Consider the following 144,179-nt stretch of genomic DNA (forward strand, 5'->3'; position numbering starts at 1 on the left):
AGACAAAGTATACATAATCAGAGAATTTTTTGCACCATTGAACATTCTAGTCACATATACTAGCAGGCAACAAGTAGATGATTCAGAGACTGATTCAAATGAGTATGAATGGGTTCCAGACCATCTCTCAGATACATCTACTACAAGAACCCCCAAAGAATATAGTTATATCGCAGATGACACACAAGAGCTGATGCACCTAAAAAATGCAAAGGGAAATAGAAGAAATCAGACTAAAAAGACAAGAAGACTATGAACAACAGTTGGAGGAAGAAAGGACACAAGCAATTTCTTCACCTACTAACCCTCCTTCTAATGAGATAGGACAAATCAGGTATGAAACTACAAAAGAAGAATTAGAAGCTATAGAAACAGAACCAGTCATCAGTCTAGAGGAAGCTGAATGGAACAAATGACAAGGATCAACAGAACCATCAAGGTTATGTCCACAAGTGTGTCAAATACAAGTGATCAATGAATCAAATCACGAAGGAACTTGCATCATCAAAGATGTAGGTATTGATACTATATATACTTTTACTAAGCCACTTGAAGACGAGTCAAAAACTTCATCTTATGACTCTGATAACTCAGACAGGAGCTCTATGTATAACAACAACTATTCAACAACGCATTATGACTACTCTGTCATGAATGTTGAGATGTTGTCTGCTGACCCTATTACTGTCACACCAGGGTATGTAGTCCAGTCTAAAGTAGGTGACAACGCTAGAAGTAGGTCAGTTGGGTTAGGTCCAATAAATACTAACATCAATTTTGATAATCGTGTTGTAATTGTTCCTGGTCTCGAGACACATACACAAGGTAGTCTTCTGGAACTCGACTGGTTGGTCCGAAGCCATGATGATAGTACCGTGAACTCCCTTGAGCCTGTTCAAACCTCATCCTTAATACATCCCGAACTGATTGATTGTACTCTTTATAACCAACCCTTGAATATACCCACCTTCTTCAATGACTACACATTACCCTACTATCTTAATGCAGTGGAACCAATGAACTCTTCCACCAGTGAGCAAAGTGAGAAAATGACTGAAACAGACATCAAGTATCTCAGTCATAAAAAAATTTAAAAAAAAAAGAAAAATAAGAGATTTGATAGCAAAAACCACGTTGTGGCGGTGTCAGAATCAAAAATAGTAAAAATAAAGGACGTACCTAAGGGTGAAAACCTCTTTGAGGCGCCTGAAGGTGAGATACTTGATATACTACCAAGTCATTTCCAGGAGAGGTCTTCTATATTGATTGAGCCAACTCAGCCAGTGAATATTGGGAGTCAAGAAACGCCACATATCATTCATTTAGCTCAATCACTATCAGCAAAAGAGTTAAAAGATTTCAGCAACCTTTTTTTAGAAAAGAAGATCAACTTTGCATGGACATACTCAGATATGCCAGGACTATATCCTGATCTCATCATGCATCATCTCTCTATTACACCAGGAGTTAAACCAGTCAAGCAAAAACTTTGTAAGATGCATCTTCATGTGGCACTACTAGTCAAGGCTGAACTAGAAAAATTGCTAAAAGTTGGATTTATCATAGCTATAGACTACACATAATGGATATCAAACATAGTGCCTGTATCAAAGGCAGACAAATCTATTAGAGTTTGCACAGACTTTAGGGATCTCAACAAAGCATGTTCAAAAGACGATTTTCCATTGCCCAACATTGACATGATAGTAGATATGACTGCTGGATATGAGATGAATTCATTAATGGATGGATTCTCTGGTTACAATCAGATCAAGATAGCGCCTGAAGATCAAGAAAAGATAGCTTTCACGTGTGCATGGGGAACCTTCTGCTGGAATGTTATGTCGTTTGGGCTAAAGAATGCAGGAGCAACTTACCAAAGAGTAGTAACCACAATCTTCCACGATATGATGCATAAAAACATGGAAGATTATGTTGATGACACCCTAGTAAAAACCATGAAGAGATCTACTCATATTCAAGAGCTAGGCCTCATACTAGATAGAATGGAAAGATTCAAGCTTCGGTTAAATCCTAAAAAGTGTGTGTTTGGAGTAACATCAGGAAAATTGCTTGGTTACATAAATTCAAAAAAAGGATATGAGGTTGACCCTGAAAAGGTCCAAGCTATAATGGAAATGCCTCCGCCCAAGAATATCAGTCAAATGAGAAGTTTACAGGGTTGTCTTCAGTCAATAAGGTGCTTTATATCTCAGCTAGTAGACAAAGCTCAACCCTTCACAAAGGTATTAAGGAAATGAGTTAAATACACGTGGGATAAAGATTGTAAACAACATTTAAAATAAATCAAAGATCATCTTTATAATCCACCCATATTGATACCACCAATTCAAGGTAAGCCATTGATCCTATACATATCAGCTACATATACTTCACTGGGGGCGCTTCTGGCACAACAGGATGAAAAAAAAAGAAAAGAGAGAGCTATATATTATATCAATAGAACATTGGTGTCTTATGAAATGAACTACACTATAATAGAGAAAGCATGTTTGGCATTGGTCTTTGCATCACAAAAATTAAGACACTATATGTTAGCACACTCTATTAAGCTAGTAGCCAAGATTGATCCACTCAAATATCTTCTCAGTAAAGCAACACTTACAGGAAGACTGGCTAAATGGGTCATGGTTCTTACGGAATTTGATATTGAATATGTGGAACGTAAAGCCATCAAAAGACGGGTTATTGCAGACTAACTTGCTGATGCTCCACTTGAAGACAATCAACCTCTACATATAGAATTCCCAGATGAATCAATCATGCACCTTACTCAACAATCATGGAAGATGTTCTTTGATGGGTCTTTCACTCAACATGGTTCTGGTGTCGGAATACTTTTTATTACTCCCCAAAAATATTCAATCCCAAAAGCTTACAAGATTCTCTTCCCTTGCACAAACAACATTGCAGAATATGAAGCTTTGGTAAATGAGATCAAGCTGGCCATCGAGTGGAAGATTGTTGAATTACACATCTATGGAGATTCTCAACTCATTATCAACCAAATCAATGATCTATATCAGACAAGAGATGAAAAATTGATGCCTTATAAGAGAATGGTGAATGATCTCAAGAAATACTTTACCTTCGTATCATTTCAACAGATCCCCAGATCAGCAAATAGAGTAGCAAATGCAATGGTCACTTTGGCATCTATACCACAGCTACAGGAATCTAATTTTCGCTTTGAATTCTTGGTGGAAGAGTTACATTATCCTTCCTATGATTCTCCCGAGTCCCAAATGGTCTGTTCTATTATTGGACATGACTCATCCCGCTATAGCCACATTTACTCTTACCTGCGTGACCAAGTTGTCCCTGCTAATCTTTCCCGAAATGAAAAAAGGAACCTAATCTGAAATGCGTCATGGTACGTCATCATTGCTAATGACCTATTTAGGCAAGGTTTAGATAATACTTTTCTTAGATGTCTAGAAATTGAGGAGTCCCAACGCGCATTATCTGAGGTTCATGAAGGTGTTTGTGGATCCCATTCGAACGGTCTAACTTTAACATGAAAACTACTAAGGGCTGGCTACTACTAGCCAAACATGGAGAAATAAGCTATAAAGTTTGCTAAAACCGATGAAAAGTGTCAACTGCATGGGCACCTTATCCATGCTCCAGCAAGGGATCTCATACCCTTTGTGACACACTAGCCCTTTCAATAATGGGTGTTTGATCTAATTGGCCAAATATATCCTGCATCATCTAATAGACACAAATTTATTATCACTGCCACTAAGTAATTCACTAAGTGGGTAGAAGTGGTTCCGCTCATCAAAGCAACCGATAAACAAGTAGCTCTGTTTATTCTTAATTATATCATCTACAGGTATGGTATACCTTCATCCATTATAACTGACAATGGAGGATAGTTCAAGAACAAAGATCTAAACGAACTTTGTGAAAAATTCAAAATAAAACAACACCGGTCATTTGCATACTACCCTCAAGGTAATGGACAAGCCGAAGCATCTAACAAGAATCTGTTGACTATCTTACACAGGACAGTCAATAAATCTGGAAAGGATTGGCATCTGCAGCTCAATCCTGCCCTGTGGGCTTATAGAACAAGTGTCAAAACACCTACTGAGGCTACCCCTTTTTATTTGGTGTATGGGTCCGAAGCAGTATTACCTATTGAGGTGGAAATACCATCTCTGAGAGTTTCTTTGCAAGGTCTTGTTACTGATGAGGACTATAGAATATCTAGATTGCAAGAGCTTGAATTGTTGGATGAGTGTCGGCAAGTGGCGTTTGATCATCTCAGAGTGTATCAAAAGAGAATGTCCAGAGGATATAACAAGAAGGTATGACAAAGAGAATTTCAGGTTGGTGACCTAGTTCTAAGAGAAAATCCTAAAAATCAACAGTTTCGAGACAACAAAGGGAAGTTTGAACCCAACTGGTTGGGTCCCTACATCATTATTGCAATGTTTGGCTCTGGTTCCTATCAACTCTCAACATCGGAAGGAGAACAACTCCGTGAACCAATCAACACCATCCACCTGAAGAAATTCTTCACCTGAATATTCTCTGCTCCAGCAACCTATACAGCTAAAAAGTCATGAAGAAATCCTAAAAATCAGAAAAAGTCTTGAAGAAATCCTAAAAATCAGAAAAAGTCTTGAAGAAATCCTAAAAATCAGAAAAAGTCCTGAAGAAATCCTAAAAATCAGAAAAAGTCCTGAAGAAATCATAAAAATCAAAAAAAGTCCTGAAGAAATCCTAAAAATTAGAAAAAGTCTTGAAGAAAACATAAAAATTAGAAAAAGTCTTGAAGAAATCATAAAAATCAGAAAAAAGTCCTGAAGAAATCCAAAAAGAAAAAAAAGAAAAAAGGGGATCTTTGCCAAGCAGGTGAAAACCTGGTAAACAGACGCCTCTTGTACTCAAAGCACTCCATCTATCAACGCAATGTTGGCATTCCCGCTTTCATGCAATTCTTTGATTTCATTTGTACATAACTTTTAGTCACTTTTGTGACATCCTGATTCTTTTAGGACCCTCGTGACTTGAAACTGATCACTGTCCTAGTCTTAGGGTAATCAGATGAGAAATTTACATGTCCTAAGCATTATCAACCAAGTCAAATTTACGTCAGTGAAACCTGGTCGTCCACTCCGAGTCCGTCACCTGTCTCCTGACTACTGAAGAGTTTTTATCACCGAATAAACAAGCAAAACAACAAAATTGAAAACAATCACAAAACTGTTTGAGATATGCCTGAAATTTTCTTTGTGTGTTGTCTTTTATATTGGTTTTCAATTATTATCCCTCTGAGTAACTTGAGGAAGTCTATCTTGACTAAGAGGAGCAAGGATTGGGGGCATAATATTATCTTTGTTTTCTACTTGTAGGAATGATTCTGATGATCTGAAAACATCTAATCAGTTGGGTGTTTGTGATAAGTGCCTTCACATTAAGGTGAAATCTCCACACATACCTCGACTCTGCTTATTTGAATGCTACAGGGAGGTTCCCATCATTTCTTTGTCTGTTTTGAGGGAATTTATTTATCACTAAATCTAGGTCCCTTCGAAATCTATCCAAGGATATGAACGAAAAAAGGGTCATTGCGGACAAGATAATTAATATTGCAAATGAAAAGAAAGGAACTCTAATCTACCTGTTGTGGTTGTAAAATGGTCAATGATGAAAATTAAGCTTTTCAAAATCCAATGACTAGGTTCATTATTGCATCTCATTTTGCATCTTATTTTGCATTTCATTATGCATCTTGTGAATTTAGAGTGATTTTGGTATGGTAACAATGATCTCTTTATCTTCTAAATGAGAAGTTGGAAGCATCATCATTTATTCGCTAAGTGGTCTCTTTTTCATCATCGTTTCTTCGATCGAGTACTTGTGTATTGAGATGTTAGCTGCATACATGAGCATCTTATATAGATCCATACGTTTCATTTTATGCTTATTTGCATTCACCTTATTACATTGCATTGAAAAATGAAACAAATTTGCATTACTGGTTACTCATTCTCATCATTCATTTGCATCATCATTTATTAGCATGAAAAATAAGCAAAAATAAAACATCCATATTAATCTGCATTACATACATCCATACTAAAAAAGAAATGCATACATATAGATTAAAGCATATAGAACAACATCTCATAATCGAATCAACACTAGTAAAATGAAGTCAATCAAATCACGTATATATATATATATTGTATAAAGTCTTAGAGTACAAAATAATATCAAATGACATATACAAACTCCCATCAGAGCAAAATGGGTCTATCTACAAAAAAAAAATCAGAGCTACAAAAAGAATATCTAGCTCTCAGCCTCTCCCTCATTGCTTGGTGGAGGAGGTGGAGCCTGTTGACTGGGATCCTGACAAGGTGCTTGAGCTCCCTCTGATCGTGTCATAGACTGCGAGTACAGTACAACCTGCTATGCTACAGGATTAGCTACGTTGTAAGCTGCAACGTAATAAGCCACCCGACTGGTCTGGTGCAAAACCTCCTATCGCAAAGCATCGGTCTCTGCCCTCCTCTCTGCTCTCATCTCTGTGACCTGGTGATCGCACTCAGCCCTAAGCTCCACTAGTTGTCGGTCTCGCTCCGCCAGCTGAGTCTATGCCACTGTCAACTGTGATTATAACCTCGCTAGGTGTGCTCTCATCGATCGCATTATGTCGGCCCCCTCATCCCTCACAGGCTCTCCGCCTCCATCCCCTCCCCCATCTCCACCTCTGGCTCCCGCTGCTCCTCTCTCCTCTGTCAGACCTGTCTCGACACTACTCTCTCCTCCACCCTCTGGCACCCTCACTCCACCAAGCCTCACTCCAACAGTCCCTAGGGATCCACCTGCTCCTCTCTCCTGCCTACCACCAGCTGGTATCCTGTTGCTACTAGCGCTAGGATTGCCACCTGCTCGCCTCGGAGCCTCGGCTCTCTGTCCCTGTCCCTGTCTCTGGCCATGTCCCTGTCCCTATGCAAGGGAATCTTCCTCTACCTCCTCTATACAAGGTACCTGCTCTATTAGATCTGTGAATATGGGGAATGGATGTTGCTGGAACCATCCCTGTACTGGGGCAATGCCCCCGCATCCGCAACATCGTCCATGTAATCCCATCGAAGTCTCAGCAATCCAATCAACTCCTACATACTCAGGGCATATGATAATCTTGGTGACCATCCCCGCCTCTCCTCATCAGCATATCTCGCGTATGTTGTGTACTCCTGCGAGATCCCCTGAGGCCTACCATATTGCCTCATCACTTGAGATACCACAAATCACTCCACTACAGTCTGCAATCTGCCAATGAGTGGGCATGTAACAAAAAGATCCCTATGTACGATCCTCCAGTCATCCCATGGCTCTAAGCCCCTGTAAGGTCTCCATACAACAACTATCAAGTCATTCAGCTGTCGTCTCCAAAAATTGGTCTTGCCCAGATGGGGCTGTGTAACATAACCTAAATACCTATACACAATTGACTGACCAGGCTCTCTGTTGTCATCTATAATCGATCGACATACTAGGAGGTGCTCCCAAGCCCATATCTGTAAGATCAAGACACCCGCAACCATGCTCTTTCCCTCTCTGTACATAATCTCATGCATCTCGCGATACATGTGTGCCAATATACATGAACCCCAACCTAGTCTCTGAGGGGTCTCCATAAACCTCTCAAACATCCTGCCCCATCCACACTGGAATCCTTGTTGTCCCCTATATGGCATCAGAAAGCAGCCGATAAAACCTGCTAGAACATAAGCAAGAGGAAACTCCTCACTGTGCCTGCTCATCATGACGTCCCAACTAATGGCACGTGTCAAGATATCAGGATCCCTGAATACATGTCTGACCACCTGCAATCAAGGAAGTTGTGTTGCATCATAATCTACCCTACCCCCGGTGAAAGGAATACAAAGAATTCTATAAACATCCTTGAGAGTGATGGTCATCTCCCCAACTGGCAAATGAAAGGTATTATGCTCTAAATGAAATTGCTCAACTAATATTGTGAGCATAGCGTGATTCACACAGATATCTGGTAACCTAAGAAGGTGTGTCAAACCGCACAAATGAATATGTGCCTACACAACCTCTGAAAGCTATCGAACTAAAGTCATCGTAGGTGGATAAACACACCTGAAGAGCACATGAGGCAATCGAACCTGCAAAAATCAAACAACGAAGCATCAGAAAACATCCTAAATAAGCCTACAAGAGAAGTAAAACATCACGCAAATCCAACTACGTCAATTGCAAAATCAAAATTTCAAGTTTAGACCTTAAAAAATGCTCACTGTTTTCCAAACGACAAAACACAGAAATGCAGAAACTCGTACGAGTTAGGATTGGGCCCCGTACGACAAAAGACTCCCATACGATAAAATATTAGACTTCGGACGACAAAATGGTCTCTTAAGAATGTTGTCGTACGACACACGGGTGGGCTTCGAACAACAAAACTAGTGGCCTTAAACGACAAAAAAAACTTTAACAGTTTGTCGTACGAGACAAGATCTTGTCTCGCACGACAAAACAAGAAAACCCGACTTCAACGTGCCAAAAACTTGAAAAATCAACAAAAAAATTCAAAATTGAAATGAATAACAGGCTTAAGATCGATCACTTACCGTTGGCTCATAGTTCTGAGGTCGATTATGTCATCTCTGGTGCTCGAATCGATGCTCACGAGTGGGAACCACCATTTTTCTTCACAGAAGGCTTTTTGAATTGTCAAACTTGGAGGGTTAAAATGAATTGAAAATGACACTTTTTACCCATATATAGCCAAAACCCTAATTTTTCAACTTGCTTCGATGGACATGAAAATTGTGCCCTTAGCTAATTCGCCCATTCTGATTCCATTTTTGAGATTGAAATTGAAATTTGAGATCATTTTGCTAGTCAATTTCATAAAATTTTGACCACTTAGCGTTTTTCATCAAAAGCTCATTCTTTCTTCAAATTGCGCTCAATTTCTTATCAATCAAACACTGAATCTCAATTTCAATTCTACAAAACAACCTTGCGATCAATTCAAAATTATCGCCAAAATTTCAAATATTCCTCTAAGTCATTTTTGTGCTCACCTAAGTATCATCGCTAAAAATTGCCTAAAATCATGAACCCTCACTATCTTTCGATTTCGCTCCCGAGGGGGCACACTTGTGACCTTACGACCTCATGACCTTAAATTTGAGAATTTCTTTCAAAATCTTCGTTGCAAGTCGAGCAGCTAATCTTTTCTAAACATCAAACAAGACCTCATTGCTAGGGGCATCTCAATTTCATCGCTTTGTATCAAGTTGAGATTTCTTGATCATCTAAATCGAATCAATCACTAGGGGCATATCAATTTTATCACTTCATATCAAGTTGATATTGTTTTTGTCTGAATCAGTCTCTTAACGTTAATCAATTTCATCACTTTTCATCAAGCTGATTATTTGTTTAAACTCAATCAAGGGTTTAAAGAGTATCTTTGATCACACTCAATCTAAGCAGGTGTTCAGTTTCATTGCATTGAATCAAGTTGGACAGTTTATCTTTGCTCGTCGTATCTTGATCAATCAAGTTCAAGATCGATTTTATCTTTGCTCATTGTGTCTAGTTCAATCAAGTTCTAGATCAATAAGATCCACTTCTTGATCAATCGAGTTCAAGTTCGGTATCTTTGCTCTCTATCGTTCCTAGTTCAATCAAGTTCGAGATCGGTATCGCTTTAATCAACTATGTTCGGCTTCATCGCTTCAAATCAAGCTAAACACCTCGCTCTTCATCTAGTTCGTGATCAATCAAGTTCAGAACTGGTATCTCCTAGACATCAAATTTTCTTTGAACCAACGCGTTGCTCGCACATTAATTCAAAGAGGGGCAAATGTAATAACCTAAAAATGGTTATCTAAACCATGGGCCCCTAATCTTGACAACGTCACCAAGGTCCTAACCAAAGGCAATTAAATAAATCTTGAGCACACAATTAATTTCTAAAATCATCAAATGTCACATGGCAAAATTAATCACTCAATATTAATTAAATATTTATTTAATTAATTGTTCATTCCAAGTAAATCATTTTAAACAATTATCTTATTTATTTTATTGAATATCCTAGCATATTTAATTAAATAAATCAATTTGCCATCAAATCTTCAAAAAAAGAAACAAATCAAGAAAGAGGAATTGGAAATTATGAGCACAAATCTTCAAAAAAGGAAATAAATCAAAAAAAGAATTAATTGACAAAAAAGAATTAAAAATTGATAAATAATCTCAAAGAAAGCAAATAAAACAAATAAATCTCAAAATTGAATGAAATAGAGAATAAATCAGTTTTTTCTTGATTTTATCTTAATTCTAGTTCAATTTCCTTTAAAACTGAGAAAAGCATCCAATCACATCAATTCACCTGGATTGTTCTTCTTCTTGGAAAATCTTGACCGCTCATCATCATTTGATCTCAACCGTTGGTTTCTTTCTGAATTTTCTATAAATTCAGGCTCTCATCTCTCATTCAAAAATCCTGGAGAATATATTGTTATTATGTTGTTTTTGCTCTAGGTTCATTGATAATTTGCATTGAGATATTGCATATTAGTTATTTCATATTGCTTAAATCATTTAGCTTAAATATTCATATATTTCTTAAATCATGTTAGATTAATCTTGCATATCTAGCTTAAATCTTGCATCTATTTAGCTTAAATCCATGCTCATATAGATTTAAAAATCCTTCGTTTAGGTGTTGTCTAGTCACTGGATAGCTTAGCAATCTGAGAGAAATCTAAACTCGCATCTACTAGAAGGCAATGGGTCGCTCTGTAATGGTTTATTATTCATTGATTATTGATTTACTAACCATGCATCTAATGACTTAATTGAAGTGTTGTGTATTTCAGATACAAATACAGGTCCACTTTTCATACACACACACCCACAAGTAAAATGCATCTAAATGCCATACAACTTAGTGCTATCATGATGTTAACTGAACTATTGCTGCCCATTCACCTAATGCATTACTTATATGCCATTCAATCTATTGTTGCCATAAAATGCATGCATACTAGCTTATCTATACTTCTTTATGCACATTGACATTGTCTACACATTGATTGTTTTATTGCTACCACCATACTCATGAGTTTATACTCATTTATAACTCTTAATGTAGTTAATCTTCTAAGTCTTGTTGTAATTTCCAGCTCCTTGGCTAATTTAGTTTCTATGATGCTAACTAATATCTTTATTGTGTATGCCATGTTTTCTACCTCTATCATTAATGGCTTGATAAGGTCTTGTTTAATAGTCATTACACAAGTTTTAGAGTCTCATAGTCAAGATCTAACGTCTAATTATATTGCATCCATATATACATGAAAATACCTCATTCCCATACAAAGGTTCATTTCATAGTTTTGAGCATAACATGATGAACGTAAACAAATACATACTTTCTTCATTGCAACATGGATCTAACTATATTTATATATCCATTACATGTTATGATAATGTCACATAAATGTTTAATTTGTTGCTCCAAGGCTATTTCCATTATGAATACATAAGATACAACTTACTAAGTACATTACAGCATAAGCATGGCAATTTCAACACAAGTGTTCAAGTCTTTACACATGTTTACAATGTTGTCCAAAAGGTGAAATAACCAAGAGTCTATACTCTTTTCACATGTTTACAATGTTTTCCAAAAGTGGCATAACCATTCCTAAATCAATGATACATATGAACCATTACATAACAAAACCATCTAAAGAACTCCATTGAATGCCTAAGTCTAGTACATAATCACAGATACACTACATGCTACTATTACATAGTCCACATGGTCATGAGATTTACTCATCCTTTCAAATGTCTCTACACTATTGTACATAACATTACAACTCATATGACATGAAGATTTAGTACATAATTTTGCTCCATAGAATCCATAGCCATCATGAAGAATTATCCAAGTCCACGCACAAGAAGCACAATAACAAGAAGGGAAAAACCCCAATGGCAAAAATCTCCAACCACCCGACCAATGTGGAACCTACAAGGAACCACCCCTCAAGCTAGGAGATGTCACTAGGTCCCAACACACACACTACACCTAGGTTGATGCTTAAGACCAAAGGGACTAACACAAAGAAAGACTTCCATACACATGAACCATACACCAATTCAATAATAACCAAAGAAACTCCTAGAGGCCAACACGCCATCAAGACACAATGTGAATGCAAAAACACAAGGGAAACACATGTACAAGGGAGTGTCATCACATACCTTAATAAACACAAGGCTCTCACCTAAGGGCATGCAGGGCCATCTCAACCTTTAAGAGACCAAGGGAGATTGGCCTACCATCTCCATGGTCTTCTCATGCTCAGCCTAAAACATCCTCCCTAGGACTGAGTCATGAGGCACTATCAATTATTATCTTTTTAATTGACTATCTACCCATTCCCATTCATTAATTAGTTATCACTTGATTAAAACAAGGTAAACTCCCTTACACCCATGAGGTTTGGACTTCATGCACCCTTACAAGGAACCTCATGATAGTCCATCTCTCGTGACCCCGGGTGTCGCAAAGGAGCCCACTCCCTTACATGGACCCATAAACAACATTACAAGAGGCTCTAAGTCAAATAGGTAAATCTGAAATAAGGCATCATACAATACCAAACCATGCATAGACACATGCTCACGAAGATCAAACATCAACATATAAGAATGGACGAGCCTCTTGACCAAAAAGTACATAAACCAAGTTATAACACTGTTGCAACCAAATTAAAGACAACCCAGCAAGGTCTTCACACTTGCCGTCGTAAAATAAGCAACATAAACAAACCAACTTCTCATGGCAAAACATCATGAGACAACTCAAAATAACATTAAAATCTCGCATTTGGACGGTGATATAAAAAATTGACACTAAGATCAATCTAAAATACAATGTAAGCAAGATGGCCTCTGGTACCAAAATGTAGCATAACACATGGCGTAAAAATGACGTCCACAAATGAAGACAAAAAGAATAAGGTGGGGCAGCGTTTACATTACGCTCAACCCATGCTATCACTCGTAGGCTGCACCCCAAATCACAACGAAATTTAATATTCCAACCTCTAAATTGAACACATCCATTACATGGACTCATACGCTCAACAATAAAATTATCAAATAAAACACCACATTATAGCATTTGAATTACTAAGTGTATATATATATATAGAAATCGGATTCAATTAAATAATAAAAATTATTTAATTATAGTAAATAATTATAAAATTATTTAATTAATTTAAAGGGGAGAGGGATGATTGATCAAATGACTAAAAGGAAATAGAATAATTAGTTTGTGATGAAAAATATGGATATTGATCTAGAGGAACAAAATTAGATTAATTAAATAATTAATAAATTATTTAATTATTATAGAGGAATAATTAGCGATGTTAGTAATGGGACAATTTTGAGTGCCTACAATTAGTGATGGAGACATCAAGTTGCTCAATGTGTTTTGGAAACATCTTTTTAGATTGGTAGGTAGAGAGTAGAAACCATGAACCATTTATTATCTATAGACAAATGGGCAAGTAGAAATAGTTAATAAGTGGTTTGAGGAATATCTAATAAATTATGTAGCAAGACATCAACATGATTGGGTTAGATGGTTGTGTCTGGGAAAGCACTGCTGAATGTTCTTACGCAAAAGATAATTAAGGCGGGGGGGGGGGGGGGGTGAAAGAGTTGTACATAGAACTCGAAAATGTTTTCTTTAAATCAAATCCGCAGTAAGTTAACTTTATCACATAAACCATAGAAATATATGAACATGAAAAGCAAAACACATCATACACAATGAAACACCATATTTGACATGGAAAACCCTATTAAAGGAAAAACCATGGAGAATGCTATTCTCAATATATGAACACCTATTAGGGTGACATTGGTCAAGGTGTTTTTTACAAAGAAAGGCTCACTACTAAAGGGTTCACTTCCCGAAAGAAAGAAAGAAAGGCTCACTGTCAGAGGGGTCACTACCCAGATGAAGAAAAATAAAAGAGAAAGAATCCATCACTGCTACACCTCTACAACTATAAGATCTGTAGATACCTTTGGTTCACTACTTCTAGTAGCTAACACATGAAATTCCACACTACTCAACACTTTTCACCAACTCAAACAATACTCATCAAACGTTCAGGGAGATAGATCCTCTTTCACACACCTTTATCATATACACTTATGCCACAACTCACTTCCTTTCCATTTCACATTCCATACACACATTCTCATATCATCCTCAACAAAGTATCATTTATTTATATCATCCTCACATATGCAAAATCTCCCAAGTTCGACTAAGCATCCTAACTGAACGCAATTCAAATTAGGTCAACGTTGAACATTCCCTCAGTGGAAAAAAATGTAAAGTGGACCACAACACAATTTAACTGAGACAAAAATAAACATCCTGCATGTTACACAAGATCCATAATCATCAAAGCAACAATGTGAAGTGTAAACACCCAAGGCCGACCAAACCTAGAGTAAACACCATTGAACTTTGAAACCATGCTTTTGAAGCCCAAGAACTCATTCAAGTTGAGTAGAATGAAGATAAGGACATTATCAACTTATCTCCAAAACTACACCACCAGAAACCTTAAAGTGGAGAAATGTGGAACATGCATTTCACACGAAAACATTGTCAAACATCATCACACATTGGTGAACACAACTTCCTTAGCATAGTAATCTCGAGCACCAAATCCCGAATCTAGTATCTCTAAACACTACTCATCAACATATCCAAACAGCATGAATATATGTACAACATAGAAGAAATGTGGAGCAAATCTCTCAACACAACTGTAGAGGAAACTCAATATCAACTATGCTAACCAATCACTAATGACAACCAAAGCATATTAACATCAATGACACACATCAATAGCTCATTTTGCCCAACCTTGCAACAAGAACTTTGACAACACTACTCGTCACATGAGTATACTAATACAATATTTTAGAGAATTGTATGGGTATAATGTGGACTTGGTCATTTATTTATAGTAGATCCCTAAAGGCTAGGGAATGGATGCAATAAAATTGGGATATTATGAAGGCTTAGAAATAAAATATTCAACAAATTTAGAGTTAGCAAAATAAGTATGTAGACAAATATAAGATTGTAGAGGAAAATCAAACTACTGCGAAGGGTGGTTAGACCCCATGAGGACTCAAAATCCAACTCTCCACTTTGAGAAAACCTTCAAGGTATTACGACCTTTGACTTTGCTCACTTAGAAGACAAATTGTGTGTTTAGATATGATATGCTAGCAGATAAAAGTATTTAGATTACAAAAAATGAAAACATAGGCTATGAAGACCACCTAGACAACTCTATACACTCTCTATCTAGGACACACATGTGGGTCAAGGACAATAACGTGGCATGCAAATGTCTTGTATGGACAAGGTACATAAATCCATACTAGAAAGTACCAAACAACAAATGTATCATTCTGTATGCTAAATGTGATGCAAGTACAATGCATAATCTAGACCAAATAGTTGGAAAAATAGGTGTGATATATGGCAAGACATGTTGATGGGATGGAAGTTCAATCATTGTCTTTAATTCAGAGATAAAGCCTTATGTGATGTGAAATTGCATGAGGTGCAATTTACAATGGTATAAAGACAAATAAAACATTTGAGGTTGGAGACTTAGTTTCTCATGGTTGCAGCCTTATAAATAGTCTCCACTTAAGAAAATTGGTGTTAAAAAGATAAAACTAAGGTTTTATGGGTTGTATAGGATTATACAAAGGATTGGGGAAGTTACTTAGGACCTTGACTTGTAGAACACAAATGCATTCACAGTTCATTTAATGTTTTATGCCTGGAGACCCGGAACTAGGACAACACATTATACCCTCTATAGAGTTATTGGCATTAGACAAAGAGAGTAAATTGATCTTAATTCGAGAGGTTATCATTGAACTTGTAAAGGAGAAAAAACTTAGAAACATGAGTATTCCAAAGTAATTGGTCTAATGAAAATATTTTCCAATAGAAGATGATGTTGGCAACAACAATGAAAGAAGACTGAGAGGGGGGGGGGGGGGGGTGAATCAGTCTTCACCGGATCTACAAACTTAATCACAAATAGAGATCTGATAAACTGCAACAATAACAAAGATAAGGAAATTGAAAACACAACACACAACACCAAGATTTTTGATGCGGAAAACTTGGTTAAGGGAAAAACCACGGTGGGAACCTACCCACAGTAAGATGATACTCTATAGTAGCATGTGAAAATATTACAATGGGGAATGCACATGCATTCAAGCACATTGCCTAGAGCTCACCACTCAAAAGATAATGAACCGGAAGGCTACAATCCTCAGGGAAGTCTCATTGACTTACAACAAGATTCAAACAACAATCCAAAAGGAATGAACTGAAAGAATAACATCTCTAAATGCCTGATTATAGTTTCGATTAAGCATAAATGTCTGCTCTGCCACACCAATCTCTACTCAATCACAATATCGAAGGATGAATCAATTGATCACACATACACCACTCTCTGATAATGCAAACACAACCTCCATCTCTAAATTACATGAATATATCACCTATATATATAATTCATCAGCCTTGACAACAAGGTTAGCTAAACCCTCAACTCACGATTACAAAATTACATCACACGATACAAAGATCGACCACCAAACTAATATAATGATTTACATGACATAACATGGACCTAATTCAAATTTACAAACACTCAACTCCAACGAAAATCACACCAAGATCAACTGCAACACGCTACACCACCAGAAATACCGCATAACACAAAAATCATCACCGGTTCAATAAAACCACCAATAACTCGCACAATGATCAATGTGGATCATGAAAACAAATAGGACATGGTTAGGAAACACCAGCAAGAACGTTAGAATCATCAGTAACAACTACACCAACACCACTTATCAAATCTTCATCAATCAACATCTGAAACTCAAGAATACAACCAATCAACAACTCTCATGAAGAAAGATAACTTCCAGGGCACCAAAACATGATCTATCTGAAATGAAGATACACAATATGGTCATCCCAAACAATATCCCAAAAACTCAGCTCAATATCTGATCACACTGAAATATACCAGAGGAAATACTAAACTCTGCAAAGCACCAACACAACAAAACAAAACTGCAAAACTGAATCATAAGATCTTCCCAATTTGCAATCACCGAAGAAAATCACAGGAATATGTTGACATCAATGATAACAACATATCCTAGCAGCAACAATGCCCAACAAACTCCAACATATGCCACATGGGAAGGAGAGTAGATTCTTCAACATCCAAATTTGCAATTATTTGAGGACGAGAAATTTTAGGGAGCTTATAAGATCCCCTTCTTCGACCTATGTATGCAAAGAGGACCTTTAGCCTATTTCAATTTCATAGGCTATTTCAAAGATTTTGTAAAGGGATTAATTTCATTTATTAAATAAAACTCTCTCAATTAAATCTTTCAGACAACTCATACTTAATTAATTATGTTTATTTAAATATTATAAAATGAATTAAGTGGGGCTAAAAGTAAAATAATATAAAGTCACTTTATGAGGGGTTATAAGGTTTTATTATTTCAAATAATGAACTTCTTGAAAGTTCATAGGTATGATATAAAAGGAATTGTGAAAAGGGGAAAATGACATCTTTAGTCATTTCACATTTTCTCATTGTGAATTTTGGACCTTTATTGAATTCAAACCCTAGGATGAAAACCATAAGGTTGTTTTGGCTTCAAAGAGGTTTTTTCTTCTTAGTCAAATTGTATATTGATGGATCACAGAGTGTGATCCGAAACGTTGATGCTAAAAATTCATACACGGATCCAGAAACACTATAGATCAATTCTCATGGATTGTGGAAACTTGATGTCTATTATTGATTCATTGTCAAGCTCAATGCTAAAGACTAATAAATTGTTAAAGGCTCAAGAAGCTTATTGAATATAAATTTATTGAGAATTTGTAGGAAAACAATAAATTTATTGTGTGATGATTGAGTATTGGATATTGGGGAGAGCTAACTTATTTTATTTCATTCCAATCTAGTTGCCAGTTTTAGGGGATTTTCAAAGGTGCCATCTTGGGTGCCACTTTGCTCATCACCTTGTTTGAAGGTTTTATGCCAACAATAATTTATGCCACCATCTAGAAATAATTTTTTTTAAGAATTCTCAAGGAGGCATATTATTCTTGGTTGACATAGAATATTAATTAGCAATTGAATGAGAACAAAAGGAAAATTTTTAGGATGCAACAAAATTTAAAGGGTTGTGGGTTAAAAGGAGCCCAATCCTTGTTGTTGAAGGTCAACCTTCCCACATTGTGAGGTCATCAATATTTAGGGAAAATTTAGACCCTACAAAAGGAGTTCATTAGAATCACAAAACACTTTCAAATGGATGTGGAGTTGCTACTAAGATAACACCAAAAGAAAGTGAATCAAAGTTCTATTTGCAAGATGCTCGGTGACTCATTTATCCAAGCATTTCTCAATGATTCCCTTTGCTTTTATAATATCTTATATCACATACATTATAGTTGATTATTTAATATATATATTAAATATAACTCCACTATGGTTGTTTATCTTGTATCATTAAATCTCTCTCTCTCTCTCTCTCTCTCTCTCTCTCTCTCTCTCTCTCTCTCTCTCTCTCTCTCTCTCTCTCTCTCTCTCTCTCTCTCATCACACACACACACACATCATAGTAAGCTCATGCATTATATGTAAGAATATTTATTTTTAAATGAAGTTTACATCAACCATGTGCAATCTACACTTTTAAAATCAAATCAAGCTCACTTTTCCATTTGTTTAAAAAAGAAGATTAAAAGTGGAAAATTTGCAATTTTGTCAAAATTATTAAGCAATGTCATTGCAAATATTAACCCACTTTCATGTAATTCAAAACTAGTGTATGAACTAGATAACTTCATAGAGAAGCGAAAATACTACTAGATACTCTACTCATCAACACAAGTTAAAGAAAAATCTTGACTTATAATGGCCTCTTAATGGTGAATTTACTGGATGGGTTTCTGATTATTCATAAGCATAAGTGATTTGACAATTATTGCACGCCAAAGTAGTTTTTGAATATCTTTGTAGTATGCTAATACATAGATATCACATAGACTTTGGTATAGGTGATTTGATGTTTGATCTAATTTGGTGGAGCTTTTAAATGAAATTAATCATATTAAGTTTTGTTTAATCATATATTAGAAAAGCGACCAACATCATATTTTGGTTATAATTTTACATATAATGTTTATAATTGAGATCATCTTTAGTTGTGCATCTAGTTGTGTTGTTAGAGAGTTTGTTTGGACTCTCATGTGTATTTATGATGGTTGTTAAGGTTGTGCAAGAGCATCCTATTTGGTCACTATGTAGAACAAGTGAATTTGGAGGTATGAAGTTTTGTGATCTTGCATATACTCAAAGGGTGACAAAAAATGATTCAGGAATGGTTTGTTGTGGGCAACAACTAGCCAATATCTCTCTAAATATCTTCCAATTGCCTATGGAGGATGAAGAGTTGTTTTTTTTGCTATTCATTACAATGAGAAGTCCATTCATATTTTCCATAACAAGTTGATTTGCATATATCTATCTATCTCCAACGAATCACAAAGTTTCCTCAACTACTCTTTCACATGCACATAACTTGAATGCTAATGGTCAACCTCACAAGTAGATAGTGGATGATTTTTTAACTCGAATTTTTAGTCCTCAATTTGTGAAAATTTTATATATTGTTGCTCTCATCCTTCCCTTCCATGTCATCAAATCTTGTAGTTCCAACTAATTGCAAATCTTCTTCACCTTTTTTTTGTATCACCATGCAACCTCATGTGTGTGCTTTTCACCTTGGTGGGAAGTTAGCATTTGATTTTGATCTAACTAATTCTTTGCAAATGACTTGTAGGATGTTGCAATTTTCTCACAAGGACTTCATGTGTTATCCTCTATAAAGTTTTTGATATTTCATTTTATAGTTTTAAGATGATAAGTGTCACCCATCCAAATGGGAAATCAATGTACTTTATTCTATAGAAGGAAAGGATCTTCTATTTGTAAGAAGGTTGTTAAAGTGAGAAAAATACATCTATATTGTAAATCAAACATGTTTGAAGTAATACAAATAATTTGTAGGTTGTCTAACAATTTTATTTTGATGCTTTGATGCTTATCTTTGGTTGAATTATATGAATACATTCTTTCTATTGTGGTCATCTCCTTTACATTGTTGCATTTCTTTAACAAGGGTAATTAAAGAGTATTGTCATCTTCAAACTCAGTTGCACCATTAAATTATCAATTTATGTTAGTTTGTAATCAAAGAATGCCATAAATATTTCATAAATGATAATAGGAAATGTGTTTGTGTTTGTCAAAGGATTAATAAGTAGGATCATATAGGAAATCCTTAATTATCTATTCTATCACTATAATGTAGTGATACATATATCAAATTTCACGAGGACTTGTTATCATGACATAATGGAGTCGACTTGCACTGACTTTGTACTTTCTTCAATATGCATCAATTAGCTAGATATTTTCCTCTCAACCCTACTTAAAATCTTTTGGTGATGATTTTATTTCTATAATTTATCTTTATTCATACTTTTCATTAATACTATAAGGAATATTTATATGGTACCATGAAGAATCTTGCAAATCAAAGTGCCATATGCCATGACAAGTAAATTTCAATGTTTACAGAGTCCTTGGTGTGTTAATAAGGCCACCCCCTAGGTTTGATAAACCCTAAAGAACAAGAGAGAAATGTGTGTTCTCTTGTTTGTTGGTCATCCCCCTAGCTACCTTAACACATAGAAACCCACCACTTCTTAGAGTTTGTTGATATCAAGTTGGGGAAGCAACAAAGAAAAAGTGTAAACTATAAGTAATTATAACCTATGAGCTTATAGATGAAATTAAAGATTTCACTCCACGTACTCTCTCCATCCATATCACGCACTAAATGGGCTTATAAAATGAAAATATTGATGTTTTATGACTTGACACAATATTAGGTACATTGGGTTTCAATGACATACTTTCATTTAATTCCAATTTTTTATATGGTAGAATGTTTATCGAGAAAATGAGTTTAGTATTATAAGTTGCTTGTAGCATTGTTGTTTATGCTCTTATATGGATGAGGTTTGAGAGAGAGTCTAATTTCCTTAAATATATTATTATAGACTTGATGTGATAGTGGTCAACCATTTCCTAAAATTTTGGGGAAAATTTGAGTTAAAATATTATATTTTTACTTTCACTCCATTTGAAATCATCGGTTTCATGAAGAAGTGATTTTAGAATGGTAGGAAAACTTTTAGAAATGCTACGTTGCATTTCATTCAAGTTAAACCCTAGATATATTGATTCAACAACTATAAATTGAGATAAAAGACAACAAGTAATCATGTGAGGATGTCTAAAACGACACGTGTTCTAATAATACCACCATGGATGCTCTCTAACTAATCTTCAATCTCTTATCATTATTTCTTAATTTCAATACACCTTAAAATACAACAATATATAACATACATTAATACAAATATATGTTAAATTTAATTATAATGGCCAATAATAAATAATCATCAAGATTTATATTTGAATTTAAAATTTGAAAGTTTGAAGTTCAAATTTATAATTATAAAAACTACTCGAATCTATAAGATATTGAATAATCTATTCCAAAACAACAAATAAAAATTTAAAATTATGATAAAAATTTAATTAGTATAGATATATTTAATAAATCCATCTAATAACATCCAGAGACATCAATTTAGAACTATTTTATTTACTTAAAAGTTATTATATATTACTTCGAAAGTATTTTATTTACTATATTCTCTCCTAATTTTATGTGAGTTTATTTAAAATATATTATTTTTTATATCAAATTTAACATTTTGACATGTAAATAACTGTCAAATTTAAGATGTGATTAGGGATGAGAATGGCAGGTTCATCTCAGTGGTGGCATTCCCCATGGGTAACCAGACCAAACACCTTGCTGAAGCCATAGGGGCCTATGAAGTCATATTGCTTGCCCATCAAATTAACTGTAAAAAAGTTTGGATTGAAGGAGATTCAAATAATATTATCCATTACCTCAAAGGGAATAATAAGGCTTCATGGACTATAGAAGAATGGATTAATTTTTCAAAAGATTTAATCCACTCTTTTGAAGATTTCTTTATTTCCCATTCCTATAGGGAGAATAACATGATGGTGGATTTCTTTGCCAATAAGGGGGTGACGGCTAAAAGGAGGATGACATGGTACTGCGAAGACAACCTGGAAGATGATGTCAGAGCCCTTCTTATGTATGATAGATCTCATGGGATATGTGGAAGTATCCCATCACATCACCATATTCGATGATGGAAAGTGAATTTATTACTATTCATGGAGTTCGTCGTGGCGAGGTTTGGGGATGTCTAATTTTTAATTGCTCGCACACATTCTGGGTTGTTTGGGAGCTCTTTTGGTTGCTAATTTGGCTGCACATTTTGTTTAACTAGTCTGTGTATCAAGGCTCTATTTTTCCCAAAAATGAGAGGAGAAAGACACTACGTTGAGCCTGTGGACTATGAAAGACTAAGGGCCACCTCGAAAATATGGAGGATCCTAGGGAAGGGGGAGTTTACTCCCTACATTAATAAATTGAGTGGCTGGGATCCAAAAGTTATAAAATCTTTTGCTTATGAGTGGAAGGAGGGAAAGATTTATTTGTTTGGGAAGCAAGTGGTGATAGATGAGAATTTCATTGCTGAGGTGACAGGTTTATCTACAAAGGGGCTCAAATTTTATAGGGATAGGAAGTATTCAGACCTTGGGATGAATAAATTCCCTAAAACCAATAAGGAGAGGAGGATGCTGGTTAAGAATAACAAATGATGCTATGATGCGGCCACTATCAAGCCATTTTGAAGAGATATGCTGAAAGTGCTCATGGAATATGTCACTATGGATGGATGCTACATGAGAGTTTTCGGGCATCATTTCATCTTGCTCAATCATTTTAGATACCAGGTGAGGGTTTCTTTCCCCTTCTACCTCCTGTCCTCCCTTAATGCTATCATTCTGGAGTATAGAGAAAACCCTAGTGTTGATCCTTTTTTACATGAGGGGCTTCTGTTATTAATTTATGAGCATTTCGAAGCCAAGTTTGCAAAACCCAACTCCCCTATATCTCCATTTCGGAGAATGAGGACTCGGGGACCCATAGTTTTGATGATGAGGATTGGAATACAGATGTGGAGGAAGATTATGTTCCTCCCAAGAAAGGGAAAAATATCAAAAATCTTGACAATCCCTCATCAGCTGGGAAAGGAAAGTTAAAGGGGTCGGATAACATAGGCATCCATCCCCCTGACTCAGGAACCATTTGTGGGGGTAATTTGTCTAAGGCCCTTCCTCAAAATAAAGGAAAAGCTCCCACTCCTGAGGAGCACTCCATTGAGAACCGTGATCCCCTGACTCCTCCGGACTCGGAGAACTCTTACCCCTCAATGGATAGGGAAAATAGACCCTATTTTCCCATTGAACCGAAGATAGGATCCCACCATTTTAATCAGGACTAGGAGTTCCCTACTGATATTCTGACAATTACAAGGAATGGGGCGATGGATTTTTTTTGGCTTATGAAATGGGGCTTTCATGAGATTAAGAGTTAATTTAAAATAGAGGGCTATGAGTAGCAAATTGGAAATGCTGGGATCTGGGGGTTTGGGTTCTTCTAGCAGACAAGGTTCAATAGGCAGCGAGCTTTGGATAGAGGAGGAAAAAACTTTTGTTGCTAATTGCCTTTCTAAAATTGTTGAAGCCATGGACAATCTCAAAAAAAAATATGACCATAACTTCGCGACCTTTGAGAAGAAATTGAAAAGCATTAAAGATACTATTCAATCCATCATGTCTCTCAAGCACAGGGTTATCAAGACTATTGCTAATAGTATGAATACCATGGTGGGGAATTTAGAGAAGGGCTATCAAGGCAACTTGGTTGTGGACCTAGATTTGGATAAGGAAAAGGGTAACGAAGAGGCATCTGGTACCAGTAAGAGAACCCGTGTGAATATAAAGCGGAAGGCTAAAAACCTCCATAGAATATTCAAGATTTGTAGAAGGTGGCTCAAAACATGAACAAGCTGGAAGCAGAGGAATTTGGCTTAACTTCCCAATTTTTTCTAGGTTTCTTCTAGTCTTTTAGGCTATTTTCTGCTGGTGTTGGGCTGCCGATGTCTCTGTTTCTTTTTTTGGGCAGCGTTTTGTCTGGTTGTTAAGCTATCATGTTTAATTCGGGTTTTGACCTTCTATAAAGGGTTTCGAGTCCCTTCAAAACCTGTTTTTTTCGTAATAAAAAACTGTCAAATTTAAGATAAAAAATAAGAATTTATATTAACATTTTCACGCCATTACATTTCCAATACTCTTCATAACGCTGAAGGCATATTACACTCACATAATGGATGCACAAATATGTGTTAATAAAAACCAGAATCATTAATTTTGACGTGTTTGTGACACTTAAATGCATGGAAAGCAAAAATAAATATTTTATTGATTTTCTCCTCTCGACTACCACTATTAATTAATTTTATCTATCTCCATCATACTAATAGTTAACTTCTTAATTATGTCAATCTAATATTATAATAATAATATAAAGATATGATAATATAATAATAATAATAATAATTAGTCTTAATAGATTTTTTTTTTTGCTTTGGTGAAGAGTTTAGTAGAAATATAAAAACACTAAAATATAGTAATATCTTAATAATAATTTAATATTGATTACAATATCATAATATAATAATAATTTTTTTTTTTTTTAGATAAGTCATAGCCTGAAGCGATATTTTTTAGCTTTTTCCTAAAGCTAAGAATCAGTCGAGTAGACTCCAACCCAACCGGATCATCCTCATAATAATAATTTAATATATTTTTAAGTGGAATAATGAACAAATATGATATCTTCGACATACTTTACCTATATTTTTCTAAAAATAAATATACTAGTAATATGAAAAATCAATATTAATATAATGAATCAAATACTCTTCATGTAAATTATAAAAATAGATATACTAATAATATGGAGAATCAAATATTAATATGATGAATCAAATACTCTTCATGTGAAATATAGTATCTATAAATTGCATAAAAGACAAATATGCAAAGGTGAGGCATTAGATAGTGTAGAAGTATATATGGGTATGGGTGGAGTTGAAGAAGATAGTCTTCCCATGGGGAGGACAAAATGGTCGGTGTGTGGTTTGGTTTAGACCTGGTCACCAATGGGACCGCCCCGGGGCGCCTGCAAAGTTATGAATTAGAGTTAGGTGAGTTTCACGTCCGCGGCACAGCAACAACAACATTGCCAAACATGGGACAGCTGGCAAGGGAAAGCTGTGTGTCAAAACTTTCTCACATCTAACCAGGCTTTACAGATCTGCGGAGGGGAGGGGAATCGACCCCGCGACATTTGCCTGCCTTCTTATCAGCTGTTCGAATCGCGCCACCGCCGCCTCGCGTGGAAGGGTTATTTTCTTCTTCCTCTCTCTCTTCCTCACGCAAATGTTGATATCCGCCTCTTTGTCAGTCCATGATAGATGCTCGTGTTTTTCCGAGGAGTAGCTCAAATGATGGCCACACTGCTCATTCCCCACGGTAAGAATATTTCGTTTATTTCTATTTAACAGCTTCTCCATGTTGACAAACTATATGATCAAAACCTTTTTCTTTTTCGTATGGGTAAAACCAGTGTTCATTAAGTTGAGTTCCAATATATATAATATAGTCAATTCTACGATACCTGTTTTGTTTATCAATTAGAAACTTTAAGATTGTGCATTGAAGAAATAGTATGTGAAAAAAATAGTTCTTCAAATATTTTGACATACTGCCTGAGACGAGGATTGCAAATTAGGGGCACTTATTCAGATTAATACTTTAGAAGTAGCTGAGGTTCTCATCGATTTATTTGTAAAAGCTGCTCACAATAATGCTTGCTTATACTTTCTTGCAAGAAGTATCCGCATTTGTACAGTTGAGTACCCAGTCTTAGCTGGTGCATGGTATCAAAGTCAGACTATGAGTCCCAACCATAAACAAGGCAGAACAATTCCCACCGGACCAGCTTAAGGTTATTTGCAAGAACAAACTCTCAAAAATGGAGTTCCTTGCCAAGCCCTCCAGTTCATGGTTTCAGTGAAGAACTCTGCTCTTCAAGTAGTTGGTTCTGGACCATATGAAAGACGGGAGCTCAACTCCAAGCAGGAGGTCCTAGCGTCTAGTCCAAACTTTTGCTTACTAGCTTGTTCCTTGAAAATCAACATGCCCGATCCATCATTAGCATAAAAAAGACGTATTATAATTCTGCACTGCAGATCCTTATATAATAACTCCTCACAAGTGCACGGATGTCTTTTTCATTAATTTCCATGACAATGTGTTGAAGCCATTTTCTTTGTTATTGTTATGTGGCGAAATCAATGGCAGGAGCAACATGTACAATTTAAAGCTGGGCCGTTTGATGTTGTGTAAACACGAAATCAGGCTTTTTTATTATTGAATAAATGGTTTTACACATAAATCAGTTTTAAATTTTATATAAAAGATAAAATTTTCACAGTTTTTATGTGACATGTTTTAGAAAGTAAAAACACGTTTATGTATGCAAAGGACTGACCAAACCAATTAGGTACTTGGCCAAGCTAGTGGTTAATCTCAAACGGCTGCTAAGCCACTTAGTATATGAAAGAACATTACAAAATACAATCCAGCTATCGAGCTAACAAAGGAGGGTAGAAGAGGATCACTGCTCTAGTCTGCACAATCCTTGCAGAATACCTTAAAAGGGTTGATACGATTCAAAGTTTTCTTTTTCTAAAGAATGGTTTAGGCTAAGAAGGTTTGATTGTACATTTCTGATTCTACTAGTACCTCTTGTAGCATCTATCGTAAATGATTCTTGAGAAATAGAGAGACAACTGATAATGTGAATCTGTCCTGTAGTCTAGATTGTCAAGGGTGAGGAGGGCAGTTTAACATAGGTATGGGAATCAAAGATTCGAGTTTATGAATAGGAGCGTCTAAAATTCTCTAACAGGCACTCTTTGAGAGCAACTCTAATTAGTTGTCACAGTCTGTTACTAGAGTAAACAACAGGTGCTTGACGCCCTACGCTTGATCAAATTGTTTGACCCCTGCTGGAATTAAGGTGTTTTTTTTTGGATTAATTAGACCTTTAGACACACTTAGATAGAAAGGTTCTCCATCGCAGCCAAATTCAAGAATTGATTCATAGAAGAGGAAGAACCAAACATTGTAACATCCAAGGAAAGGAATTTGAGGCCTTGAAGCATAGGTATGGGTTGCGTGGTTTAAGAGTTTTCTTTTGGCATGGCATTACGAATCACAACAAACACATTGCCAGCAGCCACAATTAATACTTACTAGACCAAAGCCACATACTAGGGAGCAGAACATACAACACAACAAAAAATGTAAACCATCGAAACATGAAAAAATTGGAGCTCACACACATTACTAGACTTGACAAATATACAGAACACAAACAACGCAAATGAGTCATGAAAATCCCTCGTAAGCCATGTTATGAAATAATGCAAATTTAAAAACCCACACGCCAGAGCTTGGAATGAGGACCACCTGTCCTCAAAAAAGGAAGGCTTGAAAATATACTTTAGTAACAACCCCCAAAAATGCAAACCCAAAATTTCTCTTACTTTAACAATTGATTGAGCATGTAAAATGATAAACACATGCAAGTCCAATTAGATAAATATTGTTGAAATTTTTGTCATTGATGTTAAGGTTTAATTGAGCTGGTTGCCTTTTTGGTTGAGCTGTCTACTTGCTAGCTTGAGCTACTTGAGCTCCTTGCCTTCTTGCTTGAGGTGCTTAGTTTCCTGCTTCAGCTGGTTGGGTGTGTGCTTGAGTTGCCTGTGTGTTTGCTTGAGCTGTGTGTGTGTGTCAGCTTCAGCTGTTTCTGTGCTTGCTTGTCTGACTCAGTAGCTTATTTGTCTTCTACTTGTGCCAAATCAGACCTTATGCCAAGTCATGGTTAGAATATTCTAAGGGGCCCGTTTTCTAATTTGGTCTCATATTTCATCGCCGATTGATAAAGGAGTAAATGGGATATGTGTTTCTTTCAAATTAAATACACCTCCTCTATGGTTTCAAATCAGCATCGATTTTATTGAAAATGATTTATTGGAATTGTTTTTTTCTGCTGATTAATGAGTAATATGGCATGGGTAAGAAACGTGCCTTCTATTTTAAAATTGAATATCGTTAATGGCTGGACGTGTTCATCCAATTAATCTTTGTAATGGTTTGTGGGCTGTACGAATTTATTTGGTGTGCTTTTGAATATTATAAAAAAAACGTAATGCTTTTTGAAAGTAATGGGTATCGCAATTTTCTTAAAAGGGATGAGTCATGGTCTTTCTAAAAACAGATTCATAACGGTGCTGTAGAATGGAGCTAGCGTTTTGTAAGTTTTTTTTGGCGTGGGATTTGCTGGTACTGTTGTGCGTTAACTATCGAGCTGAGTCTTGCATCGGATATTTTTTTGTGACATCTTCATTCTGGAGAATAAGAATAAGTTGCCAATATTAAAAAAAAATATACACAGTGTGGGTGCTGTAACAGGTAATGATGAATAGCAAAAGGAGTTCGTTGATATGAACATGGTGCAAGATATGGAGTGCAGTTATTAGTAACACAAAAAGGTTTTTATAGTGAGCTGTTCAAGATGTGGGTGAATCATGTCAATTCAAAATTACAGAAATACACAGGGATAGTTGGAGGATATGAAAATTATGCCTATGTTGCAGAGTGGGCTAAAAAAATTCAAGCCAGGTTGTAAATGATGTGTTTTTGAGATATAATTTGTTTTTTCAAATACTAGTGTCTGGTTGGTGTGCTGGTGTGGTGTGTTCTGTTGCATCAAGGAGACTAGTTCAGATTGTTTCAGATTTGTCATTGAAGAAATTCGTTTCAGGTTGCAGCAGAGTGATTAATAATATATTTCTGAGCAGTATCAATCAGTTTTAATAAAGAGTGTTTTTGAAAGTTTAAAATTGGTGCTTCTGAAGATTGAAGTTAATGCTTCTAGTACATGAAGTTTGTGCATGTGGTGTCTGAAGTTGGTGCTTTGAAATGGTTGGTTCCCTTTGTGAGTTGAAGCTCACTTTTGTATCATTGGGTTGGTGACCATTTATTGGAGATTAATAAGAACTTTTTAATGCCATGGGTTTTTACCCGAAAGGGTTTTCCACAAGAAATCTTGTGTTCTTGTCTTACTGGTCATTCTCTGTGATTAATTTTTTTTTATTCTGCTTTTGTCTGTTGAAAAGTCTTGAAATATTGATTCACCCCCCCTCTCAGTATTTCTTGTGTGCTTCTCAATTGATATCAGAGCCAGATACCTTCTACAAAATCTTAAAAGTTTGAAGGTCGATCCCCATAAGCACACTAGATGAATGTGCGCGAAGGACGTGCCACAAATAGAGCTCCTCTGTTTGATGGATCCAACCATGCTTTTTGGTGTGTCAGAATGTAAGAATACTTGATATCTCTTGGATTTGATGTCTGGAATAGTGTGGTGTCAGGTGATACAGCTCCTCAAAATCCTCCATCCACTGCTGATGAAAAGAGAGCTTTTGAAAGCAATGCTAAGGCTATGAATGCAATACTATGTGGATTGTCAGAATCTTAATTTGTTGAAGTCATGCACTGTGATAGTGCATTACAGTGCTCAAGTCATGTGGGATAAACTCAAGAATGCCTATAAGGAGATGAAAAGGTGAAGAAAGTCAAGCTTCAAATTCATAGGATGCAATTCGAAAGTCTGAAAATGAAAGAAGAAGAAAATGTTGTAGCCTATTTTCTAGGGTAGATGAAGTAGTGAATTCTCTTAAAAGGTCTTGGTGAGAAGGTTGAATATAGTTTGGTTATTCATAAAATCTTAAGGTCTTGACCTTTAAGATTTGATGCAAAGATTTCAGCCATAGAGGAGATGGTTGACCTTGATAAAATGTCCATTGACAAGATCCATAGTATATTGATTATATATTAGATGAGGACAAACACAAAATCTTCGAAAAGGGACACTGCCTTCAAAGCTTCAAAGAAAGGCAAATAAAAGGAGCAAGCTTCAAGTGACAGTTCGAATGATGATTAAGACTCAGAAGAATCTTTGTTCATGAAAAGCTTGAAGAAGGATTTCAGCAAACAAAAGAAGATGCCTCTAAAATGTTTCAATTGTGGAAAGGCTGGACATTTTGTTGCAGAGGACATCAGTTATGAGAAAAAAATAGAAAACAATGGCAAGAAGTATAAAGGAAAAGATAAAAACACGTGGAAATCCAAAAGAAGTCTATACTCAAAAGAAGAAAGTGATTCATTAGAAGGAAGTGATGAAATTCTGTTTATTGCTATGGAAGAAGAACCTGTTGAAAATCAGTCACTAGAGAATGAAGTGTTAAATTTGTGCCCTAGTTCAGTAATCAGATTTGTAACATTTAATTATTTGTTGTCATTTAGTAAACCATAATCAAGTAAATTCAAGAATGAACCAAGAAAGCAAGAGACAAACACAAATACCCTGGGAAAACCTCCAAGGAGGAAAAACCCAGCATTAAAGACCTACAGGTCAGATTATGTATTCAATCTTAATTGCACAAATACAATACTTAGCTTGCTTCTCCAGATCTGATCCCTTTTTGTATATCAGATTTGCCTTTCCAAATACTTCAAGTCTGCACCAAAATGCCTTATATCCTCTTGGACAAGTTCGCACAATCCTCTTTAGTAATTTCGCACCTTTAGTTGCAGAGCTAGTTCGCTCCTTTAGTTGCAGAGCTAGTTCGCTGATTGCATGAGAGATGAAGTGATTAATTGTGTTTGCAATTTACCTTTATTTATATGAGACTTTAACCCATATATCCTAGGTTGGCCTTAATCCTTTTTGGCGCCAATTTACTTTATTGAGGCGTGGTGCTTTTAGTGTGGTGTGGAGGATGGGGCCGGACTTGTCTTGGGGGCACGCTACCCCTTTAAGATAGGACCCAGTCCTATATGGGTTCGGATGTTGCCTTAAGGCAATCCGAACCCATCTTACCTAGTTATAAATAACACTCCCTCTTAACTAGGGAAAAAGAGAATACATAATTTGAACCTTTAGAGTTCCATCTAGCACACAAGCATAGAATGGATCTAGCACACAAGCATAGAATTACATCTTCCACCTAACACACAAGCATAGGATGGTTCTAGCACACAAGCATAGAAAGTGTAATACACAAGTGGGTCTTTACATAATTACAATTTTCCATCTAGCACACAAGCATAGATTGGATACTTTTCATTCTTGCACACAATCAAAGAATGATCAAAGCGCAGTAGATAGAGTCACTGAGATTGGAGCTCCCTCTCAATCAGGGTTAGCATCAACTATTGAATCCTGATTTTCAACCACCATATCATTATTGTCAGATAATGAACCTTTAGATCTTTTGAAAGCAATATCTTCTTCATAGCATACCTTTGACCTGAAATGTAGATCCTGAAGGCTTTGGAAGATTCACTGTATCCCACTAAGATGCCTTTCTTTCCAGAGGGATCCAACTTGGTTCGTTTTTCTTTAGGCACATGAACATACACCGGGCTCCCGAATATCCTTAGGTGACTGATGTCAGGTTTGATTCCTGTAAAGGCTTCTTCAGGAGTTACATCCTTTAGAGCACGATGAGGACATCTATTCTGAATGTAAACTGCTGTTTTGGATGCTTCCACCCATAGAAAAGGTTGCAGGTCTTGATCATGAATCATGGCTCTTGCAGTTTCAACAATGGTCCTGTTCTTTCTTTCAACAACTCCATTTTGCTAAGGATTGTAGGGAACACAGAACTCCCTCTTAATTCCTGCCTTAACACAAAAATCATAGAAACTACTTGAGGTGTACTCACCTCCATTGTCAGACCTTAAACATTTAATTCGATTTCCTGTAGTGTTTTCAACTAAGGCCTTGGAATTCTTTAAATCTGTTTAGGACTTCTTCAAACTCTTTAGATTTAAGAAAGTAAATCCATGTTTTCCTAGAGAAATCATCTATGAAGATAACATAATAAAGGAAGCCGCTAGGAGATGCTACAGACATAGGACCACATAAATTTGAATGAATAAGTTCTAACTTTTCTTTAGCCCTACTATCGTTTTTATGAAAAGGGTTCTTTACATTCTTACCCATTGTACAACCTTTACAAGCATCATCATGAGATAAACTAAGTTTAGGCATACCTTTAACCATTTTACCGAGAGAGGGAAGAGTTTGAAAGTGTAGATGTCCAAGTCTTCTATGCCATAACTCGCATGATTCAGGGCCTCATGGACGAGAGCTTGAATTGGATTAGCTGCAAGCTTATATAAACTATCACATCTATTTCCAATAACACGAGCAGTTTTGAAATTAGATTTCTTAGACCAAGCAAGTACTTTCCCTTCAGAAAATGCTATTTGCAAACCCTTATCTTCAAAGGCAGAAATGGAAATAAGATTTCTTTTAATACTGGGTACAAAAAGTATATCACAGAGTTGTAAGGAAATACCAGAATCTAGTTTTAAAGAGGTAGTACCAGAACCTTTTACCAAGTATCGAGCATCATCACCGATTACCACATGAAGGTTGGTGTCCTTTTCAATCTGATCTGAAAGATGCTCACGAAAACCTGATATGTGTCTGGGGGCACCACTGTCAATTATCGAAGTATTACTGTCCGTAGGAACATTGCTGGATAGAGCAGAGATAAGAAGATAATCCTCACTTTGTTCGGCAACTTCATTTAAATTGACTTCCCTTTCCTTGGGATCATTCTGACAATCTCTGGCATAGTGACCATACTTATCACATCTGAAGCAACAAATGTGAGAGGAATCTCTTGACTTCTTCCTTGGATCATAGGAGGAGGATCTAAAATCTTTGCTTCTCTTTTCTTTCTTCCAATGTCCACCTTTCCTAGATTTAGCTAAGAGAACATGATTATCATCTTTGTGAGAGTTCTTGAGTTTTCCTCTTACCTCAATTCGAGATTCCTCTTCAATGCAATCAGATTGAAGACGCTCAAAGTTGGGACGATCGGCTCTTCCACCAATGCTACGAATGAATGGTTCCCATTCATCAGGTAGACCATTTAATGCAATCATAACAAGATCTTTATCCGAAATTTGGCAATCAAGAGTACTTAGCTTGTCCTTTAGTTCATTGATCTTCATGAAGTAGGTTATGATTGAGTCTTCTTCTTTCATTTTCATGTGAAGAAGCTGCTGCCTTAGAGCAAGAGCCCTGCTGAGGTTGTTGACTTCATACATCCCTTCCAAGTGTTTGATCATTTCCTTGGCAGACGCAAATTTTGATATGACAGTGACAAGATGATTCTTGACGGATTCAATTATGATCTTCCTAGCCTTGAGGGAGTCTTTCTTGAACTGCTTCAGCTTTTCAGCATCTTCTGGAGGGGATAGCCTTTCTTCTTCTATGAATTTCAGCAGATCATTCTCTTCAAGGATCAATAGAATACGAACTTTTCAAGCAGCAAAATCAAGGGCTCCATCAAGTCTATCTTCAGCCCTCAAACCTGACATTTTAATCTGAAAACAAACAACAACTATATGCAACAAATGATTTACTAAAATCTGAAGTTAGTGACACCTTAGCTTTGATACCATGTTAAATTTGTGCCCTAGTTCAGTAATCAGATTTGTAACATTTAATTATTTGTTGTCATTTAGTAAATCATAATCAAATAAATTCAAGAATGAACCAAGAAAGCAAGAGACAAACACAAATACACTGGGAAAACCTCCAAGGAGGAAAAACCCAGCATTAAAGACCCACAGGTCAGATTATGTATTCAATCTTAATTGCACAAATACAATACTTAGCTTGCTTCTCCAGATCTGATCCCTTTTTGTATATCAGATTTGCCTTTATAAATACTTCAAGTCTGCACCAAAATGCCTTATATCCTCTTGGACAAGTTCGCACAATCCTCTTTAGTAATTTCGCACCTTTAGTTGCAGAGCTAGTTCGCTGATTGCATGAGAGATGAAGTGATTAATTGTGTTTGCAATTTACCTTTATTTATATGAGACTTTAACCCATATATCCTAGGTTGGCCTTAATCCTTTTTGGTGCCAATTTACTTTATTGAGGTGTGGTGCTTTTAGTGTGGCGTGGAGGATGGGGCCGGACGTGTCTTGGGGGCATGCTACCCCTTTAAGATAGGACCCAGTCCTCTATGGGTTCGGATGTTACCTTAAGGCAATCCGAACCCATCTTACCTAGTTATAAACAACATGAAGAACATGCCGATGAAGAAGAGGAAGAAGTTGACTTTGAGATGGAATTGATAGTTGCTCTTGCTGAGATCAAGAAATTAAAGAAATAAAACCAAGACTTGAAGTTGCTGCTCCAAGAAGAAAGTGAAGTAAAAACAAGAAAGTCCCATGCACTTGAAGATGCTGAAAAACTTTTGAATGATTTAAAAATTCAGAATGGAGAAGCTAAGAAGATTCAAGAGTATCTAAAAAATCAGATGAAGCCGAAGGAAGAAAACTGTGAGGAGATTGGAAGCTGAAATTGTCTCTCTCAGGATGATAGGCAAATCTTCAACATTGCTGAACCATGAAAAGATAATCAAAAAAGTTCTTTATCTTTGGATAATCTATTAGCCTTACAATAACAATCATTGGATAAAGGTGGAGTTGGCCTTGAAGAAGGTCAATGTTTTAACTCGCTTAAAGAAGAACAATAGGCTCTTAATGGTGGTAGCTCAAGGGATTCTTTTACAAAAATCAGAAATTAAGGTTTCAGACAACCTCCTACTTCTAGACAAGCACATTTTACCAGGTCTAATAACACTTTCTTTTATGGTTATTGTTATGCTTGTAATTACTTTGGGCACAAGGCTATGAATTGTAGAGTGCCTATTAGAATTGATTTTAGATTTGTGAACAAGAACTCTTTTGCTCCTTTGAGGAATTATAATGTTGTTTGTTATAAGTGTAATAACATTGGACACAATGCAAGGTTTTGTAAGAATGGCATGGCAGATTTCTCAAAAAAGGGTGTTAAGAACAATGCTAAGGAAACTAAAGTGTGGAGGAAGAAAGAGAAAGAGGCTGAAATGAAGTCTCTGATTATGCATACAACCCTTCTTGCACAAAATGAGAAAGATATTTGGTATGTGGATAGTGGCTGCTTCAGACACATGACCAGAGATGAGAGTAAGTTCTTGACTCACAAGAAATCCAATGGTTGCAAGGTAAGGTTTGGTGGAAATTCATCTGCAAAGGTACCTGGAAAAGGTACTCTTATGTTGAATGATGGAAAGACTAAAGTTGAGAATGTGCTGTTTGTAGAAGGCTTAAAACACAATTTGCTTAGTGTTAGTTTGTTGTGTGATTAGGGACATAGCTTAATCTTCAGTTCAGATTGTTGCAAAATTAGTAAAAATGGTGTTCATATTGCTGATGCTAGTAGGGCAGCGAACAATTTGTACATTCTTGATGATGTTAATAGTGAAATTTGTTGTTTGAGTCTACTTGATGAATCTTGGTTGTGGCACAGGAGATTTGGACATATAAATTTTGATAGTCTTATTCAGATCAACAAGAAGGAAGCAGTAAGGGACTTGCTTAAACTTACTAAACCATCTTACACCATGTGCAAGGATTGTCAATTTGGGCAAACAAACTCGTAAGAGTTGTAAATCAAAGGAGCACTCAAGCACGAAGCCTTTAGAGCTGATACACACTGATTTGTGTGGTCCCACAAGAACTGCAAGCTTGCAAGGTGAAAAATACTTTATGCTTTTAATTGATGATTTCTCACGTATGACTTGGGTTACTTTTTTGAAGGAAAAATCAGAGGCGTTGGAGAAGTTCAAAGATTTTAATGCCTTGGTAGAGAATGAGAAAGGTCTGAAAATCAAGTGCCTACGTTTAGACGATGGAGGTGAGTTTACCTCAAATGACTTTGTGAGTTTTTGTAAGAAGTTTGGAATCAAAAGACATAATTTAGCTGCCAGAACACCTCAACAAAATGGGGTTGTTGAGAGGAAGAATAGATCAGTCCAAGAGATGGCACGAAGTATGATGAATGAATCTAAGATAAGTGATTGCTTTTGGAAGGAGGTAGTCCATACAACTGTCTACATTCAGAATAGAGGTTTGATTAGAGTCAAGCACAACAAGTCACCTTATGAACTATGGAATGGTAGGGCAGCGTTCGTTAAGCATTTTAAAGTTTTTGGCAGCCCTTGTTATACTAAGAGAGATGAGGATAATTTAGGCAAATTTGATCGTAGAGCTGATGAAGGTATTTTTCTAGGATATTCTTCAAAAAGTAAAGCCTACAAATGTTTTAACAAGAGATTGCATAAGATAGTTGAAAGCAATAATATGAAAATTCATGAGATTGCTAACTCCTCTAAAAAGTTGCAAAAATGTGATGATGACTTGCAGAATGGTGAGGCTGAAAGTGTTGATCAGCAAATTCCTACTAGTGTGCAAGTTGGGACAGCAAAACAGTCAAAATGAAGGAGTTGGTACACTTTTAGAAGGTGAAATAGCAGCTAATCAGTTAACAGCAGATTCATCAGCTGGACATACATCCCCATGTGATCAAAATAGGACTACAATTAGAACCTCACTTAAGACTTATTCTAGATTTGTTGAAAAAAATCATCCAATCAATCAGATTTTACAAGAGGACAGACCTAGATCAACAAGAAGGAATGTGAATTACTATGAGGATGATGACATCTCCTTGCTGTCCATGATTGAACCAAAAAACTTTGAAGAGGTAGCATAAGACAAAAATCTTGGGTAGCAGCTATGAAAGAAGACTTAGATCAGATTCAAAAGTGTGGAACTTGGGAACTTGTCCAAAGGCCTAAGGACAAGAATGTGATTGGCACAAAGTGGGTCTTCAAGAATAAATTGAATGAGGATGTCCAAGTGGTGAGAAACAAGGCAAGGTTAGTGTGTAAGGGATATGCCCAAGTTGAAGGTATTGATTTCGATGAAACCTTTGCTCCTGTTGTTCGTTTAGAGGCAATCAAAATGTTGTTAACTTTTGCCTCCTTTAAAGGTTTTAAAGTTTTTCAAATGGATGTCAAATCTGCCTTCTTGAATGGAAATCTGAATGAAGAAGTTTATGTAGAACAACTTGATGAATTTGTATTATCAGCAAATCAATATTATGTATGCAAATTGAAAAAGGCCCTTTATGGCCTCAAACAAGTACCATGCACTTGGTATGATAGGATGGATTGTTATTTGCAACAGTTTGGATTCAAAAGGGGCATAGCGGACAACAACTTGTATGTTAAAGACATATGCTGATGGTAGTTGTTTATGTTGATGATCTAAGTTTTGGTAGTGACTGTGAACAGATGTGTGAAGTTTTTGCTACCAACATGAAGATGGAGTTTGAAATGTCAATATTGGGAGAGTTATCTTTCTTTATTGGGCTGCAAATTTATCAATCTAAGGAAGGTATTTTTATTTCCCAAACTAAATACATTAGAGAGATATTGAAGAGATTTAAAATGGAAGAGTGTACTCTTGTAAGGATTCCTATGGTAACAGGCTGCAAATTTAGTAAGGATGATGAGTCTTCCGATGCTAATTAAACTTTTTACAGGTCTATGATAGGAAGTTTGTTGTATGTTACAGCCACTAGACCTGATATAATGCAGGTTGTAGGATATGTTGCTAGATTCCAGGCTTCTCGTAAGGACACCCATGTTCATGAAGTTAAAAGAATTTTCAAATACCTCAAAGGTACTATGGAGTATGGGTTTTGGTATCCTAGTGGAAATGATTTCTCACTTACAACCTATATAGATGCAGATTAGGGAGGCTCGATTGATGATAGGAAGAGCACAAGTGGAGGTGCTTTCTTCCTTGGGAGGTGTTTAGTATCATGGCATAGTATAAAGCAATCATTTGTTTCTCTCTCAACAGTTGAAATAAAATACATTGCAGCTGCACACAGGTTCTTTGGATAAAGAAGACATTGAAAGACATTAAGGTAGATTTTAGTCATCTTATTTCTATATTTTGTGATAATACGAGTGCTATCAACATATCTAAAAATCCTATTTTGCACTCTAGAACCAAGCATATTCCTATCAAGTATCATTTTTTGTGGGAACAAGTTAGTAATCATCAAGTTAAACTTGAATATATATCTTCTAAAGATCAGATTGCAGATGTTTACCAAGCCCTTGCCAAGAGATACATTTGAAAAGTTGAGACAAAAGTTAGGAGTGGTTTCACTCCATCATTGAAGAGTTGTATTGCTTAGGGGGAGTATCTATTGCATTATTTTATGCCCCTTTGCAGGTTTAATCATAGATTTGTATCAGTTTTTGGTTAATTGCAGCTTTGTATCAGTCATTGATGTCGAAGGGGGAGTAGGATCTCAAGGGGAGGAGTATTGTTTTCTTGGTTTCGGGAGGTTGCAGAAGGAGATGGAGTTGCCATCAATGACAAAGGGGGAGTTTGTTGGAATTTTTGTCATTGATACCAAGGTTTAAGCTGATTTTTCATTACTGGTGATTTGAGCTGGTTGCCTTTTTGGTTGAGCTGTCTACTTGTTAGCTTGAGCTGCTTGAGCTCCTTGCCTTCTTGCTCGAGGTGCTTAGTTACCCGCTTCAGCTGGTTGGGTGTGTGCTTGAGCTGCCTGTGTGTTTGCTTGAGCTGTGTGTGTGTCAGCTTCAGCTGTTTGTGTGCCTGCTTGTCTGACTCAACAACTCATTTGTCTTCTACCTTTGCCAAATCAGACCAAGTCATGGTTTGAATATTCTATGGGTCCCATTTTCTAATTTGGTCTCATATTTCATCGCCGATTAATAAAGGAGTAAATGGGATATGCGTTTCTTTTAAATTAAATACACCTCTTCTATGGTTTCAAATCAGCATTGAGTTTATTGAAAATTATTTATTGGAGTTGTTTTTTTCTGCTGATTGATGAGTAAGACGGCATGGGTTAGAAACGTGCCTTCTAATTTAAAATCGAATATCTTTAATAGTTGGACGTGTTCATCCAATTATTCTTTGTAATGGTTTGTGGGCTGTTCGAATTTATTTGGTGTGCTTTTGATTCTTTAAAAAAAAATGGAATGTTTTTTGAAAGTAATGGGTATCATGTTTTTAAAAAAAAGGTTGAGTTGTGGTCTTTCTAAAAACAGATTCTTAACGGTTCTGTAGAATGATAAGCTAGCATTTTGTAAGTTGTTTTTTGGCGTGGGATTTGCTAGCATTGCCGTGGGTTAACTATCGAGCTGAGACTTGCATTGGATATATTTTTGTGACATCTTCGTTTTGGAGAAATAGAATAAGTTGTCGATATTAAAAAAATAATATACCTAGCGTGGGTGCTGTATTGGGTAGAGATGAATCGCAAAAGGAGTTCGTTGATATGAACATGGTGCAAGATATGGAGTGCAATTATTAGTAACGCAAAAAAGTTTTTATAGTGAGCTGTTCAAGATATGGGTGAATCATGTCAATTCAAAATTACAGAGATACATGGGGACAGTTGGAGGATATGAAAATTATGCCTATGTTGCAGTGGGTTAAAAAAATCAAGCTAGGTTGTAAATGATGTGTTGTTGAGATATAAATTGTTTTTTCAAATAGTAGTGTCTGGTTGGTATGCTGGTGTGGTGTGTTTTGTTGCATTAAGAAGACTCGTTCAGATTGTTTCAGATTTGTCATTAAAGATATTCGTTTCAGGTTGCAGCAGAGTGATTAATAATATATTTCTGAGCATTATCAATCAATTATAATAAAGAGTGTTTTTGAAAGTTTAAAATTGGTGCTTTTGAAGATTGAAGTTAATGCGTCTAGTATACGAAGTTTGTGTATGTGGTGTATGAAGTTGGTGCTTTGAAAGGGTTGGTGCCCTTTGTGAGTTGAAGCTCACTTTTGTATCATTGGGTTGGTCCCCATTTGTTTGAGATTAATAAGAGCTTTTGGGTTATCCTCGAAAAATCTTGTGTTCTTGTCTTACTCGTCATTCTCTGTGATTAATTTGTTTTTATTCGTCGAAAAGTCCTGAAATACCGATTCAGCCCCCCTCTCAGTATTTCCTGAGTGCTCCTCAAATATAAAGTCATTTCCAAAACAAGTCAAATCCCATAAATTCATCCATAGATCAATCACAATGAAGTATTAATATCAATGACTAGAATGAGCTTATAGCACAATCATATAATGCCCAAATCACTAATACACCCAATAAATTTTTTGGGAATTAGTGTTCACATAATTGTTTAGGCTAACTATAAAGTTGTTGACAAAATTATTTATGTTATTGTTAGTGTGGTATGCTAGAATTTTACAGAATAATAGTAATATATATTATTAGTTGTATGAGAGATTATAGTTATGTGAGTTGTTAGAAGTCCAAGGAAGCAATAATTGTTTGGGGAATTAATCGGCAAAACAAAAGTATAAGATTTTTTCAAAAAAATCGGAAAAAACCGGATTTACAAAAAAATGTAAAAAGTTGCAGAAAAACAATCAAAAACTACTTTTTTTTGATATTTTAGGGCATTTCCATAGCATAGAGATATTGTAGGCAAATAAAATAGACACTTGAACACATGAATTGTAGGAAATAGATTTTCGTTGTTTATATTCATATCACTGATTACGTTGCACAAAATATACTACACCATAAATAATATCTAGATGGTAATAGATGTCAAAATGTCAATTACGATATAGTTTGTGACTTTGAACAAAGTCAGCCTGTAAGCTAAGTACAAAATTCCAAAATATCAAATGTAGGCAATTATATGCTAGAGGGCAGGAGGCCCTCCTGGGTGAAAGCCTCTCCTAATTCGTTCAACCCATTCAACACCCACGTTGGCTTCCGTCATGAGATCAAAATCTTTAGTCTCAAGCGGATGATCATTATCAACATCATCATCATCATCAGTAGCAATCAACTCACACTCTGGATATATCTCATCGAGGTCAATTGGCAAGTCTTCCTCAATAGTTCCTGACTTTGCCCATGTAGAAATTAGTGTTTGCCTTACAAGTGAAAAACACAATGAATAGTGAATACAATTTAAAAAGCTGCAACTATATATTAATATTCTCACCTTGAGCTTTCCTTATCTTCAAGCGGAGGTTGTGATGAACAAATACCAAGTCATTCATCTATTGTTGTGATAGGCGATTGTGTTTCTTGGAATGTACGTGTTAAAAAACACTCCAATTATGCTCACAAGCTGATGAGCTGCATGGTTGGCTCAAAATGCGCATTGCCATCCAACTTAAATTTGGTATTTCGTTTTCAAAAGAAGCCCACCATGCAGCTGAAAAACACATTATATGGAGATGATATTGTAAGACTAAGAATATCTTATAATCTTAACAAACTTAATGAGCATGTTGGCAAAATAAAGAGATTGTCAAAAGTTTATAGAGTGTACCTAGTTGAATGGTCTTTCTGTTTTGTATAGCAGCCCTAGAAGAGAGAAAACCCTTAGCATGCTTCTACACTTCCAACTCTATCGTAGCCGTATCAAATTTTTCCAAGTTAGGAAACATTTTTTCCATGCACTTGAAGAAGCTTTGTTTGATCTCAGCATCAATTTCCATGAAGTCAGTCTTATAGAATAACAAAGGATTGAGCAAGTATCCCGTAGCATGGAGAGGAGTGTGCATCTGCCCATCCCATCTCCTATCAATTATGTCCCACAACGGCATATACCTATCCTTGTTATTTTCCAACTTACTCCTTATCACCTCCTTGACTCTATCCATGGCCTCATACACATATCCAATGGGGGGTTTTTTCCCTTCCACTAATCTCAAAACTTTTACTAAAGGCTCTGAAAATTCCACAATCTATTCAATCGATTCCCAAAAGGTGGTAGAATACATATACTCTGCCACTGCTATGCCATTTGTTTGAGTTGTGAAGCCAGACTCCATCCACTTAGCCGAAACAAACATTCGCCTCAAATTACCTTTTTGTTCACATAATGTTTGTAATGTAAGGAAATATGTTGCAAATCTTGTCACCCTTGGTCGAACTAGCTCCTTGCCTCCTGTGAAAGAGCGCATTATAGCCAAAACCTTTGTGTGATTATAAACAAATTTGGTAACCTTGTGAGCCTTATGAAATGCTGCCTTAACCCATTCAATTTTTCCAATGTCCTCTAGGGTTAGATCAAGGCAATGTGCTGCACATGGTGTAAAAAACATGGAAGGGTATTTATCTGTCAGAAGTGTCCTTGCAGCAATACAAGCAACAACATTGTTTGTGATAAATTGAACCACATTTTGTGGCCCTACATTCGTAACTACCACGTCATACATCTCAAACAATGCATTTGTGGATTTCATCATATTAGATGCATCCACAGATTTCAAAAACACAGTGCCAATCTCACAAGAGATAAGGAACTTAATGAGAGTTCGGTTCCTTCTATCTGTCCAACCATTTGACATGATACTGCAACCAGTTCTAGCCCACTGTAACCGACGTTGTTTAACATCTTGAACATCCTCTACTGCATCTTTCAGCATACCAACCCTCAATGACTCATAAGATGGGGCTTGAAACCCAGGTCCTACAGCTGCATCAACATCTACCATGGGTTGCCAATATGGATTTTTGGAAGCATGGAATGCCGTGTGAGAGGAGTACCAATAATTACCAATTGCCTTCTTTGCTTGTTCAGTGATAGTTTTCCTCCATCCTGTACTCTCCAAAGTGGTTTGTGATCTTGTTGTAGTACGAGGTTGGAAGAAAGTATTAATGTTTCCTCTACCTATGTTTGGTCCACGTGCTATAGAATTAGGTGTTGACCCACATTCCCTGAAATTCCCATCTTTGCCATCCTCCTCACCCAAATGGTTCCTCCTAGGATCTGCAGAACTAGAACCTAGTTCAACCCCAATTCTTGCCTTTTTGGCCTTACTCTCAACAATCTCGTCAGGAGATCGCTTTGCCTGATACGAGACATCTGCAGGGCATGCTTTGCATATCACTGTGTTATTTCCTCGTTCTTTGGACAAATGCCATTTGAAACGATAAATTCCACCACTGATCTCTTCTAGACACCAATTGCACTTGACCTTTGTGCTACCAGGAATTGCTGTGCAATGTGTCCACACAAAGTCTTTTGACGTGGCATTCTGATCAAGAATCAGATCTGCAAAATCATTTTAGTTGAGTCTTTCAACATTTCAATAGATAGTTTTGAAGAGATGAGTTTTTATGACTACAATTAAATGTTATGAGTTGACCAAAAAGACAATTGTGAAGGTTTTTAGACCGCATAAAAGAAGGAAAGGTTCAAATGCTTATGTTTCTTGTAAGCATGAATATACCCGTTTAGGTCATGTACAAGTAATACAATTTGTTGAATCATCAATTCCTGCATGGTGACATGTAGAAGATGACTGTTGCAGCAGTCAAGCATGAGGATTAAGAATATCCACAATGGATTTGAAGGGTCCTAAAGCAATTGGCTTGTAAAACTTCCAAGGTTGAGGTGCAATTTATCCACAACATGAGAAAATCTGCACCTAAGTAAAATCCACACCATTTAAGGACTCGATTGGGGTGAATGCAAGGTGAAATGTGTAGTCCTGTCTTCATCACATTGGACATAAGGCAAGGTAAAATCTGTGAAGGTGGACCTAAAGTGAAACATGTAAGGGTTTAGATCCCATCTATGGCGTGTGGCCCCAAACTGAAACATGTGGACTCAAAACTGAAACGTGTGGATCTAAATGTAACATGGAGATAAGGAAGATCAATTTGAAATGTGTAAAGGCATAAGGCAAACATGTAAGATAGGGTCAGACCTAAAATGAAGCATGGAAATTCAAAATTGAAACGTATGGATTGGAGATAGCCGACCCAAGTGAAATTTTCCTTCACAAGTAATTCCAAGTGAATTTCCAAAGAACAGAAGATGTGAATTCCTGCAGAAAAGAGCGAACAAGAGCAGAAAGGTGCATGTCCAAGTGCAGGCAATCAGATCACAACCAAAATGAAGAAGATTCCAAGCAAATTCCAATCAAGTCTAAGACAGAAACATGAGTGAATTCCATAGCAGCAGATTGAGAAGCAGGTTTCACCAAGTTAAATCAGGACCAGACCTAAGGGGGAATGAATTTGTGAGGAAAAATCAGGAATTCACAAATCTAGATTGAAGCATTTTCCCCATCAAACTGAATATTTACCAAAATTGAAGACCTCATTTCCAGAACTTTTAAGGCATCTTTAGTTCTGATATGTAATTTTCAGAAATTCAAAGTTCATTGTTAGGATTTTGGACAGGTTTGTGAAGACCGTTTCTTGAGAATTCTTGATGAATATAATCTGTTTGCAACTTTTCTGAGTTATGATTATTACAAATTTCCTCAATATGAAACAAGAAAACATGATTTCAAACTCTAGTTTCTTTTGGATTTTAGGTTTCCAGCTGCTATTGTTATCCAAGGTGTTTTTCCACTAATTATAAAAAAAGACTTGCTTCTCTGAAACTAAACTAAGAAAAACTGTAATTTATCCCAGTAACTATAAAAAAATGGCAATTTAGTTTTTTTATAATTTGGCATAGCAGCAGTAATTTATCCCAGTAATTATAAAAAAATGGCAATTTAGTTTTTATAATTTGCAAGTTCATTCCACTCTAATGTTTTTATCCCCTGTTCCAGAAACTAATAGCTCCAAAAATTTTGGAAGTAAACAAAAATTTTGATTAAAAATCAGTAAAAACCTGATAATCCTGCGAAATGCTGCTCCCGCGACTTGCAGATGCCCTCAACTTGCAGATTTCAGACCAAAATATCTTTGACTTGCTGCCCCCATTGACTTGTATGGCTCGATGTGTGCTCTGCGTGGGCTTTAAAGGAAACACGGGTCATTTTTTTGCACGGTTTCGGGTTTAACTTTTCCGTTGCGATTTTTTTGCCTTTTTTTGGCAATTTTCAACGAAAAAATTGTTGACTGATGTTGACCGATTTTTGTTGATTTTTTCGGGGAAAAAATCGGGCATCTCCCTGACTCCCGATTAATCGCGTATAATCACAATTTTTTCAGGATGTTTGCTTCTATGGTTAGAACAACTCATATTATTAGGGAGTTATTCCTATAATATGGGAGATTAAATTCCTATATAAGTTTGTAATATATTAAATGAAATAAGATATTGAAATAGAATAATAATATTATTTTGTGCACTCTGAAATCAAATATGGTATCAGTGCAAGGACAGCCTTGACTCTCTCATGAGAGAGGCTGGAACATGAGATCATTGAAATCTTTCTAGTTGTAACACAAGAGTGTGGATTGTCTGTATTTTCTTTGATTAGTTTTCCTGAGTAAGATTGTGCGAGTCATTTGAATATCATATGTGTGGTAGATCTGAAATTAGAGTAGCATAGGTGTTTCTTATGTGGACAGTTTTTCTTCTTCATTTACTTTTGTCAATATTTCTAGCAAAATATTCTCTGGTCTGCCAAGTGTTTCTACAAGCAATGAGGATGATTGCTCTTCAAATATGCCGAAGATTAGGATTTTGAAATGCGGATAGGGACCTTCCTCAATTTAGATAGGCCTTTGTGGTGCTCTTGATTACCTTACACAGGTATACTGAGGGTTCATGAACTGGTTTTACATCAGTCTGCAGAGGGTCTTGTCATCACTTTCATTGGGCTTTGCTGTCACACGGCCTATCCACAAGTCTACGTGATGTGCAGGGCTGCAATTGGACCGGTCATCACACAATCCTTTTGCCTCCTTGCTACTTCTATCAACCCCTTAGAAGATTGCACCTTTGTTACTTGTGAACACCTATATGACCTTGAAAGATTGTGTCTCTATGGATTAGGGATCAAGTTTTTAAGATGTCTATTAATTGGTCCCCACAAATGCCATTTGGGCTCTAGACCTCAATTTTGTGTCTCTACACTAGCTCTCAAAAGGCACACAATCATGTGAACAATGACGTTTGCATGCTAATCATCTCTAGTGTTGAAGAGGTGTTGTAAGCGGCCGCTCACATGATGTATTTGGAGTTTGGATCAGATTATTTGCTTAAAACTCTTGCCAACTATCAAAATGGTGCTTTCTAATGACATTGACTTGCTTCATCCCCCAACTGAGGTGGAAAAGTGGAAGCACAAATTGAAACGTCTTGTGCAATCACCAAATTCCTTTTATGGATGTGAAGTGTCAAGGGTGCTTCAATATCACCACTATGTTAAGTCATTCTCAGATAGTTGCTGTCTATGGGAACCGTCAAACTATGCTATGCCAGCCAACTGGAGGTCGTGCTTGGTTGATTGAAGAATGTTCTTTAGGAAGAAGGGCAATTGGGATTTTATTCTTTTGGTGTATTGGTGGTTTGATGTTCAATTATGATACTCTAGGGAAAACATTGGCAGTGCAGTGGTTAGGCCTTTTCAATTGCTATACATATTATATTATAAATTGAACTTAAGTTGATTGGTTGGAGTCAAGTTATTTAGAATAGAGTGTATCATTATTTGTCAGGTCAAAATGTAAGAGTGTCAATGCTTTTATAAAAATAAAATTGCTTCAGTTGTAATTAGACACATTATTGCTTGTATGCGACGTCTATCTTGAAGGAGGCATTTTAAAATTGAGCTTCAAAGCCAAATTTTCTAAGCAGCAAATCAAAGCCAAATTTGCTAAGTAGCAAATCAACTGGAGGATAGAGGCACAGGAGGTTGGAGGACATTTAGCAACCTTTTGTCAATCACTAGCGACGAGGTTGTAAAATTGTTTTAGTGACAAAACTACTTGCACCAAATCGACTAAAGTCAAGGGTAACTCCTAGTGGCAGTGGCAACACAAGTGGCTACAATTGAGAACATTGTAAGCATTTCCCTAGCAAGTTTGAAAAGAGGAGAATATAGATATCATTGATATGGTAAACAGCTGCATGTTGGACTTCTTGGAAGTATGGCTGGTTTGTCACTGCCAACAAAAGTGGCTACAATTGAGAACATTGTAAGCATTTCCCTAGTTAGTTTGAAAAGAAGAGAATATAGACATCATTGATATTGTAAATAGCTGCATGTTGGACTTCTTGGAAGTATGGCTGGTTAGTGATGACTTCATTGGAAGTGAAAGTGAGATAAGTTCTTGTATGTAGGTGATCATGTGCAGCAAGATCCAAATAGGAAAATGCAGACCTAATATTATGTGTAGGCATACGATTTTGTTTCCAATTCATGTGTACTTTCTCCCCATGTTCACACTGAGTTTAGGTTAGCTATGAAGTTATTGACAAGCAACTTTATATTAATGTTAGAATATAATATTGTAAGTGTGGTTTGTTAGAATATTATCGGATAATATATATTATTAGTTGTACGAGAGAATATAGGTATGTGAGTTTTTAGAACAACCTATATTATTAGGGGTTTGTTCCTATAATATGGGAGATTAAACTCCTAAATAAGTTTGTAGTGTATTGAACGGAATAAGATATTGAAATGGAATAATTATATTATTATGTGCACTCTAAAATCAAATATGGATAATATACATCCATATAGGCAACGTGCCAGTCTAATGCCTATAATTCATCCTACTCCTTTCCATGCTTCAATTGCAAGTGGAGAAGGTGACATGAACCCACATGTTGAAGGAACTCTGTCCTCCCCAATGGACCCACAAATAATCCATAGTTCATGAAGCAATAGGTACGATGATAGTTCATGAAGCAATAGGTACGATGATTATCTTTCTTAGTTTCATTCTATATTCATATTTGTAGCATACATGTTCATAACCATAACACATAATCTAATCTACCAAGTATTCACAACACTTTATCACACTATCAACACTTTAAAATACACCATAAACTGACATAGTTATCATAACAACAAAACATCATCATATATTACAAACATACATGGTGGAGATCAAACACATACAATACACTCAAATTAATCATACATGAACATGACTGTACAATACCTACCAAATAAGCATTGCACTTGTCCCATACTACAAAAGTCATTACTTTTCAATGCCACATATCTTAATTATCCCAAGCTCAAGGTAGAACATCATGCAACCCATATTACATGAATTCTTAACACCTTAATACAAGAGCTTGTACCATCCATATAAGACACTATTCATGCACACTAAACACCAACATCAAGATACCTAGCAAACACGTATAGAAGACAAACATGAATACATGCCAAACAAAACACATATTGAGCAAGTATATACTCCAATCAAGCGAGAATACACACCAATCATCAAACATCTATAAATACAAGGCAACAAGACATGCTAACATGAATAAAAGACATACAAACAAACAAGACAAATGTAAATTCATGACACAATCTTTGAAATGACTTGAATCAAAAGACCACAATCTACTTCCAATGACAAACCCTAGAACACATTTCCATGTAAATTGTCTTACTTACTAATAGGCAATACTAAACTAGTTAATTTCTTTAGACATAAATACTCCTTGGCTAACACTAGGATACTTCCCATTGTACAAGAGTATAATAATACAATGTATACTAGCTTCTATTTACTACATGCCCTCTAGTCACATGGTAGATTATTGGAATATATTTAATATCAACTGGATCAAAGGACTTACCTTGATAATTTAGAGACTTTTGGGAAATAGCGATAGATGTACATAATGTAAAGACATGCTTACATTCTTTATACTCTATCCACTGAATTCTCATGTGACACAATGTATCTAGAGAGATGAACAATCTCATAGTTTAGTATTTATGGGGAACATAGTCTTGTAGGTTTCACAAGACAACACAATCACACACAATGGGTGTAGTTATAGCACATTGTTTACCATCCTACGATAGGCTCACACTCACTGCTAGGAAATCCAAACCACCAATCATCAATAACTCATAAATGGAGAATGATATAAAAGTTTCATCTTGGGAAAAGATAGATAACATTCTGTGCTTCAAGACATTCATTTCCAAATTTTCCAGTAAGGGAAGTACTCGCTGTTTAATGACACTCGTAATTAGAAAAACTTAGAAATACAAACATTAGGGACTTGCAATCAATAGTTTTGAACAAAAGCTCGGGTGTGGAAGTGATGCATGGGATTGACCTTCAAAGCTGTAGAAACAACCCATGGGTGTAGATATTTAGAGTATGATTGCTTAGAATAGTATGCTAGGACTTCTTCTAGGATCCTATATACATAGGTTTGTATCAAATCTTTCAGTAAACAAGAAATAGCTAAAAAAGGTTCCCAAGCATACAGTGCATACTTCCCCCAAAAATACTGAGAATACTCTTAGATTTTTATACAATCCTAAAAAATACTTGGCAACCATAAAACATACAAATGATTGGCTATAGATACTCCAATTGATCACAACATCAAAACTAGTTCTCTTTTTCCAAAAACACAAGCTCCAATAAATTCATCAAATTGAATTCACGGCATGGTCTATTTCAGTAAACCAATCATTCCTAAGTTCATTACAATTATGTCGATTCATTCATTAGTCTAATTAAATGCAATTTCCAATTTTAGGGTTTCAATTCTTGTTGTAGAGTTTTTGTTCCTCTTTTTGAGTTCCATCGAGCCAAGTGTTTCACATTTAGGTTTTAAATTCTGATCTAAGCAATTCAAAATCTGTCTGCAAAATCCTCATGTTTAGTTTACATAGATTCCCTAAATCACCGGTTTCCTTGAATTGAATTATCTATTTTCTCTCTTGATAATTCCACTATTCACGTAGTTCTACAACCATTCCAAGGGTAATAGCTCCAACCTTTCAATGCTTATTCCAATGATCTAGTTGAATTTGAAAGCTAAAACCTTTAGTTTCTTATTGCTAGTTGCTGATAATATGCAATTGTGTGTAGTGGTAATGTTCTTTTTGTTGAATCCTAGAATCTCGTGCACTTTGCTTTTTCTTCTAGAAATCCTAAAATTTGTAAATCCAATTGCTTTATTCAAATATCTTTGAATTTCAATTAAATATATTTATTTAATTCTCCTCAAATCCTTAAAAGAAAAATGCAGGATTTTTAAATTAATATTAATTATTAATTAGTAATATTTATTCTCGAATCCAAATCATAGATTTGCTTTTATTTTAATATTTAAAGAATATAAATTATTTATTTATATAATTCTTATTATATTCAAACAAAGTTTGCACACAAGTGAATTAATTATAGAAAATCCATGCACTTTTCAATTCTAATTTCAAATTAATTAATTCTAATTTATTGAAAATAAATTAAATCTAAATAATTATTATTCCAATTTATCTTAACTAATTAAAGACAAGGGTATTGCTTCATAACCAAGATCAAGTCTTTTTCCGTTTCATATACCAAACCTAGTTCCACATTTACCAGTGAGCTGTTCTTGAAACGCTATACACTTTATACTTTCAGTGGCATTTGTATTTTTATAATAATGAACCATGATAATCCAATTAATTAGCCATCATATGTTTAAAAATGGGCTACACACACAGCCACTATGGTGCTTGATGATCACAAACACAAACATCCATTGAAGTAACAATGCCAATCTGATAACAAAATATTAAATTAGCAAGTATCATCCCATGACAAAATTACAATGGGATGGATAAATTGATATGTCAAAAGGGTCAGCAAATCAGGATATTACAATTTTTCAAGCCCTGATTATGACGTAGGATGATCATTGTAAAGAGCTATTAGGGAATCTTGATACACCCAAGTTAGCTACAAGTGGCCAGTTAGGATAAAAGCCTTCTTGCAGCACATTAATTACCACAAGGGAGTCTCCCAGACTCCCACTACTACTAACTTCTTTCACACCTAAAGAGGAAGCTAATGTGATCCTCGTGACAACACCTTCCCTCTCGGTTTCATTATTGGTGTAGTTTCCGAGGAAGAGAGTCACCCTGTACAAAGCTTCCATTTTCTGCATTTAAAATTACACCCGCAACTGCACTGCTCAGATTGCTCCTAGAAGTCCCATCAAATCTAAGTGTAGTAAAACAAGGTTGGATGATGAGCCAGGCCTCCTTATCTTTATCTACTGGTCTCTTTTTTCTTTCATTGACATGAAACAGTTCTTATTTCTTTCTGACTGATTGCTTCTTAACCCTTAAACAGGGGTAAGGGTTTTGCTTATTGTTCTTAAATGACTGGAATGTATGACTTGGCTTGATGAATTGGAACATGTCTTCACCATAGAAAATAGGCTGATTCCTGCTGAAGCTAATTTTTTTGTTTGGATGGCTCAGGCGACTGGAAAATATGATCTGAGTTGATGTACAGAAATATGTCTGCAAGGTCTGAAAAGCTTGCTTTGTTCATCTGTTGCACATTTATTGCTCCATATGTTGTAGCATCCTTCCAGTTGTTATGAGACTGACAGTTAGATTAAATTGTGTGCTCGTAATAGCTAGCAACTGTGCATGGGTGGCCCCTCTTTGCTTCAGTCATATTTTGTTAAATAGTTTCTGTGCCTGTCACAGATTCACTTATTTCTATAAGTATGACAAATGTTGATGACCGCATTTCACCCTTCTTTGCACAACGATCCTGCTGGTCAAGCATTTACACACTGAGTACTGGCTTGCTAAAGGCATCAATCCCAAATGACAGTGTCACCTAAGGTGTATGGATATGAGATCTAATGCTTGGTCTGCTATCGAGATTTAAGCTTGAAGATCTAAAAACATACACACACACAACAAATATGCAACACAAAAATTAAACAATAACTAATGGATGCCCAAATGTAAAAGTTTCTCATGAACATCACAATGAACAAATCATGTACAATGGCCTCCCTTGCCCAAAGGGCAGCTCAAATTGTCTCTTACCCCTCAAATCCCAAAATCAGGATTGTTTCCTCAAAGCTTCTCCCTTAGCTTTTATCTCAAAGCCTCTCTAGAATTTCCTCCTAATGGATAGGAAGTATTCACACATATGCAAAACATGCTTTTTACTGTAATATCTCATATTGCTATGTATTTAGGAATAACAGACATAATTCTTCCACAATCCATTGAAATGAGTTGAAAGAGTTTTGATTACCTCATTTGATTCCTCTAGTAGGTAGGTCGAACAGGCGGGAGGTTTTGAGTAGGGGGTTGATCATCCGTTGAAAGTCCAGATGGGACAGTCCAACCAATAGAGGCATTTGGTACTGGTTTCCATCTCTAGTCGTCAAATCCTATGATTCTTCAGCATTCCTCCTATCGACTCCTCTGGGTTGGGATCAGGCTCCTCTCCATTCCAGGCTTGCGACTAAAATTAGGCTCCCTTAGAATAGTAGGGATAGCAACTATGGAGTGTTATTCTAGCCCCCTACAATCGAGCTACCTCTGCCATTAATTAGCTTGCGGCGAATGATGCAAATATCGAGAGAAGTCCTCCCCCTACGATTTGAAGGGCGAGTCAGTGTAGGGCCCTACTTGAGCTACCTCTGTTCGAGTGGAGGAGCCCCCATAGAATCAAGTGGTATCTCCCCTACTATTCTAAAGGGGTGGGGAGCATAGTATGACAAAGGGCCCCTACTATTCTTAGCCAGGCCCTAGGGGTGGGTGGGCAGGAGAGAGAAATTGACTAGAAAGCTAGTGTCGACTTGAATCCAATCTCACTGCCACCCTATCTACTTCTTCCCATCCACCCCTATCAAGGTAGAGTGGGGGGCAACTATACCCCCCACCCATCCCCGAACTACAATAATAGTGCCAGAGGGGCCCACCCACCCTGCTGGTTCATCAGGGGGCAATTGGGGGGCAACTTTAGCCCCCTGACTATATCTCCCCATCCAACCCCCTTTAGAATAGTAGGGGAATTCCTCATGAACACTTCAAGTTGAGCAGTCCCATAGAATTGTAGGCCTAGTCATTCATTAATTAATAAACCTGTTAGAATATCTGGATAAAACCTTGTATAAGTTCTTAGCATCAACATTTTGGATCACACTCTTTTTTATAAAGAGTATAATTTGCAACCTATCTAATATTTTTCCTCTTCTTCATCCCGATGATGGATCACAGAGTGTGATTTGAAATGTCATTCTAAAAACTTATACACAGTTTTATCCAGAAAGTCTTTCAACTCATATTTTTAGGACTTAAACTGATTAAATAATAATTAAGTCCTAATAGCCTGCTTTTGGTGCCAACAAATGTATTCTAAGTTTATAAAATTATATTTATACATGAAGAGTTCTATGAATTATACCATATATGCTATGCTTATGGAAAATTTTCATATCTTTGTCTTTTGAATTGGAGCAGTCCTTCTCTTACCAAATGCTACATATTTGGACTGCAGGTGTGTTTTATTTGTGGTTTGTGATATCCTTCATGTGTGTAAAGGAATTTGAGCTGGGGACTGTGGTTGGCATACCTATTAGCTCTCCTCCTGTTAGTGTCTATGCAACTGCACCTTCAGATATACCAAGTGACCTCTTTGGTCCCATACAAATTTCACCTACTGTTGTCCCCCGTGAAATGCCGCCAGCGATGCCGATGCCACCTATGTATCCATACTTTCCTACTGCACCCAACCCTGTGCTAACAGGTAAGTTACATTCATTGCATTGAGCTCTCAATATACAAATTTACTGGATTCTCATGTAAATTCTTTTTCTTTTTTCTCTTTGTTTGCAAAAGGGTTTTTGGCTTTTCAATGAAATTTTGTTTGTTTTGGACTTCTTCTGGGCTGCCATTTAAGGATAGATCTTAATAATGGCATCGAGTTGCTTTATGTTAAATACTCTGAAATTTGTTTTAACATGGTTTTCTGAAGAAAATGGGTATCTTATATGGTTTTTTAAAAAACTTCTCTAAAATTTGTTTTGGTCTTTTTCCTTATGAAGGAAAATGTCCAGTGAATATTTCTGCATTCACACAAACTGTGGATCTGACAGCAGCTGACTGTTCTGCACCTCTTGCTACATACCTGGGGAATGTCATTTGCTGTCCACAGGTTCATAGTATGCTCAGAATATTTCAGGGAAAGCAAAGTTTGGCTAGTGGTTCGTTGGTGCTAAACATAACAATTGCAAAGTATTGTTTAAAAGATATTGTCAGTGTCTTAACCAGCAGTGGAGCAAACAATACAATTTCAACCCTTTGCTCTGTTAAGCCTTCTAATCTCACTGGAGGTTCTTGTCCAGTAAAAGATGTGATAAATTTTGAGCAAATAGTGAATACAAGTAAATTGTTAGATGCATGCAGATCTGTTGATCCTTTGAAAGAGTGTTGCAGGCCAGTTTGTGAGCCTGCTATTGTTGAGGCTGCAGTCCATTTAGCCTCAAGAGACTGGAGTTCATTGGCAAAAAATGCTGCATTAGCATCCCCAGCAGAGCAAGTTACTTTAAATGACTGCAAAGGCGTGGTTTTTTCTTGGCTTTCAAGGCGCCTTGACCCGGATACAGCAAATAATGCATTTCGAATTTTGTTCAGTTGCAAGGTTAACAAAGGTTTGTCATTCTAATTCACTCAACAGAAATTTGATTTCTGTCTCAAGATAAATTTATCTTGATATGGTTTGAATTGCACAGTTTGGCTTTCTTTTAAACTAGTTATGGCTTGATAACTTCTAATGCAAGTTCATCATCAAGAATGTTCTACTTTTCTTTGTTTCTGATTTTATGAATTGGATATGTTATTTCATGAATAGTTTGAAACTATATTGTTGGATGAAGATTAATAACTCTACTACTCTAAATAGCGATAGATATCCTTTACTTCAATTTGTATGTTATACAACAGCCTTCTTTGATGTAGTCCTTTAATGAGTTGATTAAAATTAAGTAAATGAAAAGCGTTTATGTGATTGGCTAGTAGGGGTTGGTGTTGGTGAACCCACGCCAAAAAAAGTGAAATACTAACTGTAAGTAGAGTTTCAGGAAGTATCTGCCCCGAGAACCACAACAGGATACCAGGTGATGCCAAACAGAAAGAGAACAGATCGACTGATTGCTGAACATCAACCTAGATTAATACCAAAAAACTTGCCTGCGTATCTCCAAAGGATAAAGGAAAGAGTTTTGAACTCTAAAGATAAAGTCAGCTGCTCGCAAGTATATAGAGGAAATGGACACAAATTATGCATTTCCTTTAGTCCAACATGGCCTATGCATGACCCTTCTGCTGCAAAGTGTTTATCTTGAAGCTTATGTGCATGCTTTAAGTTCCTACTCTCAAGGAAGGTGTTTCAACTGCTTGAAGGATGCTGTCACCAGATCCTTCCTTGTGGCCAGGTCTGTTGGATGCTCTTCCTGTCTTGCAATTGATAGGCACAGAAACTGGAGAAAAAATATGTGTGCCAACAGGAACCAAAGGAATCATTATGTCCACTTAAGGGTTACCTGAATCTTCCTGTTCTGGAAAAGCTTGAGGCTGAATATGCATTAGGAGGTGTGGATGCATATCATTGTTGATAGTGTGAAGAATAAAACCATACCCAAGTATTTTCAGCTGAGCAACATAGTTGTTTACTTGTTAACACTAGTTTCTTCTCATGTCTTCTGTTCAGATACCAAAAACTTCACCTTTTCTTTGAGTGTACCCAACTCTATGGCACCACCCTTGTGTCCAAATGTGCTGGGTGGACCTTCTTGGCTGTGAACACATACATCTAAAAAAGTTCAAGTGTCCTTGCTATGAACCAGTTTACTAAATCAATTCCTGAATTCATGCTACAGGGATTTTTCACTGTCAAATTTGTTGGACCAACTCCTGCCACTGATTAATCTTGTTTTGTTTGTTTTGGTCCCCATTTTCTTCTTTTATTAAGGTTGTATTCCAATGAACCTTGTCCTTACAGAAAACATTTTGTGCCTTCCTCGTGAAAGCCTTTCTTTTACATCCCTGGTTTCAGTCATGTTCACTTGCAGTCTGACTGATGGTTATGTGTTTACTTGCACGTCTACTTGGTCCTCACATCTTGGTTTCAAGCCTTAGAATATCTGTTCCAGATTCTCTGTTGTTACCCTTCTTCAAGGCTGACTTTTGATCTGGAGATTGTGTTGTTGCCTTTGTCTCACTTTGGACTTGGTTGGTTTTCCTTGGTTTGGTCATGACTTCCAGTTGAGTTGGGTTGGAATAATCTCTTTAGCTCTGTATTTCCTTTGTGCATGTAAATAAGCATAAAAACCACTTAAGTCGGTTTTGGTATGGTTCTTTCTTGTCTTATAGTCGATTTTGGATTTTTTTGGGATAGTCCTAGCTCCCCAAGTGTTTCAATCTTGGGGGACTTGTATTTCTCTGTGGAGATCTTGCCTGGTGTTGTCATTTCTGGGAAGTTCCTTTCTTTTGACATTTGCTTGTTTTATTGAAAACGAGCAAGGGTTGTTAAGGATTGATGAATTGTCAGGTCTGGATGTTTTTCACACCAAGATTTGTTCGGTTTTATTGTTTTAAGCTTCAAGGAGGATCTGAGCCCAAGAAGACGTCAGTGTGTGGTTGACTTTGGAGTTCATGTCTGGTTTGGTTTCTGCTATATGCTCCATATATTTTATTGAAGGGGAGATCCAATCCTCTGTTACACCATTATTTATTTATTTTGTTGGATCTGGTTTGGGCTTTCCACCTTCTAAATGTCTTTTTGTTCTCAAGGTATCTTGAGGCATTGATGGGTGTGAAATGCTTTTCGATCTAGGATTAATCTTTTGATTCACATCTAGGTTCTGCATTTCAACTAAGTTGCCTGTATAGGTATGGGAACGGGTATGGGTATGAGAACCTGTTACGTGGGTACCGGCAATTTTTTGTCTTTGGGTACGTTCGTACGTTTGTATATATATTATATTATATACATATAGAATTGTAAAACTAAATACATTTGATAGTATGATACTTCATCATTGATCAATGCCAAATGCCAAAATGGTAGTGATAAAGATAAATATTAAATGCCAATTGATAGTTAAATATTTAATATTTATATTTATCAATTGGCATTTAATAGTGATAATTTTAGTTGTCCAAGTTCTTGAAAAGTTATCCGGTCTATGAACTAATATCCCAACACCCTTTGGTGTCGGTTTCTATCTGAGAATTACCTAGACAATAACGATGCAAATAGATATTAACCATCGCAAATCTTCCTTGTGTGGCTCATCCTTATAGAATTTTATGCTGATGTTGAGTTATATAATTACAGAGCATATTTCATGGAAGATAAATTCAGGAAATAAAGCATCCTTCTGGTTCCATTCCTAGAATGGGTTCCCTCCAATATTAGGCCTCTGTGGGGATGCTGGTCTCCACTCCCATAACTCCTCAATGTAATCAAATTTCTTATATGACAAGAGACCCACTAACTAGTGGGGGTTTGGGAGTGGAGACCCTAATGGGTTTGAGGGGCAGCAATGATAAGCTGCACAAGTTGTTAGATGTGAGAAAAATCCAACTATAGGAGGGGTATGGAGCTGGGGGCTAGATGTGGGGGTTTGGGGGCTATGCCTCTAATTTTGTTTTTCTTTAGAGAAAATGAAAAAAGAGAGAGTGAAGAGCAAAAGGATCTTTGTATTGGGTGAAATGATGCTTTTAAGGGCATTTTAGGGTTTTTGGATAGGTCAAAAAATGCTCGGTACGCCCGGTATGTACTAGTAGACCCAAATTCTTGAGTACGTACTTAGGCTGTACCCTGGGTGAACCCGTACTTAGACATACTTGGTATGGGTGCAGATATGCACTTAACTCTTCAACATAAGGAAACACATTCCTTTAGAGTAGACCACAAGGTCGAATACAATGAATACATAAAGTACATAGCTGATGACAATCCTGACAGGAACACCCGACGTCTATCTACCTTGAGCACACTACAGGTGAGAACATTGTCAAAGCACTTTTCCACCCAACCACGAAGTATTATGCTCTCCTGAAATTCTTACTAATAGGAAGAATTCTCGACCTTGCATGAGGATGCCTAGCAATTCGAAATGGGTGGAATACATTATTATGACAGAGAGTAATGAAACAATGATTAAAATTAGCAGCATAGACTAATATTAAAATTGATCAAACAAGCTTTGGCCAAAGCATCTTTTACGCCCTTTGCCGATAGATAGATATAGGGTGATAATCTATCCTTGTTTGTTCCTCCATATTCGACACTGTCCATAAACACATAAAATAATCATTGAAAACAGAAGAATACATTTGTAAATACATGATGCACATGAGCATAGAAGATTACAATAAGGCATGCAGGTGCATCCGTCATAGTGTTACCATGTCTACTTATCAAGATTTAAATACATCTTTAACTCACAAATATTGGAAAATAAATAACAAATCAACAAATCAAGTCAGTTAAGAACGTGTCATCTTGAGATGATAATCCACACCATACTCTAGAGAATTAAGAGTTGTTCCATGATATTTATTATGTGATTAAATAAGTCAAGGCTCAGTAATCAACGAAATATCTTACCCTTGCTACAAAATGACAATCTATGATCATGAAGTTAGACTTACTCTCAACAACAATCAAAATACAATGCTAAGTTATAAAGTCAAGAAGACCTATTCATTCTCTCTTTTCCTACTATAATACCTTAAGATTGTCTTATCTAATTTTATAACTTGACATCAAACTCTCTTATAGTATTTCTTGACTTAACATTATACTTCAATCCTTTCCTTTAATCAATGGAGGCTAAATAATCGAAAACCTAGGATTGATCATAACTAATAATTCCAAAACTTAATCAAACTTATAGTACTATATTAGTCATGTATACAAGCTAAACTACTCCTATAATCTTTTACAGATGCATCAGGACATTCCTTATCTCAGCCTTTAATATTGGCTTAGTTCCAAAATATCGAAACCTAGGATTGATCATAACTAATAATTCCATAACTTAATCAAACTTATAATACTATATTAGTCACGTATACAAGCTAAACATCTCCTGTAATCTTTAACAGATGCATCAGGACATTCCTTATCACAGTCTAAATGCCTCTAATATTGGCTTAGTTCCAAAATATCAACTTAGTTTTAAACAACACAACTCTCATGCGATACTTCTATCCTGAATACTTAATTAAGCCACTATATTTTCTAAGAATCTCAAAGGCATGGATGACATGATTTAACCTTTGCTAAAAAGACAGTATGTCTTTTGAACAATGTAGACCTTAAGATAATCTTCAATATCGTTAAGACCTTAAATTTAATTCTATATTTTATTGATAGATAATCTTATAATGACAATACTTATCTCAAAATCAACTATTCCTTTATCAGGGAAGTACATTATATCATTTGAACTAAGAACAAAGGAATAGATCACAAAAGATGTTAACCTATTGTAAGATCCCAATCTAAATATGTGCCGATTTTCCCATCATCCTTCTCAGGCTCAGTTAATGCTCATTATATTAAATGGTTTGCTTGTATGCAAGTTATGGGTTTCAGTTTGCAAATGTGATGGAATATACTACTGTTTTGAGTTTTCAATGCAAGATATATAGATAATAGAACCGTACATGAAAGAAAGCAAATGAACATATAAGTTTATAACTGAACTGAAATTTCAATGTTTGTATTTTACTGTCATATCAGGACTGAACATGAAGTTTGAATTCTTCATTATAACCATACAAATCAGATTGCAAGGAAAATAATGACATTCCTGACCTCACACATGTAGTATTGAACCTCAAGTATTAACATCAACTCCTTAAGATTTGATGATTCCCCAACACCTTCCCAAATCACAGTCTGGACCTGCAAATAATTTCCGAGCATTGCTGTAGCGGTTCTACATCTGCTAGTATATCCAGTTTGAGGATAAATATCCACTTCCAGCTCTATTTGTAGATATGATATGTGCAGACCAAAGTTTGTAAACTGAATATAGAATTTATCCCTTCATTGCATAACTTATGTAAAAGCAGATTACAATGATATTTACCAATACATCAGCTGTTAAGAATCAAGCCAGACACTAACCTCTGAGTTCTGAGCGATGTATGAACATTTATAATGTATTAAGACTCATCTTTGTACACACCTAATGCTGGAAATGCTGGCAGATTGTGAGAGTCATTAGAATACCTTTCTGAGCAGTCATGCCCTACTAAGAAGTCCCATGATCAGATAGATATGAAAATGTTTATCAAGGAGTCCCTTCCAAATACAAAGTCATTCGTGATATTTCTTCTGAATATCTGATGACTGCTGCAGTCATTTGGTAAAGAGCTGGAAATGAAATACAGATGAAGAATACATCATAACTGCCCAGCTACTGTGTCAACCTTTACGCTGTTACTATTTCATGTCCAAATCTTCAATAAACTTATAAAAACCCTAGAAACCAAACTGAAATTAACTCAGTACTGCATGACACTGTAGCTGTATGGATTTACTGTTGCAGCAGTATGGATTTACTGTAGCATGCTCTAAATAAAACCTTCAAATCTTCACAAATCTTCATCAGGTCTTTACCAACTGATCAAATAAGCACAATGTGAATTCTGAAATGAATCCACTCAATAGTCTGAATGGGTTTTCGCCCATACAACCGACTTACCCAAGGGTTTTTGTTCTAGGGCACGCTGAACCTGCAAACACAAGCTCTCCAAAATTCTTTGGTAGAAAATATCAAAACCAAGCTTGCCCAAAAGACTCCCTAAATCCTCCTCTTATAATCTTGCCGGAAACTTTCCAGAAATAATATAATCTTAATAATAAAGTTGAGAAAGTTTTAATGACCCCTTTAAATAATTATATTAGTCGTTAATTTATTTTTCAACGATTTAATATTAATTATTTAGTTATATCGAAGGTCAAACAAAAAGGGGACATTACACCCATGACCTAGCCTCATCACTCATATACTTGATCAGAAAGTGGGCATAAGATTCATGTCCTAATATCTCAGGAATGCATAATTGGAATAACATATCCTATGTTCTATAAACTCCTGCAATTTTCCATATAACTTAATAACTAGGGTATATTTCTTGACTTCCTATCTCTATTCCATTCTCCACTTGGGAGTCATCATCCATAAGGACTAATGTATTCCATTCATATGTCATGCTTACACATGCATCTTTATCAACAAAGTTATTAGCAGCAATACTTTACATCTTATGTTCTAGAAACTCCTACAATTTTCAATATAACTTAATAACTAGGCTATATTTCTTGACTTCGTATCTCTATTCCAATTTCCACTTAGGAGTCATCATCCCTAAGGACTTATGTATTCCATTCATATGTCATGCTTACACATGCATCTTCATCAACAAAGTTATTAGCAGCAATACTTTACATTCAATAACCATGACAACTTGATCATAAATATTGTTAGGAACATAAGCCTAAATAATACGTATTTTCTAACTTCATTGTTACAGATAGGGTCTAACCCATAACCAATATTTTCCCTAAAGTTACCTCTTGACATAATACAATCATCTTAACAATATTTTATAATTTCATAAAGCACTTTAATAGGAAATAATTAATATGAATCCCACTAGAATTTTTCCCAAAATAAAATTCCCATATCTTACTTTGATTCTAAAATCTATTAATCATATGATGAAACCAGCTCACTAAGTTTTACTAATTAAAGATCATTTAGAATTTATTCGAAAAAGAAAAGAAGTAGCAAATACATTGGATTCTCCTTGAAAACGACTAGCATTACAGATAAGATAGCCTGATGTTCTTCCATATGCTATTATGATTTTGATTATGCATAAAATGGATTTGTTGTTGGGTTAAAAGTTTTCATGCAAAATAATTCTTTTAAAAGTTTTCATGCAAAATAATTCTTTTAAAAGTTTTCATGCAAAATAATTCGACTAGCTATAAAATTGAACTCCTAAACCTTACCTGACTATCCCCTGGTTAGCACAACTCTGATTGGGATTAAGGGTATCCATAAAAGTAACATAATCTACAAAAGTGGTGCGACTACCCTAGTAGCCATGCAAGCAAACAATGGGAGCATAGAGATATGTGATTACAGGGAACGCACAAAAAGTAAAGATTTGATTTCAAACTAAAACTTTCAAGGTGTATGCATATAGGAGATATGGTAAGCTCATTTGGTTAAGGAAGCTATGAATGGTATGGAAGGATGTAGAGGCCATTGACATATTGCTCACAGGCGTTGACTATGCCTTCTAAAACTGGTAGTTAAAATACAAAACATGTATAATGGCACAAACGTTTTATATTAAGATTTCAAATAAGCATATAAAGATAATGATCTGACCTCTTCTTTTTGCTAGTTTGGAAGTTACCACTCATGATTCTCTCTTTGCACTTTGTTTACCCCACATGCCAACACCCATGCATAATGGAAAATACCTCTGCAATCCTTGCATGTAACTCCACATGCGAGGCTAAAAGTAACCATTTTCCCTCATGCCAACACCCATGCATAATGGAAAATACCTCCCACTTTCCTTCAAAATGTTTTGGCTATATTGAGCTCTTCTTCCTGTAACTCCCTCTCCACAGTCTATTTTTTTTTACATGCCATCTGGATTGGTATAACTACCTCTCTAGTTGGTGTTGAAAAAAGTAAAAATGCATCTTCTACTAATAATTTCCTCATGTGTTTCTCCCAGTGCCGTGCATGACAACCCCTCAAATAAATTATTATGTTTTCAATTCATTAAATAAATGTAAAGTCAAATAAATTATTGAATAATAAAAGAGATGACAATGAGGGTTTTTACATGATCTCTGGGTAGAGTTCTATGCACTTCACTGCATAGGTTGTTACCGTTTTGACTCTGTCAACCATGTATGAGGTGCTGATCTGAATTAGGCAACTGATCAGATTATGAAAATGCAAACATCTTTAGCTATAGGTTAGGTTTAAGTGTTTCCATTATAGTACAACTGCCCGTGGGAGTCTATATTTGACACTCAGATAGGGAACCATCTTAGCAAACATCATTATAGTTGAACCTTGTATTTTCTGATGTGTCTTATCTGTTGTTTTGAGATCCTAGGTCTATGTAATGTCCCCTTTTCTAGCACATGTTGTATGATGTTGTCGTTAGCCTATTTCTCCATTGTCCCGTAGGCTAACCAAAACTTTTAAGGGATCTTGATGATATTTGGCCTAGGTAGTTTCAGTTACAGGCGATTTTGAGGTGTTTTTGGGGATACTATTTATAGTAAGTCAGTTGGGCCAGGTCAGGATCATCAGTGGTTCATAAATAATATCCTAACTATTGATGATATCGAGTTGAGATTTTAATAATCATTTGCGATTATTAATTAATTTGTCAATAAAGTTAAGTTATAAAGTTAAATTAAAATATTTAACTTTATTGATGTGAGAACTTAAGTTAAAAGGGAAAGTAATTTAAATATTAAAAGTTCCCTTTATTAAAAGTATGTGGAGACATGAATGTTAAAGAGAAAAAAACATATCTTTTATCCCACATTGGCTGGAAAGTGTGCATGCTCTCCCAAGAAAGTCAGTAAAGGTTCTTAAGAGCTCATTTATGGATATGCTTTTCTAGCTTTCAGTTTCATGCCCTGGGATGGAAACCTTCTTTGGATTGGACGAAAACCTAATTCCATTTAATGGTGGGTTCACTTCAGAATTCACATTGTGCTTCATTGATCAATGCCCTAGTTTTTTGGAGTGAAGTTTCCAGGTACTTGGATGAAGATTTATGTTATTTTTGGAAGACTGCTACAGTGACACGACTGCTACAGTACTCGTACTTGCTACAGTGACACGACTGCTACAGTACTCGTACTTGCTACAGTGCTCTCTGCTACAGTGTCTCGCTACAGTATTGGGGTTTTATTTGCTGTTTTAGCAATTTGGTATTTGCAAATAAGGTATTTTTTGGTGTGAGCTTGCATATTCAAGGCAGAACAACAGTCTTGGTTACTTGCTGGGTCAATCTAGAGTGGCAAAAGAAGTTGTAGCAGCTATTTCAAGGCTGTTGCAGATATATAGAAGCCACAACGGTATTCAGAAAACAATTGTAGGTCCTAAACATGACCTTGGAGGGTGTAAAGAAGTTACAGCAGTACTCAGAAAACAATTGCAGACCCTGAACATGACCTTGAAGGGTGTAAAGAAGCCACATCAGTACTCAGAAAATAATTGCAGGCCATGAAGGTGACTTAGGAAGGTGGGAAGGGAACGTGGAACTTGTAGAAGCAGTCTATATTGTTGAAAGATCAATATGAGTAACAATGCTAGTATATTGCATGTGTTTTGGCTGCCTTAAGAGGTCAGAAATTCTCATTTACAGTTTGTAGTTTGCAACTAATAAGAGTTTTGTCCCATATCTTTCAATATAAATGTTCTTCCTTTATACTCTGTGAGGGTCTCAGTGTTCACATGCAATTTGAAAGTTTGTTGATAGTGGACAGCATAGTATTTATTTCTGCTATGTAATGTTTGACATTGTTCATGTGCAATCCTACAATAAACCTCAAACAAACAAACATTGTCCTCTTGCAACTGACAACAATAACTAAATATACTTGCGAGCAAACTGTTTGACATAATGTCTTAATGCTGAGTATTGATTGAAATTGAAAAAAGAAAAAAAAAATATTAAATTCAAAACACGGTAGCACCTTACAGTATGCAATTCCAGAGAGCTAGCATGAGGGGTAATTGTTGATAAATTATATGATTATCCTTATAAAAGGTTTTAGCTCATTCGTGTGACTCTATTCCTTCATATTTCTCTTTGATTGTTCTGGATCTCGAGAAAGCCCACTTTGGTTTTGTTGAGCCGAAGTTATGGTCAGTTACCTGCTCTCATCAAGGACCCATACTGGCTTGCAGCTTGATGATGAACCTTGTTTAATGCTTGGCTTGACATCCCTTGGGAATCAACCTCAGACAATATTCTAGGGTTGGAAGAGTAACACTAGGGAGTAGCAATAGATTGGCACCATTGCTGAGATTTGATTCAATGTTACAATCTTTTAATTCTGTTGTTCCCCAGTCTTCTGATTATTGGTGTTGTTATCTTGTGAACTTGCACCAAGTTGGTGCCATTGCCTGGAATGTGCTTTGGTAATGATACTCACCTATCTATGGAGCGACATCTTCTATGAATGATTTTTGCTGGCACGGCGACTCTATTGGGGAACATGACAATGTTTCCCATATCTCCGTGAATTTTCTTAAAGCCTGGTGTAACTGTCTCTCTGCTAGTCTATGGAGCATGGAACCCAAATTTTCTGAAGCTTGTCAAGAAACTTGTAATCCGAACCACTCGACTACTAACATGACACTTTACTGAACATTTTAATTACTAAAATCATTAAATTACTGAGATGACTTTATTACAAAATGGAAACCTTATTTCCAACACCCCCTCTTAAGCTTTACAGTACTAAAAGCAAAACATAAAACAAAAACATGCTGACCAATCATAACTTCATATTCTTCAGAAGCTCTCCTTTGAAAATAGTTTTTAGATCAGCTAGAACTCCATCAAGTTGCCTTGTAGCTCTCATAAAGGTGTAGCTCTTAAGCTGAATTCATGAGTTCTTGGATTTCATCTCCCTAAACTCTTGAGTCATGGATCTTTTGAATTATTTTACAACCATCCATTCTGAGCGACATCCAAGTGCTCCATCAAGTTGTGACCTTCATCAGGGTATAATTCCCAAGATCCACAACTTCTCGATCTATCTGGGCATTTATCCATGCTGAGTTTCATACACTAGATCCTGACCTGTCTTAAAAGTGTGAACTTCCATACTCAACTATCCATGGTTACAAAACTGCCAAGCTCCTCTTTCTCCGAGATGGGACTAAAATTTGGTGGCATTTCTCAAACAAAGTACCATCTCTATGTGATAAGCTCGCTCAAGACGGAGAAATTCCTCCTACCTCTGATGCCTCCAGCCTCTTTGACATCTTTATGCTTTATCTGTTCAATGTAATTTGTGTCTTTTTGGAAGCCCCATTAGGTCTAAATAATGAACGACCAGAGACATACAAGCACATGATGACATGATAAATTTTTTTATTTCAAGGTGGCAATTCAACCAATAATACACCTTTTACAATAAATTGCTTCAAATGTAGAATAGATGCAAAAAATTTCCTCTAAACAAACATGAACAAATCCTCTATACCGATAATAAGGAAGAATTGTTGTGGCTTTTCTGTTAAAGTCAAATACTAAAAAGTCTAACACCAACCATACTAAGAATATTTAGACGTCTTATTATTGCAGTATCCTTAGTTCTTCAAATCAACATAAAAACTCTAAATTTTCACAACCACCTTAATATTTAACCAGATCAAAATTCATTTACTTTCTCAAAACTTAAGATTTCTCTTTGAATTTTTTACCTCCACCATAGGCATTTATCTTGGAAATGAAGTGAAAAACTTAAATTCACTTAGTACAAAACAAATAACTGCATGCAGCATTAACAATGATGCAACCGTGGAAAAATATTTTATGCTTGTCAATTTATGTATACTATATAAAATTTTACCCTTGGGCATTGGCTGCACGACAAAAGAAATAGCAGACATTAATTTGTTCTGTGAAGAAACTAAAATAAGAAATCTCTCCAGCTGAAGAAGGACCACGACAGACACTTTGGATTTATCATTTCAGGCATGTACGAATGTTGATTGGTGCACTCTCATGCAGATTTTCGGTTTAAACTTCAACGTTAGATTTTTACCACTCATACAGAATGATGTATACTATCTTTCAATGCTGTTATATTTCATATCTCTTGCTCTTGTGTCAGATCTCCATGTGACCTTTCAATCTAAAAATGGTGCTTCACACAAGATGCAAGATGAAATCACACAAAAGATTGTATACAAAACCTTTGCTGGTAAATGAACAAATCAAAGTTATTAACGAGAACATCTATTTGCAGGCTGAAAAAAAAATGCTGGCTGTATAACTACTTCTTTATCCTCCTTCCATTTCTTCCATAACTGTCTATGACTCCAATAATATGTTGGAAAATGGTAGAATAGGACGTTGAAAGATATTAAACTATAACACAGCGAATAACAATGATAATTATAAGTTATTCGAGATGATCACCCACATTGTCATACATCACAATATGGCTTTTATAAAGTTTGCTCAAAATACAACTCCTTGTTGTGACATTTTCACACATTGCCCCATTGCAAATGGGGACCCCCACTTTTTCGCTTTTGGGTAGGTGTTTTTCTTGGGTTGTCTTGGCTTAGCAATAATCTCTTGGTTTTAGCCTTTGCTTATGAGAGGGTGTTGGTCAGAATGCAAAAGGTTGTCAAGATGCGAGGAAATACTCTTAAGTGTCAAGTCACTTTAGTCTGTCAATTTGTCCTTCTGAGGTCATTTTTCCACTTTGCCTTAGAAATTTTGAGCAAAAGTGATAAAATTATTGCAAATCAACGTGATTTTTGTGAAAGTCCAGATGGACTATGATTTTCCACTATTGGGGACTCAAAACAATGCAAAACAAAGTTAAAAATCCTTAAAGTCCCGATGGATATCATTTTTGCACTGTGTAGAAGAGTTAAAATCTGTTAGTCCTGATGGAATGGGATTTTCCACTTCACAAATGAATGAACAAAGTCAAGTTTGAGCGATGAAAGTCATGAAAATCTGCTTTGACCCAATGGGGGACATTTTTCCACTGAGAAATTAAGGTAAAATCAATCAGTCCCAATGGAGGTTGTTTTTCCTCTTCATTTTGAGAATCAAATTACCTATTTTGAGTTTGGAACATGTGCTTGGAATTTTTTGTCCCAATGAGGGTCATTTTTCCATTTGGAAAGAAAGTTTACAAGGCAAAAAATACATTAGTCCCGATGACCCATGTTCCTCCACTCCTAGGACTCAATTAATAAAAGAATGAAGGTGCCCAGGTGGAAAGTCTCAATGATCTTGGCTTTTCCACTTAAGACAGAGCAATGAGTTTATAAGGACAAAGAGTCCCGATGGAGGTCAGATTTCCACTCCAGGGACTTAGCTTACAAGGAGGTAAAGTGATTGGAATGTGGAGAGTCTTGATGACCTTGGATTTTTCACCTTAAAGGCAAAAAGTCCCTATGGACTTCGATTTTCTACTTCAAGCATTATTTTGTCCCACATGCATCATAATGTTGTAGTGGAGGAAAAGTGAATAAAGCTGCAAGTGGGTGAATGAGAAAAGGTAATACAAGTATTGATTAGTCCCTATGACCACCGAATCTCCTCTCAAGGACAAATCAAACAAATTTTTAATTAGGACTGAAGTGTCCCAATGGACATCGATTTCCACCAAGGGGCTGGAAATCAGCATAACATGAGAATTCTAAGGACAAATCAGTCCTGATGAGGAGCGATTCTCCACCATTCCATTTGGTGGACGAAATAAAGGGGAAATCAAGCTAAGTTTTAAGTGTCCCAATGCATATCGATTTTCCACCTTGCTGAAGGTAACATTTTTTTTATCCCACATGTGGTGAAAGTGAAAGGTGAAATGCTGAATAAAAACACAGGCCAGCAAGCAATATAAGATCATTAAGTTGCTGATTCAAGGTTGGGTGAGGTAGAAAAGAGGAGGATTAGGATCGCCTAAGGTGATAGGCCATATTGCTTGACCATTAAAGAGGAGATTGCGCCACCATGAGAAACATTTTGCAGCCCCAGCTGAAGACGCCATTGCTGGCTGAGAACAACATTACCAGCCATTATTTCAAGGGGAAATCGCACCATTTCCAGCCAAGCGAACACAGATTACATCAGCAATATGAATTGCACAAATGGAAGGATGACATTCAGCTGATTTCTGAGACATTTTTAGACATATTTTCAGACTTTTTATATTCAGAAATCAGACTTGGACAGCGAACTGGGTTGCAACATTATTCAATTTTCTGAGTTGAGAGGGCATTTTCAGACTTACAAACTAAAATCAGACCTTTCTTAAGTCTGAAAATCAGGTTTTCTTGGAGCAAAATTTCCAGATTTTGATCCAATCATTTGCATTTTCCAGAATTATGTTTCATAGCTTCAATTTTCTGATTTTAAGCCAATCAGTCTGGAAATCATTTAAAAATCAGAGCCTAAGTAAATTCTAGAGAATTAATTGTTCAAATTACCTATCACAAGCTTGGACAAAAGTTGGGAGCAAGAAGTTCCTATGAGGTTCTATTTTCCACTCAGGAATAACAATCAACTTACCCATCGAATTTCCACTCCATCAAATAGTGATCAAATCAACACAAAATTTTCAAGGACAATGAGTCCCGATGAGGGTCAGATTTCCACTCCAAGAGTAAGGCATCAAAATGAAGTGAAATTTGCTAAGAGCAAGGAGTCCCTATGACCTTTGAATTTCCATCGTGAGAAAATGATCATGAAAAGATTAAAAAAATTTCAAGGATTGAATTAGTCCCTACAAGGATCGATTTCCCACCAAGGTTGAAACAAAGTTTATCCCATAGGTGTTTGATTCAATATTTGTTTGTTTTGCAGGTCTACTACAAGGAAGGGAAGCATGATGATCAATCAAGGCTTGAGGTGAAAGAGGATGCAGCTTGTAGGGATACCAAGGGCTCAACACTTCGAAGCAACTAATGATGAAGGATCAACTCCAAGATAACTCTACAAGCATATTGCAAGGACAACATCACAAACGTGAATGAGAAAGATTAACATTTCAAGGATGGGAAGAGGATTTCAAGACAAGGATTTCAAAAAAGCAAAGATGATGACTAGCTCAAACATGAAGAAGACTTCACCATGATGGTGAACAAATGAAGGAAAGGCAAATCCAAGAAATGAATGCCAGGGATTCCACATTATGAAGTAAGAACTACATCAAGGGATCTCGAAGTCAAAGAACGTTAAGGATGAAATAGTTCAAGGAGAATTCCTTGACATAAGGATGAAATGCAAAGTATCACAAGGAATTCCAAACATCACGAAGAATGCTCAAGAGTTGATCAAGTCTACAGGGCAATCTGAGGTGGCATTCTAGTCACCATTCGTTCAATCAAAGGGTACCAAGTCAGCATTCATTCAAGGATGGAACAAGTGACATGTGGCGCTACATCAAATATTATTTATCTTACCTATTCTCATCTCTCATTGGCCAATGCAATGGTGGTTATAACAAACCCTAATTAGGGTTTTTATCTTTTGATCTTGGCCATTGATCTCAAATCAATTTGAGCCATTCTTTGTAATGAGACCTCTATATAAGGCTTAGTGCTCTCATTTGTAAAGGCTAATGTTAGAAGAGTAGGAGAGTAGTTGCTAAGGCAATTGGGAATCAAAAGTTAGAGTAGAAGTAGATTAGGAGATGGTAAAGATTGTTGCCAAGATCTTGTTGCAAAAGATATTGTTTTTTCATTGAAGTTATGGCGAATTTCATATGTTGATTCAACATATTGCATGGTCTCTACTTCTCATTTGTTTTAATGTTGGTTAATTGAATGAAAGATCTTGTGGATGATTAATGGTGAAATTCGCATATCCATACTATTAGCAGTTTGCTGATTGTAAACTTCCCTTGCGTGGTCAACTGGAATCCTTATTCAAGCTTAACTTCAACTGCTATTCACACATTGATATGCATTGCCTTGATGGTGTCTATGTTGGTGGTAATTTGAACATCATATATTTACCTTAGAAGATTGCACTAGCTTTGTGGAGTTGTTCATTGATGTCAAAGCAAAGTCTAGTAGAGTTTCACCAAGTCATTCACTACATCCTACATTCCTAGGAGTAGATTAGTCTTCCTACACCCTTCCCCTTTTGTCCTTTTTTTTCCAATTTAGGTTAGCTTAGGAGAGAAATCATCACGAGATTGCAATATCAAATGATCAAGTTCCAGCAACATTCAAGCATTTATATTCAACGTAAGTCCCCTTGTGATTCCAGCATTATCACATCAAACTATTGAGCTTATCCACACGTCAAGATCTGACATTTCGTAACCTTGGATTCTTCCAATTGATCACATCAAACTATTGAGCTTATCCACACGTCAAGATCTGACATTTCGTAACCTTGGACTCTTCCAATTGATCACATAGTTTAGCATTTGGGAAGATTTTGTTCAAGAGAGGATAAGATACCTTGGTATTTTATTCTATGTTAGAGGTGTCTAAAAAACACATCAACACTACCCAAGCCACTTGACAACTAAAATAAATATTTTAATTGCTAACATCATTGAGTCACTAAGGTGACTTCATTAAAAAATGCAAATCTTATTTTTGACAACCTGACTACTAAATGTGAAAACCCATTTAGACTAATATGAGAGATATAGTGGATAAATTCATGGATGACCAAGTAATTTAAGTATGTTGTGGAATGGAAATATAGCTAGATTGATGGATCCCTAAGGCATGCTTTGGTTCATTTATCTACATCAAAGTGAAGACTCAGTTACACACAGCTAGGATTGATTTGATCTATAGAGCAAAGTTTGTTGGTGTGAACTCATTTTAGGACCTATTCACACCTAGTTACTTAAGCTTATTTAGTTGACTTACTTTTTGCATCTCATATCAGATTTACTTTTTGTCTCATATCATAGGATTAAGACACTTGTCATGTTCTTAGTTTGACCTAGGGTTTCATTTCGGGTTTTATCCTTGCCTTTAGCAAGGTTATCTTATTGTATCGTTATCATACTATATACTTTTTTTTGGCAATATAACAATTCATTCTATTTCATCTTTCTTGTGGAAGGTTTTTTGTCTTGTTGCACTTAGTTTTTTCATAACTTTAATATGGTATTAAAGCTTTAAATAAACAATCTCCTTTCTTGTCTTTCAAAATTTTTTGCTATGAATTTTCATGGGAATCCTTCTAGAGTGAAACAAACCTTTTGGTTGTGTTCGAAAGGCCCAAAAATCTATAAATATATATAAGGCACAATGGGTTTTGCAATGAAAATTTTCAAGCATTTTTTGGGGTTGTTTGCGCAATCATTGTGCCAGTTTGTACAACTGTATGGATCCATAAGATCATATGATTTCTATTAATACAACTTCGAATAACGTGTAGGGAATATTCTCCGGCTGTTAGGCCTCTATGTTAGTCATACGATTTCTTGTATCATCTTGTATCGTTATTGCCATCATTGTTTGGTACAGAAATTTCAGATTTTTTTTAAAAACAAAAAAGGGTTTTTAATAAAAAGCAGGTATTTTTAGTTTATTTAAAAAAATATTAAAAAATTATTGCGGTTAGGGTTTTCCACCCTATTCCCTCCCTACGCCAAAAAGGTAGCGAGCCCCCTTGTTGTGATAGGGATGGTAGACCCTTTGAGCCCCACCTATGGTACAATGGGTTGAAGGCATTCAAACACCAATTGTTTACAATTTTTTTTTGTGTTTTTTAAATAACTTTTTTGGCACCCCCATGGCTATTTGTATAGAATCTATAGATCACCAACTTTGGTGCTTTCTCCAAATGCAATTATTTTTTAGTAGCGTTGTCCAATTTGATAGAGGCATTATTTTCTGTTGGCTACTATAAATTTTGATAGTCCAGATTTGTTAGCAGCTCTACCGAATTTGGTGGTGATGCTATTGGACACCTTACCTTTGATTTTTAGGCCCCCTTAATGGTTGGAACTTGAACGTTTCAGTTTTTGACTCAGAATTTGAATGGTTATTCTTGCTCGTACGTGCTCCTTTTCTAAAGCATTTTTTGAAATGAAGTAGAATTTCACTCTGTGATAGGTGATTTTTAGCTCGGAAAATGTGTTTGTTATGAATTTCAGCTTTAATCTTGTTGTGCAGTTCTCACTTTAGAAATTTTGGAGGGCAATAACTTTTGCATATGGACTTTTTTGTCGGTTCAATTTTTTTTGAAAATGCATATTTTTTGATGTACTTTGCAATGGTTCTTTTAATTTTCTTTTATCTTTTACTAAAATTGTATTTTCAGCATTTGGTCATTTTGGACATTGTTAACATCTATTAAGAGCACTTTTGGATATTTTAAATACATTGAGATGAGTGCCATGTATTGTACTTGTATTTTGGGGATCTTGCACATCTTGTTGTGCCATATTTGTATTCACACTACTTATAAAGTGCTATGGGAGGTTTGTTGTGTGCCTTATTATTTGTGCAGTCACAACCTTGTCTACCTTCGTGCGAGTGCTTTTCTTTGTACAATCTTTATAGCAACATCCATGTGAGTGACTTTGTCTTAGTTGCAAGTACTATCTTCTCCATCTTTCAATGTTGCTTTTTCATCTTCTTGCACTACATTGTGACACAATTTTAGTGGAGTTGTTATACTTCTCCTTATGGGGGATATTATACTGTTGTTGCTAATGCTTCTTTGGTTTTTCTTTAGAGTCAGCTGTGCATCCAATTTTTGTTTCTATATACTAGGTGGATGCAATGGCTAGTTACCCTTTTATTTTAGTGAGATGAAACACATAGCATATAAATACTTGTGCATTTCTATTTATGGAAGTGACCTGTAGTTTCAATTGCTTGATTATTGCCTTGTTGCAGTATATTGGTGTGAATACACTATTTGTGCATTGGTTGAGTAGTGTTGGTGTGAATACACTATTCGTGCTTTGGTTGAGTAGTGTTGTTTGTGTCACTCATGTAGATTTTAAATAGTGCCATTCGGTTCACTCATGTAGATTTCTTTTTGATCTTGATCTTCATTATGATTTTATATGAGGTTCTTTTGTTTGTATACTATAGCATATATTTTTCAGTTGTTGTTTGTAGCTTCTTTGTGCTTTAGTCGTGTTCTTCATCTTCATCTTCATCTTCATGTTCCCACTCTTGTTGGGACATTTTTTGAAGGCTTCTTAGTCCTCGTGTTTTCTCATCTTGGTGATGGAAGTTGTCCTTGGGAGGTCATGTTGAGTCCTCTTTCCTTCACCTTTTCATTTTATCTTTGCATTTTTCTCTCTTTTGGAGAGAAATCTATTTCCACATAGTTTTCTCCTTTTCTCTATTTGTGAGAGATATTTGTACATGGTTGCTTTACTACACCTTGTTGCCGAGAGCCATTTTTATTTTTATGCATTGTTTTGTACCTTTCTAAGTTGCATCTAGGAGGGTGATGTTGTGAACAGGTATATTATGCAGCTAGTTTCACTTTAGGGCCTATTCACACCAAGTTACTTAAGAGTCATTTTTTTTTTGTCTCATCATAGAATTAAGACAATTGTCGTGATCTTGTCCTAGGTTTTCATCTAGGGTTTCATCCTTGCCTTTATAGCAAGATAGTCTTAATTGCCAAAAAATACATGATTAATTGCTAATATTGTAGAATGTGACCATAGGCAATTTTTTCCTGACATAATCACGTTTAAAACAAAATTGTGCTCAATGATTGTTGATTGATTTCTTTTGGTGTACACATTAAAATCACATTTAAATTGTGCACTAAATTTTTTAGCAGTTTCAATGCTTTATTACCTTGTTCATTGATTTTCTTTGCACTTGGGGTAATGCATGACACATTTGACATTGTAATTTAAATTTTTGGCATAGCTAATAAGTCACCCATTATAGAATGTACACCATGAATTATAAATTTACAAGTATTTAAAAGAAATACAAATTTTATATGCTTCTAATATATATTTGCAAATTACAAATGTTTTTAACACACACACACACACACACACACACAGAGACACACACACACACAAATTATGAATATTTTTAATATTATATATTAATCTGTGAAAAAATATGTATATACGAACTTGTACTTCATTCTCGAGGCTTCAAAGCCATACTCATTCCCATACTAGCATTGGCAATTTTTTGTTGTTTGTTTAAGGTCATTTTACTTCGTTTGGAAACCTCTATTGACATTTGTCTATTTTAATTTTTCGGGTCAATTGTTAGCTACATGGAGTTTAGATTCTGTGCTAGTGAATAAAATTTGTGTGAAGCATAATTGTGGGATTTACCTTTATTTAAGGTTTCATTGACTTCAAATGTACCATTTGTAGGTTAAGTATTAGGGTTTTAGGGTCTGATCTATTTCTAATATTATAATTGAAGGCTGTAATGATTTTATTATATTAATATTATATATTATTAATTTAAAAAAGGAATTAAAAATTGACAATAGTCAAATCTAGAAGTGTGAAGGTTAACCATTTGAAAGGTTTAGAGGAGTTTTGGAGCTTGATTAAAAGCTATAAAATTATGAAATGTAGCCCCATGAAGGTTTGTGTGGTTTCAAAGGTTTAATTTGGGCTTGGTGGCAAGGGATCCGCTCCTCAACCCCACTTCGTATCACAAAAGGTTGTGTTCTAGGGGTGCTACCCTCGGATCATTTGAGGGGTGCTGCTTCTCGACTCCTGTGAGGAGCACTATCTCTCAATCCCTTTGGGGGCACTGGCCTACACCCCCATGAGGAGCATTGCTCCTTGACTGTGCTAAGGGCTTGCCCTCATTTTATTTTCTCTATATACCTCTATGCTATTAAAATGCCCTTAAAGTTAAAAATAGGTTTTTCTCTCCTTGTATATGTTTTCTAACAATCCAATTTTTTTTTTTAATATTTTCTGTTTTTTTTTAATTTTTTTTATTTAAATTTTGGTTTGCAGATTTTTTCCCCAAAAACTTCAGTTGCTAGCGTTTGTTTGGCAATGTAGCAGTTCTTTTTCTTACATCATAACTTGAACAAAGTTTACAACACTTCCTTTAATAGGTTGTTACCATGTTGACTCTGTCCCCATGTATCAGGCACCAGTCTTAAGTACACAACTGATCAAATAATGAAATTGCAAACATCTTTAGCTGTAGGATAGGTTTATGTGATTCCATCAGAGTGCGAGTGTCCCTGAGACACTAAATTTGACATATCTATTGGGAGCCTTCTTATCAAATATCATTATAGTTGAACCTTTTATTTTCCGACATGTCTTATCTGCTGTCTTGAGATCCCAGGTGTGCAATTCCAATGAGCTAGTATAGTGACATATTAAAGGATTGTCCTCATGAAAAGGTTTAGCTCATCTGTGTGACCTGTTCCTTCATATTTCTCTTTGAAATGTCTTCTAGGATCATAGGGAAACCGCACTTGGTTTTGCATAGCCAGAATGTGGAGAGTTGCTTTCATTAAGAGCCCAAATCGCCTGGCAGCATGATTGCAAGCCTTGTCTGATGCTTGGATCAACATTCTTTGGGAGTTGATGTCAGACAATATTTTAGAGTTGTAGGAGCAGTTTGGAGTACTAACAAAATTCATGCAATCTCCACACCTAATATATTCCACAAATATGTTGATCTTTTTAGTATCTGGTTTAAAACTGGTATCTTATTCGTACACACCACTGCGGTGCACTTAGCCGCAATGGTTGATGAGAGTTTTGCAAAATAGCACACAAAAACCTTGGGAAAAGAGATAAATGAAGACAAGGCTTTAATTTGCATCAGACTATTGATATTAATTATAATTGTAACTGTCATTTGTTGTTGGGTCATGGATAAGTTATTTAAAAAAAATCGGCTTGTTTTATTTGTTAAGTTATTTGTTCAAATATTAATCTATGTTTATTTCTTAACAGCTGTCCCCAAACTGTCCCCAAAATCCACGATTGTTTTGAGAAATACATCCTTCTGTCTCCATACCCCCATCCTTGAAACCTTGAAAGGTACTGATGGAAAGGGATTGGTCCTTAATACATAATTGCTGTGCAACTGTAAATGTCGAGGAACCAGTCTCTAATGACTAATAATTTTTGGTGCAAGTTGAGCATTTAAATGGCTGATGCATTTTAAAGAATTTTGCAGTGATGGCATGAAGTGCGAATTTGTATATTTGGATTATATTATGGTGTTCTAGTCAAATTCATTCACGTTAACTTTCCATTACTTGATGAATTCTTAGGTGTATTTGCTAAGCTGGATAGCTTTCAGAAGCTTCTTCATATTCTAAATATGTTATAAATTCTGAAATTAATCTTGTCAATGTCAAAATATGATTATTTGCTTTTGTTGGATTTGCAGTCTGTCCTTTGTCTTTTGAAGATACATCAGCAGTAGTTGAAGCTTGCAGTGGTCCATTTCCTTCTAATTCTTCGTGCTGTAGTACTGTGAATAACTACATTTTGACAATGCAAAAGCAAATGCTAATTACAAACAAGCAAGCCCTGAACTGTGCTACAGTATTTGGATCCATGCTACAGAAAAAGGGGGTTGTTACAGATATTTATGAATTGTGTGATGTTGACTTAAAAGATTTCAGCCTTCAAGGTACTTTTAGCCACAGATTTCGAAGATTTTGCTGCAGTTTTCTCACAGATTATTTTGAATTTATATAGTCTTTAAAAAGTTGTTAATATATTGCTTCATTACTGGTGTTGCATGGGGCACAAATGAGAGCAGCAACTGGGCAGGAAGGTATAAGTTGTTCTTTTTGTTGATCTATTGTATAGCTAATAAGCTTTTACATAATAATTTAAGGTGTTATTTATGATGCTAAAGTTTTTATATGAAGGTATAATTCAAGCATAAAAGTTTGTCTTAACCTTTTGAATTACAGTTAATGTGGTCGTGATAAAATTGAAGAATAAGGCTATATTTATTAAAAATGTTTCCTGATCACACGATCTTGCTGTTTTAACTTCATTCAGGTTGCCTACTCCGAAGTTTACCAACAGATGTTGTAGTTGACAGTTCTTCTGGGGTTAGTTTTACATGTGACTTGAGTGATAACATTGCTGCTCCCTGGCCTTCATCTTCTACTTTGTCATCTTTGTCTACTTGTGCTGCAGGTTTGCATCACTAATGTACAGAGTTTCTTTGAAATGTTATTACTTTTTAAGCAAGTATTCTGAATTTTTAGTTTATAATTGCAGCAGCTTCATTGCCGGCATTGCCAACTTCTGAAACCTCAGGTTATATGGGTAAGCAAATTTATGTTGTAATTGAAATCCTGCTTTAGTTAAAGGAAATTTTAGAACAATCTATCTATTCAAAGTTTAATTATATCAATATGCTCTCTTCTTTCTTTTTTCTAGTTGCATACAACTGCTATCCCTGTATCTGGTCACCTTTGTATGCATACACTATTAAAATTCTTTGTATAAATGATTGAGATGGCCCTAGTAATGTTGCACTTGAACTGTATTTGCTTTTTTGCATTATTGCTAGTCTTGACTGCAGGAGTGTATACAGTTATCAGAAATACAGTCATGCACCCTGGCTCACAATTACTAACTTCGTCTACAGTTAATTTCAATGCCTACATATTCTACATTTTGTTCTATTAATAGGGAACTCTGGTGTCCCCATTTTTCAGATTGTAACTGTGATTCCATTTTTTTGTTGTAAAATGTTTCTTGCTCGTAGCTTGGTCATGTCTAATTAGCCTGTAAACGATGTTTCCCCTGTGCTAGCATTTAATATTATTCAAGCTACCACTAAATGCTGGTTGGGTGCTCTGGCTTGAATAGAATTTTGAGTGATGTGTGTCGATGGCTAATGACGTTTCTTGAGTTTTGAGGAGTTTTCAATTTAGTTGTTACTAAATTGCAGTAGCCTGTCACAGCGTCACACTGATTGTAGAAAGATTGGAAACATTGGCGTGTAATTATCAAGTCTCAAATGATCGAATCCATTCAGACTTTACCAGATATCATACTTTAACTAATCGAACTTGGGGGCTACTGTTTCCAGAGTGCTTTTTAGTTTTTAATAAAAGTAAAATATTGTGCATAGATAAGTAATATTCCTTCAAATAGAACTTTTTATGTGATTTTAGTAAGCTGTGCAAATATGTTATTCTTTTGCAGTCAACTATGTATCTAAGCCAAACATTTCTAAATATGTTCTTTTGATCGTTTTATTTCTTTTGGTTTGCAACTTTGTATTGACTTGATTTGCACCTTGTAAGTTGAGAAACGTTTCTACCTTTTTTCAATTAGACTGATGTGTTCTCATTGTATTTATATTTCCTGATTTTGTCATGATATTGGGAAAGATGCAGGTGATTGCGGCATTGCTGTTGAATCCTACCTTATGAGTTCGCTCTGCATCCTTTTCATCATATTCTTGTAGAAAGGTGTCGCTGGAAATGTAATATTAATCATTTTTACATCTATATGGATACACAAGCTAGGTAGAAACTGGTAGTTGTCCCTTCACGGGCTTACTTGTAAATGGAATTGAGTATAGGTTAGGTATTAGTTTATTGTCTTACAGGCATCTGTTCTGCCTTAGTTAAGAGGTTTTGACCCATTATCCTCTAAGTGTATTTTACTGTGTACACATTGTCTTAGCACTGTTATTGGTGCTGCAGCCAAAGTTATATTTCTTGTACAGTGAGCTCCTTTTGAAATACCATCTTGTTTGGAAGTTTATTTGCACAGTGTTTTTGTTTCTGTACATATCATGGCAGGGATGTAGGATAGCTTGCTAGGTCCTCTTGCATGTGGCTTGTTAATGTCTGCTGCACACGAATATGCCTGTTTTGGTGACGATGGGATGCCAAATTTTGAGCATATAAGATTCAGGAAGTACATAAACTAAAATACTCACTGTTTTGTAATAGCTGTCTGCTCTAGTGCAGAATTTTCTCCATTCATCCAGTGCGTTGGTTTCATTGCGAAATCTGCAAGAATTCCAGAAATCTTGAAATGTGCAAGAATTCCAGAAATCTTGAAATGTGCAAGAATTCCAGAAATCTTTTGTGATAAATACCTGCTTGAATAGCAGAAAGAATGACCAGTTTTCTCTTACACCTAAGATCAGCGTAACATATGTAGTGGTCTGGTTTTGAGCTCTACGTGATAGTAAATATTTTAAAGTTAACATTTAAAATATGTGCTTACCCTTGCTTTTTAAGAAAAGTTTTATTCGGCTCAATCAGCAGTTAGGCGAAATTTCTCGAGTTTTTTGAGAGTTACCTTGAAGGTGTTTATGCATTTGTTTTTTATTGATGACATATTTCTCATGCAAAGCTTCTGCTGGGAGCGGGCTATTTCAGGGCAAAGGCAAAATCACGGGTCTAAATCGTGGTAGTAAACTTAAAATTATGCTTATTGGTGTGATACAAGCCAGCTTATATTTATATGGTCAGATGTCTATCTTAAAGGTAGACGACATTTGTATTTATAAAGATGCTATGGAGAATATGTAAAGGGATGAGATGAGACATCTGCGTTTATAATGCTTGCCATGTACTACTGACGGTTGAAACTTACAGTGAATCCGAGATTTTAATACTAAATTTTATTAGGCTTGCTGATCCTCAGAATGGGTTCCATACTCAATAAAGTCATAATTCTTATGTGTAGAAACTAGAAAACGACCGTAGATTCTTTTCAAATATCCACTTGCATCTGAAAAAGGTTTCAGTTTCCCTTATTTTTGTAGTTGAACTATGAGAGTGTAGATTTCTTCATGTATGCTATTTCTGCTCAAAATAATGGTGGGGCCAATAATTATAGGTCATCTTAATATTCAGACTGGGATTTATTTATAAAATGTATAGTTGAAGGAACAAATTTGGGTTAACCTCTTGATGTTTAGAGAAAATAAATTCGTTCTGTTGAATTACCATAGGGCAGAGGATCTATTAGCCATGCACTCAAATTCACACCTCAACTTCATCATGAGAAGGTGCAATATGCCTTTGTAGTGAGTTAAGAAGTTATTATTTGGAGTTCTTGTGATAAATGATGTAACCACATCAGCAATGCATTTGTTGAATTATTTAAAAATAAAAAAAGTAGTTAGATTATAAACAGGCGCATGAAGATATGTATTATCATGCTTTGTGTCACCATATGATTAGTTTCTTTGAAAACTCATATTGTATGTTCAGTGTTTAGGTGCAAACATAAAGGTTATTGTTTTTAAACTTTACCAGGGTAAACGTAGAAAAAGAGAGGCTTCTTGCTCTACAACGCTAGATTAACTATTGGGTCATCTCACCAAATGCATAGTAGCTAGTGGGTCATCTCCCCAATCAAAGCAAAATAGATTACCATTAAGTATTTAAATTATATTAGAGCTTAAATCGATCTGAATATAGAAAATAAAGAAACTGACAATGCAAAAGTAAACGATACTATGTTACGTAGGGAAATGGTGACGGGGCTTGGGCACGTCTCATCATAAGTTGGAAATAGATTATAAGAGTGTATTTGAGAAATTTGACTAGGACTTAGAGAATGAATCATTTGGGGTACTAGTGACTAACCTAGGATTTTGGTGGATTCGAGGTGTTAGCACCTAACATGAGGTGCAGGTGCTAGTGCTAGTGGCTAACGTAGGGTTTTGGTACATTTGCTAGTGACTAACGGTAGGATTTTGGTGCATTTTAGGTGCTTGCCTTGAAGGCCATTGTCTATGCAGCACCCAGATTTATCATTTGATCTGTTTTTTAAATCATTATAAATTAAAATATAACTAGTTTTTCTTTTTCAACTAATTATTAAACATGATCAATGGTAAATTTTGGGTGCTGGGTAGACATTGCCGCCTTGAAGTGCTAGTTTTTGTTTGGCACGTACCAAAATCTTTGAGCATGTTTACGTAAATACTTTGGGACCTTTTGTACTTACACAAATTTTCAAGTTGATTACTAGTGATGATATTTGTTTATGGAAAATTGTGGACAGAAAAATTTGTTTGTGTTACGGGAAACCGCTCCTATTTTGTTCCAACCTCAACAAACACCTCGAAAAAAGATGGTAGTGTTGTGAAAATGGTGGTGTGCAAGGATTTTGTGCTAGGAAAGAAACGTGAGTTCTCTACACAAAAGCAGTGTTCTTGTGATAGAAGGAAAATAAGAACGGGAATTAAAAAATGAGTTCGCAACACACTGGGAGTGGGGAAGGGTTTCGAGCTACGGTATGAGGGAATCTAGAACAAAATGAAAGTAACTATAAGAAAATAAAGGGATTTGAAATTTAGAGGGGAGTAATCCAAGGGATATGTGGCTTCGACACAATACTTTAATATTCAAACTACGTACTTTACTTATAATAGAGTTGATAGAGTTTCTTTGAAAACCTAGAAGAATTGAAAATGTCATAGCATGTGAGAAATATTGTGATAGCCCCAACAAATGAGTTTAAAATTTAGTTTATAAGCAAATTTAGGTGAAGGGTTGTTAGAAATGTTATAAGTTTTAGGCTTGCAATTATTCTCATGGCTTAAAGCTAAAATTTGAGTGTGAATATGATCATTCTAGGCATTTCTTGTCTAGACATGATTGCTCAAAGTAACGAGGTCTTAGTGGTTAGGTGTCCAAACTTCAAGATAAATTGAGGATTTGGCTTGTGTATGTATCATAAGTAAAAATGTAGGTCAGAATAAAGTGATGGAATGATCTTTAAAGAATATGCCCTTCCTCTGAATTGTTTAGTAGATTAGAAGCATTGATCAATTTGATGAACGAGACAAAAATATGGTGAGTTATCAAATAGGAAAATAAATAAAGGATAAGAAATGTCCTAATAATAAAAATCTTGTCCTAAGATCAACACCAGAATAACAATGAATACTAATGAAGATTACTTAATTGCTGAGGTTCATGCCTCTTCAGAGGATAGCTCCTAGGTTTTTGATGTTCACATTGTGTCTTTGTCCCTTGATGCTCTTGCTGTGGATCCTCACGCTCTTGCTTTTTATTTGACTGATCCTCTCACTGAGTGTTCAACTCTTGCTCATTTAGTCGCTTCCTCTTAGATTTAGTATGCTCCTACGATTAATACTTGTCTCTTGATTGGACATCTTATTGTCCCCCCTTTAAATGATGTTAATTCCTTAATGAAGGGGTCACTTGTTTTCTATTGTAACGAGGTTCCAAATGATAATATTGCTTGGACTGTTGTCTATAGGAGGTAGAAATGCTCTACATCTTCTCCTCTTTCTTTTTTGTGTGTTGCAAAAGAGAAGTCTTTAGTATAGGGTTGGGACCCTCATTTCCCATTGGTACTTTGCTCTGGTCAAAAGCTTTCTAGTCCCTAGTTAATTGTTTAGTTTCCCCATCTCACATCTTGTGACATTCACTTCATTTGCCTTGACAGTTGAACTGTAATGGGTTTAGGCCCTTTATGTGCTTACCTAATCAAAACATCAAATAACAATATTAAACTAATAATAATAAATAATAAAATACAAAGTGATCCTAAGAAATGGAGAAAAGGGGATGTATAGTTGAGGTGACATCCCTTGTTATATGAGCCAAGAGGGTATGCCCAAAGGCAACATGAGTAGGATAAGATAGGAGAAAGAAAATGCTATGATCAATACATGAATAAGTGCATACAAGCATGCAGGGCCATATCATGTGATACAACAAAATAAAAAAATAGGAAAGGAAAAGAATGTTATGGGTGTAGGCGTTTCTATGCATCTAGTATATGACACATGTAAGTAAATGAGATAAAACCATGCACACATAAAGGATATCAAATATATAGTCTATAAGGAAGCATCATGCATAAAAACAAATCACATTATAGTTGCTAAGAAGTATAGTAAGAGTAAGATAATTAACCTTAGAGATGGAGAACGAAAGAGGTAAGCTTAAAACAAGTGAAAAAAACATATACATATGAAGTCATGGGAGACATGCGGAAGGGAGTACAAATGAATCTAGAGTTCAAAACAAGTAAGAAAAAGGTACATCCATTATGATGTCATAGGAAATATGCATAGGGGAGTACAAATAGATCTATGATTGGAATTAGTCCCAACATGATAGAAATTATATTTTACTAAAGTAGGATGACCCTCTCCTACACTTAAAGAACAATACATCCATATGGGAAGAGATAGGATAGACTGAAAATTAATGTTATGTTTGTGTCAACATAAAAATGTGTTATGCTCTAATGCTTTGTATCATCCACATAAGATTTCCCACCATAACAAGAGTGAGTAGGGGAGAACAATATAGTGATGTAGAAGACCTTATGCTAGTAAACATGGCGAGAGAAAAGAATGTAATGCCAATATATGACTTAGAATGAGAACATGAACATGAAAGTAGTATAGGCAAATCATATGCTAGAAGTCATGAAAAAAATAAAATAATGCCATGTTAACATATGGTTGGAATAATACTAAGAGTAAGAAAATAATATAGGAAATATGAGTAAAGAGAGAATAATATATTGAGTAGGAGGGAAAGTAGTATTATAAGAAAATATCATATTAGAAAATGTAGGAAAATGAAAGTATAAGAAAGTCATATGATATAGAACATAGGGAAATACAAAAGTATGCCATGTTATTGTATGCTTCAAACTAGGATCAAGGATATGAAAGTCGTATAAGATCACATGCCAGGTAATATGAGAAACATAAAGAAATACCATGCATATAAGATCATATTCTAGAGGATGTAGGAAATGGATGATTTCAAGAAGGAAACACATAAAATATGAGCAAAGAAAGAATACTATCTTGAGTAGGAGGGAAAGGAGTATCACAAGTTTGTTCAACACAAGGAGGTTGAGAAGAAGATAGTTGTACTTGGGGGTTAAAGACAATGCTAGACTAAGTAGCTTGACAATCTTGAAAGTGATCTTCATTGGGAAAAAGAAAGGAAGGCCATGCATATAAGATCATATCCTAGAAGATGTAAGAAATGAATGATCTCAAGAAGAAAAACATAGGAAATATGAGGAAAGAAAGAATAGTGTCTTGATTAGGAGGGAAAAGAGTATTGTAAATTTGGTCAACACAAGGCGGTTGAGGAGAAGATGGTTACTTGGGGGTTATTGAAAATTCCATAGTTAGTAGGTTGACAATATGGAAAGTGATATTCATTGGCCAAAGCTCATACAAAATCTATTATTATGAAGAAAGTTAAGGATCGATGAAGACTATAAGGGACAATATACATTACAAAATCCATGTGTGGCCTAAGAGAAGGTTATTGTCATGTGCACCCAAAATAGAGCTAAAGTTTTTATTTCCAAACTAGGGGTCAATGCATGTTGTAGTTAAACGCATGCCATTTAAGACGATGATAAACCATAAATTCTTTGGATGTTCAACAAGTTACTCGTAAACCAATTTGCACAACTTCACAATTACACACGCACGCATGCACGCGCACGCGCGCGCACGCGCACACACACACACACACACACACGAGTCTTGTTAATATAATGCCAAAACAATTATTAAGGCTATACTATTAACTTAATCTATATTACTTCTCACTATTCATACCTTAATATTATGACTAAATACTAATCTATTGTTTAATAGGTTGTAGAGATATTCAAGATCATTAGCATGATCATTCATTTTAGCATAATTGCTAGTAAATTCTTATCGTTCCTTTAAGAACAACAATATTTGTTTAGTTAGGACCTTATTCTTTATTTACAATTTATTAACTAAGAGTCAAATTGCAAAAGAGAGCTAGTTATATGAATTAATACCTTTGTTAATTACTATTTAATCTTTAATAGAATGCAAAAATTGAACTCAAACAAGTTGTTTAAATAAAGCATGATTTAATTACTATTATTAACAAGAGAAATAATACACCACTATAATAATATAACTCATTTTGCTAAATCCATATTCAAGATTTACGTGTAATGTACATTTTTGTTTTACATCATGAAAAAATATGAAATAATTAATCTTCAACAATCAAAATCCATCTTTGAACAATCATTTATGCTAATGAAAAAAATTCAATATCCTATTCATAAATCTTCAATAAATGCAACTATCCATGTGAATATTAGTTTTACACTAATTAGCAATGATCCAATTTTAAGAACAATTCATTTGTCAATATACATAATTTCAGTAGTTGCTAGTTTGTTATTTAATAATAATATTTGAGAAATACAAAATTTGCAGCTTTAAGAATTAGTGTTTAATGTACCTGCACATGGTAATATTTATTAGAGAACTCCTACCACGAGTTTTGATTTCCATATATAAAATCCCCTCCTAAAAACTAAGATAGGTCCAAATGTTCTTAGACAACACAATGAGAGTAAAATAATTGAGATTATCAAGATTGAATTGTACTTATAGAGAATCCAACTTCTAGATAATAATATCCTTAATTAATACTAAAAGTAGGATTCAACCTTAACAATATCTAAACATTAAGAAGACTTAACAAGTAAACTTTATAAGCATCCAAATACAATTAATAAACCATTAACCTTGAAAGGATTTCAATAATGATATATAAACATGGCTTGTAAACACTTATCCAAGAATTCATATAAAACCATTGTAGAATAGCTCAAAGCCAATAAATTTTATCATGATTACGACATAAAATTTAATTTAATTTTAAAAATATAGAAAAAAATTGATTAGTGACTAAGGCACAAGCCAAAACCCATAGTTTTCAAATTTTTTGATAGTGATTTATAAATAACCTTTCGACTTATGTGAGGGTTGAGACCATAAAACCATTGAATTCCCACTTAGTATAGTGTAAAATAAAACACGACTCCATTAACCTACCATAGGTGGCTTCGAGAAAAAACTCTTAATTATTAATATAAACAAATAATCAAATATCATCAAGCTTTAAATAACAAACCACATCATCAAGTTATACCATGAACTAAAATTGAAATGAATCACATACATATTATATTATTAAGACAAGCCATAATAGCCAAGTGTAATAATGTCCTTAACCTAGTAGGTAAAAGTTAGATATTTCAAATAAAATGTGTTTACACTCGAGGCATGCATGTAGGAAAGTGTTAGAGTGTAAACACATTTTAGTTGAATATCTAACTTTTAGGAATGTGTTTACCTAAGCCTAAAGCCTTGAGACTCCCTAAAATCCATTTTCTAGGTTATAACTTGAACGATTTGTTATCCTCGTTTTTAGCATTAGCAAAAAATGAGGGTACCCCACATGCATGCCTCGAGACTCCCTAAAATCCATTTTAGGAATGTGTTTACCTAAGCCTAAAGCCTTGAGACTCCCTAAAATCCATTTTCTAGGTTATAACTTGAACAATTTGTTATCCTCATTTTTAGCGTTAGCAAAAAATGAGGGTACCCCACAAATTTTTTTCTCATTTTTGGTTTTCCCTGCTCTATGGTTCGCTTTACGAGAGTTTTTTTATCGTCATAAGACCATTTTTTCCCATGTTTAACACCTTTTCACTTTTATGTGAACTCTAGGTGCAAATCGGGGTTACGAACCTGATTTACACCAAGTTAGGCATTTTAGGTGTAAATCCGGTTCATAGACACGATTTTCATCTCTTTTGGTTCTTTTCACCTTTTAGGTGCAATTCGTGTTCATAGACCCGATTTACATCTCATAGATGCAAATCGGGTTTATAAACCCGAATCACACTCATTTATTGCACTTTGAGTTATTTGTGGCTCATTTGAAGAGTTGGTTTAGGAGTCTTTTTACCTTTGTTTTAAGACTTATTTATCTCTTTTTACCCTCATTTAATCTTTCCCAAGTTGATTTCATGGTTGGAGGGAGAAGATTTCGATTATACATTTCAGGTATGTATGTATTTTCCCCTTTTGTTAGGGTTTTAGAAACCTTTTTGTTCTTCCTTATTTTTTATTTTCATATGCATTCACTGGTTTTCATTACCATATTTTTCGCTTGGATCATGTGATCATAAGAGATTTCCATTATTTCTTTTGGTTATACCCTTTGGTGTTTTGGCGGGGCCGTACACCCGACATGCACCATTGAGTGGTTTGTGGCGGGTCTGCGACCTCACCACGACCCCACCTTTCCTTTTTTGTGTTATACCGAACGTTTTCAAATGCATTATGGTGTGGGCGGGGTTGCCGACCCAATGTGGTGTATGGTGGGTTTGTGACCCTGACCACACATTGTTCCCTTGCATTTTATTCTGTGGTGTTGGCTCTACAACCCTGACCAACACATGTTTTACCCTTGTTTTTTCAGTGTTCTTTCATGGTGTTTGTTGGGGCTTTAGGCTCGCCATACACCATGAACGGTGTATGGCGAGTCTACGATCCCACCCGACACCGTTTCTTTTATGCTATGGTATATGGCAGGGTTCTAAACCCGCCCTCCAACATTTCTGGTGTTCGGCGAGTCTATGAACCTGATCGACACCTCTCTACCATGTTATTTTTATGTGTAATTCATGTTTATAAACCTGAATTACACCTATTTTTTGGTTTTTTCCAAACGTAATTAGAATTTAAAAAACCCTAATTACGTTTTTTGACCCACACGTTGTAAATGTTTTTCAAAATTTATTTATTTGAATTTCATTTATCGCACACACGTAAATGGTGATTTTTCATCCAATTTACCATGGAGATATCAATTTGTCAGAAAGGGGTTTTTGGAAAACCTAATTGTTTGAAATACACTATTTTCAAAATTTGTTCAAGTCATATGAACAAAAGTGAATTGATCCAATATATTATTATAATGCTAATGTATGTCTTTTTCTTTCAGTATTATTATTATTATTATTATATCAATGACAGAGACTTCTCCAAACAAAAGAGGGATGCAATTCAAGAAGCATGACCCACATCTGATTTTTCCACCTTCTTTAGTTACTTCTTATATTGATCACATTAGAGGCACACAGATAGGTCATGTTGTTCTAGAAGAATTTAAGAAAAGAATCAAGAAACCACCTTCATATCTTGACATGCAAGCTATTATCAATAGTGGCATCCACTTAGTAGCATCTTTTCCCATGTCGGCTCAGGATCCTGAATTTGTAATGGCAATGGCAAATCATTTTGATCCATCTGACAGAAGTTTGAAGGATGAATCCAGGAAGAAATTGATTAGGTTTGATGAAGAATTCTTTGATTTAGTCTTCAAGTGTCTCAGTATTGAGATGTATATTGATATTACAATGCAATCAACTATAGCCTACTTTGATAGAAATTCAGATAAGTGTAGGCGTAATATGAATGCCAATTGTCTTAAGACCCCAAGACCTACTATTGCAAGATGGCCGAAGACTCTTCCCAGATGTGATTTCATTGAAGAGGTCAATAATTTGATAACACTTTTAAGTAGAGTTAAAGGAATTCCTACTTCTACTACTTTCTAAAATAGATGTATTAGTATATTCACGTGATTAGACAAAACAAGGAGAAGATATTTTGGGGAAAACAGATCAGTGATGCTATCTATGAACAAATCACCAAGGTTCCTACTACATGTAAGTTCTATGACTTCTTACTTGGTGTACACTGCGTCTTCAATGAGACATTTTCTTGGATTTTCTACCACTGGTGATAGGAGGCAGATTGAGGTACACAAATACTATTCCAGTTGGTTCTTGAAGAAAGTCGTAATAATTTCCAAAGAGTGAATGATGCTTTCTTTGGTTATTATATGGTTATGCTAGACAAGGAATTGTATAAGAAGAGAGTGTCTAATCATGCATGGGAAGCAGTGAATCAATATGGATGCATGTTCCTTCAGTTTCCAACCTTCACATATATCAGGGTTGGATGTTTCAATGGTGAGCTCTTTATGCTCCCTAGATACCCTTCCGACAAGATTGTATTGATGGAGCTAGCTTGTTAGATGAATGTTGTGCATGAGGCCCAATCAGGTTCTCATAAGACATGTTTGAAATTTTCTCTTTCAATTGGTAGGTATCCTATCAATTCGATCTTTAAGGCTAGGGCAATGGAGGAGGAGATGAGAAGAGTTACCATGAGGTTCTTTAAGGCTAGAAAGAACTTTGATTACAGAGGAATGAGAAATAGACTGAAGAAGACATATATACATGTGGATCGGATTGAAGATGTTTGGTTTGATTATAGGTTTGAGCATGATGTGAGAAAACTTGATTATTGCTGGTTGACAGTAGAATAGATTGAGGACTTTGGTCTTGCTGATGTTCCTAAAGATTTGGAGGAAGATGGTGATATCTTGGATCCAATGTATGAGAAGAACAAGGTTTCTTCTACTCCTTTTCTTCTCATCTAGTGGTCGCAAAATGAATGGACTTCCATCAGGGCACATTTTCAGAGGATTCTTACGAATACTAACGATTGGTTATCTTTGCATGGCGTTCCTTTAAAACCTTTCTCTTTTGCTTCTGAGGATGACATTGTTGGCCCAATGGGAAATAGATCAGAGATTAGAACCAAGAACAAATAGGATCCTTCTACTCCGACAAAGGCTCCTAAGTTGAAATTTATAGTTGGGTTTGTTGGAAACCAATAACACTGAGAGGGGGGGGGGGTGGTGAATCAATGTTATACCGGAATAAAAGATTTTAGCTTTAACAAAACATGCATACACCAACCGGTATACCAGTATAAACACAATTGAAAGAAGTAATACAACCAATAAGTCAAACATATAAATGAGAACCATAACACGCAAATTTGTATGTGGAAAACCTCAATGAGGAAAAACCAGGGTGGGATTTGTGACCCACTATATCAATTCACTGGCCATATGAAAAGATATTACAATATATGTTGGGCTTGCACTTGTACGATGGATTACAACCTAGAGAACACTACTCATCACAAAAGGAGTCTCACTGATTGCATAATAATCCAGACTACAATCCAGAGAATAGTGATTTGCTTAGTATAGCAACTCCTATGCTAGAATACAGTTCCGGTTTAAGCTCTGTCTGTTCCGGTTAAAACCTCAATACCAGAATAACCCTTACAATGAATTCCTCACATACATAGTCTCTCTGATATATTTCACATTACATTACATCCATAACCTTATACATCCATTCATTTTTCTATCTATGCATATCATATATATATATCCTATACAAGTTTATGCCTTATGTCGGCTTACAAGGATATACATAATTACATAATACATGTTGGCCTCATAACATAAATGAATAAGCATTAGACAAGTTTTTGATGCCGGATCCAATATGTGTCGGTCTTCAATACCAATATCCTTTATCATACCATGTTAGTCTGCATTGCCAATGACCAAAGAAATATACTATCTTGCCGGTGCCGGTGTAGAGTCTGTGAAGTACCTGTCGGTATACCATATGAAGCCTGAACCCAAAAACATGTTTCCATCAATGACAACATAATGAAACTTAACCAGTAGAGTGTCAATTGCCAACATGGTCTAATAAAGGTAAAACTCAAGGAGAGCCTTCGAGTTCTAATGTTCAAGAAATATCAGAGTTAAAGGTATAAAATGAACAAGAGGAGGGCGATCATCCTGATGAAGAGTCAATTCATAAACAAGAGGATGAACAAGAACAAAATGAATTGGATGTAGAGAGATGCCATGAGTAGGAATCCTTACTTCAGGTATCTTCTCCTTCATCTATGTTACATGTTTCTATTTCTACTTATGAGCCTAAGCCTCCAGTGTTCACATGTATTTCCCCTTCAAGTGTTATTCATGTATCTTCTACTAGTGCTAGTGAGTCCACTCTAGATACACCTCGTGACAATATTGAGAATGTATTTTCTGATTTTCCCTCATTGTCCGAAGTATCTGCAACCATGATGGATGATTTTGATAAATTGATGAATGAAGCAATCCCTAGATCCAATGAATCATCCCTTGAGAATCCTCCCCATGTTATTACCACGACCTCTCCTATAGTAACCACCACCGTTTAGGATTCCTTTCAATCCCTCTAAGGAGATGGTATTAGGTGAGGATGATGATACAAATTTACCTCCTTGGTTAATGCCAAATGCACCTAAAAGAAAGAAACAAGCTATTTCTCCTGAAGACTTTGATTTCACTCAGCTTGTTCCCGTGAAATCCAAGAAGGTCAAGAAAACCAAAACTTTGTTGAGGGTAAAAATTGACAAGAATAGGAATAAGTATGCTGAGATTGCTATTCCTCCTCAAGATGCTATCATTGGAAAATTTCAAGACTCAGATTATACCATTCAAAGGATTGATCTAGGTAAGAAAACTCATGATTCTGTGGCACAGGAGGCTCAGTCCGCCTTGGAGGCTTTAGTTTCCAAGTATGACGAGGATAAGGTCAAGAAAGATCAGCTTAAGGCACTAATTGAGCAACTCATCTCAATTCTTATCAAAGTGACCAAGTCTTCAGAAGTCGTTGAACCAATGGCAATTTATTTGGATGAACAAGTTGTTAAGAGAGATGAGCAGGCCGCATCAAGGAGTAGAGCCGTAGGGGAATGGATGGATCAAATGCTAAGCCAAGGTACATGACTCCCGAGTTCAGCTTGCACCATTGTCAACAACCTTGATGTTGTAAGGACAGAGGTGGATAATACCATATGAATTTCCTCCTAAGAACTTGCAACACAAGAAAAGGATTTTGAAGCCTGGTTGAAGTTTGAAGATTATGATCCTGATGACCTCATCCAAAATGGTGTCATTCCTTCACGGTGCATGTACATCAAGCAACGAGAATATTTGGAGCACTGGATGAATATTCTTGATTGCCTAGTTAAGGACACGAGGAAGGCGCAAAAAGAATGTGCTGATAAGAAAATAGTGATCGTTGCCAAAATCTGCGAAATCCCATGTGCTTTCCTTGATAAAAATGAAAAGGTGCTCAATGAAGATGAAATAATTAAAGAGTTTAGCTTACTCTTGATTGTTGAGGTTGATAGGGAAGACTTTTCTTTGTCCTTCATTGATAAATTACTTGATCTTCAATTAATTCTAGATTTTCATGATTCACTTCTAAAGAAACATAAGAAGCGTTGTACTGAGTTAGGAGATTCTATCAAAAGGGTCAAAGTAATCACCAGGAAAACCTTGGGACCTGATAGAATTCAAATGAAGAATGCTTTGCAGAAGATCAAGGAGTTCCAGAAGCGAGATTCAACTCAAGGGAATGACACTCATTCATTTCTTCATTTTTCCAATGGCATTTTATTATGTCTATTGATACTTTAGGTGCCATTTTGTAACTGCACATGTGCACCTGTTGAGTGCACAAGCCCTAAGTCAAATCGAACTCTTCTTTTGATTTAGTCATAGAATTAGTTTTAATTTCCTATTTTCATGCTGCACCCCTCTCCTATATATATGAGGGTTATTATTGTAATAAGGATCATTTTTCCATCTTTTTTATGCAACAAAACTCTACCAAAGTGAAGAGCAAATCGAGACTTGGTGTTCATTTTGTAAATTTGCAATTTAATCAAGAAAGAGAAGCTTGGCATTCAAACTTTGTTTTGAGTTCAATATTTTATATGGTATGAATGTTCTTATGTCATTGGTGTCATATGTTCTTGAATGATTAAAGTTGGGTATAATCTTGGTGTTAAAAATTGAAGAGTATTTTGAGTCTTTACAAGTAATCTTTGAGTTACTTTGAAGTTTCAATAATTGGAAATGGATTAAGGGGATAATTACTTTAAGTCTTTGATCTTTTACAAATTATCTCTAAATATTTATTTAAAAGATAGAAAGTAGAGTCTTTGTGCTATACAAACTATCTGGTTATAGTAGAATATCTTTTAATATATTCGTGAGTCTTTGAGATGACAATGTATTTGGGTTACAATGTTTGATAGGAATTTTGGTACATTGAAAGAATCTTTGTGTTCTTAAGTGTTCTAACTCCCGTCCCTAAGTCATTTTCATAAAAAGGGAAGTAATGAAAAACTTTGTTATTTCATGGACACTTTACTTCCTAAGTAAATTAGTTAATATTACTGCAAATTTTAAGTCATTTAGAGAGGAAATCTATCCTGAAAAGAGAATTAGATATAAATGGTTCTGAAAGAAGAGGACTAAGTTGTTAGTGTACCTTGGATTAGTCTAAAGTTAGAAGGTAGGAAAAATAGAAAGCAATTGCAGTAGAAAGGGGGAGCCTTCCCTGATAATTAGGAGGGCTTATATCTTGCCTTCTAAGAGATATCATCCTATGTGCTGTCATGAAACACACATTTTTTGAACCTTAATCAGTTTACAAAATTTTCACCCAACACAATTGTAGTACATCACTGCCGATCTCCGGGTCCCAAAGGGATTGTAGAATGTTGTCCCCAGTTTTGCTAGCCACTCCAGAACCCATTTCCAAGGAAAACTGTAGAACAATCTAGTGCACCCCTCCGAGACTTCGGGTCCCAAATGGATTTAAGGATAAAAAAATTATATTCTTGAGAACTCCAAAGACTCTTTGTCTGAGTAAGAATAAATGCAAGTATAGAATATCCTTCCTACATTTCGAGTCTTGGATGGATCTCTTGACCAGATAAAAAAAACCTTGATATTCCTGCAATCCCAATCCCTACCTTCTATCCTCCCAAAACTCAAAATCTTGCAATTATTTAAAAAGTATAGAAAAATAGAGTAAATTAATAGATTTCAATGATTTTTCTTAGTATGTATAATAACCTTTGGCCCTGTTGGTAAATAGATTTGTCACTGCGGTTGTTTATCTGAAACTGATCTCGTTTGCCCGATGAGCAGTGACAAACATTCCAATAGTTGGAGAGATCATTCTGTGAAACACGATCTTCCTCTGCGTTTGAGAGGGGCAGCTCCCTCGTATGATAGGGGTGTTTATAATTTTCATGTACTTTTAACCTTAAAGTACATAAAGGAGAAAACATAGAACTTAAACAAGATTAATAACAGAAAACCTACTAGAAGACATACAAACACCAAGTAGGATTCCATAAATGATAACAATCACGAAAGGGGTTACAACCAAAAAGGTTAGTCATGCAACAATGATGAAAGAAGTACAATAAACCTCGACACATGAAGAGACAGGTTGTACCAGCACATGCAAGTGAAGATACCATGAAATGATGTGTTTCATCAATAGATTTCACCAATACATAAAGGGATTACTAATTCAACATACAAGAAATTAATAATGATAACTCATGAGTACATTCAAGACACACGAACTTAACGCATTCTTCATTATCCTTTTTGAAAATATACATGCTCAAAAATCCCTTAATACAAAGGTATGAACATCAAAAGATCTCACTTAGTTTCTCTACAAAATTCTGCAGAGTTTTCTCCTTTGTAAGAGTCCCCCCCTTTTAATTACAAATTGCCTTCCATTTATACGCTCTCTCTGATAACTAATTAGTAACCACCCGGTAACTACCTTTACATTTTTGAGTTAGAAACTACTTGGTTTTTGCAAAAAAAAGTTTAGTTAGAAACTACTCAACTTTTATACAAAAATAGTCAATTTCATAACCTTTGACTAAAGTATGACAAAATTCATAATTTCCAAAAGATAACTTAAAACCAAGTTATTGATTTTGTCGGAATGACCATTATGTATTCTCTTAACTTGTGAATCGTGCTTTCTAACTGCGTTTGCTAAGCGAATTTCCTTTCTATGAACATAATTCCTTCTTGAATAATAATGGGAAAGCTTGCATTAAGTATGACTAATTCTCTTTCCTTCATTTTCTTTGTCACCTTTCATATCTCAACAAGCATCTTGGGAAAAATACTTGTCATCGCAAATCACCCCACACATTAGCTATAAAGAAGAAACATCTTTCATATAGGTTCTCTGCAACATTTTAAAGATGAAAACCTTTGAAAATGATGTAGATATCACCTAAGACATGGGTTCTGTTGGGTCTCAAATCAACAGATTGGATAGGTTCTAAGGAAATGCCAACTCCTATGATCAAACCCTCCAATTGACTTGGCCAACTTATAGAGTGAACCTATTTGGTTACTAACTCTCTCACTTTAGGCTCTGCAGGACCTAGGCGGGTATACCTACTCACTAGTTGTTCCTTCAACTAATGCTTTTTATAGCAGATTTAGTGTCTTAATATGATGTCTCCTAGTCTCAGAATGGCATAAGTTTCTTAAACAAACTGACTTCAGATGTGTGTATTGATCTATGTATCTTACAAAAGTATATATGTTACACTTTGGCTAAATTACCTACTATACCTAGTCTACTAATCCTAATGCTTAAAAGTAAAGGGTAACTGGTATGGTTAAAGGGTTTGTTTACAAATGATCAGTGCCTTTCCTCTTATTTGGGCTATAGAGTCTTATATTTCTTCAGGTCTTATTGTGTAAACTTATGAGACAATTTTTAAACCCACCCCCTCTCGACGAGTCTGTCAGTTACTGTTTCTTATGAGCTCTACTTCAATGTCTATATTGTAAACCGCTTGAATGAATTTAACCCTAACTTTAAGAGACCATCCAAGGAAGAAATACAGGAAACAATTACAATTCACAAGTAAATCTTTTTTGATCCAAATCTACAATATGAAACACAAAATTTCACTAGAAGAACACAAATAACCTTATCTCCTTTAGATAATATCACAAGCAACTGCCTTCTGAAAATATGTTAACTCTCAACATATATGAGAAAGAAAATGCAACTGGTTATTTTTTATAAAAAGTTTAAAAGTACAAAATTGCCTCCACCTCTTGTCTCTCTTCCTTCTCTCTTTACATTTTACATCACACGTATATATGTGTTTGAATGGTTTTCATACCCCTTTAGGTGAAAAGACACCCCCCTTTTAAATAAAAATAATTCCAAATCCCGAAATTGCCTTAGTTTATGTAATTAATTGTCACTTTACAAGTTGTTTAGGCATATTAGAGGTATTTTAAGGCTATTTTATGGGTATATAATGGATAAATGGTCTTTAAATGATGTAAATACCCCCTTTGGTGCTTCACACTCCATTTTTTATGCCCATTATTGTGTTTATGTTATGGTTTCATATTGTGCAACAAATATAAAATATATTACTTGTACCTATTCAATATATATATTTAGAATTTTTCTTGCTCCTTGTCTTGGAATTTGGAATTCTAAAAATTGCAAATTTTAGGGTTCCAACAGGTTCCATTGAAGATGACATCTCGGCTTTCATTCACTTGTTTGACTACCTCTTAGCTTGTGAGATGCTCTCATAGTAATTTCTGCTCTCAAATAATAACACACCTGTAATCTTCCCAAGACCTTCATTTGCCATGCCAATTTCAACGTTTTATTCACATATGAGTTGAAGGCACCAAGAAAACCCGTCCATGCTATAGGATTAAAATATGATGTGTATTGATTCAAATATTTGGAGAGATTCCTTAGGAACTCCATATTGGCACATTCGTAATAGTTGCAATGCTTCAACGCGCTGATGGACATCCATACTTAGCGCAGAGACTACAATCTTTTCAACAAGTCCACTTCGTGAAGAACCTTTCAATCATTGTCTTCATTGAGGAATTTTCTTTTTAATTGCTCACATGTTGAGTCTATATTTCTGCATGTTCTATGCAGGCCAAGAATGAAGGAATTGTGACATGGCTATTTGCCTTGAAATGAGTACATATCTCCACAAGACATTCTATCAAACAAGTCATGTGGCTTGTTTAATGAGTTCACAAATGCGTTGTGTATTTTGCAACTATAATGTTTGATAAAAATCCCTGTGATATTTGTGTATTCATTACCCTCCATGAGTGGACATATCTTCCACATATTTTATTAATTCTCCCTACATTCAGATCATGGCACACCAAGAGACCACGCTGCGTGAGGTACCAACGACAAGTGATTTGTATGCTTGGTTTGTGATCTCACATTTGCACCTTCATTTCTACCCACTTGCAATCATTGCAGTCCATATTTGGCATGTTGTCTTATCACAAAATTCAAACTACAATGCTTCACAAAAATGGATTTGCGCCTCCATATTGTCATTTCTTGGAGTCATTCTGTAATGCCCCGCCAGGAAACCTTGAAGGGATTAAGCCATAACACAAGAATAGAGTGCAATAATTTTTTTTTTTTAAAGTTACACCATAAAGATACAACAAGATATCAAAGATTCAGATTACATAGCGGAAGACATCAACTAACACCTAAAGAGTTTCCCAACGAGATTACTTAAATTTCACAATTCACTTAACTCACACAATTAATCCAATAAGCTGATTATCTTAATAACGAGATAATTCTTAATCAGGATAATTTCTTTCAAAAGATGGAAATATAAAATTCACAAGATAAGGTTCATCCATTAAGATCTATTCATAATCCTCATTCAAGCTTTTCATTAAAATACAAGCCATGCATCTAATATTCTAACACACTAGAATTTCATCATAAACATATGAGATCTTCCATACACACTTAATTTCCTTAATAATGATTGAATATAATCCATTATCCTAAGCTACATTCTTTCATATTCCAATTTACTGCATTCAAGAAAGGACTGCATATAAGCATTTAAAGTTAATTCCATCTTATCCACTTATACATTCTAACATAAGCTATTCATACATGATAAATTGAATAAGGGAAACATAAGAGAATAACATCACATAACACCATAATGATCTCGGAGTTCACCCCTAAAGGGCTACATCTCCGGGTCTGCTCAACTGCAAGACCCCTCTGATAATTAATAAAGTTAAGAATACATGAGGTTTTCATAATTACAATCCTGCCATCAAGGCGAAACATAAACAATATACAAGCGACCGCATCGGTCAATAAATACATAAACGATCCTTGAAAAGGAAAGGATCCAGCTGAACAAAATCAAAGCTAATAAAAAGGTCCATTAGAGCACCCAAAAAACTGAGTCATCACCACCCAAGGTTTAACATGAAACCAGATACTCACAAGGGCATAGACAATAGGACGACCCACAAAACGTGCTCCTAACAGGACAAAACGACAACACACTAGCGAACGTAGGGACAAGTGTCATCACACAACCTGGTATGGTTACCATGGCAGGTCTTCATAGGTCCCGACCCCATACACTGGGTTACCCTGGCAACCTAATCCGAACATCCGGCCCATCCAAGCCTTATGTGGACCCACACATCCTCTCGTGAAGACAAGGATGATGGTTTGCCATTTCAGGCCTTCTCACAACATGTCGAGTCTGTGTTAGCACTCGTCCCATGTGTGAGACACAATTATCTTACTTAGAGATTAACATTCTAATCTACTGTTAGGTTATCACTTATTAGACTCACTTTCGATGGGTTACCCAACAGCCACTTTGGGCGCGGCCCCCAATCGAAAGCCACTTTCCCATACGACACTAGACTATTCTCAAGCAACCTCGGACATCAAGGACACACATGGTCAAGCCAACGAAATTCAAAAAGGAGGGAATAACCATCTGGTCAAACATGACTCAAAAGAGGTACACTACTGACGGTACTCTAACCAGAGACCTGACCAACTATGGTCAACCACAAATCATCATTCGACACCCACACAAAGGATATGACCAATTACGACACTACCACAAAACAACAGTCATCTCGGAACCGAGGACTGAAACAGGTTCCCCAAATCAATCCATACGACAGGGTCCTATCAAACAAAGCACGACTTGCCATTATTTAAACAAAAGCGAATACAAAAATTAAACTCGCATAGGTAATAACCGGAAAAGACAATATTTTCCCATATTAATTTAAACATAAAAGCTGATCCAATTCTCTAATTGATCTAAGTTTTCAAAAAAAACATCGACAGAAAAACCATCGTTATCAGGTGAGTACAATATCACAATCTCCATGGTCCATTCGCCTATGTCTCAAAACAGAGGAAGATTATAACTATACCATTTATTTTACAAATTGAAATTACCATTAACTCACCAACATTCCAAACAATACATTATTAATTTCCAATAGTATATGGTTTAAATGATCAAAATATCCAATGATAAAATATTTCATTTACTTCTCAATTACTCAAATGATATGTTCTTGAATAAAAAATTATTTAACATAATCAATTAGTAAATATATCATATTTCAACAATTTTCCAATAAAATAATATTCTATTTTTTTTTTAAAAACAATACTTCCTCAATTAGACAAATACCCAAATTAGCTATTAATTAAGGTATATATTTATTAATCCAAGATTAATCAAAATATAACCAATTAATATTTAATTGCGAAATTAGCAATTCTAGAATTTAATTAAAAAAAGTGCGTTAATCATAAAATGAAATTTGAATATTAACTAACGTATATATTCCATTATATAATTAATTAATATCAAATTAATCATGAATTATAATTTATGCCACATTAATCATAATTAAAAACTTAATTAAAAATTAACATTAAATAATATTAAAATATTATATATATATATTTTTTTGAATTAAAAAAAATACATAAAAAAAAACATTTTTTAAAAACTAAAAAAAGGGATTTATATGGGGGAGGGTACCCACGTGGGCCCCCCCTTGGGAGCTCACGCTGCCTCCCAATGGGAGAACACAACCCCCATGGGAGCGCTGCTGTTCCCAAAGGGAGCACGTAGCCCCCATGGGAAGCGCTGCTGCCCAAAGGGACACGCAACACCCCTCCACGTGGTGGGGAACTCTCCCACGTGGTTGGGGTTTCAACATTTTTTTTTTATTTTCATTTTTTAAAAAAATAGTTTACTGTGTAAAACACAGTCTAAAAAAAACAGTCTCCCAGAGACTAAAAAGAATTATTATTATTTTTATAAATTAACAACACAAAAATTTCCAGAATATGAGAGGTTTTCAAAATTGAAAGGATAGTCCTTTTGGGCATAAGAAAGCTCATTTTCCATGCAAGGATGCAAACAATAAACCAATACCAACTAATTTCACAATGATTCAGAACTTTGAGGCAATCAATGGAGAAATTAAAACCAAATAGCATGAAGAACATCCAATGCCCATTTTAAAAAAAAATTTAAACAATAACTAATTGATAACCAGAATTCCTACCTCAGTAAGCATTCCTGGAAAGGATCTGATGAAGAGCCCCAACCTGCAGCTCAAGAAATCCTTCTCCTTCCAAAATCCCCAAATCTTTCCTCCAAAATATTTTCCAAAAATATATTTTTCTCCAAAAAAATTCCATTTTAAATATTTTCCAAAAGTTTAGGTTATATGGAAAAGTTTGACCAAAAATCTAATTTTTGAATTTAAAATTTTTATTTAAAATAATTCCCCAAAAAATTACTATTTTCCAACTATATCAACAAATTAAATTGCTTTTCAATTCAAAATTGATTTTCTCAATTAATTCAATTTAACCTTTCTATTTCCAAAATGCCAAGAAGATAAAATTAATTCTATTTCAATTAAAATTAAATCTTTCTTTTTCGACAGCATAAACATAATACATTTAATATTTAAATTTAACCATTTAATTGAACTTGCTCCCAATTTAAATCGAGCAATTCAGATTAACGATAAATCACATAAAGAAATCCTGTTTAATTTAGTCCATTAATCTTTAATGCACAAACACATATTTAATCAAATTAAATACTAAGGACTAATTAATCAATTTAACCATACACACCAAACACGCAAACCAAGAAGGTCAACTAGACAGACGACTCGCAAACCCAAACAAAAAGGGAATACTGACGAGGACTGACGATGCTTACTTGAGCACGACTATGGTCAACTAGGGTCTTACGACCACCTAATCCAACTCTAAGGATTAAAGAGGTACACTCAAACCTGCAAATCCAGGTGAAGACGAACCTCACACTCATGCGGCGTTGTACCTGAAATCTCCTACAACCAAGAGTCATACATGCATACATATATAAACTTAATGAAAGCATTAGCCCGATATCAATACCACGAAATAGGAACACTAAACAACTTGCATACAACTAGTGCGAAAACACATTAACAGATATGCACTAAATCAACACATCTGACTATAATCATTATATTATGATAAACTAACTAAGATTAAACCAAGATTAGAAATTGATTAGGGCACGGGTATTACATTCTTCCCCCTTAGGTTCGGACTTACTCCTGGAAGTCGTAAGGCTAGATGGAGAACATGTCGTACGCATCAGCCCTGAAACTCATTCAACAAAGATCAAATTGCACATAGAAATCTTTCCATAATCAAATGAAATATTATTGCAAAATCCTTTACAAACGCCATTATCCATTGGCAAGATACATCTAAAACCATACATTCCTTAAAATATTCTAGGAATTATCCACAATCATAGCAGAGAAAGAAGAATTTTCTCCCTTTCATTACACCAAATTAAAGCATTACAAAGAGGTAAACAACAATTACCATAATCATCTACCAAAAATGACAAGAAAACATGCCATCATGATCAATTTCTTTTACCAATCCATCTTTTTCATAAAACTTTATCACATAGAACGAGCTTCAAATATCAATTTCTACAACCAAATTAACTTTCATGAAATAAGAGCAACGTAAATAACTCAATTGTTTACACTTGCCGAGCATAAGAAAACCTTTCCAAAGACTATGTCCCATAACATAGTGACAAGTTAACACAATTTACTCCATGATACACATAATAACCATCCACATAACTGGAATGCATAACTCAAAAGGCCACATGTGAGCATGTCTAATGCTCGGTCAAGGATAACATGCACGATCAACATCTCTATGCCTGATCTTAGAACAACAATATGATCATAAATATCCAATAGCTCACTCAAGGCTCGATGGTGCTAGGCACACCATAGCGGTGCTACCTTCCATACAAGACCCTCGTGAACATCCCTTGTTGAGTAAGGTGGTTAGCCTCCAAGAGATAGTCACCACACATAGGTAGGTAGTGGGTCCTAGCTGCAACACAGCCTCACATACCCCCATCCTCAAGGTTCCTTACGTCCACTTCCTCGTACACACTCTACTAAATCCGTATCATACGTCCTTGGAGAGGAATTTCACATTTCAACACAAGACCAACATCCGAAAACAATAAGGATAAACCAGTTTAGCCACCAAAGTACAGATGAATAAAGATAATAAATCATCAATTCCAACAGTAAGGCAAGAAAAATAATCCGGAATTGCAACACCAAATCAAGAATGCAAAAGATCACAAGATCGTGGCTAAACCTTCAAAGTCAAAGTAAAATAAATTGCTGGTCCCCAAAGAAATAATAAGAATATCACAGTTGCACATAACATCACTATGTGACTAGCATCTAGCCACCAACGAGGAAGGAAGGAACAACTGACTAGCTATTGCAGTAGCTCATCATGTGGTGTGACATAGTTACACTACCCACATGGCATGGCAGTGTGCACCTTGAAATCACCCCGCATCACGTCATCATGCGGCATGGTAATAACCCAAGCGGAGAAGACAAGCAATGGACGTATCCCGCATGGTAGTGTACCTCGCGGAAACAAGCACGCGTAGGTCACGTCCCGCATAGCGACATATCTAGAAGGATACTCGCCGTAGCCAAGGGTATACATGACTAGGGTCCACCCACATGCCCACCAACACGTACTAACTGGCAGCTCATGTGGATAAACCTACCTTTCATGAAGACAAGGCAAAGGATCCTCCAATTTACACCATCACTATGCTCAAGAATCACCATCGAAATGCTCAAATAAAGGAAAGGAATAGGCTGTCACACATAAACCTATAAATAGATTCATCAAAAGGGAAAGTATTGAGTACACCTTTGATACAGTTTAACAGTACAACTATATCATTCCTCAAAGTAGAGAAGCTAAAGTCGCTTCGCGCCGACATTACTCGTACGCCAATCCATACTATTCAAGGAATGGTGACTTCTAATACTACCCCTTAACATACTAAATTACCCACAACCCGAGGTTTGGTATTCAGTAGGGACACAAATAAGCAACATCACATGAACAATATGGTTTTCCATACTCATAAGCAACATATCCTCCATGGTTGATTACTTCACCAATCCATGGGTACATATAATAAGCACTGGTTTCTTACAATACACACAATTACACCAGTACTGGTTTAGTCACATTTACGGGGAGTACTTTTCAATACGCTAACATCTATTCAAGGAAGATTTTAATTATGCTTTCTACATGAATAACTGAATCAAGTTTATTCTAGATTTAGGTACTGAAATTATTAACAATTCACAATTACATAAGGAAATAACATCATTCCTATATCTTTCTCGAATCTCACTAAGCATTCGTAACTAAATTACTAACTATGCAAATTCTTTTCCCAAAGAGGACTTTCATCTATCAATATGAAGCCAAATGCAAACATACAATTTCACATGTTTTATAAACATTCTATTTAAATCAATGCATTCTTCGTAGCATTTCTAAAAAATCTTATGATTAGGCAAAGAGAAGGGAAAAAGAGTTTGATAACCAAACTATTTCCTACATAGACACAAGATCAACAAAATCACACTATAATATAAATTTCTCACTGAAGGCCTATCATTTCAATTGCACGGTTTTCATTTCGCTACCACTTTAGAAGAGTATCAATCGAACTAACATGACATCTCCAATTATTATGGTTGCAACGGGAGGTTCTAGTTTTCCAACCAACAGAGATCAAAACAGACAATCTTTTTGATAATACCAGACCTCTTGAGAACACTCACTATAATAATACAATACAGACACATGTCATAATTTGCCACCTATTATAAAAAAAAAAAAATCAATTTACGATCAGAAGGTAGGTGATGAGTTATCAACAAAATAATACGTCATAATGCATGCACATCAAACAAGCTTTTCATTTGCACTTTCTAAACATAATAATGTAATTACACATATTCAAAAGCAAGTTCAATGGAGCATTTGCTAAAATAGATCCTCAGTCAAACTGATTTAATGCAACACATAAAACAATCTTCCGGGGAACACATTAATACTCTCTCGAAGCTACAATAACATGCTCCCTTTAATACTTCTTCTACAAACCAAGCAGTTTCACATAATAGCTATTCGCATATTAATGCACCTTACTAAGATAGAATTTAATTATGCTACTCCGGCAAAACAAACATGGAGAATTCTTTAAACGTACACATACAATTTTCTCCCAATAATCAAATGATCTTTTAAACCCATAGCCCCTTTATTATCTAAACACACAAACACGTCATAGGGTTCACACAAGGGTTCAAGAAGTCACACCCTTTCTCTCGCAAACAAGAAAACTCAAATCAGAGATAATTACACACATCCCAAACATTTTAATTTCCAGAAGGAGAGAGAGAGAGGAGTGGTCATAGTCATTCAATTTGCTACAAGATAAGCATTCAATATTTGCCATACTAGTCCTTTAGGTGGACAACACTAAGCTAGATCATAATCTTAAACAAGCACAAATCGCACTTTCAGATTCAAGACAAGCACTGACCAACCCAAATGGATTAGTCTAAAGAGCACAAGACTCAATAAGGAAGGTACATACGATTCTTTTTCAGAATATGAGTAATCGTAGACCAAGACATCAATAAGCACATAAAGCACGATCAATCACTCAAAACCCCAACATCAAGAAGGTGAGAACAAGGTGTGAACACACAAGTTAGGTCTGCTCAATCACTCACATACACAAGGGAGGACAAGCATGCACGTAAGGTCGATACACCTCACAACAACTAAGGGCACAACAAAACCAGAGATCCCAATGTTTGCAACATGGGCTCTGATACCAAATGTAATGCCCCGCCAGGAAACCCCGAAGGGATTAAGCCATAACACAAGAATAGAGTGCAATAATTTTTTTTAAAAAAAGTTACACCATAAAGATACAACAAGATATCAAAGATTCAGATTACATAGCGGAAGACATCAACTAACACCTAAAGAGTTTCCCAACGAGATCACTTAAATTTCACAATTCACTTAACTCACACAATTAATCCAATAAGCTGATTATCTTAATAACGAGATAATTCTTAATCAGGATAATTTCTTTCAAAAGATGGAAACATATAATTCACAAGATAAGGTTCATCCATTAAGATCTATTCATAATCCTCATTCAAGCTTTTCATTAAAATACAAGCCATGCATCTAATATTCTAACACACTAGAATTTCATCATAAACATATGAGATCTTCCATACACACTTAATTTCCTTAATAATGATTGAATATAATCCATTATCCTAAGCTACATTCTTTCATATTCCAATTTACTGCATTCAAGAAAGGACTGCATATAAGCATTTAAAGTTAATTCCATCTTATCCACTTATACATTCTAACATAAGCTATTCATACATGATAAATTGAATAAGGGAAACATAAGAGAATAACATCACATAACACCATAATGATCTCGGAGTTCACCCCTAAAGGGCTACATCTCCGGGTTTGCTCAACTGCAAGACTCCTTTGATAATTAATAAAGTTAAGAATACATTAGGTTTTCATAATTACAATCCTGCCATCAAGGCGAAACATAAACAATATACAAGCGACCGCATCGGTCAATAAATACATAAACGATCCTTGAAAAGGAAAGGATCCAGCTGAACAGAATCAAAGCTAATAAAAAGGTCCATTAGAGCACCCAAAAAACTGAGTCATCACCACCCAAGGTCTAACATGAAACCAGGTACTCACAAGGGCATAAACAATAGGACGACCCACAAAACGTGCTCCTAACAGGACAAAACGACAACACACTAGCGAACATAGGGACAAGTGTCATCACACAATCTGGTATGGTTACCATGGCAGGTCTTCATAGGTCCCGACCCCATACACTGGGTTACCCTGGCAACCTAATCCGAACATCCGGCCCATCCAAGCCTTATGTGGACCCACACATCCTCTCGTGAAGACAAGGATGATGGTTTACCATTTCAGGCCTTCTCATAACATGTCGAGTCTGTGTTAGCACTCGTCCCATGTGTGAGGCACAATTATCTTACTTAGAGATTAACATTCTAATCTACTGTTAGGTTATCACTTATTAGACTCACTTTCGATGGGTTACCCAGCAGCCACTTTGGGCGCGGCCCCCAATCGAAAGCCACTTTCCCATACGACACTAGACTATTCTCAAGCAACCTCGGACATCAAGGACACACATGGTCAAGCCAACGGAATTCAAAAAGGAGGGAATAACCATCTGGTCAAACATGACTCAAAAGAGGTACACTACTGACGGTACTCTAACCAGAGACCTGACTAACTATGGTCAACCACGAATCATCATTTGACACCCACACAAAGGATATGACCAATTACGACACTACCACAAAACAACAGTCATCTCGGAACCGAGGACTGAAACAGGTACCCCAAATCAATCCATACGACAGGGTCCTATCAAACAAAGCACGACTTGCCATTATTTAAACAAAAGTGAATACAAAAATTAAACTCGCATAGGTAATAACCGGAAAAGACAATATTTTCCCATATTAATTTAAACATAAAAGCTGATCCAATTCTCTAATTGATCTAAGTTTTCAAAAAAAACATCGACAGAAAAACCACCGTTATCAGGTGAGTACAATACCACAATCTCCATGGTCCATTCGCCTATGTCTCAAAACAGAGGAAGATTATAACTATACCATTTATTTTACAAATTGAAATTACCATTAACTCACCAACATTCCAAACAATACATTATTAATTTCCAATAGTATATCGTTTAAATGATCAAAATATCCAATGATAAAATATTTCTTTTACTTCTCAATTACTCAAATGATATGTTCTTGAATAAAAAATTATTTAACATAATCAATTAGTAAATATATCATATTTCAACAATTTTCCAATAAAATAATATTCTATTTTTTTTAAAAAACAATACTTCCTCAATTAGACAAATACCCAAATTAGCTATTAATTAAGGTATATATTTATTAATCCAAGATTAATCAAAATATAACCAATTAATATTTAATTGCGAAATTAGCAATTCTAGAATTTAATTAAAAAAAGTGCGTTAATCATAAAATGAAATTTGAATATTAACTAACGTATATATTCCATTATACAATTAATTAATATCAAATTAATCATGAATTATAATTTATGCCACATTAATCATAATTAAAAACTTAATTAAAAATTAACATTAAATAATATTAAAATATTATATATATATATATATATTTTTGAATTAAAAAAAATACATAAAAAAAAAACATTTTTTAAAAACTAAAAAAAGGGATTTATATGGGGGAGGGTACCCACGTGGGCCCCCCCTTGGGAGCTCACGCTGCCTCCCAATGGGAGCACGCAACCCCCATGGGAGCGCTGCTGTTCCCAAAGGGAGCATGCAGCCCCCATGGGAAGCGCTGCTGCCCAAAGGGACACACAACACCCCTCCACGTGGTGGGGAACTCTTCGATGTGGTTGGGGTTTCAACTTTTTTTTTTTATTTTCATTTTTTTAAAAAATAGTTTACTTTGTAAAACACAGTCCAAAAAAAACAGTCTCCCAGAGACTAAAAAAAATTATTATTTTTAAAAAAAATTTATTTACTGTGAATAAAAAACACAGTCAGTCTCCTAGAGACTTAAAACAAATAATTTTTAAACAACACAAAAATTTCCAGAATATGAGAGGTTTTCAAAATTGAAAGGATAATCCTTTTGGGCATAAGAAAGCTCATTTTCCATGCAAGGATGCAAACAATAAACCAATACCGACTAATTCCACAATGATTCATAACTTTGAGACAATCAATGGAGAAATTAAAACCAAATAGCATGAAGAACATCCAATGCCCATTTTAAATTTTTTTTTAAACAATAACTAACTGATTACCAGAATTCCTACCTCAGTAAGCATTCCTGGAAAGGATCTGATGAAGAGCCCCAACCCGCAGCTCAAGAAATCCTTCTCCTTCCAAAATCCCCAAATCTTTCCTCCAAAATATTTTCCAAAAATATATTTTTCTCCAAAAAAATTCCATTTTCAATATTTTCCAAAAGTCTAGGTTATATTGAAAAGTTTGACCAAAAATCTAATTTTTGGATTTAATATTTTTATTTAAAATAATTCCCCCAAAAATTACTATTTTCCAACTATATCAACAACTTAAATTGCTTTTCAATTCAAAATTGATTTTCTCAATTAATTCAATTTAACCTTTCTATTTCCAAAATGCCAAGAAGATAAAATTAATTCTATTTCAATTAAAATTAAATCTTTCTTTTTCGACAGCATAAACATAATCCATTTAATATTTAAATTTAACCATTTAATTGAACTTGCTCCCAATTTAAATCGAGCAATTCAGATTAGTGATAAATCACATAAAGAAATCCTGTTTAATTTAGTCCATTAATCTTTAATGCACAAACACATATTTAATCAAATTAAATACTAAGGACTAATTAATCAATTTAACCATACACACCAAGCACGCAAACCAAGAACGTCAACCAGACAGATGACTCACAAACCCAAACAAAAAGGGAATACTGACGAGGACTGACGATGCTTACTTGAGCACGACTATGGTCAACAGGGTCTTACGACCACCTAATCCAACTCTAAGGATTAAAGAGGTACACTCAAACCTGCAAATCCAGGTGAAGATGAACCTCACACTCATGCGGCGTTGTATTTGAAATCTCCTGCAACCAAGAGTCATACATGCATACATATATAAACTTAATGAAAGCATTAGCCTGATATCAATACCACGAAATAGGAACACTAAACAACTTGCATACAACTAGTGCGAAAACACATTAACAGATATGTACTAAATCAACACATCTGACTATAATCATTATATTATGATAAACTAACTAAGATTAAACCAAGATTAGAAATTGATTAGGGCAGGGGTACTACACATTCTGTCAAACAACTTGCGTATATGCAGATTACTCTGCATCGTTTTTATTGCAACATTTAATCAAACACTTCGCCTGCCTTGTGTATGCTTCTAGATGTCACTTTTCTATAATCATGGCACATCGTGAGAAGATATCTCCTGAGGCTTTCTGTTAAACTCTTCATACATCTTTTCTATGCTTCTACAGTCACATACACGACTACCAAGGTAGCCATTTTGGTACAAAAACAAAAATGACGGCTTTATAGTTGCAAATTGAATTTGATTCGAAGTTTCTAAATCCGACTTAATGATTCTATTTACGCAGATCCTGCGATCATTGTATTCCATTCTTCAAGATGACATCTTTTTGAGGCATACGACCAATGGTTGTAGAATTTGACTTTACCCTACCAATTGCATTTGTTTGATAATTTTTGAAATCTTTTCACCAAAATCAGTTTGTGCAAATCTGACATTATCGTGTGGCATAAGATGACATGTATTCAAAGCATTCTGTCTAACAATTCACTTCCATTTCGCATGCACGTCTGCCAGAGCATTTTCAACTCAATACTTGACAAAAAATTCCTCATCGATATGCCTCCACGCAAATACATTTCACGAATATCCATTTTCCACAGGCAGGGAGAATGTTGGAAAATGTTGGTATGTGTTTATAACTCCAATGTTTGACAAAAACCGATGTATCTTTAACCTGATTCAAAGCTCCCATTTTGCTTTCATGTCTCCAGAGCAGCTGCATTTTCAACATCTGGTGAAACCATTTATCTTCAGTGCATTGATGAATGTTCATAACCTGCTACTTGAAGCTCTTTTTTTGTTTTTGAAACTCTTATGAAAAAGGTTAAGAATGCTCATTTTTTGAGCATTTCTAACCTTCTTGATAAAGTGGGACCCGCAAGGTTAAGAAATGAGGTTAGAAATGCTCAAAAAGTGACCATTTCTAACCTTTTTGTGAAAGGTTAGAAATGCTCAAAAAGTGAGCATTTCTAACCTTTTTAGCAAAAGGTTAAGAAATGAGGTTAAGAATGCTCAAAAGTGAGCATTTCTAACCTTCTGCTTCAAAGACTGTGATTTTGACCTCGGAAACCATTAATCATGGAGAGGAATAAAGGAGGAATGCAACTGATGTTTTTAAACAACTTTTTATCGCAAATGACCAAACATATTGAAATAATTTAAAATATTAAATTATTATTTGAGAAATAATTTAAATATTTTAAATTTATCGCTTTGGCTGGAGAAAAATGACATAAATTTCAAACCGTAGGGAGTTAGGTCTTGAAATTTAAAACACGCGTCAATGGTAGGGAAATAAGTCCATACAATTATTTACACCTCATGAGGAATCCTAGGATGAGATATTTTAATCATTTTGGGGCAACGGACATCAAAAATTGAAAGTTTAAAATATGACAAAGTATGAACTGGGTTTAGGTGAAAGTTGGCCATGTGATATAAAATGACGCTTAGATCCTGGTTGTCAATTGATTTCCCTCAATTTGTGATAATTTTCAAAATTCTTCCATTTTTTTTCGTATTTTCACTAGTAATGACCTTGAACAATGCGCTCATTTCTTATGCATAAACACCCATTGGCCCTTCATTCAACATTGGGATCGATTTGAAATTCAAATTTTAGGTACGCCAAATATGGGGGCAACAGGCCCGATAAGTTTTTGGATGTCTCAAGAAGAGGCTATTGTATTCGAAAGGACACAAGAGGTAGCACAAAAGAAGAAAAGAATCTAAAGCTGATAAATTTAACCTCACCATAAAGTATAAGTTCCAAGGTGTGTCGAGGGTATCAAAGTTTTGTTTTGAGGTCCAACACATGACAAACACTGAGATTGGGCATATGAATATATAGAGGCACTCAAGAATGTTTTTTTTTTGATAGAATACCTCCTCCAAGCATAAGAAGATCACCAACTGTATTTTGGCACATGCAACCATATTTCTTGTCATAGTCTAGAGTCTAGAGTTGTTCCTTACCATTTCCCAACACTATGATAAAAGAACAAATGCATTCTCTAAGGGCAAGGTGATAATAGACCTAACTCTTGAGATGGTTTCATGAAATTTTGATCTACCTCCATACCACTAGATGATTATGATTTCTAAGAATTTGGTCTAAACTATATTTAAGAATGATGAAACCAACAATGCTAGGCACATGAACAGGTGCTGCAACTAATCATAAAAGAAGTCAATGGAAAAGATTCCCACTAAGTTGTAGAGATTAGAGTTTAGGGCTGAAGTATCACACTTGATAACAATGTTGAATAGAGAATTAGGTAAGGGGGAATCAAGAACATACCACACGTGGAAGTTCCATTACACCAATACTATTCTAAAAGATGAGAATCACATTGATTGGGAAAGTGTAGTATTAGACAACATCTTTGAGGAGTTGGTTAGCGTATAAGATACCAACACATTCTATATGAATTCTTATGTTGGTTACCTTGCAACCGAGATGGGAAAGTTCCCAAGTTTAACTATAGAAGGAATAAGAGAAGTTCCAATAATGAATAAAGTGTGGGAATTCTATACTGAACTAGAGCACAAGGAAGTTGAGGCTCATTTCAAAAGATTCAATGGTGCATTCATATACAAAATTATCAATCCGTTGATAGGAGACATTCAGTATAGACTGTCCAAGGAGGCCATGGATATTCTACATGGATGGGAATGTTGGTATATCGAATTTCCTATGTCAACCTATATCAAAGTTTGTGGGTTCTATAAGGCACCATTTCTAATTCCAAGATTTGTAGTAACAAAACAATTTTGTTGGAGTTCTGTAGGCAAATCATTGAGGTACAAGCCATTACCACTTCCAAACACAAGCTTAGGGTTAAATTCCCCTTCAAGATAGGAAATTATGAATGTTCCTTAGTACAAGTGGTGAGGGAAACCATAGATGAGCTACACATGCAATAAATTTAGGTAGATACAATGCAAGAGACAACTCATATCATGCAAGGAAGTTAAAAGGAAATATACCAAACAATCTTCCTAATTAGGAGTACATTAGAGGACTTCTAAGCCAGCCTAAAAGATGTTTTTAGGTCAGAAAGAGGAAATATTGCCAGTTGATAATGTTGTCACAAGGATTTTCACTCGATGCCAAGTTGAAAATTCTGCAATCTCGTGCAACATGTGACTACTATTAGGATATGAGTATCCTATGGTGAGAGTAGAACTCCAAATTATGGGATGGCTCCCTTTTGATATCCTAAAAACTAAAGGATTTGATAGGGAAATGGGTAAGAAAGACGAACTTGTGATTTTAAATCTAACACTAATAGGTGATACAACAAAGATAAAACTTGACAATGCTATTGAAGGTCACAAAAATAGTTAGTTAAAGAAGCCACACTATCTCACAACTCAGCTGCATATGCCTGCAAAAATGATTCTTATGAAACGTTTTATTCTTCTGATGTTCATAAAAAGGAAAACAATGATGTTTTTACAATTTTTATGTAACAGAAAAACAAACACATTCACAGACCTGCACTTTAACATTTTGTTTCTAAATTAAGCATTGAAGGAATGAAATAAAATAAAGGATTTCAAGATAAAATGACAATATTATTAACAGATTGCTCATATACAACACTGAAACAAAAATATTTGAGGAGGAAACAAGCTTCTTTTATTGAAAATCAGGATCTTCTTGCATTCCAAGGCCGAAAATGCTCTACAAAATGATAATTACTCATAAGAAAATGAGTTACAAAGAATGAAAAATTTGCTGCCATAACAGATCCAATACTCAAAACTAGAGAGAACTGAGAGAAGAAGAAAGACTTATAAAAAAGGCTCCAAAAATTCAAATTTTGAATTTTGGCTCCAAAACATGATGTGTTGTCAAAACTTCATCTTCTCCATTAAATCAGGCATCTAAATGAAAGAAAACTCCTCTAAGAATGCATAAAGAGTTGTCAATTTGAAAACAACTTCAAGGGGTCGAATGTAACTGAAAATCCCTCCAAAATAGGGGTGTAATTGAAAGAAACAAGGAGTCATGTTCCTTAAAATCCTCCTTGACTCAAACTTTATCCATTTGGAGCTTTTAACTGAAATTAAACTACCAATTAGGTCACCAAATCACCTAATTTTCGTCCACATCTTCACAAATCTCCTCAATTACATCCTAGACGCAAGCTAAGCTTTAAAACCTAACTAACCCTTCTTTTGACTATCATTTTAATAAAGATTTACAATTTGAAATTAAATGAAAAAACTTGTTGACTTCTATCTTTTAAACATATAAAAGAACACAAGGCATGTAGAAATTTGGGTATGAATCATATGAATAAAGCCTTTTTAAAGAATAAAGGCAAAATGCCTTTTCTTCTATTGGTCCAAATTAGGGTTTCCAAACCCTAACAAAAAAGTAATTGGAAAATACTTCATTTTATTTGTTTCTTCACTGCTTATGAGGGCAGTGCCATGAGAAGCCAAAGGTTAAAACTAGAAGGCACTCCACTTGCTGCTATATCTAGTGATTTATTGAATATTTTTATAGAGAAAAGCATGGTAAGCCCACTATGTTGCTATTTATCATTTGCGCCCTAACTCTTTATGGATATAGTTGTAGATGGCTCTATTTTTGGCAAAGGATTGACTCCTTACTACCATTTGACACTGGATCTACTCATTTTCTAAAAGACAGTGTGAATGCTATATAGATTTATGGGTATCTTGGAGAAGGACTTCTCTTGTAGTTGCTTTAAAATCCCATCTCAACTCTTTTCTATTTTGGTCATGGATAAACCCTCTATTTTAGATAATTTCTTCATACAAAACAAGGTTGTTTTAGCCATTTTTATGCCTATAAAACTCAAATTGTCACTGCCTCTATTTTGATTGATGCTCACTGTAAGGTTTGTAACCTTTCATCATAGTAGACCTTGCTTGGTTCACTATATGCATGTCACTAAAACCTAATCTGTGTATTGGTCAGGGCTGTGATGGTAGAAAACTTCACTGTTCTTTTATACATGTTGACTGTCCTCTAATCATGATGACTGTCTTTTGTGAACTGTGTATGCATTTTCTGTTAGATTGACTACACAAAGCCTTTGTGCTATCATGTAGCTGCTTTCTCTGTTATGCAAGAAAACCCTATTGATCTTCATCATATTTTCAATACACTGTCATTGACAATGCTCTTTCCTTGTTTTGTTCATGGCCTTTAAAGCCTAGGATGCTTTCCAAAGCGATTGATTGGCATGATTTCATTTTATAAGGTCATCATCACTGTCTATGCAAAAGATGACCGGGTTTCTTTTATGACAGTGATTGTTCCAGGGCTAAAACACTATTCACTATCCCTTATCAACACTCTATCACAATCATTGGACTATGACATGATCTCTTCCCTTCATTGGAAAAGACATTATCTTAGTGTGGTCTATACAATTTTGATCTAGACCGACTATCAAACTGTGGATGCTAAATGTTTTTTCTTCCTCTACCCTATGAAGTGTTCATGATGTTAATATTGCAAATCTAAAACTCAGTCTCTATGTCCCCGTTCTTTTACTGTGTAAGCTGCTCCTGGTTTGAGATTTGCATCCTGCCATTGATTTGATCTACATCTATGTGAGTCTTTCTTTTGATCATGGTTTCCTTTATGCTTTGCTTATTTGCCTTGAGATGGTGTCCTAAAGATTATGGATTGAGATTATAAAATGACTATAACCACTTGCGTTTTGGCCCATTGATCATTACTCAAGTCTTTTCCTGTTCATGACTGCTATGATGAAAGGTTTCTCATGAAGTCACTATTCTGTAGCCTAGGACTATAACAATATCATTGTTACAAAGTTCTTTGATGGCTGTTTTTTTTCTCATTGTTTGAGATATTTCATTACCAATTTGAAACTGCACTATGATCTTGAGAAACTAATACTTACTATCTTGGATTAAGATTTATATTCTTTATGATCTTAGACTATCATTTATGTTACTGCTATCATAAAGCTTTGACATTTTGTGGAGTCATTGTTCTTTTTACTGATCATTTGATGGTAAATGTCAAGCTCTATGCTGATCTGTTTCTATATAACTATCATTATCATGGTGTCCTTAATGACCATGATACCTTTGTGATGTATCATTGACCATTAAAGCATTTGTTCTATAAGGCTTGCTATTTATCATAGACCTAGAGTATTGCCCATGGATGCATCTACTTTCACTGTCTGTAAAGTCGATGAACCCATGTTTGTCTCATTGATAGATTTAATTCTTCTATAGCATGACCTTTAAAGCCTTAACTTTTCATTGAATGCCTTATCTCTTTTATACCCTGCAACCATACCTTTTACCTTGAAAACCTTGCCAAGTGCCAAATTGCTTATTCAACAAGGAAACATGTGCTCTTATAGGTCTCTATGGCTAAATAACTACTATCCTATGAATATTCTCAATGTCTTCTTACTTTTGTGCTCCAAGCTCTATTACAATGCTTTACCATTGCTATTAGTGCCTTTGTCATTGACAACTGGTGCAAGAGCACCTTGATTTCTAGCTAAATTCTCAAAATTTTGGAATGGATGATCCTCAATAGGATCAATGAATGAATAATGGACAATTGGTAGGTCCATAAGAGTGTTTTAGGGTTATTTGAAGTGTGTTTGTCTGTAGTGTTAGTTTGTTTTCTCAATTTTGGCCAATGTGCCCTTGTAAGCCAAAAATGGCATCATTTTGCAAAATAGTGTAAAAATATTTGTAAGGCCTCATAAGGATTTTGGAAATGTTAGTTTAGTGTTAGGGAAGCATCCTAGGGGGTTTAGAGTGTGTAAAGATGCATAAGTTTAAAAAATGCAAAGTGGAGCAAAAGTTGTCATTGTTGCTTGACAACTTTTTGCAACTTTTCAAAAATTGATCAAATCGATGGTTAAGAAACCGATGGGGGGTTTTTTTATTAGAAAGGAGGCATGTAAAATTATTTTGAAATCATTGTAAATGGTTTGGAAGATCCAAGATAAAATTTTGAATAATACTTGAAGGCAATTTTCAGATTTTTGCATAAAACTTGTAATTTTTGGTTATAACAGTCTATACTAGATGGATTGACCTTGGTACTGTCCTTTCATGGTGGTTTAGAATACTTTTTTGTGGCACTTAGGAAGTGTTTATACTCTTTCATAGTGCAATTTTAGGGCTTTGTTTGTAAATTGTTTTGAACTGCACTCCTCTCGGTTTGAGCAAGGGATTAGTACCCTAGCAATGGCTCCAACTTGAAATCCCATCGTGTTTTATCAATGGCCCTTGGGATCCAAGTCATGGAGCCCATGTATAGTGTGTATATCCATTTTTTGCCTTGGATATTTCTTTGAAACAATTTTCTATCAAGTCCTAGGCGAGCTCTATCATAGCCAGGCTAGGGAACTTGACTGTTATGTGCACTTTTGCTTGCAAGGAAATTTCTTGAGTAAAGGGAGCAAACAAGTTGATAGAGAGATTTCTAAAAGAGTTTAGTTATTGGGATTAATAAAAGAGAAGTGCAGGGTGTAAACAAGTATGGAATTCCACTATAACATCTTTTAGCAACCTACTAACCAAGGTGCAACTCTTTTGTGAGATCCTCCCTATCAAATTGGTATTAGAGCCAACTAAGATTTGGGAAGAAACCAATTGATGTCAAAGACTGAGTCAGTGGGTGAAAATAGCCTCAGGATGGTGAATAATGCCAAGTTAGCCAAAAGGGTAGAAGACCAAGAGGAAGAGAATAGACTCCTCAGGGTAAGATTGCAACAATTGAAGAACAAACTAGGTGAAGTAGAAGACAAAGATGAGAAGGTAACTTTCAAAATCAATGAAGAAAAAGGTAAAGAAGTGGTAGAAGAGGATGGCACACCTGAACCGGATCCTATTCTACCTAAAGAACCTTTCCTTAGAGCCATCAAAGCCTTAGGAGGAAATTCCTTAGAAGGAGTGCCACTTTCTTGTGGGAAAATGGAACCAGAAGTGGTCATGGAGTGGATTGAAGCATTAGAGAATCACTTTGAATGTGATGGAATTAGTGAAGAACAAAAGGTGAAGGTAGCCAAATCTAGATTGAGAGGAGCAATCTTGACTTGGTGGAAGTTCATCCAAGAGGAGAGACAAAAGGAGGGTAAGAACCCAATTTCTACTTGGAAAGGAATGTTGGCCAAGGTGAGAGAAGCCTATATCCCTGAAGACTATGAAATTCAATTACACAAGAGGATACAAGATTTGAGACAAATAGAACTAGATGTGAGCAGCTACATTGAATAATTTCAGAAGTTGTGTTTGAGATCCAAGGTGGTGGAAGATGAAAGCATCAAGTTTTCCAGGTACTTGAATGGTTTGTGGTGGAATATTCAAGAAGAGTGAAGTTTGTTGTGTCCTAATACTATCCACAAGTGCTATCAATTGGCACTCAAGGTGGAAGAGAAGAGTAAAAATAAACAAGAGAAAAGCAAAAGAGGCAAAGTTAGGGGAAGAGATGGTAGAGGTAGCTATGGTGGAAGAGGTGTAGACCAAAGATATCAAGGGGAATCCAAGTTGGTAGAGAAAAGTGGGGATTCCAATAGCAAGAGCAGCTATAGAGGAAGGAGATCTAGCAACTCTAATAGAGGAAGGTCTAGTGGATCAAGAAGAGGGTCCTATTTCACCATAATAAAGTGCTATACTTTCCATCAACTTGGACACCCATCCTATAGATGTCCTAAGAAGTCTTCTTCATGACAAGGAGGTGAAAGGAGAGTAAATTATCTTCAAGAAAATGCAGCAAATGTGAAGACATCAGAAGTAAGTTTAGATTCTGAGGTTGGAGAGATTCTCATGATGAGAAGAGTTTTGATCAAAGAACCGGTTAAGGAGAAACCTAGTTAAAGAAGATTCTTGTTTAAGATAAAGTGCAAGATCATGGGTAAAGTGTGTAGAGTGGTGGTGGATTTAGGTTCCACTGATAACATAGTGTTTGAAGAAGCAGTAAGCAAACTCAACCTGCAAAGAATTCCACATAGTGATCTTTATAGGCTTACTTGGCTCAACAAGGGGCAACATGTTTTGGTGAATGAACAAACTTGGGTGGAGATAGGAGGCTACAAAGACACAATCTTGTGTGATATCTTGCCAATGGATGCATGCCACCTACTCCTAGGAAGGCCTTGGCAATTTGATAGGAAAGAAATACACCATGGAGAAAAAAATTCATATACCTTTCAAAAAGATGGAGTTACCTATAAAATTCAGTCCTTAGGAGATCAAGAAGAGAGCAGATCTAAAGGTTCCAATGTGCTACTTGTTTGTGTGAAGTTCATAAACACTCTCAAAGAAGGATAAGGAGTGGGGTTTGCACTTGTTGTGAAACCAAAAGAGGAAAAAATGGACAAGAAGGTATGTATTCCTGATGATGAGCAATAGATACTAAATCAGTTCAAGGCAATCATAAGTGATGGAACACTTGCAACTTTGACTCCTCAACGTGCCACAAGTCATCAAATTGACTTCATACCTGGAGCCTCATCACCTAAAAAAACAACCTACAAAATGACACCGAAGCAAAATAAAGAAGTGGCTAAACAAATCCAAGAAATATTAGACAATGGTCTGATAAGAAAGAGCATCATCCCATGTGCAGTTCCCACTATTTTGGCACCATAGAAGGGAGGTACTTGGAGACTTTGCACTGATTCAAGAGCCATTAACTGGATTACAATCGGGTGTAGGTTTCTTATTGTAAGAATTGAAGACTTGATGGATTGTTTAGGGGGTGCTATGTATTTTACCAAGATAGACCTCAAGAGTGGATACCACCAAATGAGAATCAAGGAGGGAGATGAATGGAAGAAAAAATTCAAGACCATAGAAGGACTTTATGAATGGCTTGTTATGCCATTTGGACTCACAAATGCCCCTAGCACATTCATGAGACTCATGAATGAAGTACTAAAGGATTACATTGGTAAATTTGTTTTTGTTTATTTAGATGACATCTTGATTTTTAGTATTTTAAAGAAGAACATCTTAAGCATATAGAGATTGTATTGAAGCAATTATGTGATGAGCAACTAACTATCAATTTGGAGAAATGTGAGTTCATAAAATAGGAGTTGGTATATCTTGGGTTTGTCATCTCAAGTGGTGATTTGAAGATAGATATCTCAAAGGTGGAAGCCATAATAAGTTGGCCTACACCTAAAACAACAAGGTAAGTGAGGAGTTTTCACAGTTTGGCACAATTTTACAGGAAGTTCATCAGGGGGTTTAGTGAGATATGTGCACCTATGTTTGATACAATCAAAGGAGGTATAAAGACTAAATTTAAATGGATAAAAGAGGCACAAAAAGGATTTGATCTCTTGAAGACAAAGGTGGATACTCAACCTATCCTTGTTCTTCCAAGCTTTGACAAACTCTTCACCATAGAATATGATGCAAGCAACATAGTGGTTGGAGCAGTCCTCAGTCAAGACAATAGACCGGTTGCATTTTTTAATGTAAAGCTCAATGAAGCCAAGGAAAGGTATTCTTCCTATGATTTGGAGTTATATGGAATTGTTCATTCACTTAGAAAATGGAGGCATTATTTATTACCTAAAGAATTTGTGGTTTATACTGATAACCAAGCTCTTAGTTTTCTCAACTCCTAAGAAAAGTTGAATCATAGGCATATCAAATGGGTAGAATATTTGCAATCCTATATCTTTACTTTTAAACATAAGAAAGGTAATTGTAATAAGGTTGCTGATGCATTAAGTAGAAGGTTTCTAACAGTTCAAGAAGTGTAGCTCAAGAGCATTGGGGTGGATAGTTTCAAAGGGCTATACCAAGATGATGAAGATTTTGCTGCCATCTACAAGGTTTTTCAAGAGTTTAGAATCATTTTCATGGTGAATATGTAGATTTTAACTTACAAGATGGTATTTTATTTTAAGGAGGGCAGCTTTGTGTACCAAGAGGGTCTATGAGAGAAAAATTAATGCAAGAGAAGCACAATGGTCGTTTAAGTGGACATTTTGGGTTGAATAAGACTTTGGAACTTGTTCAAAGATTCTACTATTGACCAAAAATGCAAAGGGATATCAGAAAATATGTGGAGCAATGTGTTGTTTGTCAAAGAGCAAAATAAATCTCGTCTAATGCTGGACTCTATCAGCCTTTACTAGTCCCAAACTGACCATGGGAGTGTGTAAGTATGGATTTTGTTGTTGGTTTACCCAAGACCAAATCAGGATTTGATAGCATTTATGTTGTGGTAGATAGATTTAGTAAAATGGCCCATTTAATTTAATGTAAGATGAATCATGATGCTATTCATATTGCTCATTTTTTTTTCAAGGAAGTCATTAGGATTTATGGCTTACCAATCAGTATAGTGTCAGATAGAGATACAAAATTCATTGGTCATTTTTGGAAAACTTTATGGCAGAGATTGGGTACTAACTTGTCTTTTAGTTCAGCCTACCATCCCCAAAAGAATGGCCAAACAAAGGTGGTAAATAGGACACTTTAGAACCTTCTCAGATGTTTGAAAAAGGAGTATGGACAAGCTTGGGATTAGATCATTCATCAAGCTAAATTTGCTTACAATGACAGTGTGAATAGATCAACCAGTAAGAGTCTTTTTGAAGTAGTTTATGGGCTTCATCCAAGAGGTGTGTTGGAGCTTAGAGACATTGGGAGTATGAAACAAATGAGTGGACATGATACTAACATGGTTCAGTCCATGAAGGAGATCCATGAGCAAGTTAGGCAGGCTTTACAAGACAACTCTCAAAGAATAAAGGACAAAGTGGATGGAAAAAGGAAGGATGTGCAATTTTCTATTGGTGACTTAGTGATGGTGCATTTGAGAAAAGCAAGGCTTCAGAAAGGTGTCCCTAGAAAGATTCAAATGAGGATCGGACCTTGTAAGGTCTTGGCTAAGTATGGGCAAAATGCCTACAAATTTATCTACCCGAGGACATAGCTTTGTCTCCTATTTTTAATGTTGTAAACTTAGTGTTGTATAAAGGCTCACTTCCAGAGGAATGCAACAGAGTCTCAGAGGTCTCTCAATCACTCTCAAACCTTCCTTTACCACCTACACCTAGGTTTCAAGCCGAGAAGGTGTTGGATTCTAGAATCCTCAAGAAGACTAGGCATACTGCCTATATGGAGCATTTGGTTAAGTGGCAACACCTTCCAGAATCTGAGGCCACTTGGGTACCTGAAGCAAAGTTTCCAAATCTTGGACTTTACCTCTCTTTGTTTCCTAAAGGAGTCACTTGACTTCTTTCTCATTGGGGGAGTATGGTGCAGGAGCACCTTGTTTTCTTGCTTAATTCTCAAAATTTTGGAATGGATGATCCTCAATAGGATCAATGAATGAATAATGGACTATTGGTACGTCCACAAGAGTGATTTAGCATACTTTTTTATGGTGATTAGGAAGTGTTTATACTTTGTCATAGTGCAAGTTTAGGGCTTTGTTTGTAAATCATTTTGAATTGCACTGCTCTCAGTCTGAGCAAGGGATTAGTACCCTAGCAATGGCTCCAACTTGAAATCCCATCGTGTTTTCTGAATGGACCTTGGAATTCAAGTCATGGAGCTTGTCAGGGATAACTTTAAGAAACCACCCCCTGAGCAACTATGTAAAATCCTAGCGAATCAAACATTATTTTCGGGGGCAAATTTTCATATGGATGGCGAATTTTTTTTTTCAAGATAGGGCAAAAAATTATTTTGTATTAGCGATTTTTTTCTAGGGTACGAAAATTCCATAAATTTCTGGCGAATTATACCTTGTTCTATGGGGAAAATATATATTGTAGGAGGCGAATAATTTTTGTTAAAAGGAACAAATATATAATTGTATGGGCGAAAAATTTTACTTCGAAGGAAAAATTATTTAAATGTATTGGTGATTTTTATCCACCGCTTGAAAATTATTGAATTTGTTTTGGCGAATATTTTGTTATTTATGGAAAAATATATAATTTATTGGTGATTTCATGAATTCATTGCCATTAATAGATAAGGCACATCACATCACATCAGTACATCACATTGAATCCAGACTCTGCACGATGTATCAATAAGTGTGGCCTCTTTGACACGTGAAGGATGACACATACCTAAAATCCATCAATGATTTTAAACCGTTCGATGACCGTAGATCAATGGCTGAAGTTTTATTTCGGCCCAATTTTATGAAGGGAACATAGCTCACCAAAAAGTGTCTGGAATGGAATTGGATTCAATAGACATGTATCAAATCTCACGAATCACGATCGATAATTTCGGTCATTTAATATATATCTATTCGCTTACGACAATCCACATTGTCCCCACAACTTCCAATGTGGTACTAGTTTTAAGCCGTTTCCAAATTTAAAGCAATTAATACAGTTAGAGAAGTAATTATTACAATCAAGAGCTTTATTTATATACGATCTCTGCTTCTTTCATCTTCAATTAGCCTTTGCCATTTGGTAGATAAATCATCGAAGCTCACGATATTTAAATTCTTCTTTTGGTTTAGGTTTATAGGCTTAGGTTGTTTAATTTGTTAATATATTTTCTCAAGATGGACACTCCCATCCGCTTGAGAAGCATTTTTGCAGAGGACCAGAGGGCTTTTCTAGGCTTCGTTAAGGACGAAACCCTCCAATCAGTCTACAAGGAGGTGGGGTCATTCATCAATGAGGTTGTGCGGATGGTGCTGGGCAGAGAGTTTCTGCGAAACGAAAAATAGATACCGTGTTAACACGGACATTACATCCCATTTCTTAGCGTCTCTTCTGGACCTCGGAGGAGACAAGGTGGATATGCTGATGCTATTGAGGAAGGTTTTTAAGGAAGACTTCCTTGGATACGATATTACTGTTGTCGTCCTTGCAGAAGTAGGGGTGGGGATCCCTTGGGCGAGTGAAATAACTAAGCTTCTCCTCCCTGACCAAACAGTGCCAGTGGCTAGGCAACCATTTCTCCTGAACCTGAATGCGAAGCACTTGACCATCACAGGAAATGGGCGCGGATTGGCAGGGACTTCCTCCAGAAATGGTTGCTCCTAGATGACTTTCCAAACTACAATTGGCTTGAAGAATTATCTCAGCTTATGTTGTCTGAAGAATTCTACATGGAAGGAGGGCCGAATTCTTAGTGCAAAGTTGTAAACCATCCACTACCTATGCCCTAGCTCTGCCACCTTGGGCCCCCAGTAGTTTTTTTTCCTATGTCCTCGAAACCTAACAGGCTCAGTGGCTCACTCAGTTTGGCTTTTAGGTTTTTGAGGGACTCAAGTCTCAAACTTGAGATGAAAAAATTGTAAATTTCCAAAGCATAAATATTAACGATAATTTTTCTGTAGCGTCCTAAAATTGCGACACTTGCAATTTTGACTGCATTTCGGTCTTCACGATGGCGACACAACACGCAACTTGAATGGAGACCCCAAAACTTGCTCATGACACTGAAAACTGCATTTTTTCAAGCACCCTGGCCTGAACCTCCTTGCACCCTACTGCCCCGGGAGGTGGGACCAGAGCGCCCAGTGCCCTGGTCCCTCAGGACCAGGGCGCCCAGTGCCCTGGTCCCCAGGACCATGGCGCCCAGCGCCCTGGTCCCTGGGTCCTATTTTGGGCCCGGTCTCCTAAGGAGATTGCAGGTCTTTTTGTTTGCAATTTGGAAATTACATTTCCTGGTCGGCCTAAGGTCGGGAAAATCAGTCTATCAGCCCTAAATGACAAGTATATAAACTACATTTTTCTCTCTCATTTGGCATGAAGAGGATATGTGGAAAAAGGCGTGGAAACTATACTCAAGCATTCAAGCATTCAAGCATTCCTTCAAGCAATTGATCATTTCAAGTCTCCATTCAAGGCTAAGTGTTGCATTCAAGACAAGGATTCAACCATTGAAGAGGAGATCACTTACTACATACAAAATACAACATACAACATCTAAACCTTCGTACATAAGGATAAAAACATCCTTAGAACAAGGTATTAGTACTTGTTTTATAGTCATTTACATTTACAGCTCTTGCTCATTTCTTGGTTAATTCCAAAACCGGGGTTTGACCTAAAGGCAAACCCCTAATCCCTAACCCCCTAATCGTCTTCACTTTTCTGTGTGTAGGTTGCAGGTACGCGGCTGAAATTGAAGATCTGGAATCCTTGTGCAGAGACGAACCGATCCCCCTTCGTTTGACGGATTTTTCGGAGGACCGTGGCGCCGGGCACCATCGTCCCGACAACTTTTGCTCAAATTTGCAGGACAACGCTGTATCGACATTCTACTGCTAATTCCAGGTCCGCAGCTTCATCCTATAACCCGAACTCAGTTTATAAGCGAATCTTTATGACTTTCTATGTATTCTTAGCTTAATTTCCTTAACAACAAAAAAGGGTAGCCTTGCTTTCCTAACCCTTGAAATTCATTTAGCATCCAATCTTACATTGTGTGGGATTGGATCTTATGAGTTTCAACCCCTCTTTTGAATGTAAAGTCTCTCCCCTAAGTGAAAACCATCGAATCCTAGCGAATCTCCCTTCTCTCTCCTCGGAGTTGGAAGAGGGGAGAACAACTAGGGTTCGATCGCGATTTTCCGCTTTACATTTTGGTGAACCCGACGTGAACATCCTTTCTGATTTTTCATGCTTAGATCTAAAAAAAAATTGATTACATTTCCATGTTTGATCCTTTGCAAAATTTTAGAGGTGATTGCATAAAAACCCTAAATTTTCTTTTTAGTAATTGAACTTGCGAAATGTCTAAATGTTAATGCCTGTTTCAGATCCGCCCTTCTATTACAAATTTTCAATTCATATTTGTGCTTTAATTCTGAAAATTAAGTGGTTAAATGTCAAAACCCTAATTTTTGAAACCCTCTTGATTCAACCTTTGTCCGACAATTTCACTGATCAAAACATCTCCAAATCAGCTGTAACTTTGGATTCCGCAATAAAATCACAATATCTTTCATCCCTGAAAATTTGGAAAAAATTTGCGAGGACCGTGTTGCACTCCGAGCGCCATCGTCCCCGACATTTTTTCCGAAATTTCGGGAGCAAGATCTTGCTGTATTTTCCTGCTAAAATCCAGAATTTTGGCTGATTTTGTCAATTATAACACTTTCAAAATTACAGTCAAAGTTGGTCTTGAGATTGCTTGGTCTAAGGCTTCTAATCATTCAAAAATCATTGAAATTGAAATTTTGTGTCCAAATTGTGTTCTTACTGTCCTAAATCTGAAAATTGTGTTTGCATTCATTCGAAATTTCAGTGCTTTATTCAAATTCTTGCATTTTGTGACTTTTGAAATTAAGTGCTTAATTACAACAACTTTGATTTCCGCTTTCAAAATTGAATTTTGCGTGAAATTGAGTCAATTTTCAAATTTCAAAATTTGCATTGCTCTTGACATTCCCTCTAAAATCATAAAATTCAAAATTTCAGTTTCCCTCTCTTTTTCAAAATTCAAAATTTTGCATTTTTCGACAATCTTGATAGGGTTCAATTTTGAGATTGCAACTTTAATTTGGCCTATCTACAGATCGTAAAATCACTCAATTTTTTCAGATTAGCTTTAAAATCATCATACCTTTCATCCCTGCAAATTTCGAAAAAAATTGCAAGGACCGTGTTGCACTCCGGGCGCCACGGTCCCGCACATTTTTTCTGAAATTTCGGGAGATTGTTGTGATTGCATTTAACAGCTTAAATCCAGAAGATTGGCTGATTTTACTGAAAATTGCTACCTCTAAATTCAAAATCTTCTCTCTCTTTCTAGTGCATGAGTTTTACAACAATAAGCCCTACTTCCACTATTCCCGTTAGACGAAGCCGTAGAATTAAGTCTTTCCAAGGTTTAATTACTGAGGAAATGGAACCTAATTTGAATAGCCTTTTTAACGAGGACATGGGTAATTCCTCTAATCCTCCTAATGATGAAGAAGCTCTCCATGAGGTTTCCGTAGAACAACTTTCGAAATTGGATAACCAATTTGACGATTTTCGACAATGGATGTCTCAAGAATACCCTGATAGTCAAGCTCTTCCTTTAATTGAGGGTCTAAAATGTATGCTTCAAAGTGATAAGAATGGAATTGATATTTTGCGTGGTATTGCACACATTGTGGATTCAAATGTGATGCCTATGAAGAGTTGTGCCGAAACCTTAGGTTATACACAACCTCCTACTCAAGTCAATCATTCTATTCCTTTGATGACTTCTATTGCTAGCATACCTACCTTTACATCAAACATAATGGCTACTTCAACACAAGACATTCCTCCTATGATCACCAGTCATGGGGGCAACCCTTCTTCTTCAATTAACCCTCTTCCTTCATTTAATCCGACTTCTTCATTCATTCCTTCAATGAGTGTCCCTATTATATCTTCACAAATGAACATGACGCAAGGGGGCAATTCATTTAACCCTTCCATTCCTCCTTGTAGTGTTCCTCCTGTCCAATCATCTCCTATGACTAATTATCATAGAGTCCCACCACCTTACTCTTTACCTTCTTTCAATAACATAACACCTCCATCTCAATCTAACACATCGAATATGAATTCTTCGACTGAAGCGACCATTAACAATCTAGCACAAACTGTCTCTTCTTTACAGCAACAAATTGCCTCTATGAATCAATCTAAGTTTAGTGTGCCCACATTTGATGTTGCGAGCCCACTTTCTCTTGACATTGTTCGAGCTATCCCTCCTAAACATGTTGAAATTCCACATTTGGAGCTTTATAATGGTAAAGGTGATCCTCTAACACATGTTAAGACTTTTCAAACAATTTGTACTGATTTTGCTTATGACCAAAGGTTGCTTGCAAAACTGTTTACTAGAACATTAAGAGACAAAGCCCTACAATGGTATTGCTCGTTGCCTTCCTATTCTATTACTTCTTTCGAACAACTTGCAAATGCTTTCATTCAACAATTTCAAAACAATATAAGTCCTAAAGTTACTTTGATTGATTTAATGCATTGTAAACAAGGTGTTAAAGAAAAAGTGACTGATTTCATTGGTAGATATAAGCATTTGTATGCTCAAATTTCTTTTCCAGTGTCTGATAATGATATTCAAAGAATCTTTATTTCCAATTTACAAAAAGATATTCGAGACAAACTTCTGTTTTCTGAGTTTACTTCTTTCCAACAGTTGTGTGCCACTCTTCACAATTATCAACTGACTGTGAGTCAAATGGAACAATCACATCCTATGGCTCCGAGTGATAAGGGTGATAGCAGTCAACAACCATTTGAGAAGTTTAAACCGAACAGAGATTCCATCAAATTCAATGAAAACATCATCAACAACAATGTGAATGCAGCATCAGGTGTGCCTCCTATTTCTAAATTTTTCAAGAAAGAAAGAAAGTATACTCCTTTGAATGAATCATTGCATAGTATTATGAATAAGTTATTGGAACAAAATGTGCTTACTCTTCCTCCTATAAGACAAATTGATCCTGCAAAGATTACTTCACCTTATTTTGATAACAAAGCCTTTTGTCAATTTCATCGTCAGCCTGGTCATGATACTGAAAAATGTTTTTCTTTAAAGGGTAAAATTCAAGATTTGATTGATAACAATACTATCTCTGTTTCTGGAGTGAATGATAAAGGCAATACATCTGTAGCTCTTCCTAATCAAAATCTTCAGATTTTCACTAATCCATTGCCTTCTCATACCTCTAATGCAATTGAAGCTAATGATTCCTCTCTTTCATCTGATGGTCTTGTGTCTATGACCCCGAATGTGATTAACTTTGTAGAGCAGCAAGAAATCCCTAAAGAACCTTCCATCACATTTGATTCCAGTGAAACCATTAGGGCACCTGATGGTCCTTTATACATAGTTGCAAAAGTCAAGAATACACCTTGCCGTGGAGTGCTTATTGATCCTTCGTGCATGATTAATGTTATTACTGAAGAATTTTTTTTTACCTTGCAATTGAATCAAGTGATCTATGACAAAACAGATGTGATTGTGAAATTATTTGATGCATTTTCTTCTCCCGCAATTGGTTCTATTACATTGCCTATTGAGGTCCATAACAAATCCCTTGATGTGAACTTTGCTATTATTCCTTCATCTGAACAATTTCGTGTGAAGCTTGGCTATCCTTGGCTATCTTCCATCAAAGCTATTGCTTCTCCTATTCACAAGTGTTTGAAATTTCCCTATAATGGTGAAGTTGTTACTGTCAATCATAGTCTCTTTAAACCAGCTAAAAGAACTTCTAGCGTTCCTATTGATTACTTTTGGCCTAAACAATTCCAATCTCTTCCCCCGCGAAGTGATCATCTTTTCAAATCTTATCAAAAGTGGAAAACACATATGATCTTATCTCTAAGTGAACCTAGAACACCTAAGCTTGACATTCCTATCATTCTTGAGAAGGAAGTTCTTCCTTTGAAAGATAAAACTAATGTCTTTCCTCAAGAAGATTCCCAACCCATCCCTATGGATGTGACTATGTCTATGCCTAATAAACCTTCTAAGAGTAGACCTATACCTCCTCGTCATGATGGACTTGGTCTTCTCCCTAAACCAAAAATTCCTCCTTTATATGGAGCAGTCCCTCCTCCTTCTTTTTATAGAGAGAAGAGACCTTCCTCTTCTCCTATTATCCAGCCTAAGAGACCACAACCTAAACACCCAAGTGCTAAGGATGAGAACATTCCTCCTCCTCAGTCTTCTCCACTTCCTACTAAGACTAGACGTAATCGTTCTGCACGTGAACGCTGACGAAAACGTCGTCTTAGGGCTCAGGCAGCTGCTTCTCAAACTTTGCAATCTCCAAAAACACCTTCAACAAGCATTATTCCATTTTCTCCTCAGCCGGACATTGAGCCTAAATCTCCTAAACATAAGATGCATGATGATCTTGATCCTGTGCGAGTTAAAGATCCTATTTTTATAAATCTTGATGACGATATAGATGAAAATGTTACTCCTCTTGCTTCTGATAGTGAATATGAACTTGTTGATGTTGATAACCATTTATCTAATGAATTTTCTAAAGCACTTATCCTAGCTCCTAGACAAGAACAATGTGGCTCGGAACATAAACATAGCCCTTGTTTGGATCTTGTGATAGCTCCATCTGCTGTGTTGGATGTTCCTCCTCTAGCGTGTTCCCTGCCTTCCCGAAACATTGATCAGCAAGATCGGGGGGTAGATGACGTGCTAGACTAGTTACATTAGCATAGCAGATTCTCTCCCCCTCTCTTTTATTACTTCTTCTATGTGTTATTCTCATTCTTCTATTTGTTGTCCTTGGTGTTGTCTACCTGAGGACGATGCAAAGCATTGAGATCTCTCGGTCTCTCTCATGTTGACTCAAAAGACACATGTGTTCCCTTCTTCTAGGTGACCTTCCTTGATTGGGGAATGAAGAACAATTATGCATACATACATATGATATATATACATGAATTATCATATAGCATACTGACCCCAAGGAAAGTGAAGTCACCTTGTGCTTTATGTTTTGTGTCTATTATCCTTGGGTTTATCTCACACTTGGGGGCTAAATCCTTGCGATAACATGCTCCTTTCTCATTTCTTATGTGTATCACTACGTTAAAACAATCACCCCCGGTGAGGCGTGTGCGATCGCTTTAACGTAGGGGGGCATACATCCCGTTCATATCTTTTCAAGATACTTGAAAATTTCTTGGTAAATTTAACCTTGCCTTGAAAATTTTTGATATCTTTCTTGCATGACTCATAGTGAGGGAACCTTACTATTGACAGTCATGGTTCTCCCTCGTGATCTTCCCTTTTACTTTGTCAATCGAAGTCGTAAGATCCTTAGTCCACTGGGGGCTTGGTGTATCTTTCCTCCTTGACGTGGTGAAAGTCTTTCAATGTTGTTTCCTTGTACTTTACCGGAAGTATGAGCATACATACTCCCGCTAAAGTGGGGGCTAAATGTAGCGTCCTAAAATTGCGACACTTGCAATTTCGACTGCATTTCGGTCTTCACGATGGCGACGCAACACGCAACCTGAATGGAGACCCCAAAACTTGCTCACGACACTGAAAACTGCATTTTTTCAAGCACCCTGGCCTGAACCTCCTTGCACCCTGCTGCCCCGGGAGGTGGGACCAGGGCGCTGGTCCCTGGGTCCTATTTTGGGCCCGGTCTCCTAAGGAGATTGCGGGTCTTTTTGTTTGCAATTTGGAAATTACATTTCCTGGTCGGCCTAAGGTCGGGAAAATCAGTCTATCAGCCCTAAATGACAAGTATATAAACCACATTTTTCTCTCTCATTTGGCATGAAGAGGATATGTGAAAAAAGGCGTGGAAACTATACTCAAGCATTCAAGCATTCCTTCAAGCAATTGATCATTTCAAGTCTCCATTCAAGGCTAAGTGTTGCATTCAAGACAAGGATTCAACCATTGAAGAGGAGATCACTTACTACATACAACATACAACATACAACATCTAAACCTTCGCACATAAGGATAAAAATATCCTTAGAACAAGGTATTAGTACTTGTTTTACAGTCATTTACATTTACAGCTCTTGCTCATTTCTTGGTTAATTCCAAAACCGGGGTTTGACCTAAAGGCAAACCCCTAATCCCTAACCCCCCAATCGTCTTCGCTTTTCTGTGTGTAGGTTGCAGGTACGCGGCTGAAATTGAAGATCTGGAATCCTTGTGCAGAGACGAACCGATCCCCCTTCGTTTGACAGATTTTTCGGAGGACCGTGGCGCCGGGCACCATCGTCCTGACAACTTTTGCTCAAATTTGCAGGACAGCACTGTATCGACATTCTACTGCTAATTCCAGGTCCGCAGCTTCATCCTATAACCTGAACTCAGTTTATAAGCGAATCTTTATGACTTTCTATGTATTCTTAGCTTAATTTCCTTAACAACAAAAGAGGGTAGCCTTGCTTTCCTAACCCTTGAAATTCATTTAGCATCCAATCTTACATTGTGTGGGATTGGATCTTATGAGTTTCAACCCCTCTTTTGAATGTAAAGTCTCTCCCCTAAGTGAAAACCATCGAATCCTAGCGAATCTCCCTTCTCTCTCCTCGGAGTTGGAAGAGGGGAGAACAACTAGGGTTCGATCGCGATTTTCCGCTTTACATTTTCATATTCCAGTTTGTTTTAGTTTGCCTCTTAAACTCTTATGGATGTAAAAATGCTTTCTATAATTCTATTTTATTTTTATTAATTAATTTCTTTCAAATGCTTTTTGTATATGAGCTACGTTATTTCAATTATTTGTTAAACAATGGAAATAAATTTAATACTGTGATCTTTTTTATGTAATTCTATAAATTTTTTTTTCAGTTCATTCCATTAATTATTTGTACATTGATTATGGTTGATTATAATTTTATAAATATATAGTCATTCAAAATACAAAATTTCAAAAGTTTCAAGATACGAAAGTTTATTGGTAAAGGTTTTCTCATTCTATTAATTCAAAAGTTTCAAGATACAAAATTTGCAGTCATTCATGCATAAACGCAGACAGAGAGAAAACCATACTGCCCACAACTTATAGCAAGCAGACAAAAAAACTAGTTCATTGCTGGATATCCATAACAAATGTTCCAGTAGTAATAAATCATTTGGAAGCAAATTAAAAAACACTGGCCGATAGGCCGCTCACTCACTATCCCCCTGGGTCGCCTCCTCCTAGTCCCTTCCCTCCTCGGAGGTCGATGCTTTCCCTTTTTCCACTTCGACTTTCATTTTTGGAATGTAGTTTAGGCACCGGAAGTCGGGGTCACCCTCCAAGATTGCTAGTAGCTATATGGCCCTTCCTTCTTCAACCCTATCTCTCAATTCCCTACCAACCTCCATCCTTGCCACCACATGCAAAGCCTTCAGGACTTCATCCACCCTGGTTAATTTCACAAAGAGTTTCATTGCTTCCCACCCCACTCGGGCACGTTCACGGTACTGGTATTTGATTTCATCCTCTAGGCCACGAATAAAAGGAAGCAATTCCTCCTGGTCATCCCCTTCCTTAATTCGAATTCCAACTTTCGACACAACCCACTCCAAGATTGAATCCAAGTTAATCAAAAAATCCCCATCACTCAATTTGACCAATGTGAGTTTTACCTTTTCCACCTCCAGTTCGAATTCACAGGCCCATGCCAGAATCAAAGAGTAAACCTCCATGTTAGTTCGATACAGGTGACTGATATGTGCCACCTCCTCTGCAAGAATCAGTCGAGCTGCCGCCCACAACTTCTCCTCCTTAAACCTGAATAGTCCTTGCATTCGTTTATCAGATACTTTTCCCAAGAAGGGAACCAACTTCTTGTCTGTTCGCAATGTGAAATTGGCCTCCATGGTCACCTGCAATTTCAAAAGCACTTCTTGCAAAAAATGTCTTATAGAAGCTACGAACTACAGGTTTGTTCTGCTTCAAAGAAAAAACCGACACACAGATCAAAAGGTAATAAATTTTGCCTCTGTCGTATAGGCCGGGTAATGAATGTGTAATATAAGGCATTAATGCCATGAGATCAAGAAAAATATTTCCTGCCATCCTCCCCTTCCTCCATTCGTGCGACCTGCCACAGACAACTCCTACAACAATTAATCACCACCTTGGCATTTGTACTTTCCAAATTTGCCCACCTTAACAGGTTGAGGACTGCATTTTTTTAAACTAATACACTAAATTTATGTTAAACTTTTATATGTATTTTTAAACCATTTTTTAAAATTATATATCGTAAACATATTTTTAAAGAATTTTGTTAAACTTTAAATTAATATTTTAGATTTAATATTGAATGTTTTCTTTTTTATATTAAACTTTTACCTTTCAAATTGTATATCAAAATTTATATTATTATTTAGTTATTTGTTTTATTCTAGAAACTAAGTTTCATGTTTTATACTATTTTTGAATTTCAAATTTTTACAAATAATATTAACATTATATTTAATAGTTATCTCAAACTATTGCACATCTTTAAAATTTAAATGTCTCTTATTATGGGATCGACGACATCTGACAACACTCAAGTTCTCAACAGGTATCATCGTCCGTCGGATGAGCAAAGATCAATGACTTAGGGTGGATTTCGGCCCAAATGTGGGCAGTGAACACATTTGTGAGAACTTCGCCCGGAATTGAACATTTTAAATTTAATTAAATATAATTAAGTCTATAGTCTATAGACTATAAATCTCTTTTTTGGGTGGAAGTTTAAAATGATTAAATAGACTTAAAAAACAGACCCGAAAAGTGACATGAGTATGGTGACGTGCCAGAAAAATGACAGAAGTCGTGGGACCCACTACATCTGTAAACAGGTACCATGGTCCATTGGATGGACAAAGATCAACGACTTAGCGTGGATTTCGGCCGAATGTGGGAAGTGAACACATTTGTGAGAACTTCGCCCAAAATTGAACATTTTAAATTTAATTAAATATAATTAAGCCTATAGTCTATAGACTATAAATCTCTTTTTTGGGCGGAAGTTTAAAATGATTAAATAGACTTAAAAAACAGACTCGAAAAGTGACACGAGTATGGTGACGTGCCAGAAAAATGGCAGAAGTCATGGGACCCACTACATCTGAAAAAAGGTACCATCGTCCGTTGGATGAACAAAGATCAACGGCTTAGGGTGGATTTCGGCTCGAATGTGGGAAGTGAACACGTTTGTGTGAACTTCGCCCGGAATTTAACATTTTAAATTTAATTAAATATAATTAAGTCTAACTCTATAAAGCTCTTTTTCGGGCAAAATTTTAAAATGATTAAATAGACTTAAAAAATAGACTTGAAAAGTGACCTGAGTATGGTGATGTGCTAGAAAAATGGCAAAAGTCATGGGGCCCACTGTCCCACGACATCTGACAGCAGGTACCATCGTCCATTGGATGAACAAAGATCAACAACTTAGGATGGATTTCGGCCTGAATGTGGGAAGTGAACACATTTGTGAGAAGTTTGCCCAAAATTGAAACATTTTAAATTTAATTAAATATAATTAAGTCTAATGTCCTGAGAATTTATACTGAAGTAATGAATGTTTTGTCCTTCGACATGGAATATTTATTAATAATAATTAATAAAATTACAACATGATTCTACATATTTTGCCATCGTCCGTTGGATGAGTTAAGATCAACGACTTAGGGTGGATTTTGGTCAGAATGTGGAAAGTGAACACATTTGTGAGAACTTCGCCCGAAATTGAATGTTTTACATTTAATGTCCTAAGAATTTATATAGAAGTAATGAATGTTTTGTCCTTCGGCATGGAATAATTATTAATAATAATTAATAAAATTACAACATGATTCTCGATATTTTGCCCTTTAGGTATTACTTTTGTACTTTTTCAGAGTTTTCAAAATAAGAGACTCGTAAATCATAATCGTATTTCATTTCATGGACAAACCTGTAAATCGAGGGAGATTCAGAAACAACTACTAGATTGAGGAATGCATGTTGCAACAAAGACTGTCTGTGCCAATCTAGAGAAATATAAATTTGGGTAAAATCTACAACACCTACATCCCACCTTTTTGCTTTTTTAATCTCGTGGTCCAATTTGAGGGTTAGCATTTTCAGGTTTTTATCTAGCATTATTTTGAATTATTAACAATAACAACGATGGGAAAAACGGGATGCAGTAGTTCAACTGGAAGCAAAGTGAAAAACAAAATGTACCTAATCGAACTGGTTAAAACTCTAGGTTTCACTGATGAATACCATGATATTTATGACCCTGCTATCCATGGTGAAAAGTGTATCATAGATATTAGATATACATTGTCTAGTAAGGCGACAGATGCATCTAGAGAAAATTTTACTGTTTTCAACCCAATGTTAAAACAAAAAACAAATAAAATCACATCGTGGGATGCTGGATTGGGAAGCATGGTGTTACTTGAAGTATTCCCTTGCCCTGATTTTGTCATGGTCTGAGCCAAAAATTATGATGAAGATAAAAAAACAATTGTCAATAAAAATACAAAAGAGGAAATTCTATCCATAAACGAGGGAGAATTTTCTCGTTTGGTGAACCTAGGATTTGAAGCCCAAAACTCAAACATCCAAATTGACCTTGAAAAGTTGGCAGGGAATTATGAGAGTCTCGATCCAAGATGCAAAGATTCATTTATCAAAGCTATAATAAAGAGTGGTACTGGTATTGTGTTGGATCAGAATCATAAGCCTCCTTATGATTCTAACATTTTTATTCCATGGGTTGGGGATACTATTTCCTTGCTGTCATTTTACCTGGGATTGGAAAATGATAGGGAAGTGGGTGCAAGCCTTCTTGAAATAATTTATAATAACCATTGTGCCGGTAAGATATAATTTTATTGAGCACATTGTTAAATCCATGCAAAAACAATTACTAATGATCAAAAAAGGTTCATGTAAGTCATTTAGGTTCTCATCCTACTTGTGCTATCTCCTTCTATCCAAGTATCGTGTAATATTCCAGACCAACAAGCTTCAAATTGTGAGCTATAAGATTGATGAGAAGATTGGGAACAAAATGGAGTGTCCAATATATGAATGGACACCAAAGATAAGGATGCATGATAACAGAAAGAACTACAACCATTTTGTAGACTTCTTTTTGGCACCAATGTATAATGAAATTACAAGCACTCCAATGCCTAGGTTGCCTGTGTCTTGTGGAGATTGCATTCAACTCGAAAGTCAAATAGAATTGGCTGACTGGTGTTGTTCATCAAAATTGATTAACCCAAGTACACTTGCAATTGATCTACAAAGTGGCCAATTCAATCTATGAAGAACCTTAGGGCTTGGACAACATGACAAGGATCTAAATCCTTCTACTCTTCAAGCTCTGCAAAACCTAGGCGGGTATACCTTTGATGCTTAAAATTCAACGTATTACACACCTATGACAACATCAACATAAACAGATAGATCTCACCACGGCTCTATAACAAGTAGTTTACTGCAGATAGGCTAGATCTACACATAAAACTTTACTATGTTTGAGCATGAGATATATGAAACATTTCAAAACATAACAAACTAAAGATATTCTCATTGGATTTTTGATTGGTTTGAGAATCCCCTTAATTGCAGGATCAGTGCCTTATCCAAGGGCTACAAAGTCACAAATCAAACTATAGATGAAAACTTACTATAGATCCATCTTAATTCTTAAGTATTCCTGCATTTAATGCCTTGCATAAATGCATTACTCAGCTCATCCATAGAAAATATCAGATCCAGAAACATAAACCTTGTTCTATTAATGTTTGCTCACAGAGTTTAAAATCTTCCTTGAAGATTACTTACAAACCAACATTACACTCACAGACATAGCTGCTCATGACCAACTTGATCCTCCTTAAGAATCAGATTTGAATAAAATGAGATTACATTTCAGAGACAAATTCTGTACGAATTTGTGCATGCCTTACATACACAAGAATTTGCAACTAAGAACACCTATAGCAAAGAATTGAACTCCATTACTGAAAGGAAAGTCCTGCCTTGTACAATCTTCAAGATTACTCAAAATTGGAAACCATGAAAAAATGGAGCCATTCTCCAAATTTCTGAAACCCTTACAAATGAGAAGAAAATTGGAACAAGAAGGGGAGGGAAAGATCAGATCTGCATACATACTGCCAAGTGTCTCTTTTCTCTAACTGAAATTCTTTATCTTCTTCTTTCCTATGGAGTAAATATCCTACATTTGTTGAAATTAACTCCATAATTGCATTCCTCATCTCGAGAGCTTTCCGGCAACATATAATACTTGCCATTTTGAGTAAAAATAGAGCCTTGGGCGAATTAACCACTCAACATGTGCACATCATTTAAATTTTTCAATTTTTTAATATAGTCTGAACTATATATTTAATTTGCATTTAACTTTGATTTTTGCTCTGATTGTGCCCTGGCGCCTTGCCACATGGCGGTCTCTGATTGGTTCGCAGGGTCCACTGGGCACCATCTGGGATGACACCTCATCCATCTGCCATGTGCACGCTTTGTCACTACGACTTGGCCGCCACGTGTACACCACCTCATCGCCACCTGTGCACCAACTATATGTCACATCACTGCCATGTCACTGCCACCTCTCTTTCTCTACTTCGCGATGGGTAACGGGCGAGCAACTTCGGGCTCCGAAATCACGTGAGCCGTTGGATCGTCTGAAGTTGCATGGTCTTTAACTCTTTTCGTTGAGCCTGGGTTTTTCGCCATTTCGCAGGGCTTAATTCACATGCATCTCCCCTTCGCGAAGTCGCGCTGATCGTCGATCTCCTCCAACCTGCTCACTAGTTAAGTCAGCCTTCCTCTGCAAAATTTCATTGCCTCGAGAATCGTGCCTACGTGGGGTCCACATGTTGCCATCTGTCGCCTTCTCGGTCACCTTAGGATCCGCGTCCACGCGCGTGGGGTCCGCTTGGGTGCCCATGAGCACCATCCGTCAAAATCCTTGAGTCTTTGACATTATACTTGGGTGGAGATTTGTATTTAAACATCAAAACATTCCTCTCCACAATGAATGTGGGATAATGCTCTTATGCCCGAAACTATGCATTTTTTGAATATTTTCTGAAACCTTTCCTCTAAACATATGAAATGATGGCTTTAACACCTCTTTGAATTGAATTAATTTGAAAGCTCATTTAACATCGCACGGGAGGAGGGAGGATTGCAATTTCATTTGCATTTGCTGAGGATTTAAAATGGTAACCATTAACCACCACTCCATACCCACAGCTCACGCAGGGGAGGCTACCAGCAAAGGTCATGGATTTTACTTTACACCTGCCATTTTCCTTTGTTTGAGTTTCATTACTCTCCACCACACAACACTCCACCTTCCTTTCATAGCAGGGAGGATTAGCTTGGCTGCCAAATTGCATTTGGCTAAAAGTTTCAACAGCCACGTGAGGGAGAGGATACTTGGTTTTCAAGTTTGGAATGTTTACTTTGCTGTTCCTGTAGCCCCTTTTCCAAAAACGTGATCAGCCATAGCATGGAGGAGAGGATGTTGGCAACTTCTGGTTTTGGTTTATGCAGCCTTCTATCTGGCACGATAGGGTGAGTGATGGTTCCATACTTCAACAATTTGCATTTGCTGGAGACATAAACCCACGCCACACTCTACCTGACATAATATCTTTGCATGGAGTTTTGATGCTTGCTAATGGCATTTGCTAAAACATGTTTTAATGGGCCGCAATTGCTAAAAATTCCAAATAAAAACTTCAACGCCTCTTTTCAACCTCCAATCTGGCGCTTCACCAACATATTGAATTTGTTGTTTAAAAATTAAAATGCATTTTCATTGTTGACTCCCACAACAGAGGGGACATTGGCAAAGTTACATGGACTTGGGTATGCACATACCAATCTGCAATTCATTGAAGTTTTAATGCTTTTTCTAAAACCATTTCGCCATTAAAAATTAATGCATGGGCATGAGCCAGGTCGGGCCTCAAAGTGGGTCCGACTAATTTTTTTTTCGTTTTCATGCAACTGACCTTTGAAAATGCTTCAAGGAACCTTACCCATACCTCTGGAAATGATTGACATCATTTTCGGATCATCAGACTGAGTTTTGCAACTTTCAAGCGATTACGCCACATTTTCGCATTTAATCGCGAAGACGTAATTTTCAAAGTGGTCAAAATACCTTTCTGGACCTCGCCATCTGATAGGCGTGTACTTTGATATACAAGGATGAAATCTACAAAATGGTTTCTCAAGATGAGTCCCGAGCAAAGAGATATTAATTTTCAAAAATGCCCAACTGGCTTTCTCGACACTACGGACCTGATGAAGTCAATGTTTTGGCAATACATGATGCCTTTCTCAAAAATATCAAACGACCTCCGTAGACCCTCAAATTTGAAACACAGGTACCTTGAAGTACATATTAAATTTTTGGATTCTCAGTTTGATCAAAAGTTTAACTGGGTGCAAATGGCGTGCTCATGAAAATGGCTACTTTAACTAATATTGCAATGAAAGTGCGGAAGACTGAAAATGATGGCTTAATGAACCCTTTTGAAAACCGATCAAACGGATTGGCAGAGGCTTGAAATTTGAAATGTAGCTCATCATTTATACCAATAATAGCCTGGAACAAACATTCTGGCATAACACCCACTGAGGCAACTTTTACACTTATGCGAAACAGGGCTCCGACTAGGCGCTGAAACAGGGACTTGCCAAAACATACAAACTGCAAACAGATTGATCTTCAAAAATTGAGCAAATGAATTCATTAGGACTTGAAAATTTGCAATATAACTCACATTTATGCATAGAATCCAATCCATTTTTAAATTATTCATGATGATCAATAGGGCAAAAGATATAAACACCCAAAGTAGGCTACTCAATAAAATCTGCATTTGTGCCTAAAATGCACTTTCAGCTCACCCCTCAAAATGGGTAACTCATAAACTTATCCAAACTGAATTCTGAAAGCTGCACATCATTTCATAGGCCAAATGAAAGGTGTAGGACATATTTCCCGAGCCTTACCCTCTGAAAATCAACTGGCTCCATTTTACCCTCTCTCTAACTAGGCCATTCAAACTGACTCATTTGGAAATGCAAAGCAAAAAGTTGAAATGGGCCTCTAAACTTGACTCAATTTTAATGAGTCCCAACAACTGGTTCTTCATGGAAGAATTCATCGTGTTAAGGTTTTATGGATCGGCAATAAAACCATACAAACTTCCAATACATGTGACAGAGAGGGTATTTGCATTAAATTATGTACGACAATTGGAGAGCACATATAGGCACTTCCATGGTCAACAAAAGAAGAACATATTTCCTTCCTTTCCTTTCTCATGTGGAGGGTTCACATTTGAGAGAAAAGCATTCAATGCGGCATATGATTTTTTGACAATTTTTAACTTTGGTGATGAGGGTCTCTGGCAGTATGATCCAATTGATGTAGTTCAAGCAAGGCTTAAGAAAAATGGAAACTCTTCAATGTTATGTCAACATGAAAGTAAACCGTTGCTATAAAAGCTTAGAAACATTGACTCCTGGGATGAGGTTAAAAAAGAGATGGAGAAAATTGCAGCTGACAATAACATTTCAACAGAAGAAATTTCATCACAAATTATGTCATTGCACACACAGAGGACAACAAAGGAGGGCCAGGGCATCCAAAATAGGAGGTCCTACAATATCTACCTAAAATCTGCTAATCCATCTAAGAAATCTATTCCCAAATCAATTCTGCAAGAATGTAAAGAGAGTTTTTGGACTCAAACCAAAATAAATGATTTTTGGACTATGAGGAGGAATCTCGGTGAACCAAAGACCACTGCAGAATTTGAGACCATCGACGAGGATGATGAGTTTAGAAAATTGTGGAATATGGAGCATCCCACAACAACACATGACATGAGTGAAAATGATGATGAGTATGAGGTTGAGCCTGCTCCAACAACTACTACAACCCCTAAAATATTAGGTGCAGTCCATGAAAGAAAAATATAGCAAAGGGGCAAGCATTGTGGAAAAAATGGGTTTTGAAGGTGGTGGTCTAGGTGCCAGAGGAGAGGGTATTTGGTATCCACTTCAGGTACAAATTCCATCAGGGTCAAAATCAAAAGCTCCTGTTAAACCAGTCATTGGACTTGATTCTTTAGATTCATCATAGATAGGTACTACTCATTACCCTCAGGGTCCACCTACATTTGTTTCAGGTTCAAATCCACAACCACCACCACATCATGGTATTCCCATTGGTGGTGAATCAAGTGCCACTGCCATAGGTGGGGAATCTGGGGATAGTATTCCCATTATTGTTCAGTCAAGTGATGTTGTGATTGGTGGCCATGGTGGGGTTGGCATGGGTACTACTAGTACTACTGATACTAGTTGTCTAGTTGTTGGACAAGGGCTACAACAAAATATCTCTCGCAAGAGGCCACTAGTGGTAGATACTAATACTATTCAGAATCTTATATCAAGTGCCACTGACACTACAAAATAATCATTTGCAGCTTCAGATCACACACCTAAAAAGATTATGAAAACTACACATGAAAGTGTCAGTGGGAGTGGGACAGTATCAGGAATTGTTGTTGGTAATCCTAGTCAAGCATTAGTTAAAACCATAGGAATAAGTGGAATTGGAGCCTCTGGTATTTCTATGTCACCTTTCAAACATTCAATTTCTTCAGCAAGCCCAAATTTTCAGTATCGTGATTACTATGAAAAATATGAACACACAACAAAAGCAAATAAAGAAAAAAAAGGCATTTCATAGGGTTTCCCTGACTGAAGTTTTAAACGAAGAGCCTGCAAGGAATAGGGTATTTCCAGCATATGACCCACAGAAAGATATGATGGAGTTCATGGTTGTTATGCCCCCGACCCCAACTAAAGATAAAAATCCACCACACAGTTAAATAGATCCCTTTGAATTTCAAGTTAACACCCTCCAAATGGATTTTTCCAAAGTACATAATGTGGACAAAATTAGTGTGTCAAAAAGGACTAACGAAGTGGTCTACACTTGACTGCTAAAAGTGGAGAGAGAAAAAAATAAACTAGAGAAACAAATAGAAAAGTTACAGGCAGACCTGGCATACGAAAAATCAAGGAGGAAAGCAATATAAAGCAAGTGCAATGATTTACAGAAAAAGATAAAAAATTCGGGCTCTGCAGTAGAAATTGCAGAGAAGGAGAAGATGGATGCAGAATTGAAGGACTTGACAGAAAAATTGGCTAAAAGCATTAAAAAAGTTGATGAGGAAAGAGCCAGTTTTCAAAAATTATATAATAGTTATGAGTTTTCTGCTGCCAAAATGAGAAAATTACATGACCTATTGGATCATGAGAAGGAAAAAGAAAAACATTTGCAAGAGGAAGTAGAGGAAGAAAGAAAAAAATGTGCACAAATGAAAGAAGACCTGCAAAATGCAAATGATAAAATAAAAACTTTGGAGGATATATTGAAAGATAATATGAAAAATACAACGAAGTATATACAAGAAAACATTTGGCGACAAATAATGCAGAGGAGTGACAAGTTGTGTGAATGGTTTCAATTGACTGAAAGTCTGAGACTAATTTATATGAAAATTAAAGGGCACTATGAGAAGAGAACACATGTTTATTCAAAAGAGGATATGGCAAAAAAGATTCTGAAAGTAGTCTACAGTTCCAGTGACAGCTACTTGGCATCCAAGGGAATTAAGAGCCACAGTTAAGACATCATCTATCATTCAAAAATGCCAGAAGCTAAGGGAAACATAAGAAGTTATGAAAAATTGTGGAAAAAAGATATTGAAGCTGCAAGAAAAGAAAAATAATTTGATTAAACTTGGGTTGCCTAAGACTGTTGACCCATCAAATAAATTATTTGGAGAAGAAGCTTACAAAAAAAGCATGGAGATAAAAATGAAGTCTGATTTATACTTGCTTCCAAAGGACACAACTCCCCAAAGCTTTCTGGAATTCATCCAACCATTTACAACTCTAAATTTGGTATTGGATGAAACAGTGATGTCAAGTAAATCTTCTAAATATGGAATGTTGACAAAGTTGGAGTTGACTTTCCATAGTTTACAGAATATTGATCTTCCATCAGACGAAGAGTGGAGCACCCTACAAAAATTGGCACATAAATCTTAAGAATCATAGTATGTATTGCACAATTTTCTTCTTTTACTCTTAATTTCAAGGTTTTATGTTTTTTCCGTTTGCTATTTTGCTAATCCAGCCTATGAATCTATGATGCACTCACTATTGCTATTTTGCTAATTCAGCCTATGAATCTATTTTATGAATAGGAAAAAACCAGCACTCGCTATTGCTATTTTGCTAATCCAGCCTATGAATCTATGATGCACAATGCAAAACTTTAGCCAATAAATTTGTATTCTCAAATTCTCCCTTGCTTTAACATTTATGCGTTTCTCTATTTCTGATTAGCAGGTTTTAGGCATTGCTATTATCTATGTTTAATTTGTCATGGCGTGCATTAATATTTGATTTTGAACTCTATTTTTTGAACATGAGACATCAAACATGTAGCAGATGTTAAATTGCTAATATGACCTGTGATGGCCATATAAATCTGTGCTGAGTTTTTGATTTTGATGTTCAGTCTTCACATGTTGCAAACTTACAATTCGACCTGAAGCTGTTGTTGCTCCCTTGTTTTTATAAAAGGGAATTCAGGGTCATTTGCAAAGGGTTTTGAAACTTTGTATTCACTTTTGCAATTTGCATGGAGAATCACACAGATTGGTGTATTACTATTGAATGAATTGTATCATATGGCTATATTTTGAAAGAATTAATGAAAATCTAAGTTCTCGACATGTGTATTACTATTGAATGAATTGTATCATATGGTTCTGAAATGTATCACATAGA

At 35.9% G+C, this 144,179-nt stretch overlaps 1 protein-coding gene and 1 pseudogene across 2 annotated transcripts; both read left to right on the plus strand.

The window, feature by feature from the left end:
- The first annotated feature begins 25,429 nt into the window (after window positions 1–25,429).
- LOC131061511 (uncharacterized GPI-anchored protein At1g61900) lies at window positions 25,430–79,632 on the plus strand. 2 transcript variants are annotated; one of them, XM_057995231.2, is made up of 8 exons: window positions 25,430–25,862; window positions 53,635–53,883; window positions 54,182–54,787; window positions 77,279–77,524; window positions 77,657–77,671; window positions 77,905–78,045; window positions 78,133–78,177; window positions 79,260–79,632. In XM_057995231.2, the coding sequence occupies exons 1-8, from the start codon at window positions 25,805–25,807 to the stop codon at window positions 79,328–79,330; spliced, it is 1,431 nt and encodes a 476-aa protein (XP_057851214.1). In that variant the 5' UTR covers window positions 25,430–25,804; the 3' UTR covers window positions 79,331–79,632. The 2 variants fall into 2 exon arrangements, with proteins under 2 accessions (XP_057851214.1, XP_057851213.1); XM_057995230.2 differs by having other exon boundaries at window positions 25,431–25,862; window positions 78,130–78,177.
- Window positions 46,381–46,695, plus strand: LOC131061531 (small ribosomal subunit protein eS27w-like; annotated as a pseudogene).
- Window positions 79,633–144,179: the final 64,547 nt, after the last annotated feature.

Source organism: Cryptomeria japonica, chromosome 8 (assembly GCF_030272615.1).
Source record: "Cryptomeria japonica chromosome 8, Sugi_1.0, whole genome shotgun sequence".
Taxonomy (NCBI): Eukaryota; Viridiplantae; Streptophyta; class Pinopsida; order Cupressales; family Cupressaceae; genus Cryptomeria; species Cryptomeria japonica.

Coding starts and splice junctions, on each gene's coding strand:
- LOC131061511 (XM_057995230.2), top strand. CDS start 25,805: ATGCTCGTGTTTTTCCGAGGAGTAGCTCAAATGATGGCCACACTGCTC. Junction 25,863..53,634: donor CACACTGCTCATTCCCCACG/GTAAGAATATTT, acceptor TTTGGACTGCAG/GTGTGTTTTATTTGTGGTTT. Junction 53,884..54,181: donor ACCCAACCCTGTGCTAACAG/GTAAGTTACATT, acceptor TTCCTTATGAAG/GAAAATGTCCAGTGAATATT.